The sequence below is a fragment of the Dermacentor variabilis genome, chromosome 3 (assembly GCF_050947875.1).
Source record: "Dermacentor variabilis isolate Ectoservices chromosome 3, ASM5094787v1, whole genome shotgun sequence".
NCBI classification, from domain to species: domain Eukaryota; kingdom Metazoa; phylum Arthropoda; class Arachnida; order Ixodida; family Ixodidae; genus Dermacentor; species Dermacentor variabilis.
Genome location: NC_134570.1, coordinates 135819214 through 135963392, shown reverse-complemented (window position 1 = coordinate 135963392; position 144179 = coordinate 135819214). Strand labels below are relative to the sequence as shown.

The 144179-nt window shown below is 46.2% G+C and overlaps 1 protein-coding gene across 1 annotated transcript; it reads right to left on the bottom strand.

Annotated features, from left to right (window-relative positions):
- Positions 1–63089: 63089 nt before the first annotated feature.
- On the bottom strand, positions 63090–114395 carry LOC142574777 (uncharacterized). Its single transcript, XM_075683791.1, has 6 exons — positions 114308–114395; positions 87432–87521; positions 77496–77648; positions 67656–67759; positions 64235–64303; positions 63090–63113 (listed from the first exon to the last, which is right to left on the bottom strand). Exons 1-6 carry the CDS (start codon positions 114393–114395, stop codon positions 63090–63092), a joined length of 528 nt encoding a protein of 175 aa, XP_075539906.1.
- Between the last annotated feature and the right edge of the window lie 29784 nt (positions 114396–144179).

Here is a 144179-nt window from a genome sequence, read left to right as displayed (position 1 = left end):
GTTCACAGACAGGTAGATCAATGCACGCAGTCTGTTGCGTATAAAAAAGTAGGCGCGCTGAAGTAGTCTGCCGGCATAAGCGTGGGGCCATGCCACCAATAAATGCCCAGCACTTATCCAGTGGAGCTCCTTTTAACTAAACTGCCTGACAGCAATCGTAATGCATTGTCAGAGCAGCGTTTCGAAGTTCAATACATGGCTAAGGTACTTCTTTTTCATTTGTAATACAGCAATGTGGCGAAAGAATGTAAAATATGTGCTTAAACACACATTGCTCATGTCCCGCAAATCCGCCTAAGTGAGCCATTGGTGGCTGAGCAGGTCGTCGAACAAAAATCCGCATTTAATTTCAATGTAAAATAAAGTTTTCTTCGACAGGCTTGATATGACACTGCACTGGCAACCTAAGAATCTTGCAAATCAAACCCGCATTCGTGTAGCCCAGGCAACGGGTGCACATACACAGGATTTCCTGTTCCTGGGAGACGCTCTCACTCCGTCAGCGCTCGTAGGTACTCTGGAACTTTCACCGCTTTCACAAGACCAGGCAAGCTTGATTTTTCAAACCGGTATTGGCGACGGAACAACTGGGCTGCGATGGCATCTATCATGAGGAGCCCATTAAGGCTCACCGACATTAGGCTGACCCGACTCTGATTGCGGTCTGCCTATTGTCGGCGACCGCGTTTTTGCCTTCTTGTCGGCGTCTGTGTCACACTGCACCGACGCTGACAATCTGCCGACGGTCGGCGGAGAGCTCGGCCTCGTTACAGTGTGACAGAGGCGCCGACAGTCGGCAGACCGAAATCCTTGTCTGGTCGGCCTAGTGAGAGTGTGCCTCTACAGGTCGAATACAACGCGGGTCGTGGTTCTCACTTGCGCATCGGAATAGCTTCAATCTCGTCCCATCTTGGGTGAGCCAAGCAAAAATGATACCGAGGGACATTTGAACGCGCCATGAGTTTGTGCAAAGGAACAGGACGTGCGGCGCACTACCTACTGCTCAGTTGTTCTCGCGCAAACACATAAACGGATTGGCCACTTCCTCGGCTACACGCGACTAGTTTGCAGGCAGGACAGAATGCGATTGTTCATTTAGGCAAGAGATTGTGTTATGTCCGTTTAAGGTTCATTACACTTACGTTCTCAAGCGTTAAACTAAATGTCCTCAAGTGACGCACACCCTTACGTTCCGTGAAGTGTTTGCGCTTAACGTAGGTAAGGCGATAAGCGCTATTGTGAAGCTGTCTATACGGAACGTAATGTTGCCAAATAACGTACGTTATCACGGAGCATGTAAACCACAGAAACCCAAGAACACTCGTAGCTTGTGCAGTGACAGCGCTATTTTTTACGTGCGTAATGCGTTTACAATTAGGTGCAAACGCTAAGACTATATATTCTTCAATATCTGGTCATTTGAGTGAACAAGAGCACTAACATTCACTTTGCAACTTATTTTACAGTAATTTTTTTCAACCTGGATATACAACTATGGGTTCAAAATTGCAAGGGATTTTTTTCTTTAGAAATCATTTTTAGGACCTAACATTATTCTTAAGGTCAGTGTATGGACTAAATAGAGTTCAACAAGTCAGAAATATCGCGCAATAGAAGTCTGTTTTTTGTGGAGATAAGGTTTACTTCGGGAGCAAATAGCTTTTTTTTTTTCAAATTACGTTTTTATTGTTGCATTGTGAAGCATTGAGATTAAAATAAACCAGGCACTTAACTTCCTGCTTTTTTACGAGATATTGCGCTGCGAATCCTTCCTGGTAGGTACTCCAGCTTCTATAGTTGTCTTAGCTTAGAGTGTTTAATAGGCACCAGCGATCATCATGAGGCTCGCCTTAGTGACGGCTTGCTAAGATAGTTGCTGACGCTGGATAGTATACCGATTCCGGCAGAATCTTTGCTTTTTGTTCGTGTTCGATGAGAAACAAGACGCGGGATCATATCCCTGCCGCGGCGTCCGCATTTCGACGGAGGCGAAATGCAAAAATGCCAGTGTCCCGTGCTGGGGGCACGTTAAAGATCCCTTTGTTTTCAAGATTAATCCCGAGTACCCCACTAGGGCGTGCATTATAATCAAATCGTGTTTTTGGTACGTAAAACTGCAGAGTTCATTCATTCACGAGAAACGAGTCATCCCTACAAAGTTAGTGAGGCATGTGTATACAGGACAATCATGAACGTATTGAATGTTTTTTTTCTTAATTTTAGTTTTAATGATCAACATTGCTGAAGTGCAAACAAGTGCGCTGCTACCAACAGTCAGCAATGCCGTTTTCAGCAAATTTTCAATAATATGAAAACCTAAAATTTGTTAGGAAGCCACACCTTCAATTCGAAAGGGTGAAATCGTCTTTTTGAAGTTTCTTGCTTTCTTTTGAAGGAGTTCTGTAAAACCACCCTGAGGCCAAGTCTATATAGATATATGTAGGCAAAACGCAATTTTGGCAACATATTAAAAGAACTTCTCATGGTCATATCACCATGGCATTTCTAGGATTGATTCATCCTAAAGTTATTTATTTTTGGTGCAAAAGTTGAAAAAAGCTTGTTTTCATGGTGGTACGTACGATCACCTTCAAGAGCTTTTGAACGTTATCGCGAAGCAGCGTGAAATGAATAGGTTCCTTGCACTTCCGGTGTGGCATGATGTTTTTGTTTTTTTATAGAAGTATCCCCTAAATGAGATGGGGATGGTTGCACCACATCGCAAGTTTCTAGACTTGGGGTTTTCTATGGAATAACCTACACAAATTCACGTATACCTCGTCGCGACAGTCAAATTCCCTTTCATTGGCGCGAGCGGTTAAGCAACACGATGATGCTGACACATCTTTTTTTTACTCTCTCTCCCCTGGAAGTGCTTTTAGGTGCGCTTCTTAGGCGGTAACCGCTGCTACTCAATCCTTCTTCGCTTAGTGCAGTCTATGATTTATATAGGCTCTTCAATGCACACATTTCTGTTCGGTATATAGGTGACTCAAAGAGGCACGTTGTTACGGCTTTGAGGTGGTCCCGTAGCGCTCGTCACCAGTTTCGTGACAGAGCGTTGGTAGCGAAGACTTCGAGTCAGGCGTCTGTGAGAATAACGAAAGGGACTTTATACACTATATACACTATATACAGGTCATTATACAGGACAAGATCGGCTCGGCACGGGGGCCGAGAGCTCACAGCAAACGCGACTGTTCCCGCGCGGCGACGTCCGGCGAGACTCCAACGCGTGACACATCTCACTCCACTTGAGAGCGGCACTCGGCTCACGGTGGTTCGGTGGATCCGGTTCTCCCGGCGGCGGCGTCGGGGCTCATAAAGCCCCGAGAAATGATTGTCACTCAAACGGCCCAATACAAAGCCAGCACTCGACGGTCGTCCGAGAGGTCCAACCAGCGACAGCGCTGGCCACCCGCTTCAAGTTTGCCGCGGTCGGTGACCTCCAGGGGAAAGGAAATACGGCGCCGGGCTGTCTAGCACTTTGTTGCACGTTTGGACATGTCGCTCACTGATGCTTCTCCTCAGGACGCTGCTGCCTGGCGGCTCAGCATCTTGACTTGTAAAGCGAGAGTTAGGGCGCTGTGCCTTTCGGCGCAGCCCCGGGTTTGTCCAAAGGGCGTTCGCAGGATAAATTCTGCATCTTGTAGATTCGGAATCCTGGCTAGTTGTACGGGCCCAACAACTTGACGCCAGCGCCAAATGCCTGAGAAAGCCAGTCATCTGTCGCACGACAGGAGTATACGAATATGGAATCAGATTTCTACCACTTGAAAAGACTGTGGTTACACATTGTTATGTTGTCACTCACCTGTGCCTACGCAGTATATGGAAGACGCATATGTATGTGAGGCATGCAGTAGTCGACGTACCTCTTGCGTTTGAAAACTTGACAGAGTAGCGCATTTGATTTGTACCGGGCACGGTGTGAACCTCTAGAGTGGATTAAAGTATGATATGATGACTGATATGAAAGAAGAAATTCATAATCGGTACCCGCGATTGGTCGTCGCCTTTCTTGCGATCATTTTCTCTACTTTTTGCTTTAATGTGCCAAGGAAGGGAATAAAAATAGTGATAAAGGTCCGGAGATTTACCCTATGCACTCGTGTGCTCGAAAGTAGAGCTTCGATACCACTATCGATCATGCATGTTATCTTGTTACTGACGCTCCAAATGAGGCGAGAGAAGAACGTCCCTGCTTTTCTCGAAGTGCCTGGAATGCGGCAAACGATGCTTCAGGTTAAAAGTCTTCGGGGGATGAAAGCAGGGAGATTGTTCCACGAGAGAGATGGAATTGTTTACCGAAAAATATCGCACTACAATTGCAGAGTGCAGAAGCTTATCATCATGATGAAGAATATAGCGGTTATTTATCTACAAGTTTGGTTGCACAGCATGCCCACAATCTCTCAGATGGTGCCGCGCAATATTACAAAATGTTTGTAGCAACTTTTACTCAGCAGTAGGCAGTTCGTGGCACTATCAAACTAGAAACATTTTCATCTCCAAAAGTTTCGTGAAAGTTCAGCGAGCAAACGCCATTTCCAAACCAAATGCTTCTAATGTCGTTGAAACAATTTTTCAACGCTCACAAAACGTAAGAAAAGGCACACAATTGATGGTCTCATCTTCATACTAGGTGGAGGTGCCTTCGAAACTTTTATCTTCCGTGGGGTGTTAACGGCCTTGCCAAAAAGGCTGGGCCTACACCAACACAGTTAATTCCTTTATGACATACTTCCAATGGGTATTTCGAAACACTTGATATATTTCTGCCCCACTCTCGCTCAGTTCCACAAGAAAGTTGATTTTCATTCTTTGTACAGTTTGTTCATCGATCTCCACTCCGATTAAGAGTAAAAATTGGTTGCATGAAAATTACATGCGTAAAACTATGCCGCGGCATGCAGAAGCCCGGCTCGTACTAGAGCCGTAATTGCCCAAGCGTCTGTTATCATCGTCCCAGAGCGCAACCGCGTTCTTTCGAGCGGACAGAGGGGCGTCGCTACGTTCTCTCCCACTTCTTTGCTTATTAACTGCATGAAATGTAGGGACAGACTATGCATAAATGCTTAAGTCATAGAGAAAGAAATTAACTAGAGGGGTTACTCGTCGAAAACTGGCTACAGGAAACACGCCATTCGTTAGTTGACGCGAGGATCGGAAAAAAGGATGCGAAATGACCTTACAGACAACGTTTTATTTTTTTTATTCTTTCCCGGTAAAACTAAAAAGCTTTACGTATGAACTTATATTTCGCGATCTATTTTTCTTGCGTTACCTAGCAACAAGCTAGCGGCATGCCAGACGCGCCATATGATGCGTCATGTGCCAGACCATTTGCCCGACGTGCCACTGAAGCGAGCGAGGCCGGCTGCGGATGTCAAGTTCGTCTGTTCGGCGACCTGCTTCTTTTGGATGTAGCTCGTCTGTTGGCCTCCCGGCGATTTCTTACGTTGCTTCTGCATTCCGGTACGGCACCACTGCACTATTGGAATACGGCAAGGTGAAAGTCTGCGACGCATTTCAAGCGAAATTATGCTCACGGCACAAAACGGGTACCAATGACGCAGTTAGACAAAAACAGCTCTGCCGTTCTGGCGCAGTTAAATTGAGGTAATGACTTGTACTGGGAAATGTTTGTGACGCTTTCTATGAGCCTCAACGATATTGTGCCTTATTTCGGTAGTTTATGGGCACGCTTGCCACACCTGGCTATGTAACGCAGTTATCAAAATGCAGCTCGACCGTGGTGGCGGTTTCGCGCGTACTGAATCTTACTGGGACAATTTCGTGACGCATTCTCTGATCAAGAACGTTATTGTATTTCGCTACCTTTTAGCATACTTCTGAGGTACGCGCACCCCGCCTGCCGTTGTGCCGCAGTTAGCGAAAAGCAGCTCCGCTGTGTGCCACAGTTTCGCGTGTGCTGAATCTTACTGGGACAAGTTCGTGACGTATTCTCTGACCCCCAAAATTATGTTAATTAATTTCGTAACTTCTTGGGATACTTGGGAGCCATGCTTGCCGCGCCTGGGGTTGTGAAGCAGTTACCAAAAAAGCAAGCCCGCCTTGGTGACAGTTAGTTTGGCGTTTACTGACTTTTTGTGGGAGAAGTTTGTGACGCTTTTTATGGCCCAGCAACAACATATACCTTCCTTTGGTAATCAGGGTTTTCTAAAACGTGACGAGTAACTTTTTGGGATACTTTTCAGCCATGCTCGCCGCGCCTGGGGTTGTGAAGCAGTTACAAAAAAAGCAAGCCCGCCGTGGTGACAGTTAGCGTGACATTTACTGAATTTTAATGGGACAAGTTTGTGACGCTTTTTATGGCCCGACAACAAATACCTTCTTTCTGTAGTCGCGCTTGTCGAAAAGGCGACGATAGATTGCCAAGAATGATAACAGTGGAGCGTGTTGCTTGCGCCGCTGGACGCGTAAAAGATAACGCCGAGGAGCTCAAAAACCAAGAACTTCACAATTCTGTCTTGTGAGCAACTGAAAACAGACTTTGCACGCACGAATTTTTCTTGAGTGTGACTAGAAGGCATTCTGCGAGCGTGCAGTCTGGCTGAGAGCCTGTGTTGTGGCCACCTCTGTGTACTTGGCGTACCATCGCGTCGACTAAGGCCAAGTCGTATTGGAAACGCGCAGTCACTGTTGTATTTGTGCGCTTAAAGTGCAGACAATATCGCCCGGGAAGGAAGGATGCTTAAAAATCAATGTTTTCTTCATAATTCATGGCATTGTTTGGGAGTAGCCGATTTGCTACGAAATGTATGTAAAAGTGAATTTATCTGTAATGTCTCCCATTCACCATTTACGCACGGTACGCCTCTACACGCAATGTTCCTGTTAGGTCAATATACCGAAATGATACATGCTCCGAATTTACTGGATCTTCGTACGGCAACGTCTGCTGCTTACCTGGCGCCACAAGTTTGGATGAAATTATATTTTAAAACGATTGAGCATAATTCACTACATTTTCTTTTTTTGCGCCTGCGTCCTCTGGCGTTTGGTGAGAGCACTAGCATAGAGAAAGAAAAAGACCAAGAGCGGACACTCCGAGAAATCTGGCCTCAGGAACTACGTCACGGCTACCTAACGAACAAGTGCTCTCACCAAATGCCAGAGGACGCAGGCGCAAGGAAAGAAAATGATGTAATGAATTCTGCTCAACCGTTTCACAAAATAATAATTGTACGCCCAAATTTGGCGTGTTTCTTATGCATAAAACAGAATTTATCCAAGACACCTACCGTGCTTTTTGTTCTTCATCCGTACTGCCATCAACAGCAATCACCATTCGTCCATCGAGAAAAAAAAAAACAACGATTCGTGTACCAGCGGCGTGCCAGCGAGAAGGTTTCTTGAACGTCGGCTGCGGCGGTGTTTTCATGTGTGAGACAGGTGAGTCACGTTTTCAAGCGAAGCTTGGAGTAACTGGCTTGTGAGGGCGATGAGGTTCCTAAAAAAACCAGTTTGCGGTTCTATATATATGAGGCGGCTAGACGTGAACAATGCGAAAAGCATGCCCCCTCAAGAAACGCGTAGCGAGAGGGCTGTACCTTGTACTTTCTTGCTACCCCCGCCGAGAACGGAATAATCTTTGTTGGTTGCGTTCCGTAAAAATCATACAAGACGAAGCTGCCATTAACTTGCACCGGTTCACGGCTGTGCACTGCACTGAGAGTCAGCTTGCCAGACGCCATCGAGACGCTGCGTCTCATTTTGCGAGGGTAAACCGTTCTTGCCCAGCGCTGTTTACGACAACCACGGTATCGGCGTTCCATTGAAACGTGTTGGCGGACTAAAAATGATCTGCTGGACAACGCTTAAGGTCAATATCGTGAATTGCACATTTCAGGAACATTCTGGTTTCGAGAAAATTTCATTCCTAACCCGCGTTTATATTATCGCGTGACGGTTGACGGTCTTTTCTTTGGCCCGTTCTAGAGGCTGACGAACGCTGGAAAGAACGTGAAAGACGCCACGCCGATTCAGACTGAAAACGGCGTTCCGGGGACGGGCGCTATCTAAAAAAAAATTGGAGGCTTATCAAGGTTAAGCCCAGTGGATGCGAAGCATCCACTGGGCTTAACCTTAGCGTATCCTTAGCGTTTGGAGGCATCTTGACCGCATACACGCCCGGCGCAAAGACGCTGGCGCGGTTGCGGGCACAGAGACTGACGCGACGGCGGGCGCGCGCCGCTTCATCCCTGGCGTGACGTCACATATCACGTGATGCAGCGATGGTGGCGCCGCCGCCGCGTCGCGCGCGAAGGCGCGAACCGAAGCGTGGAGGCCTCCGCCGGGCGACGTCCGACGGCGCGATATGAGGGCCCATCTGCAGCCGGTGTGACGTCATCACGTGACGTCACATCATGTGATCTCACTTCAGGGTCAATGGTGGCCACCGCCGGGAGGCGACCGACGGCGCGATATGAGGCCCCATCTGCAGCTGGTGTGACGTCATCACGTGACGTCATGTCACGTGACCTACTTGAAGGTCACTTGAAGGTCAATGGTGGCCACCGCCGGGAGGCGACCGACGGCGCGATATGAGGCCCCATCTGCAGCTGGTGTGACGTCATCACGTGACGTCATGTCATGTGACCCCACTTCAGGGTCAATGGTGGCCACCGCCGGGCGTCGCGCGAAGGCCCGAAACCTACGTTAATATGCTTCGCATAATAAAGAAAAGCAGGACGTTAGGCACGCTTTGCTTGCTCGTTTCCCTTATAGAGTAAGGGATCCTGAATATATTAATGATATTGCTTGCAAACAATGACATATGAAATAAATAGCGAGCATAGCTTATTGTGTTTGGTACTTCAGCGAGATGTGTATCTACGGCGCACGGACTGGCGCTGGTGTATACGTCCGTGCGGATTGTTTATACAGAAAAGTAATGGTGGGGAAAAGCCACTAATGACTACTGCATGTACTTATTGCGGCCGCCGTGTTGCAAAAGTGCTGCGCATTCTAGTAATTTTCGGTTCCTTATCATTTTTTTGTGGCGGAAGACATTGCACAACGTATTGTCGCGTAGGCGTGGCGTGGCGCGCATTTGAAGAAAGGCCTCGTATTTGGACGTTTCGAATGTTACTTTATCGCCCTTATGTGAACTTCAATTTTGCCTACCAATGTACTCCTTATACTGAGTACGTACAGGAGTGTCCGAAATTTCACAGGCCGCGATGCCATGGGATTATATAGGATGGCTTCCTGGGAACTTTGGAACACCCCTGTACGGGGTCTTAACATTTATCCTTGTAAGTCGGAGTTATATGGGTCAGAGGTCAGGATGTGTCGGTGGTTTTATATTGTGCATCGGTTCGCTATTCATTCAAAGTGGTTTCCTGGTACAGTTATGACGTGTACATATGTTTCTGGTAATTAACGAAGCGTGCACTTATTGACATTTTCAGACCGTGCTGATGCCATGCCGTCCGGCGGTCCAAGCTACGGCAGCTACTGCTGTGTGTCGTGGTGCTTTGACAATGGCAGATCCCAGAAGAAGCCTATTTTGCCTTGGAATAAAAACATTGCGGAAACTCTGTCTCTTTGATACATATGAGCGCTTGCACCAAAACACAGAAGACAAGCGCGATGGATAAAGCCGCAGTGAATTATGATTACCATCTGTTACAACTTAATCTAAATAAAAATTGCGTCACGACCTCAATTCACACGAAATATTGAACTAGACAAAATAATGAATCGCTAAATCAAAGCGACAAGTAAAAGCGTTGCCATTTGGGTGAAGAAAAGTGGTCTGAAATGACAAGCTTCCGCTACAGCCCAACGTGGGTTACGAGGGGTGATCCAAATTTCGCGCCAGTGAAACCGAAACAGGAAGTGCAGGCCAGTTGCTCTCCTCAACCGCCAGGCGCGCTAGGGTCGATTAGGCCGCTGAGGGTGTATGGGAGGAGGAGGAAAAACTTTATTTGCTCTAATTGGTTAGAAATTAGCGGTGGCAGATGCGGTCGGCCGTCTTCACGGTCTTCTTCCCCATCTGCGCAGGGTCGACGTCCCTATTCCAGGGCACCACTGAGGGTGGCTACTCGGCGAGCGTGCCTTACTAGTCCATGCTGGACTTTCGGGTCGCTGCTGGAGAGCACCCTCTCCCACTGCTCCGCACTCGGGTCTTTTATTTGAAGGAATTGTTGATTCTGAACGCATTCCCATGTAATGTGATATAAGGTGGGCTTGGCGCCGCACCAGGGGCAAATGTCTCTATACTGGGTGGGAAACATCTTGCTTAGTGTGTTTAGGTTTGGATATGTTCCTGTCTGCAGCCTCCTCCAAGAGGTTGCTTCATGCTGATTTAGGCTGTTGTGGGGTGGAGGGTATTTGATTCGGACCCCCTTATAGTAATTCAAAATGTCTGAGTAGCTTGGGTTGACTGGTATGGGTTCCTCAGGGTCGGTGCTTGTGGCCGCTCGGTTTGTGTGCTCTCGAGCTGCCTTGTCCGCCCTTAGGTTCCCTTCTATTCCAGCGTGTCCCGGTACCCAGAAAATTGTATGCCTGACTTTGTTGTTAGCCCTGCAGGAGCGGAGGATGTGAAGCGCTCTGCGTCCTATTCTGCCGTTCATGTAATTCCGACACGTAGCTTGCGAGTCGGTGAGTATCGTTAAAGACCTTTCGGATCGGTAGCCCTCCACTGCCGCTAGAGCTACGGCTATTTCCTCAGCTTCCGTTACCGAGCAGTCCTTCATTGACGCGCTGCTGATCTCTTTGTAGTCCTGGCTTATTACTATCGCAGCTGTCTTTACTATGTTTGTGCCTCTTTGCTTGGCGTATACTGCAGCATCTGTGTATACTGTTGTGTTTTTTGTGGCCAGGTACTTTTCGACGTATTTCGCCCTTGCGTCCCTTCGCGCCGTGTGGAGGTTTGGGTCCATGTTTTTGGGTAGGGGGCTAACAGTGTATGTTTTCCGATATTCATCAGGAATCCCCTCCGTTCTTTGGGTTTCTTTGATTGATTCCGCGAAGCCTAGCCTTATTAGCAGTTCCCTTCCCGTTTTGGTCTGCTGGAGTCTCATGAGCTGTGCGATACTTTGGGCTTCTTTTAATTCTTCGAAGGTGTTGCTTAAACCAAGTGCCATTAGTTTCTCTGTCGATGTATTGTTCGGCAGGTGAAGTGCTGTTTTGTACGCTTTGCGTAAAATTGTGTCCGCTTCTTGTATTTCCTGTTTGGTGCAGTTGAAGTACGGGAGTGAGTATGCGACCCTGCTGACCACCAGGTTGCCAACCAGCTTAAGTGTGTCTCCTTCTTTCATTCCATATCTCTTTTGTGACACCCGCGTGATCATGCGTGTTATTTGGGTTGTTGACTGCTTGAGTGTTTTCAGCGTGTGGGTGCAGCGCTGGTTGGATTGCACCCACATTCCAAGGATCCTGATTTGTTGGCTTTCGGGTATCGGCTGCCCCTTTAGCCATATGTTAAGGCTTTCTTTGCTTTTCTTGCCCCGTGTAATTCTCAGAAGCTCGGATTTCTCCGTGGAGCACTCAAGGCCTCTTTCCCCGACGTATTCTTCCACGCAAGTGGCTGCTTCTTGCAGATAGCTTTCTTTTTGGCACAGCGAGCCTTTAGTGGCCCAGATAGTGATGTCATCTGCATAAATGGCGTGTTTTATGCCTTCGATTTTGCTTAGTTTATGCCCTAGGCCAATCATAGCGATGTTAAAGAGTATCGGGGAAATTACTGAACCTTGGGGTGTCCCCTTGTTTGGTGTGGGGAATTTTTGTGATCGAATCTCTCCCAAACCTATTGTTGCTGTTCTATTGGAGAGGAAAGCTTTGACGTATCCGTGTACTTTCTTCCCGCAGTCTACGCTGTTAAGGCCCTCCAGGATTGCCGCGTGGCTTACGTTGTCAAAAGCTCCTTTTATGTCTAGCGCCATTAAAATGTGTTCTCCGTTGTATGGTATGTTGCTGAGAACCTCATGTTTAATTTGGAGAAGGACATCCTGTGTCGAAAGCTTGGATCGGAAACCGAACATACTATGGGGGTATAGCTCGTTTTCCTCCATGCAATGTTGTAGTCTTTTTGTTACTATCCTCTCATATAATTTGCCTAAGCACGATGTCAGGGAGATTGGTCGTAAGTTTGTTACCTGTAGCTTTTTACCTGGTTTGGGAATCATTACAATCTCGGCGTGTTTCCATTCCTCTGGTACCGTTTCCGCAGCCCAGTGTTGGTTGAGGAAGGCGGTGAGTTGTTCCACCTGTTCGTCCCCTAGGTTTCGAATAAGTGAATTTCTGATTTTGTCCGCGCCCGCTGCTGTATTCTTTTTTACGCTTCTTATGGCCGCGTACACCTCTTCTTTTGTGATTGGCCTGTCCAGCAGCTCGTTTTCTTTCCCTTTGTATTGTTGTGTGTAGGACGCCGGGTGGTCATGTCCGAAACATTTGACTCTGACCTGCTCTAGCAGTTCCGAGTCCGGTCCCTCGAATTGGTGTACCAGGCGGTGTATGGCCTTATTGTTTTCAGATTTTGTTTTTGTTGGGTCCAGGAGCGCCTTGAGTATGTGCCATGTTTTTGCCGTGCTAAGCGTTCCGTTTAGGGACTCGCTAAACTGTTGCCAGTTTTGCCTAGTCAGCTGAGCCGCATACTCCTCCGCCTCCTTGGTTATCTCTGCGATTTTCTTTTTGAGCTTCCTGTTTAGCCTTTGTTTTTTCCATCTTTTAGTGAGCCCGCGTCTTGCCTCCCATAGCTTGAGTAGTCGCGAGTCCACCTCAGGTGTTTCCTCTGTTCTGTCTATTTCTTTGGTGTACTTGTCGAGCACCTCCCTGAGCTTGTTTCCCCAGCCTTCTAGCGACTCGATGTTTCCCTCTATAGTTTTGCATTCCTTCCTGAAGGCATTCCAATCTGTCACCTTGGTGGTGCCAATTTTGCGTTTTATTCTTCCGGTTGCCAATTGCGTTTTTAGGATGTAGTGATCGCTGCCCAGATTCTCCAGCAGGTTTTCCCATACCGCCTTGTCTGTTCCCCGGATGTATGTCAGGTCGGGGCATGTGTCGGAGCTTACGCTGTTCCCTAGTCTGGTTGGCGTACTGTCGTCTGTTATGAGGGTGCAGCCGTACATATCTGCTGCTTCCTTAACTTGCATGCCTTTCTTGTCTGGTTTTTTGTAACCCCAGGTCAGATCTTTGGCGTTGAAATCTCCTACAATCACTAGGGCGTTTGTTTTGGCTAATTTGCTCGCTCCTGCAAAAAGTTTGCGGAAGTCGGCCTCTTTTTGACTCGGAGGACTATAGAGATTTATGACAAAGACACTGCTGTCTTTTCTTTTCTTTTTTGGAATGAGTTCGACAATACCGTGGTCTATGTCTGTGTCGGCTATGCTGTCGTGTGCTATGGCGGTGAGGGATTTACTGATTAGTATTGCTGTGCGTTTTTTTTCATAGCACGTGTAGCCTTTTAGCGTTGGTGTGGTTTTCCCTTTCTCCTGTAGTGCTATGATATCTGGTGGTGTGAGTTGTGTGTTTATGTACTGTAGGAGTTGCCCTTGTTTTTTGCGATAGCCCCTGCAATTCCATTGCCAAATTTCTATTGTTTCGTATCTGGCCATGATTAGTCCTCGGTGTTAGACGCGTTGTAGTTTTCGAGGCCCTGTCTTCTTAGGTTGAATTTGTCTTTAGCTTGTTGTGAGATTTGTTGTTTGCGTTGGTTCCGGATCTCCTGATCCATTATTGCCATTTTCTGTTCTATTGCATTTGTTTTCTCTTGTATAAACGTCATAAATTTTCTCATTTGGTCTTCGAAAGATTCTGGTTGCTGTGGTTGTTGTTGTGGTGGAGTCTGCAGTCTAGGGGGACTACCTGTCCTTTGATCCTGCAGGGCTTTAATTAGCTCCTCCAACCGTCTTTCTAGCTCTTCTATGCGTTTGCGATATGCTTCGTTTTCCTTTCTAAGATTTTTAAGTTCCTCTCCATTATTATTATCTTTCCCCGAGTGCGGAGGTGGTGTTTTGGGTGGTCCCCAGCTCACCTTAGCGTTATCTTGGGTCTTCTTAATATGTTGTTGTCCCTTGTGTTGCTGCTGCCCCCTCGTGGGCGGAGGCTGCAGTGGTGGGAAGGAGCTGTCCCTGGCTGGGTCTCTCGCCTGGCTCCTCGACTGGCTCCTCGACTGGCTCCTGGCTCGGCTCCTCGAGCGGCTCCGGCTGGCTCGATCGCCCTCCGAGCTCAGCCATCTGGGTCGGCGCCTGCGGCTGCGGCTTCGGCCTCGGCGTTGTTGCTGCTGCTGATGCGGTTGTTGGCGGCCGCGGAGCTCCTTGGTGTCCTTGAGGCGCCGCTGGCAGTCCCTGGTTCCGGTTAGGTGGGCTCCTCCGCATACCAGGCACTTCGGTTGGCATTGGTGCCCCTCTGGGGGGCTAGTTGCTCCGCACTGGCGGCAGATTCTCGTTCCCGGCTTTGGGCACACGTCCGAGCGGTGTCCTTGCTCGCCGCATACAAAGCATACTTGTCTAGTTGGTCTGTAGGGGTGGGTCTTGTACTCGCATGCCCCAAAAATGACGTATTTGGGGATGAAAGGGCCGTCGAAAGTGACGAGTGCAGTCTCCGACTTGCCCAGCATTCTGGCGCTCAAGATCTCCACTCCTTGGGTGCGTAGGCGCAACTTGGATTCGAGTAGGTCCGCCGCGATTCCCGGGGGTAGCCCGTGAATAACGGCTCTTTTGATGTCTTCAGGTAGCGCCACGTAGGCGTTCACGTCGTAATTTTGCCCGTCAAAGTTGAGGCAGTTGATCTTCCTGATCATCCCGGCTGCTTCCTCGTCCGAGGCGCTTGCGATGATGATGTTGGAACCTGGCCGGAGTCTCACCAGGAACTTGTCCTCTCCGAATTTTCGGCCACACGCTTCCACGATAGCGCGTGCCGCTTGGTACGTCTTCAGCTCCTTAACCTTCAGCCCGCCCTTAGGCCGAATAATGATCTTCGCGTCGTTCAACGGGAGCGGCGGGAGTCTGTGCCTCGACTGCCTCGCCGCGCCGCTCTTTTGTCCTTGTGTCGTTGACGTCAGGCCAGCTGCTGTCGCCGGCGCCATCTTGATATTGTTCTCGGCGGCGTGAGGCTCACCCGGTTTCAAAATTGCGGCGCTCTGCGTAGCGCGCTTAAGCCCTTTCTTCTGGCGTCGGGAATAGTAAATTTGCCAGTTTTTGTCTTCTTCCTGCTGATCTGCCGTGTCTGCCGAACTCGGGATATCTTGCTGCATCGCTAAATCTTCTGATACTCCGCTCCCTAGGCCGCTCTGTCCCGAACATGCGGCGGGATAGGCTTCCTCCATCGCTTGTGTTTCTGACGGATTTTGGGCTGGTCCGTTTGCCGGGTGGTTATAAGTTGTTACGATCGCCTGCCGGGGGTCCATTCTAGTCGCTACGCTGCTGCGCCCGCGTCCTAGTTGCCCGTTGGATCCCGGGTGCGGCTAGGCCTGATGGCAGGCCCAGCTCGCCGACCAGCGGGAAACTTCAATCTCCGGTAAAACTCCAAAAAGTGGGCCTACCGCGTTGAGAGTAGTGTCCTCGTGGTCCAGGTCACTTGCTGAGTCTATTACGCCAAAGGTTTTGGTGGCCCGATGGGTATGACACTCTGAAAACTTCAAGAATCCACGGAGCCCATGCAACGCACGTCCGCTCCCGTTTGCTTCTTCTTCTTCCTCGGTGTATGGGAGTGTCCACTCTTAACTTTTTTTTTCTTTCTGTATGGCACTAGTTCGTTACGTAGCCGTGACGTAGTTCCTGAGGCCAGATTTCTCGGAGTGTCCACTCTTGGTCTTTTTCTTTTTCTTTGGCTTCAATTAGAAGTGTCGGCACTAAAGAACGTCTCTAATACAGAGAACAGTTAGCAGCACTTCCGCACTGCGAGCCAAAGTGTCACATCTCATGTCTGCAGGTTATCGCAAGCAAACCCGATCCTTGGACTGGATGCATAAAGTTTATTTTGTAATGTAACTTTCAGGGTGCGTTGCAGCGTAGCTAGTAAGAAAAAACACTTGGAGGTATTTCGGATCAAGAGTAATTTTTTTATCCGATACACTGAGCGCTTTTAAATCTTTCCTAAAAATTTGGATTTGTAGTCAAAATAATCACCTTTCGGAGTTATGACAGGCAGACCGCAAATTGCTTGCCAACTCGCCTGCCTGCTTTTTGGCTTATTGGTTTTGTATGTATGCATATTTCTTTGGTTCGGTAAAATCTTTCTTACATTTTTTCAATGACATTGCACTTAGAGGACGCTTTAGCTTCGCCTGCAAGAGCAGAACGCGATAGCTTAAAGGATCCCCGAGTGCTACTCACGCTTCCCGGTAACTGCAGCTTATAAAACTTGGTGTTGGGCTAGTTGGTGATGCATTCTTTAAAACTGGTGGTAGCGCTAAAAGGCACGAACACATGGTGAAAAGACGACACGACGATGAGGGAACCGCACTGCATGCAGCTTATGTAACCGTAATGTTTACCTGGAAACGATGGCGGCCAACGCTATGCACGAAGCCGAGCTTTATGGTTTTCTTTTCGATTGTGTGCAAGGGACCGAGGGGGGCGTGCCGTTCCTAGAAGACCTCAAACTACAGTTGGAGAGCATTATCGCGTAAAAGTGGCTTTGCGTTTGAGTGTCCGCGTAAGTGAATTATTACACTTAGAATATATATTGACATTACAATGCCACGGTATCACCTCTGTAGGTTTTGCGTAAGTGGCACTTTATAATTTTTTTCTGATTGTATTTACCTTGAGAAGTTCAATTAGTTCAGTAACTTGTTTGCCCGACACGGAGGGCCTTCGTGGTTGGGTATACGAGGTTAGGGTTGATTATTTCCGAAACGCCGGTGGACGCCGGGCGTCGGATTTTTCTGCGACACGTGGCCCTTAATTCTATCGCGTATCGCGTGTGTTTCTTACATTTTATGGTCTTGCTGCCGCGGCTGCCTTCAACCGTATTTTAAAGGGACACTGCGAAGCTCGCCTAGTTTCGTTACCATGGCTGTGGCATGGCTCTTCTCCGGCCAATAGCCAAGCCAATCACAGTGCGGCACGCACGCTGCTAGGATCCTTGCGCCACCACCAGATGGCGCTTGCCTCTGTGCATCTAAGCTCAAAAATGAGCTAAATAGCGAGCGTGACGCACAGAAGGTAGTTGAAAAGAGACTTGAAGCAGCCGAGGAAAAGCTGAACAGGGCCGCCATTGTGAACGAGAATGTGCGTGACAATGGAACGCAGACCCCTGACGGGACAGGCGAGGGGGGATCAGCGAAATACGTGGAATGCATGCAGCGTGATGAAGGGTTATCTGGAAAGAGCGGCACCTACCTTGAGTCCGCCACGCGGAAAATGGAGGAGCCCAGGGGACAATGCCCCTTGTCGAGTCCGAATCACGCGGAAAAGGACAAAGGGAAGCAGGGCGAGCTAAGAGAGAGTGAAAGGGTGATTATCGCTGGCGACTCAAACCTAGATGGGTGCTCAAAAGCAATTGTTGAGAGGGTGAAAGGCGACAAATTGGTGGTGTTAGGGATAATTTTAGGGCAGACACTGGGTGCTGTCATGGACCCAGCAAAAGAAAAGCTCACGGAAAATGCCCACGTGCGCAACCTTGTCATAGAAGCAGGTGGGCTAAACGTCTAAACCGGGAAGGGCCAGGACTAGCCCAGCGCTTGGCGAAGGGGGTGGACGACTTGCGCGAGCTATCCCATCAGGTGCAGATCATGGGGTGCACGGTGCCGGAGGTTCCTGTACGTGACAGTCACGTACAAAGTGCTGTAGTGGCTGCTAATGAGGCAATATGGGAAATGAGCCGAGAGAAAGGCTTCGAGGTTGCCCAAGTAAACAGGGAAATCAGAAGTTGTGGTGGTTTTAAACGAGATGGGATCCACTTCAATCACAGGCTGGCACGAGAAGTGGGCTGGCGACTTGGTGGCCGCGCTGTTGCTTATTTAGGGGGCCCAGGATTTGGGAGTTGAGGAAAGAATGTCTCCTAGTCTTTTGTGATCAAATCGATTTGACGGAGGCAGGTAGGCGCCCACAAAATTGAATGCCAAATTCTTTTTCCTTACGTTTAGGCATATATATTGATTATTGTCATTAGGTTCTACAGGCTGATGAATGTAGGTGTGGTTAGGGCGAATAAACACCAAAACTTTACTGTATTCATAAACAGTTGACGACATAAACGATTCATATCCAGAAAGCCTGATCGTGTTCGATAAGTTAGGCTCGCAAATGACGATAATGGGAAACAGATTGGCGTACACGAAACGATGGAAATCCGAAAGGCATGCTCTGAGTCCGCGGGCATTTCACTGAAAAAATAGCTGCTGGTCGGACCTCTTCTATAAAATACCGTGGCTGTAGAGCCATGATCTACTCAAGGGTTGCCAGCACCGGACTGAGAGCATCCGGTACTTGAAGCGCACTTCTGGCTGACGGTGTGTGCCGGTAGACAACTTCCATTCGCGTGTTGCTTAGCAACACGCGAATGGCATTCGTTAAAGGTCTAATAAGAGCTATCACTTGCTCATCTGTTTTCCGCGATTCCTCGGATACAGCACCTTGCTGTACTGGGGGCGGCTTCTGCGCCTATTCTTGCGGTCGTGTAGGCGGAAGTGGCGGCCATTCCTTTGTACAGAGAGATCTGGCAGTTTTCTCCCTTCCAACATCGGTGTTCGGAGTGCTGGAAACTTCCGCTGATGATGCTGCTTGACGAGTTGACTTTTCCTGAACGCTTGATGTTTCCCGTCGTGAAGACCTTCGACGGTGACGTCACCTTCACCGTACTTTCGCTGCGGCCTCTTTGTGGGTAGAGTTGTCTCTCACCATTTGTTTAAGAATGGTGATCTCTTGCTTGATCTGGGGGGGGGGGGACAGTATTTTTGGAAGAAGCGCAGTGATCACCCTGACAGGACACTTCAAGGTGGTTGCGCTGCAGTTGTTGTCTGAGGGGGGTTCGGCACATCGAGGGCATGCGGCCAAATTTCTGCAAACACGCTTCACATGGCCAATCTTCTGACAATTTAAGCATTGCATCTGTCTTGGAATAAATGGTCGAACCTGGTGGCGAAAGGTGCGGACCTTCACGTAGGGTGGAAGGCAGTCGCGTTTGAACGTTCTCCTCACACAACGTGTGTTGCCGTGGCGACCAACATGCACAATTACGTTATGTTCACTTGCTGGTTTTATGAGAACTGGGAGGTCTGCATTAGGTATTTCATTGTCAATGTTATAGATGACTCCTGTTATTGTGGCACCATTCGATGGCACGATCGATCGGACCTTGTTGTTTCCCGGCTGTGTTACATGTTGTAGTATTGTCCGCGTGCTCGGGTTCATCACATCGATTGCCAGGATGTTTCGCCTAGTGTTTATCTTGACATCCTTGATCTCGTTCGGCACGGTGTTTTCTAGATACATGGAGAGTGCTTGCCTTTTGAGGACGCGCAGGTTGTCGGTAGCATTCTGTGGCACAAACAGGTGGAGTGAGGCCATCGTTGAGGGGCTGTTATCACACTGTTCGGGCTGGACGCCGAAGATGAGTTGATAATTCTTTATTTGGCCTTGCGATACTGGGCAAGTCGAAAGCTGTCTTCCGAGGACTCGTCACCTCATGCGCAGTACAGCTCTGTGTTCTCGCTATCACTCGACGTATTTCCTCGCTTCCTCGAACCGATGTCCGCGGGTGAACGGGAAGCGGGAGGGTCCTCGGGGTGTTTAACATCCATCAGCGCGATGGAGGGGGCGGTAGACCCCACAGGTGCAGTGAGAAGTCCAGAAAAACACAGATACGGGCGAGATGTGTTCCGCAAGAGAAGCACTTCGTTGGTTTCGCACCTTGGGGCAAAAGGTATGACACAATAATTGTTCGAACCATTTCTTTGTCGTCGTTCATTAGAATGCTATGGGCGAAGCTACTCACAATATCACGTCATATTTACTGGTCACCGGGCCAGGTACACCCTCGGGCGTTACATATACGGTACTTGCATTTAGTTGTCAAAGCACTGCTCTGTCACGGTTATTCACAAGTGTGAAGGATGACCACTACTCAAGATTATTGTGCAGTAATACATGCAGGATTTGTCTGTTCTTCATATCCTCTACCATATCGTCATTCTGCCTTTACAATATAGCCGCGATGCAGACTAGCAAGTATCAAACGCCAAAAAGGCTGCCAACGTACTCAAAGGGCTCGCGCATAACTTTTCGCACTTACTTACATTCAAGAGTTGTGCGACTATCGAGGAGATCCTTAAGGAATGTTGGCAGTTCGAGGAAGGTGACAGGTGGCACATAAGACAGTTTGTTTGCATCCTCATTGCGTGAAAATCGGTACCAGCCTTCAAAGGATCACACCCTAAAGGGCATTGTAAGTGATGTGATGAGTCCACGTCCCAAATTTCGGACCCATGCCTCACCTTGTTAGACTGAGGCCTAAACATCTCGCGTATATATGTAGTCACCCGATAGTTGTCGGGCGCTGCCGTCGGCCATAGGACCGCGTGAAACAACGAGGGCACAAGAAAGAAACACACACCCCGTGCGCAGGGTGTGTTTCTTTCATGCGTCCTTGTTTTTTTTGCTGCACCCATAAGAAAGGTCCAAAGCTATGAGCCAACTAGCCCACCAGAACGTCCTGCCATAGGAGCTACTGGAGATCTCTTCAACGCTAGCCGATATTCTCGCCTTATTTCGCACCATCGGGATTCAGCTGAATTCGTTCAATAGCCTATATATTTGTCTCGAAATTAGGTCCCACTGCCAAAATGTGTTATAGTCTTGTTATATTGAAGTTATCTTTAAGTTTGTCCTGCGGCGAGATTTCCATCGGTTTCACCTATACCAAGATACCCGCAATTGTGTCGACCTTCAATAATATTTTGGGGAACTTTTGATAGGCGCTGAAACCAAAGCACGGCCCCTTGACCATGCTGCTGAAAAAATCCTTTAATATTTCTTAGGACGTCTGCAAGATTCTGCATTCTTGCCTTTCATCAACCTCCTGAACTCACTATCAATGGTAGACCATTTTGACGACTACATTTCCAAGAAATTCGGTAATCACGAAACGGCCATTTGACTGCACCTGTTAAACCAAATTTACCGTGGACAGCGCAGCCGCTTTTTCCCACTTTTAAAGTAGCTGTTTCATTTACGAGGGCTATCCTTAATCATATAACTTCACAGTCTAGGAAATTGTGCGGATACCACGAAGTGCGGGACCCGCGAAGCGAAGCTTTCTGCGGTGAGCGGAGTATGCGAAGTAAGCGAAGCTCTCTGCACAAAAAATAAGTATAAATCAGCTGCGGCTAATGACCAGTGAGTGGTCAAAACCAGGCACAGCCAATCACTGTGCCTTGCCTGCGTGTGAGCCGATATAACAGCCCATATTCCGCGACCGATACGATCAAAGTCAGACTCTTCCTCCAAGGAACAGTCTTGATGTGGTCCAAAAAACGTGAGGATAAGTTAGCAACATGGGAAAATTTTCTGGGTGCAATCAGGTAAATCTTTGTCACAGTCATGAGAAAGAAGAGGGCTGAACACACCTTGATGCAGCTTGCTCAAGTTCCGCGTGAGAAGATCAAAATGTGCTTATAAAAGCGATATTAAAGCTGCGGTGTGTGTGGTCCTCAAGCTCTCTGCGCATCAGCACGATCTTCCACGTATAGGCGCCATGGAAAGGTCATTCGATAATATAATTACCTTTTCAAGGAATGTCCGCCAGCTGCCGCTCATGGCCTATGTATTTTAGAACATGGTTGTACCGCTGACAATGGGTGTGCCAATAAAATCGCTGCGTAACTAACAATTACCAAACTCGTTTTGCCTCCAGAATGTTGAACACTATTTTCCTATTTAATATTTCTGCCTTCAGTTCTTATGTTCAAATTTATAGGTGTATGAGCAACCCTCTGAAATGGTTTCGGATGTCCCTCTCTCTCACTTACCCAAACATTTGTTCGCGTTTGCTTTCCCTCATCATTGTAAACGGCTTTGCTTGAAAAAGATATTAGGCGACCAAAAAGCGTAAATAAGACGACGAAGAAATTCGCTGCAGTTTTTTCAAGAGCATCACCTTATTTTTATCAAGGTATGTAAACTTCTATCTATCTATCTATCTATCTATCTATCTATCTATCTATCTATCTATCTATCTATCTATCTATCTATCTATCTATCTATCTATCTATCTATCTATCTATCTATCTATCTATCTATCTATCTATCTATCTATCTATCTATCTATTTCGCCGCCTACGTCTTTGTGCTCTCATGGTGGTTTCATTAACTTTGTATGTACCAAAGTGGCATTGTATGACAAGAGTGTATAACAAACATAAAGGATCTACCACAACATGAATATCATGACACGTGTGTTATGTAGGTCATGAAATAACTGGCTACGTCTTGGTGCTCTCATGGTCGTTTCGTTAACTTAGTATGTACCAAAATTGACATAGTATGACAAGAATGTATGACGAACATAAATGATAGGTCATGACATGAATGCCATGACGTGCGTTTCTTGTAGGTCATGAAACAGCCGCCTACATCTAGGTGATCTCATGTTCGTTTCGTTGACTTGGTAGTCTCCTGGCAGGCTGCTTCGCATAACATCAATTCCTACAGGGCATAGACTCTGCAGGCTTTTTTGTTTGTTTGCTTTATGTTGGAGGGCACCAAAATGGTAAGTATGTTGAGTTGTCAATCGCAACTTGCGTGACCAAAAATATAAATAGTTACTGCTCAAAGCTCTCAGACCAGACATGGAGCTAGATATCTGTGTAGCCTTTCCGTGGCTGTCCGCGCCGTGGTTAGGTTTATATTCTCGCTGCAAAAAACAAGAAAGAAAGAAAGAAAGAAAGAAAGGAAGAAAACGACAGAAACAGCAAATGTATTTTAATATATCGAAAACGCGTAAAAATTTCCAAACTGTAGAGCAAGAATATTCAGCACGGGGCGTCTTATCAACGCAGGTCATTTGAATGCAATTTCTCTCTAACGTTGCTTACCTTCTGTTTCGCGATGACATCGATGATGTTGTACATAACGGAAACTCATATTTTTAGGCTGGTTTCGTTCATAGTACCAGTCAGAAACAAGAAGTACAAGAATAGATGTACATTTCACAGAAATTCTATTACTGCCACATATGTCGTCGTTAGGAATGAGAAGGTGAAGATATGAGAACACGTACTGATTTCTGGCTGATCTAAGGTGGCGTGGAAATCATCAAAGCAGTTCTAGCCAGATCTACGAGATCTACAGGCAATGTTTTTTTATTTGTTTGCTTACCTTCAAGCGCATTTAGTATTAATCTGCGGTGAACTTGTCAGTGTTAGCTGGATAATACAGATGGTGACAACGTAAGTGCGTGGTCGCTCTTTTGCATCCCGACATGGAAGGATAATAATGCTGATTTTTTAATCGAAACAGAGACCCCATATTTATGCCACCCAGAGTGATCATGCCAGGCATGTTACACTTCCGTTTCGTGCCTACGGCGCCAGACCATCTGCAGGCTGCAAAGTGCAGCTGTAGGTTGCAATCCAGAGGCTCTCTGTAACAAATAGTTACGTCTGCCGTAGACACGATACGCAGGCAAGCGATGTTTGGGGCAAATAAATGCTTTACTTTTATAAAAGACGCAGCTAAAGAACAAAAAGTCTCTGTGAGTCCATATGTGCCGCGCGCAGCTCACAACCTTAACAAAATGTTCAGATGAAGTGGTGTTCAGGCGGTTCCTTCTGTGCTCCCAGCGATATCGAATTTTTTTTTTATTTTATGACTCCAGTGGTAAGGTATTCATCGCGATACGTATGCCACGTTGCATGCGGCAGGAAGGGTAAGAAGAAGGGGAGAGGAGCTTAGGCTATGAAAGCTTCACTCGAAAATGCATAGTGCCAATAGCTCGGTACTCAGATTGCACCAGCGGTAAATTCTCACTTTTCAGCTGCGCTGGAGGTGCAGCCTCACAGCAGAATAGGCCATTGCTAGGCTGCGTTCACAGAATACAACGCCGCCTGTGCTAAGATATTTAGCGCACGCTCTGCGGCTTATCTGCCAACCAACACTGAGAAGAAAAATAACACATGGGGGACACTGCTCACTCCGAGCGCCTTTTTGTCCTGTTATTTTTTCTCTCCTGAAGTGTGTTCTTTCTGCAATCGTTGGAAATTAACGAAAGGCTAGCTTTCAGCAAGCCCAGTTGTCAGATTTAAGCACGAACAGTTACATGCGCGTTACCCCTAAACTGAGTAAAAGAAAACAATAGCACTTTTGCAATGGGAGCAGCAAGCCTGCAGATTCTTCTGCGTACTTCTGCGTACTAAGAAATCTGCGAGCGTCATGGTTACCTCAGCATAGTTCCCAATCGAAACGTCTAAATCAACATTTTAGTTTTTATCAACCTTGAACTCAAGAAATGCGTTGGGTCTGCCATACTTCTTTACATTAAGGACGCCATCTGTTGGTTTACCAGCACAGCAACTACTTTCAGTTTTTGTACAAGCCGCAGAGCTTATCACGAAACCTCAAGCTTTCCCGGCATGACGCTCTGAAAGACACGGCACTGAACATGGTATTCCTAATGGCAGTCGACAGCAGCATGTTTCCTGCATTTTTGTGCACTCCCAAAAAATAAATCGAGATACTTCTGCCTAAAAATAATTCCACCAACGACCTTAGGTGATTCTAGTCAACTTTTGCGCAATTACAAATTTGTTTTTCGAATTTTTATCAAAAATAGTGAATCTGACAACGTTCTTTTGTGTTTCGACAGTGGAGTTTAATGCGAATATTCGTAACGTAGCCACTCAATATATTTTGCAGGGTGTTCAAAAACAAGGATGGGCTATGACAAAATAATTCCGCATGAATAATAAACATTACGAAGCCTAATAAAATTGACACAAAAATGTCAATTATTAGGCTTCCCATCCAACATCCAAGTATACATTTTTTATCTTTGTTTTGTGAAACAAAGAGAGCTGGTGTCATTTCCTTCGGTACTGTTGTACAAGCACGATATTCAAAATCTCAAAGCACAGAGAGTCGTGTTCATGTTTAATACAAAGCATTCCTGACGTGGTCAACGCAGTTTTTTTTTTTTCAAGCGCCTATCTGGTAGCTCTCGTCGCTGGAACCCGAATGTTGTGCAGAAATGATGATGATAATGTAGTGTTTTGTGGGGCAAGGGCCAGTATGGCCAAAGAGCGCCGAAAGAGTGTAAATCAGTTCGAATTGAAGGGACGAATTCCGAGAGGTGGAAGTGAAAGGGCTGCCATCCTCATCATCGTCGTAATCATCATCATCATCATCATGAGCCTATTTTTTCTTCACTGGAGGACGAAGGCCTCTACATGCGATCTCCAATTACCCCTGTCCCGCGCCAACCGATTCCGCGAATTTGCTCATTTCATCGCCCCATCTAGCCTTCTGTCGTCCTTGACTGCACTTCCCTTTTCTTCGTACCCATTCTGTAACCCTAATGGTCCAACGGTTATCTAACCTGCGCATTACGTGGCCTGCGCCGCTCCATTTTTTTCTCCTAATGCCAATTAGAATATCGGCTATACCCGTTTGCTCTCTCATCCAAACCACTCTCTTTCCGCCTCGTAATTTATACCTAAAATTATTCATTCCATCGCTCTTTTCGGGGTCCTTCACTTGTCCTCAAGCTTCTTTGTCACTCTCCAAGTCTCTGCCCCATATGTAAGCACCGGTAAAACGCACTGATTGTTGATCTTCTTATTCAACGATAATGATAAGCTTCCAGACAGGAGCTTACAATGTCTGCCGTATGCGATCCAACATAGATTTATTCTTCTCCGAATTTACTTCTCACGATAAGGGTTCCCTGTGAATAATTGACCTAGGTAAACGTACTGCTTCACAGACTCCAGAGGCTTACTGGAGCTCCTAAGCTCTTCTTCTCTTGCCCAACTATTCAATATTACCTTTGTCTTCTGCACAATAATCTTTAACCCCACTCTTGCACTCTCAGTGTTGAGGTCATCAATCATTTGTTGTAACTCGTCTGCAGTGTTGCTGAATAGAACAATGTCATCGGCAGACCGAAGGTTGCTGAAATATTCGTCTTCGATGCTTACTTCTAAGCCTTGCCTGTCTAATAGCTCGAATACTTCTTCCAAGCACGCAGTGAATATCATAGGAGAGATTGGGTTTCCTTGTCTGACATCTTTCTTCATAGGTATCTTCCTAGTTTTTCTTGTGTAAAGTTAACGTAGCTGTGGGATCTCTGCACATATTTTCCCAGATATTTACGGTAGCGGTCTGCACTTGTTGATAACGTAATGCCTCTATGACTGCTGGTATCTCTACTGAATTGAATTGCTTTTCGTAATATATGATAGCCATGTAGAGAGGGTGATTGTACTCTGCGGACTTCTTGTTTACCTGATTAATGACGTGGATGTGATCTATTGTAGAGTATTCCTTGCTGAAGCGAGCCCGTTCCCTTGGTTGGCTAAAGGCCATTGTTGCCCTCATTCGATTGCAAATTATCTTGTTGAATATTTTATATGTTCAATAGAGTACGCTAATTGGCCTATAATTTTCAATTATATTTTCAATTAATTTTCCAATTCCTTTTTGTGGATTAGCATAATGTTTCCATTCTTCCAGTTTTCTGAGACCCTCGCAGTCGCTAGACGCCTCGTACGAAGAGCCACCAGTTCTCGAAGTATTATGTCTCCTCCATATTTGATTAAATCGACTGGTATTCCGTCTCCTGCCGCTTTTCCCCGTTTCATGTCTTGCAAGGCCCTTCTGACCTCATACCTAGTAATAAGAGGAGTTTCTGTATCCTGCTCGTTATTATTTGTAATTGAGGCATCCTGACTCTTCTGGGTACTGCGCAGGTCAGCATAGAATTCCTCCACTTTATTCGCTATACCTTCGAAATTGCTGATGATATTGCCCTGTTTATCTTTCAGTGCATACATACTGGCTAGTCCTATGCCAAGCTTCTTTCTCACTGATCTTAGGCTGCGTCCATTTTTTGTGGCTTCTTCTGTGTTTCTCACGTTATAATTTCAAAAAACACTTATTTTCGCCTTGTTAATCAGTCTTGACAGTTCCGCGAATTCTATCGATCTCTTGAGCTAGAGACATTCATTCTTTGTCATTTCTTTATTAGGTCTTTTGTTAGTTGGGAGAGCTTGCCTACTGGTTGCTTTGACGACTCGCCTCCTACTTCAATTGCTGCCTCTGAAGGCAGCCTAGCTGCGGTTCAATTCATTAACTCTATGTGATCTCCAGCTCTCTGTTCTAAGACTGCATATTAGTTTGCAAGTACCAGCCTAAACTTGTTGGCTTTTATCCTTACTGTCTCAGGTTGACCTGTTTCTCATTGACCAAATTTATTCTTTCTCTCTTCAAATTTAGATGAATCCAAGCCCTCACTAACCTATGATAACTGCTCTTTACCCTAACTATCATTTCTATATTCTGCACTATGCTGGGATCGGCACAAACAATCAAATCAATTTCATTTCTTGTTTCACCATTAGAGCTTTTCCAGGTCCAGTGTGTGTTGCTACGTTTCCTGAAAAAAGATGTTCATTATTCACAGCTTACTGCTTTCTGCGAACACTACAAGCATATTTCCTCTAGCGTTCCTAGAATAGACGCCATAGTTGCCAATTTCATGTTCACCAGCCTGCTTTTTTACCACTTTTGCATTGAAGTCGCGAATTACTACAATATATTGAGTTTGCACTTTTCTCATCGCTAATTCGACATCTTCATAAAACTGATATACTTCATCATCATCGTGACTGGATGTTGGAGCGGAGGCTCGTACCACCTTTATTCTATACCTCTTATTAAGTTTGATTACGACCGCTGCTACCCTCTTATTGATGTTGTAGAATTCGTCAATGTTGCCCTCTATGTCCTTCTGGATTAGGAATCCCACCCCTTATTGCTTCTTATCTGGGAGACCTCTACACCAGAGGTCATGGCCGTTAGTGAGCACTGTATAAACATCACCAGTTCTAATCTCGCTAAGGCCAATCACGTCCTAAAACAATGTGTGATGGTTCCTAAAAGAGTCCTACTAAGCCTACCTCACTCGAGAGACTTCGGCAGGCAAAAGTTGCCATGGTCAGTTTCCATTGGCGGCCTGTCCTGTTCCAGAGATTCTTACCACCCTCTTCTGCATTACAGGTCTGACCACCGCCATGGACAGGTGCTCCGCAGCTGCTGGGGACAGGGGCATGGTTTAATTGTAGAAATAATGAGGGAGGGAGTCGCCGAAAGCTGCAGCAGGGAGGCATGATCATGTTCTGGTGAGGGAGTGCCTTTGTTGAAGCTTAGTGGGCCTTCCTAATTTGGTTGTACCTGGATTAGTATAGCCCCACTCGCTCTCGGCATCTTTGGCTTGTGTCAGGCGTCACTCAAAGCATGCAAATGTATTGTGGTTGTGTCCATTATCGCGAAAGTGAACAAAGGCTGCCTGCGGGCGATACGTGGGTGTTGTGAGGATTGGGAGGTCAATCCCACCGTTCGTAACCACTTGTCAAGATTGGAGTCAGGCATGAATTAGAATGCAGCTGCCCCATGCCGTCGTGCAACTTATCCACGCTGAGGACGTTGTTGAAGGGAAGGACTGCTTCTCATCGAGAGTGAAGAATATGGGTTTATTTACGGTATCTACATAAGGACGTTGCAGTTCATCAGTCTAGCATGACTGTGAGAGAAAGTACACTGAGCAGCCGCACAACAGCGGTTTATATGCACTCGGTCCTCAATCGATCCCAAGGTGAGAAGCGTTCGACCAGGCGCCGTAGACGAGACTCCTCTATGCGCGAGAGATTACACACACACACACTTCCGCACAGGTTCAGGGTCCCCACCAAGGGCAGTCGGCCTTCGCAGAACCCGAAGCTGACGTCAGGAAAGGCGCCTTTTATTCTCCGAGCTGACCCCCGCTGCGCGGCCGCCGGGTGTCCATTGTCTGCGTCTTGAACGGCGCGTGGGAAGGGGCCTCCGGAGACGCTCCCTCGGCAACTCCCCCGCTCATAGCAGATCAGGTTGGCGGTGGCGGGTTCAGTAATGATAGTTGGTCCACCGATCGCGTTTAGTCCCAACGGCGCCGAGGCTAGAGGGTAACAGTGGCTTTCCAAGAAAAGTTGACGCCGCTGTCACAACAGGCTGGCAAAACTTTCACCTCAGCGGACCGTTCTTAACAGGGTATAAGTCGAAGCTGGTCAAGGGAGGAATGTTACCTTACACGTGCTGCGCAGCCGCTGTCGGGGTGCCTTGTTAGGTGCCGAAAAACTGGCCTGGAACGTGGACTGCTGACCCATAGAGAACCACAGCTGCGCTGACTCTGAGGTCATCCTTGATTGTTGTTCCCAGCCCGAATTGTACTAAGGTACCTTTTCCACCCTGTGCTGTCCGTCGAGGGTGGTGGTCACTGACGCCTTAGTTTTCGGTAGAGACGCTCGACCATGCCATTGCTCTGTGGGTGGCAAGCCATAGTGTTAGGACGGCGCGTGCCAAGCAGTCTCTCCAGGGCAGAAAAACAGGCTTTGGTCAGTAGGTATGCGCAAAGGGCCACCGTTCCAGGACACCCACAGAGCAACGAATGCTTTCGCCACTGTTTCGGCCGTGATGTCTAGTAGAGGCGTCACCTCAAGCTACATTGATTACTGGTCGACACACGCCAGGAGGTAAACCTAAAGCTTTGGCAGGATGGAAGAAGCCCCATGAAGTCTAAAAGCACGTCTTCGAAACGCCTATCTGGTGGCGAAACAGGTGCGCCGCTAAACGAGTTTGCCGGGTCACTTTCACGGCTTGACAGGCTTGGCAGCTTCTTACCCAGCGTCGAACATCATTCTTGATCGCTTATCAGACGAAGCGGTCTATGATAAATCTTTGTGTCGCACTGACGTCGGGAAGGCTTAGACCCGTGCAGTGGGTAGAATATTGAGCCCCGAAACTAATGGGGCACTAATGGGCGAGCGGAGGCCTGTGATGTGTCGGATGTGATAAATGTTATTTGGGGATGCGGTATCTCCGCAAGCTGAAGCGATGAGCCTTTTTCCTGCAATTGGCGACAGCTCGTTTCTATCGGCTACGTTTTCCTTTATCCCACAAGGTTTGCTTATTCCGCGTGAATGCTTAATTCTGAATCCAAATGTTTTCGATTGAACAGCTCCATTAGCCTCCTAATGGTGGCTCGTGTATTAAATTATTTGTATAAATGTGTCCCGAAAATTTAAAAATATTCAGAAGCGACGTCTTTCGTCTGGTCTATACTGTGAGTGTATGGTTTTGATGTTGCTTCTGTGAAGAGAGAGAGATGAAGAGGAAACGCAAGGAGGTTAACCAGATACCAGTGTCCGGTTTGCTACCGTACACTGGGTATGGGAGACAGAGGTTAGAAAGAGGATAGAGAGGAAAGCGTTAAAAAAATAAAAAAGCACACACATATGGAGACACACACACACAAAAGACGTTCCAATTAAAGACGTTAACAAAGGTCGGTAAGTCGCAAAAAGCGCAATAGTGCTTGCACATCCTTCTTCTGTGACGTTAGATCCTTTCCATGGTGTAAAATTCTTGTTTGCGACAGCGGTTGGTCGTCCAGCTGGTCAAGTTCGTGGCGAAGGCATTCCCTCTGTGGACTGTACTGCGGCCAGGTGCACAAAATATGGTCAGTCGATTCTTCATGGTGGCAGTGGTCACACATGGCGGTGCCGATAATCCCTGTGCGGAATGCATAGGCTATGGTAAAGGCAATGCCCAACCACAGTCGATACAAAAGTGCGGCATCTCCACAGCGAAGCTGTGAAGGCGCTCGAAGACGGCCGAAACAGTGGCGAAAGCATTCGTTGCTCTGTGGGTGTCCTGGAGAACATGATCTTAGCGCGGAGATGACTGTAGCGCGTATACAACGCGTATATAGCGCGTATACTGATTGTAGCGCGTATTCAATATGATCTTGGACTGGAGCGCGGAGTACAGTCGCGTATTTCTTAAATGTGGCTGATTCCATTGCGACGTAGTGCACTGCCAAGCAAGCAGGCGGAGCTTACGTGCTGCCTCCGTTCTAGAAAGTGGAATTGGGACGTGGTGCTCCTCAGTATGAGCTGAGCGGGCAGCTTGGTCGGCCCATTCATTGCCGATAATCCAGCAGTGACTTGGAAGCCTGGAAGGCTTACTTCATGGCCTGCAGCACTTATGTGGTCTAACATCTCTATGGACGAAAAATACATTGTGAAAACTTGAGGGTATGCTGAAATATGGCAGACGCAAAAATCTTCAAAAAACACCACTGCCGTAAGAGTGGCGTTGAAACGGAAGTGCCTGGATGCCTGCGCTACGTAAAACTACTACTACAGCAACATCCTCTAGAGAGAGGATGCGCTACGTATTGGTTGGGCTAATAAGATGCAAGAACACACCGGTGAAGGAACCGAGGGCTGCATTAGCATTAAAAAGCGGTTATTCGCTAAGAAATACACAGCGCGATTAAGCTTTAGGCACAGCAGGATTAAGAAGGACACGATAGCCGTATGCTGGAGGAAAATGTCTCTTCCTCCCTCTGTCCGCTTCCCGACACTCCAGGAGGACCTGGTTCGCGGTGAGCCTCTCGCAAGGTGTACCACAGGTTGGAGGCTCGTTATCAATAAGTAGAAAATTGTGAGTGCCATATGTGTGCAATTTCTCAGACGACAGACTAGGAAATCAGTTCATCGTATTTCCGTAGCGGTGGGCTCGATACATAACTTCGGCTTAGTCACGTGAAGCTGGTTGCTAGTTTTAGGCACCCACAAGCGTTGCCAGTGCCTTCGCAGTTTCTTTCCCAGGAGAAGCTTCAGATCTGCAGCAGAGGCATCAGAGGAAAGACTAATAAATTCTGACGCCATTACCTTTTCGGTTTCATCGGCAAGCCCTGGATACCTCTACTGCCCGGAACGCAGCATATTGTTACGTGTAGAAAGACACAGACGGAAGAAACTATTTACAGGTTATTTACACTGGAGCCAGAGCGCCAGGCCGACATTCGCTCGCGCCAAGGGCACAGACCCACTTCTTCGTCGTCGCGGCGGCTCATCTCTTGAGCATTTCGCGATCATATTGTAATACTACCCCCCCCCCCCTCCCTTGCGGCAATAGCGCCGTCACGGCGATATTAAATATCCGAGGAGCGTGGAGAGGTGTAGGGCTTGAGTCGGGCGACGTGGAGAATGTCCCTGGTTGTCACAGCGGAGGACGTAGTGGGCGTGGCTAGAAAGATTTCATAGGTGACATCGATCACTTGGCGGAGCAAGCGATATTGGCCTGTGTAACAGGAAAGCAGTTTTTCACAAAGGCCAACATTATTCGATGGTGATCAAAGCAACACGAGGTTGCCGGACGCAAATTGGACATCACGGTGACGGAGGTCGTAGCATTGCTTCTGTTTGTGTTGAGACACTTGTAGACGAGCGCGCGCAAGTTCGCGAGCATGCTCAGCATGGGCGATTGCATCACGGGCATAATCGCTAGTTGAAGATGTGGGGAGCGGAAGCACAGTGTCCACCGGTAGCGCCGGTTCTCGGCCATACAAGAGCTAAAAGGGGGAAAAGCCAGCAGTTTAAAGACGGGAAGAGTTGTGCGCAAAGATAATATAAGGTAGAGCCAGGTCCCAGTCACGGTGGTCATCTAAAGCGTATTTCGATAGCCTGTCGGTAAGGGTGCCGTTCAAACGCTAAGGGAGACCGTTCGTTTGTGGTTGGTAGGAGGTGGTAAATTTACGGTGTATTGAGCAGGCACGCATGATGTCGTCAATGACTTTGGCCAAAAACGTACGGCCATGGTCTTTTAGCAATTGACGCGGAGCACCATGCATGAAAATGATATCACGTAGGAGGAAGTCCGCAACACCAGTTGCGCAACTGGTCGGGAGAGCGCGGATTACGGCGTAGCGGGTCGCGTAGTCCGCAGCGACTGCAACCTACTTGTTTCCTGAAGTAGATTCCAGAAATTGGCCGATAAGATCCGAGCCGACACGATGGAAGGTCTCGGCAGGGGTGTCGAGCGGCTGCAGGTAACCAGCGGGGAGCTGGGAAGGCTTCTTGCGTCGGTGGCAAAGCTCATAAGTGGCGACATAACTTCGTACAGAACGGGCCAGGCCCGGCCAGAAAAAACGGTGACATACACGGTCGTAGGTTCAAGATATACTGAGGTGACTTGCCATTGGTGCATCGTGAAGCTCTTCTTAAACGGTGGAGCGGAGGTGTTTCGGTGTTACAAGTAGAAACTCAGAGCCATCCGGATAGAGGTTACGACGGTACAGAATACCGTCGCGGAGGACGAAGAGGCGTGGAGTAGAATCGGCCGGAGAGTGTTCAAAACGGTCGAAGAGTTCTTTGATGTTGGCGACACGACGTTGCTCGTCGGCCAAATCAAGCAGCTGTGATACAGGCAATACGCAAGCTGCACTGGTAATATTGGAAGAGTCAGAGTCTTTAACAGGGTAACGCGACAAGCTGTCAGCATCTTGGTGCAGGCGGCAAGACTCGTACACGACAGAATATGAAAATTGTTGTAGCCGCAAGGCACATCGACCAAGCCGGCCTGTAGGATCTTTTAGCGATGAGAGCCAGCAAAGAGCATGATTGTCAGTGACTACGGAAGAAGGGCGACCGTAAAGGTGAGGTTGGAACTCCACAACCACCCAGACAACAGCAAGGCATTCTCGTTCCGTAATGGAATTGTTGCACTCCGATGGTGCTATAGGAGGCGGCTCGCATAAGCAATAACGCGATCTTGGCCACGTTGGCGCGGCACTAAGACGCACCTATGGCATGACCGCTGGCATCTGCACGCAATTCTGTGGGGGCATCAGGGTCGAAGTGGGTGAGAATAATAATAATAATAATATTTGGGGTTTTACGTGCCAAAACCACTTTCTGATTATGAGGCACGCCGTAGTGGAGGACTCCGGAAATTTCGACTACCTGGGGTTCTTTAACGTGCACCTAAATCTAAGCACACGGGTGTTTTCGCATTTCGCCTCCATCGAAATGCGGCCGCCGCGATGATGGGGACAGTACCACCATCCGCAACGCGGACGACCCGTGCCGACGCTGGGGTGAGGAGCTTGTTTAGTCGTCGTCGGAAGGCAGCACTCATAATAGAAAGATGTGCTCCTGTAACGATGACTGCCGTGACAGGATAGCCGTCAACGTGAACGTCAAGAAGGTTTTGGTTCGTAGGTATCGTGAGCAGAGGATTTGATTCCAGGGTCGACAACGCAGCTTCACTTCGAGAAGCTGCAGTGCCTAGTTTTCCGGCTGCATCCGGGAGGCGGTAGGCGGCGAAGAGAAGCGATGAGCTTGGGGCGAATGAGACTGATGGCGTCGGGGTGAGGGCGAGCGGCTGTAGCGAATGTTTGGAGCAGGAGCATCAGCGGCAGTCGGTTCATGGCGGGTAGTATAGGGAACAGAAGGTCCAAAGGGGCGGGGATAAGCGGCGACGTATATCCGAGGAGGTGGTGGCCATCGGTTGCGGCAGCGACGAGCGACATGGCCGATGCGACAGCAGTGGAAGCAGATTGGCATGTCATCAAGGGTACGCCATTCGGGCAGGTTCCGGCGAGATGTGGCAGAAAAAGACTGCCGGGGACGAGGAGGCCGCTAGAGAACTGGGGAACGCTGGGTTGAGAAGTTGAACACACGGAGTTCAGACCCATGTTCTCAAATTCCGGTCTGACGACGGCCTCAATCATCGCAATTGTGGTTGCTGGTAGATCGGTAGGCGTCGCTGAGAAAGCTGGCGAAAAGGCGACCTCAAGTTCCCGGCGAATAATACGGGTTACGTCGTCACAGGTGGTAGTCTGACGCGGTCGACCCTCACATGTCGACGCAGCAGCAGTGTTGGGTAGACTTGTGATGTGAGTTGAGATGCGGCGGCTCTTAGCTTGTTCAAGGTGACGGTATTTTTTATGATGGCGTCGATAGTTGAGACTTTGCCGTAAACAAGCAAATAGAAAGCGTCGTCGGCGATGCCTTTTAGTACATGTGCCAGTTTATCTCCTTCAGACATAGCATGGTCAGCTTTGCGGCATAGAGCCAAGACGTCGAGGATATATGAAACGTATGGCTCTGTAGGTGTCTGAACACGAGACTTAAGAGCTTTTCTCGCGGCAACCTTGCGCCCAATGGGATCGCCGAGTAGTTCCCGTAGCTTTTCTTTGAAACTGTCATAACTGATCAGCTTGTCGTCATGCGCTTGGTGCAACACGCGTGGGGTGCCGCAGAGATAAAGATTATATTGGCGAGCATAATGGTTGGGTCCCACTTGTTATTAGCGCTGGTATGTTTGTATAGCGTGATCCATTCGTCAACATCCTGTCCCTCCAGGCCAGAAAAAACATCAGGGTAGCAATGTTGGGCAAACGTGACGATTCGAACAGTGGGACTAGCCGAAGCCGTTGCAAAGGCAGGCTCGTCAACGGGAGGCATGGTGACAAGCTCGATGTACCGACCACTCCGGAGTTCCGGGGCGACGACGGGGATCGCTGAGCTCCACCAGAATGTTACGTGTAGAAAGACACAGACGGAAGAAACTATTTGCATGCTATATCCACTGGAATAGAGCGCCAGGCCGACATTCGCTCGCGCTAAGGGCACAGACCCTCTTCGTCGTACACGCGGCGACTCGTCTCTTCAGCATCTCGCGATAATATCGTAATAATATTATTGAATAAATGATGGATTATTGTTGGGTTAAACATATTAAAAAAGAAGGTTGCACAACAGCGAGTAAAGCTAAATGAAAACTAAGTTTTTATGCTTTTATAATGACATCACCACTTTTACAAGACTTAACGAGTCTGTGAATATTATTGCTTCCACTAGATTTCATTTCATAAAATAGATGGTACTGAGTAGGCTTCTAAATTGAAGATGCCTGGTACGGGATTCCGATGCCTGGTACGAAGCTTCCCCTCAAGTCTAAATATTGTAAGGCAGTTTGTCGTGTGCGTATCATGGCCACGCATGCTTATATCGCCTTTCCGTTTCTCTACCACGGTTGCGCCTTAAAACCACGGCGCTGCAAGTTTGCTTTCTTTTCCTTCCCTCTTCTCCGCCCTTAAACTGGCTCTCTTAACTACTACACGCAGAGGCAAGAAACAGCGCGCGCTTTAGATCCTATAGATGAGATGAATATTTACAATTATTATTAGGGTTATAATTATATTCGAGTGCTGATTGCCGTGTTATAGTTTGTTAACGAAGCTTCCCCTCAAGTCTAAATATTGTAAGGCAGTTTTCCTAGTCTCTAAAGCCGCTCGAGTTCACGCTGCTCCTCTGGCGGCTATTTTTCCAAGAAATTATGCCTTAATTTCCAAGAAATTAAGCGGACAACACCAGCCCCTTTCCACATAAGTATGAGGCTCAGAGCAGGAGCTATGGCGCTTGTAAGTAACCGCTGGCTTGACGAACCAACCGACTGAGCTACCTTTCCGGGCAACATTGAAGGATCACGAGTTCAAATCACAAGTTAGGTTCCTTTTTTTCCCCTTTTTTTCTTTTTTTAATGTCTTTTCCTTCATTTTACCACTGTACGGAAACCCTCCTAAAAGAAAAAATTATATATCCTCAATTATGTGTGGCCACACATGTGCAGGTCATAAATACCAGGTTCTCTAGCCGAGTGCCATCCATGCGGTATAACCAAGCTCAGATTGGCCCACCTTGACTGATCAAATTGGGCACCACTGTAGGTTAATTGAGGCGTACAACTCCTGCGGGACCCGCCGTGGTTGCTCAGTGGTCATGGTGTTAGACTGCTGAGCACGAGGTCGCGGGATCGGACCCCGGCCACGGCGGCCGCATTTCGATGGGGGCGAAATGCGAAAACACCCGTGTACTTAGAATTTGGTGCACGTTAAAGAACCCCAGGTGGTCGAAATTTTCGGAGTCCTCCACTAAGGCGTGCATAATCAGAAAGTGGTTTTGTCACGCAAAACCCCATTCTCCAATTTTTAATTTAACTCCTGCGGGGACGGTAGAGTATCCGTCTCCTGTGCAAAAGGACCGTGATTCAAATCCCGGTGCAGCGCAATTCTCCACCGGAAAATACAAAAAAAAAACGTGTGTTGAGAAAATTGCACAAACAGGCCTGGAGTGCGGCCTGATCCCGGTGACCAGAACCGGTAACGCACTCTCTCACCAGAGCAGGATTGGCCACCCTGGTGCAGTACTGGGCCACAACCTCCTATATGAATACAACAATCAAACCCCGGCCCTCAGTCCCCAGCAGCCGCGAAGCAACTGACCACGGCGGCGGTCAGATCTGTGACGCTGCAGAGGGTGCTAAGAATACCTGGCTCCGGACAGGCCGCCATTGGAAACTGAACCTGGCAACGTTTAACGTTAGAACGCTATCTAGCGAGGCGAGTCTAGCAGTGTTATTGGAGGAATTAGAGGGTAGTAAATGGGATATAATAGGGCTCAGTGAGGTTAGGAGGACAAAAGAAGCATATACAGTGCTAAAAAGCGGGCATGTACTGTGTTACCGGGGCTTAGCAGAGAGACGAGAACTAGGAGTCGGATTCCTGATTAATAAGGAAATAGCTGGTAACATACAGGAATTCTATAGCATTAACGAGAGGGTGGCAGGTCTTGTTGTGAAGCTTAATAAGAGGTACAAATTGAAGGTGGTACAGGTCTATGCCCCTACATGCAGTCATGATGACCAGGAAGTCGAAAGCTTTTATGAAGACGTGGAATCGGCGATGGGTAAAGTCAAAACAAAATACACTATACTGATGGGCGACTTCAATGCCAGGGTAGGCAAGAAGCAGGCTGGAGACAAGTCAGTGGGGGAATATGGCATAGGCTCTAGGAATAGCAGAGGAGAATTATTAGTAGAGTTTGCAGAACAGAATAATATGCGGATAATGAACACCTTTTTCCGCAAGCGGGTTAGTCGAAAGTGGACGTGGAGGAGCCCGAATGGTGAGACTAGAAATGCAATCGACTTCATACTCTGCGCGAACCCTGGCATCATACAAGATGTAGACGTGCTCGGAAAGGTACGCTGCAGTGACCATAGAATCGTAAGAACTCGAATTAGCCTAGACTTGAGGAGGGAACGGAAGAAACTGGTACACAAGAAGCCAATCAATGAGTTAGCGGTAAGAGGGAAACTAGAGGAATTCCGGATCAAGCTACAGAACAGGTACTCGGCTTTAACTCAGGAAGAGGACCTTAGTGTTGCAGCAATGCACGACAATCTCATGGGCATCATTAAGGAGTGCGCAATAGAAGTCGGTGGTAACGCCTTTATACAGGAAACCAGTAAGCTATCGCAGGAGACGAAAGGTCTGATCAAGAAACGCCAATGTATGAAAGCCTCTAACCCTACAGCTAGAATAGAACTGGCAGAACTTTATAAGTTAATCAACAAGCGTAAGACAGCGGACATCAGAAACTATAATATGGATAGAATTGAACAGGCTCTCAGGAACGGAGGAAGCCTAAAAACAGTGAAGAAGAAACTAGGAATAGGCAAGAATCAGACGTGTGCGTTAAGAGACAAAGCCGGCAATATCGTTACCAATATGGATGAGATAGTTCAAGTGGCTGAGGAGTTCTATAGAGATTTATACAGTACCAGTGGTACCCACGACGATAGTGGAAGAGAGAATAGCCTAGAGGAATTCGAAATCCCACAGGTAACGCCAGAAGAAGTAAAGAAAGCCTTAGGAGCTATGCAAAGGGGGAAGGCAGCTGGGGAGGATCAGGTAACAGCAGATTTGTTGAAGGATGGTGGTCAGATTGTTCTAGAGAAACTGGCCACCCTGTATACGCAATGCCTCATAACCTCGAGCGTACCGGAATCTTGGAAGAACTCTAACATAATCCTAATCCATAAGAAAGGGGACGCCAAAGACTTGAAAAATTATAGACCGATCAGCTTACTGTCCGTTGCCTACAAAGTATTTACTAAGGTAATCGCAAATAGAATCAGGAACACCTTAGACTTCTGTCAACCAAAGGACCAGGGAGGATTCCGTAAAGGCTACTCAACAATAGACCATATTTACACTGTCAATCAAGTGATAGAGAAATGTGCAGAATATAACCAACCCTTATATATAGCTTTCATTGATTACGAGAAAGCGTTTGATTCAGTCGAAACCTCAGCAGTCATGGAGGCATTACGGAATCAGGGTGTAGATGAGCCATATGTAAAAATACTGGAAGATATCTATAGCGGCTCCACAGCCACCGTAGTCCTCCACAAAGAAAGTAACAAAATCCCTATAAAGAAAGGCGTCAGACAGGGAGATACGATATCTCCAATGCTATTCACAGCATGTTTACAGGAGGTATTCAGAGCCCTGGAGTGGGAAGAATTGGGGATAAAAGTTGATGGAGAATACCTTAGCAACTTGCGATTCGCTGATGATATTGCCTTGCTTAGTAACTCAGGAGACCAATTGCAATGCATGCTCACTGACCTGGAGAGGCAAAGCAGAAGGGTGGGTCTGAAAATTAATTTGCAGAAAACTAAAGTATTGTTTAACAGTCTCGGAAGAGAACAGCAGTTTACGATAGGTAGCGAAGCATGGAAGTGGTAAGGGAATACATCTACTTAGGGCAGGTAGTGACCACGGATCCGGATCATGAGACTGAAATAACCAGAAGAATAAGAATGGGCTGGGGTGCGTTTGGCAGGTATTCTCAAATCATGAACAGCAGGTTGCCACTATCCCTCAAAAGGAAAGTGTATAACAGCTGTGTGTTACCTGTACTCACATATGGGGCAGAAACCTGGAGGCTTACGAAAAGGGTTCTGCTGAAATTGAGGACGACGCAACGAGCTATGGAAAGAAGAATGATGGGTGTAACGTTAAGGGATAAGAAAAGAGCAGACTGGGTGAGGCAACAAACGCGGGTAAACGACATCTTAGTTGAAATAAAGAAAAAGAAATGGGCATGGGCAGGAGATGTAATGAGGAGGGAAGATAACCGATGGTCATTAAGGGTTACGGACTGGATTCCAAGGGAAGGGAAGCGTAGCAGGGGGCGGCAGAAAGTTAGGTGGGCGGATGAAATTAAGATGTTTGCAGGGACAACATGGCCACAATTAGTACATGACCGGGGTAGTTGGAGAAGTATGGGAGAGGCCTTTGCCCTGCAGTGGGCGTAACTAGGCTGATGATGATGATGGTACGGGATTATATAAGTCAAATTTAGAGAAAGAGGGGCCAACAGCTGTGCAAGGCGAGCACGTCATTATGACACGTAGGTGTAGAATTCAGAGAAAGAGTAATTCGATGAGAGTTGACGCGAATGCATAGTGGTTTCGAGTTCGGGAGCGTGTTTTGTGACCTCTACAAAGGATACATCACGTTCTATCACCCGCCAATCCCAGGTTGGTAACAACTTAGCTGGAGGCATTAGCCGGTGTTTGAGAATTGGGAAATCCATTTCCTCGCTAATTTCTATCACACACAGTCAGAAATGCAGTCTCATAAAGGGTCTGTTACGAGAAAGTGTTGCACATGCCAAATCGTTATTGGCTATAGGGCACACATATTCATAATTAGTGCTCACTTTCAGAAAATGGATTAAGCTGATGTATGTTCTCTGCAGATGGAGAGACCATTCATTTGATTCTAGGTATGCACCTTCAATAGGGCTTCTTCTTAATTGCGCCATTTTCCAGGCGGGCACCTATAGATGGTGGAAGGGATTTAGCATCTTTAGCGTGCTCTGGGTGGCAGAATTACATACAACGGCGCTAAAGTCCAATTGTGATCGAATGAGGCTCTTGTCAAGATTTATGAAACGCTTACTGTCAATGCGCCATGACATGAGATAAAATTTTCTGTAAGTTGATTGTTTTTAGGCATTTCACTTAACATGTTTTATGCGTGGAATGAAAGCAAGTTTGGAGTCAAGTATGATGCCTAAAAATTAAAGTGACGTTTCACTTCGTGAACGCCGGTGACGCGCAAGCGTTCGGGTGTTATACTGCACACGACGGTATGAGCCTTCGGTGGGCCTAGACGCCTACACTGTCCGCATCGCACATCTGATTAACGACATGGCTTGCGCTTCCGTGGCATACGCAGCAGCAGCCGAAATATCTAAAGGACACGGAACGCTCAAAAGACTAGCAAGTAATATTAACAGATCCTGTGGTTTACCTTGCTTTCTTTGTGTTAGCCATATCTTATGCTCTAGTCGCCTTTTCCGTATTGTTAGCGAGTCCTCCAGAATAGGTATGTGTTGTGCGCACCTTTTACAGAATGATTCAGGAACACGTATTCATTTTTTCACAATTACCACCTATTTATCGAAACATGCAGAAAGTGTGGAAGCGCATTTAAGGGCTCTGAAAAGCTCAACCTTTCTTTGTTAGATGCTTCTCGAGCCAATGATTTCAGTGTTCTAGCGTCATTTGGGATGACCGCGTGGCAGTGGTCGAATATTTTTGGCCACGGGCTGAAAAACAATAGAAGTTGTAAGTAATGAGGATCCGAGGCGTGGAGGTCCAAGGAAGATGAGGCACTGCAGCCGAAAATGCTCGCTAACTGTCGTTTAAAAGAGAGCTACTTGTGGACGATTCCTTGAATTTACACCCCGCAGGAATGCCGCATGGCCATTCTCGAAGAGGCATTCAGAGTCGCGCACGGTGGTCATTTATCACTGTGAGTCACTCAAACGTCAGTAAAGGGGCCAAATTGCTTGCTCATTGCGTGGAGATGCCCCTGTACCTAAAGGATCTGACATTGTCAGGCGCCTTTTGCCACCTCGTCTGTTGATATTTCTCGAAACAATGTGTTGTGAGTACCTATTCACAAGGGCGTGCTCTCGTTCCTTTCAGCAAGACAATGCTAAAAGATGGGTTCTGAGATAGCATGGTGAGTGTGGCATCGCTTTAGGCAGATTTGTTTTTCTCTCCCTTTTCTTTGTTTCTTCGAATGCTCTAAGCAATATAAAAGAGGAACAAATGCGTGAATGCCACATCGCAGTCCACCGAATCAGGTTGTGGGCTCTTTTGATTTATTCTGAGGTGGCTTGATGAGGGGGGTAGGGGCAGGAGGAGCAAGCGCGACTTAACTTTTATATGAGTGCTCCCATTGTCATACAACTGTTTTTAACGTGAGAGAAACGCTCCGGACCGCAGGCTCAGACTAGTTCCTCTCCAGGGGTGCTATGCAGGATGCGCCGAGTTTCTCGTTCACCCGAGTTTTACCCGAGTTTGCTCGACGGCAGTCAGTGAACGGAGATAGCGTGAAACGCGCCGAAGCTGTAGGCAAAAAAATATGTAGACAAAAAGCCGCGTATGACAACATGAGCGCACCCTGCGCGGCACACTGCTTCCACGTTTCAAGCGCAGAAGGCTACACAACGAAACGCGCCAGCGCCGCGTATTGTTATCAACGGATTATCGCAACTTAGCGATTCCGTGACTGTCCCGCTGTCTGTCTGCACACTTGCCGTGAGCCGCTTGCCACGCCTTTCCCGGGCGCGTCAAGGGCGTGCCTCCTCTTTCTGATGCTATCTTTCTTTCCTCCGTCGAATGCGAACAGGGTACATGCGGTGCATTTTCGCACCTACACTTCCACTCAAACGAATACGTTAAAATACAACAAATAAAATAACGAACATTTTTATTTCTTTAGGTATCTGTTTTTCGTTTTCAACGCTAGAAATTTGTGATGATAAACGGAGATCGAGCTAATTATTAAATTTTGCACTTCTTGCCGCGAGTGGCGACAGTGAGGTGAAAGCTTAGAAGCGGTACATTGAAGCGGGTCGCACGCACGAGGGCGTTCATACGGTGATAAGTCGCCTAGGGGCGCTGCAGTGCTATTCTCAATAAAGTCGGTCATGATCCATGGAGGGTCATGGCCACTCTTTCTCTATTAGGGGAATAGACACGCAGCGCCGCGGTACGGCTGTTCATCGCAGGCGCTTCACTAGGCTATTAAGGCCCCCGCTTTACCAACTAAAAACGACACAACGGCTGTCGCTGCAAAATGGCGGCATGTTATTTTAGAGTGCGGAGTGACGCAGTTCAGTGAAAATGTACCAGTTTATCTTTGTGCGCGAAGCCTCTGCGATACTTTGCGAAAAGTGCGTGCTTCCCAGCGACAAAATTCATCGCTTGTCATCGCTTGCCCAGTGAAGGTGCCTCTGAGCGCATGTACGCAGTATATGAGTGTGTTGTGCAGTCGAAGGAGCTTGCGGATTACCTCTGCTGGAGCCAGCAGCGATCGCAGATGGATATCGTAACGACACCGCAGCACTCGCATTTTGGCAGGTGAGGGCTCTTGTGTGCAGTTATGAAATCAGACTTCGAACGGAGAAAGGTGTTGGAACTGTTGAGTGCGCAGTGCTTGTGAAGAAATGCCATTGCACTGGGTCTAGAAGAGCGAGCGATTCTCGGACGCTGATCGTGTTTACGACGCTGTGGCTCCGTTTCATCACCGATGACAGAGCAGCCATCTCAAACGACTGCTGCAATACGCACTCCTCAGCATCGTCGTCCCCCTCGGCGCATCGACGCCTTGCAAGCAGCTACAGTGACGTGCCGATAATTATTTACTGTGCGCTACACGCCACAATACAGGCAATGAAACCGTGTTGTGCGGCCATCTCAGCCCGAGAAGATGTATGCATAAGCCAGCGACAGTCAACGCTTTGTTTTTGATAGTGGTGCTCAGTACATCACCGATGACAGTGCGTTGTGCGTGTTTTATGTCGGCGGTCAAGATTGTTGATGCCTCTCAGCTCGACACCGCGTCGCTGTTGCCGGAAGATAAGTTGGGCGTGGCCCAACTGTAGTGGGTGCGCGCGCAATAGTTACATGCCTCGCGCGGGGCGTGACCTCTGGTTTTGATTGACAGGCGAACTCGTGCTAAACTCGTACATCGCGAAACCCCCTCCGAGTTCAACTCGGGAACATGGCGGCGGCAGCAGCAGCCTGTTTCATTGCATCCAGCGGCAGCAAGCGTCAGTATGACCGTCCGGACCCGTTCACCTGCATGACCGACGGGGAGTTTCAGCGTCATTTTCGCCTGTCGAAGACATCAGTGTGCTGGCTGTGTGACGAGCTAGGCGAAGACTCTCGTCTGCGGAGACAGCGTGGCGGGCTTCATTCGCTCACCGTCGTAGAGCAAGTCATCTGTGCCCTCCGTTTCTACGGGACTGGGAGTTTTCAGGGAAGCGTCGGCGCCGAGCGTTGCATTGGACGCCATCAAACTACTGTTAGCCACTGTGTCAGAGATGTGTCTGACGCGCTTATCGATGCGGCAGTGCGTAAGCGGTGGCTAGCTTTCCAGAATACTGCGGCTGAGCGGGCATATATAAAAGAATGCTTCCTACTTCGTGGGAACATTACAAACGTAGTCGGGTGTGTCGACGGAACGTACGTAGGAATTAAGGCGCCTTCAGTGTCAGCGTTACTGTGATTAACATTGAAGCAATGTGTAGACACGCCATATTGCCAAATTTGTCACTTCTGTGTTGCCGACTTAAATTTTGTGTTAGCGACATCTCACATGCGGCTGCTTATGATACTAACTTTTTCGCTGGTTGATGACTTTTTGCCGATTGTACTACTTGTCTGTCAGGGTGCCTTCCAAATGGCTCATTTTCTTGGGAAAGAGGTTAATTAAGTACAAATAGATAAATGGATATCACAAATTGTGTGAAGTAACCTATGAATCCTAATCTCATAAAGAACTTGGGGTTCTTCATTGGTGAAGTTACTTAGTATGCACAATGTTGAATTTTGGTTATGCGTAATCTATCGGCCGCACTATGAAACAGCGAGGCATTGCACAATTTGTTGCAGCGCGAGATGTGGATGTTGCACCAAGCCTGTTGTGCCTATGCATGTGTGGCGAAATGAAAATGCATTGAGAATCTTAGTGTGTTGGCTTGCATGAAGAGAATACTTCAGATTGTTTGCTCTGTTCATTGTCGATGCATGTGCCAGAGGTTCAGTGTATCTTCTTTTTTTGGGGGGCGGCGTTATTCTGGATGGATAAATTGTATATTTTCGTCTCATAATGGGGCTCTAATTGTTAAGCAGTAGAGCAACGCACACCCAATGCTCTGCAGAACTCTCGGTACGTGAAGATGTCATGAACCACCAAGGCAAAATTACATATCGGGAGAAATGTGGTGCAGATGCCAATGAAAAGTGGGTGTTTAACCCACCATGATAAAAATAAAAATTGCAGAGCAAATAGACCATTTGTACAGCTTTAGAGCAATGATTACACAAAACGTGATATGCTCAAACGAGTAAATGCTCGCCGCAGTGCCAAAGTAGGATGAGTGTCATGCAGCATATATTGGCATTGAACATGTCTCGTAACCGTTATTTTTATTGTAAGCCCTCGCTGTCACACCTTTCCTTTCGGCACTCCCTTTACTGAAACGTGGCACTGTCTTTCCATTGGTGTCATGATGATAATGGTAACAGCAGCAGCAAGGCTGGTTAATGCTTGCGCCTTTGATTCCTGTGAGTTTAGTGGTAAAGAATATGGCACGTACGTACATACACCTGTGCTGCAAAATTTAACACTTGTGATTTTTTGGAGAGCTAATTTGTGTTAGGAAATTTCAAAGATGTGCACCATTGTGGCCTAATAACTAGAGCATTGGTGAGGTTGAAGACTGGGTGTATTGGTATGGAAGCTTGAAGTTTAATTACACAACAATTCGATGGGACACAAAGAAGAAAAATACACAGCAGAATGCTCTGCTGTGTGTGTTACTCTTCTTTGTGTGCCGTTGAATTGTTGTGCGATCCAACTTGAAATATAGCGTTCGGCTTCTTTGGTGCAGGACCGAGGAAGTGTGAGCTATTCGACAACATGCCAGTGCCTTGCCACACAATTATGGAAGTCGGAAGGTTTGCAAACAAAGCTTTGCTTTCAAATCCACCTGCTCATGTAATACAAGCACTGATTGAAAGAACCATCATACAAAAATAATGGTGAAATCAATGATGATATGTAGTGTTTAATGGCGCAAGGGCCAGGTTTGGCCAAAGAGCGCCATGACAAATGGTAGTGTTATCGATGTATTATGGAGATGTGACTTGGCTGTAAAGTGGCCTAAAAATTGTCGCTGTAAAGTGCGTAAAATCTACGTGCTATAAAATTATGGCGATGACTAATGACGATTACTAAGAACATTAAAATCCATCGTAGAAGAATGATGCAAAATCAAAAATATGTAGGATGTTAAAATTACTTGGAGCACTGCTGCCTCGCCAGAGCCCTTGAAAGACAAGGGCCTAGAGGCATGTGCTATACTAAAGAGATATCGCAGCGGCATCCTCTGAAGAGAGGACCCGCTACGAACATGTGGGGCTAAAAACATGCAGGACGACATCTTTCAGGAAATTTAGTACTGTGTTGGTGTCAAATAGAGGTTCTGGGCCGAGTAGCATTACGGGATGTAGGGGGATGTGCTGCCGGTATGCTAGGGAAAAATGTTTCCTTCTTTCAGATTCGGCTGCCCGACACTCCAGGAGGACGTGGAGGACGGTCAGCCTCTCCCCGCATCTACCGCAGGTTGGAGGATCATTTTCAGTGAGTAAGAAGTTGTGTGTGCCAAATGTGTGTCCTATTCTGAGGCGACAGAATAGGACATCTGTTCGCCGTGATTTTGTTACGGAGGGCCAAGAACCTAACTGTGGCTTTATCACGTGCAGTTTGTTATTTACTTCTGCGTCCCACTTACGTTGCCAGTGGTTTCGCAGTTTCCTTCTTAAAAAAGGCTTCAGATCCGTGACAGGGACCGAAGCAGTAGGGCTGACTGTATGCAATGAAATTGATGTGGCCATCTGGTCTGCTAGAACGTTACCCTCGATGCCCCTATGTCCAGGCACCCAGCATATAATGACATGCTGGTTAGACATATACGCTCTACAGAGGACGGAATAGAGCTCAGTAATTACGGGGTTTCTGTGTTTACAGTGTGACTTCAAGGCTTTTACGACGCTTAAGGAGTCTGTAAATAAAATTGTTTTTTGAATATTTGATTTTCTGATATGTTTCACAGCCGACAATAGTGCATGGGCCTCAGCCGTAAATATGCTTGTTTCAGGGTGCAGTACACCGGATTCCGAGAAGGATGGCCCAATGGCTGCGTAGGACACCCCGGCATGCGACTTAGAAGCGTCTGTATAAAACTCTGTGCACGAGTACTTGTACTGGAGCTCCAAGAAGTGCATTTTGATATGTGTCTCTGACGCATGTTTAGTGACCTGTACAAAGGATGTGTCACACTCTATCAGCTGCCACTCCCAGGGTGGTACTATCTTAGCTGGAGGCATTAGGCGTTGGTCGAGAACTGGGACATCCATTTCCGTGCTAAGTTCTCTTGCACGCAGTGAGAAAGGAAGTATCATAGAGGGTCTGTTATGAAAAAGTGTTTCACATGTCAAGTCGTTAACGGTTGTGAAACACGGATGTTCCTTATTAGAGCGCACTTTGAGAAAATAGTTGAAGCTGATGTAAGTTCTCCGAAAATGGAGTGACCACTCATCGGACTCAACATACAAACTTTCAACAGGGCTTGTTCTAAATGCGCCAGTGGCCAGACGGATTCCCAGATGGTGAACGGGGTCTAACATCTTAAGTGCGCTCGGTGCGGCAGAGTGATAAACTGCGGCTCCATAGTCTATTCGCGACCGAACTAGGCTCCTGTAAAGATTTAACAGGCACTTCCTGTCGCTACCCCATGTTGTGTGGGATAGGATTTTAAGTAGGTTCATTGTTTTTAGACATTTTTCTTTAAGATGTTTTATGTGAGGAATGAATGTGAGCCTAGAGTCAAGAATAACACCAAGGAAATTGTGTTCTTTGCTGACAGGAATTTGGTGTCCGCCCAGTTCTACACAAGGATCTGGGACCAGGCCTCTCTTTCTTGTGAAGAGAACACAAGAACTTTTGTGGGGGTTGACCTTAAATCCGTTTTCGTCTGCCCACTTGGAAACCTTGTTCAAGCCCTGCTGTACCTGTCTTTCGCATACTGTGAGGTTGCAGGATTTGAAGCCTATTTGTATATCATCTACGTATACGGAATAAAAAATGGCAGGTGGTAGTGAAGCACTTAGCGTGTTCATCTTGACGATAAAGAGAGTGCAGCTGAGCACGCCTCCCTGGGGTACACCAGTTTCCTGCGTAAAGGGACGTGAGAGTTCATTGCCGACCTTTACCCGGAAGGTACGATTTGACAAATAGCTTTCAATTGTGTTCAGCATATTTCCACGGATGCCAATTTCCGACAGGTCTCGCAAGATCCCGTAACGCCATGCCGTGTCATATGCCTTCTCCATATCGAGGAATATCGATAGAAAAAACTGTTTATGTATAAAGGCATCGCGGATATTTCCTTCCATGCGCACAAGGTGATCGGTTGTGGACCGCCCTTCTCGGAATCCACACTGATAAGGATCGAGTATATTGTTGAGCTCAAGGAAATGTATAAGTCTGCGATTTATCATTTTTTCAAGAAGCTTACACAGACAATTAGTTAGAGCTATCGGACGGTAACTAGCCGCCAAGGAAGGGTCTTTTCCCTGCTTTAGGACAGGAACCACAATCGCTTCTTTCCATGTGGATGGGAGGTATCCCGAAGCCCAAATAGTATTGTATAGTGTAAGAAGTGTAACTTGTGCGTCAGTATGTAGGTGTCTGATCATGTCATACATGACTCTGTCTGGTCCCGGTGCAGTGCTTTTACATGTGTTCAAGGCAGCTCTCAGCTCGGCAATACCGAAAGGCCGGTTATACGGTTCATTCTGCCTGGATTTTCGTATGATTGGCTTACGTTCTATTATTTCTTTATGTTTAAGAAAGGACTGGGAATAATTGATTGAGCTTGACACACGCTCAAAGTGCTCCCCAAGTGAATCTGCCTGGTCTTGCAGGGTTTCGCCTTGTGTGTTTACTAAAGGGAGGGAGTATGTTGGTCGCCCTCTTATTCTACTAACCCTGTTCCAGACCTTGGCCTCATCTGTATACGAGTTGATACCTGTTAAAAAGTTCTGCCAGCTCTCTCTTCTGGCCTGTCGGCGGGTTCGCCTGCCTTGGGATTTTGCTTTTTTAAAATTGATAAGATTCTCAGCAGTGGGGGAGGCGCGTAGCAACCCCCACGCTTTATTTTGTTTCTTACGAGCGATCCTACAATCGTCGTTCCACCAGGGGACACGCCGTTTGCCTGCCAATCCATTTACTTGTGATATACATTTAGTTGCGGCATCTATGATGAAGGCTGTAAAGTACGCCACAGCTGCATCGATTTCTAAAGAAGACATATCAGCCAGCGAGATGTTAGTAAGAGTTCGAAATTTCTCCCAGTCGGCTGTATGTATCTTCCACCTAGGAGCTTGTGGAGGAAATTCATTTTCTTTAGATGTTCTTAGCAGTACGGGGAAGTGATCGCTCCCATAAGGATTGCTCGCAACTTCCCATTCGAGTTCGGGCAGTATAGACGCGGAGACTATACTAAGATCTATTGACGAAAAGGTTCTGTTTGCAAGAGAGTAATATGTGGGTTCTTTCTTATTGAGAAGGCACGCTCCAGAAGAAAAAAGGAACTGCTCAACGAGACGACCTCGCGCATCAATACGAGAGTCTCCCCACAAGCTGCTGTGTGCATTGAAATCGCCAAGAACAAGATATGGTTCTGGCAATTGATCTATCAAGGACTGAAATTCATGTTTGTTTAGTTGGTAATGCGGGGGTACGTAAATCGAACAAATAGTGATGAGTTTTTTCAGTAGGACAACTCGAACCGCTACTGCTTCGAGGGCCGTTCGTAGCTGTAAACATTGACACGCTATGCTTTTTTGAATTACAATGGCAACACCGCCAGATGATGACATAGCATCATCGCGATCTTTGCGGAAAGTTATGTGCTGTCGAAGAAAATTTGTGTGTTTTGGTTTTAAGTGTGTTTCCTGTAGACACAGCACTTTTGGATTGTGTTTTTGAATGAGCTCTTGCACGTCATCAAGGTTCCTAAGCAGACCTCTAACGTTCCATTGAATAATTTGTGTATCCATATTGAAAGTAAATATGTGCTGTGTGTATGGAAATGGAGGTGATGCTTTAGGTTACAGGGCTCTTTCGAGGCCCTGTAACGGGAGTTCTGCCCTTTCTGGAGCGTTCGAGGGAGCCTCGCCGCTCCTTAGGCGCTTGGCGCGCCGTGGGGATAGGTGTAGTGTCCATTGCCTCTTGTGAGGCGCCGGACACGTGCTCTTGTGAGCGAGAAGTTTCCAGGGAAGGTCCCGCCTTGGGGGGCAAGACCCCTGTGCCCACCAGCCCGGAGGTCGATGGGGCTCCCTGAGGGATTTGGCTGCGCCGGCTGTTGCTAGCGCTGGAAGAGGCCGGGGAGGTTGGGGCAGCCTCGGCTGCGCCCACCTTCGGGGTTGATGGTCCCTTCTGCTCGGGTGGTGGGGCAGCGCTAGCTGCGACCACCATGGGGGCAGATGGCGTAACTGCCGACTCACTGCTTGTGGGTCGGACAGCCGCCGGAGGCCGTTGTGGCGCTGCCCCCTGACGCGCCACATCGGCAAAGCTTTTCCTTGGCGGGTTTGCTACCCGCCTTCGTGCCTCTTTGAACGATATATTCTCTTTTACTTTTATGGTTACAATTTCTTTTTCCTTCTTCCAGGAGGGGCACGATCGCGAGTACGCGGCGTGATCCCCGTCACAGTTCACACAGTGGAGAGAGTTCTTACAAGCTTCAGTGGCGTGTTCAAGGGCACTGCATTTCGCACATGTTTGGCGGCCCCGGCAGCTCTGCGAGCTGTGGCCGAAACGCTGGCATTTGAAACATCTTAGGGGATTCGGTACATACGGTCTGACACGGAGCTTGATGTACCCGGCCTCGATTGATTCGGGCAGGACACTTGAATTGAAGGTGAGGATTAGGTGCTTGGTCGCAATTTCTTTACCCTCGCGCCTTATCTTGATTCTTTTGACATTTATTACATTTTGTTCGCTGAAGCCCTCCAAGAGTTCAGCCTCAGTGAGCTCCAGCAAATCATCGTCCGAGACAACGCCGCGGGTGGTATTCATCGTGCGGTGCGGGGTTACTACTACTTGGGTCTCTCCAAATGATACTAGTTTAGGCAGTTTCTCAAATTGTTTCTGATCACGGAGCTCCAAGAGGAGGTCACCGCTGGCCATCCTCGACGCCTTATAACCTGGGCCAAAAACTTCGGTAAGAGTCTTAGATACAAGGAACGGGGAGATTGTTCGGACTTGTTTAGCTGGTTTTTCTGTGTGGATCACATGAAAACGAGGAAAATTGTGGACTTGGCGTCCGAAAAACTGAAATACTTCTTCGGTGCGCCCTCGTTTCTGAGGGCGATCAGGTAGTTTAGGAAACGCGTTTTCCATAGGTACAGTTGGGTTTTCGGCCGCGATGCCGACCACCCACCATGGAGCCCAACAGGGGGACGTGACAGAAGTTCCTGCTGGAGAAACCCTGCCAACGCCAGCCGTACATCGCTGCTATAACCAAATACAGCATAACCAAGGCTGGCTAGCTACACAAGGTTAACCCTTGCCGCCAGGAAACTAGGAAGTGAGGAGAAGTGATGAGAAGACAGGAAAGATAAAAAAGGCGAGAGAGAAAGACGAAGATTGGAGAGGAGGACAGGAAAAGGCGACTGCCGATTTCCCCCGGGTGGGTCAGTCCGGGGGTGCCGTCTATGTGAAGCCGAGGCCGAAGAGGTGTGTTGCCTCCGCCGGGGGGCCTTAAAGGTCCAAACACCCAGCTTCGGCTCAACCCCCAGGATCCCCTTTTCCCCAGACACGGCTAAGCCGCGCACGGCTACACGCGGGAGGGTCCAACCCTCGTGTGCTCGGGTACGTGGTGTCGCAACACACCAAACGCCTGCTGACGCAGACGCCCCTGCGGGGACGTGAAGCCGAGGCCAAAGGGGTGTGTTGCCGCCGCCGAGGGGCCGTAAAGGTCCAAACACCCGGCATTGGCTCAACCCCCAGGATCCCCTATTCCCCGGACACGGCTAAGCCGCGCACGGCTACACGCGGGAAGGTCCAACCCTCGTGTGCTCGGGTACGTGGTGTCGCAACACACCAAACGCCTGCTGACGCAGACGCCCCTGCGGGGGGTGAAATCAATAGCCTGTGAAAAGTGTAATTTGTATATTGACGCTGTTGACATAATAGGTGCCATACCGGCCTCAAAATTGTACTGGACAGAGGAGTTTGTATCCTATGTGAAGCACAACCTCCCATTACATGCTGTGCAGATAACCAAGCTCAGTTTGTTTTGACGTGCTACACAACATTCACTGTAATCTGTTTTTGATTCTAAAGAAGTGCCAAACACCACCTCTTTTTCAAGAAAGTCATGGGAATATTTGGCGAGACCTTTTTACAGCCCCTCATAATGGAAGTGTGGCCAGCCAGCTTTGCTGGGATGCCTTTATAGATTTCTGCTCCTGATCATTGTGTGCTATCAAGTTGCAGAAGTCTATGCAACTGGTGCTAGGCATTACGTGTTTCTATAGTCGGATACAACTTTAGGAGGCTGCGGAATCTGCACTTTAAGGCAGGTGAACACAAGCTTGCACCAATGGGCACGCACTCTAGACTGACATCGTGCCGCCAGACAGACTAATACCTGCTCGTTGGAGAGGGACTATTTCTTTAGACGTGGAGGCAATCAGCTGCTGCGCTTTGGTCATCTGGGCGGGGCCTCTCTTGTCTTCTGAAGTTTTATCCGACTGTAAAGGATGCTGCTTTTCATACAACACAAAAGGACAAAGTGTACAATTATTTGGCCTATGAAATGGATACATCAGAAGTGTGCTATTGAAGGGCTTAAGATGTGTGAAATATAGTACATGCAATTATAAGACAATGTTAAAGAATATGTGGTATCGAACATGCATGTAATGGCACATTTGAATCGGGGAGTGTTGCAGTCATATGCACAGTCTATAGGTGATAGCATTATTAAGCTCCTGCTGTTTCCTGTCTTCATTTTTAATTACACACACCGTTCATCTTGTGGCTAATCAACACACACTGTATTCTTGCACATAGAAAGAACAAACAGCACAATGTGTATGCTGCATTAGTGTATTTTTTATTTACATGGTCCAAGAGTGGCACAGGTTGTCTTATGTTTTTGCCTATTTTGAAGGGACACCAAGTGCATGTTACAAGTCTCCTAATATGCACAGCACAATGTTTACTGCAATAATTTTATTTTCGTTCTTGAATAATAAATAAAATATTAAACTGAAAGCTCCTTTATAAGGTGCCTTTTGTGGTTTCAACAGGAGAGCAGTGAGGGCACCGATACTACTGTTGCAGAGCAGCCCTTTGGACCTCTGCCACACTCTCAAGAGCACGTGCCTGGCGCTCGCCTACTGCCATCAGGCAGTTGAGTGCCTCCAGCAGCAGAATGTTTTGCTGCAAAAAAGTGTATTGGAATGAATCGGCCGCATACAAACCATTATTTACAAAGAAAAGTGCTCGTTGCACTATTAGTACTAAGTGCCCTTAACTGTGGAAACCTTTATGTAGTATGCATAATAAAACAATGTGTCGGGACAACGTTGCTTTATTTTTCATCACTGGGGTTTTCTTTTTCAGAGCCAATTGTCATGTTGATTAGTGTGCCAGCAGCTGAGGTGGCCCCGCACCTTCACGAGTCTCTGCTGTCGGCACCACAAACCTATTTTTGTTCGCTGCAGAACAAATGCCTCACCCTACAATGCCGTCTTATACGAGCTGATTGCATCCTATGCCTACAAACATCATATTTTTGTCCCATTACGCAATTTTCTGCCATCCTCGGCTGTAGTTCTCTCTCCTTGACATCCATTCTGTCATGCTTATGTAATCACCTGTTATGAATTGACAACAAGTGATCGAATACGTGCATGGCCTGCCTGCCGATTCCTGTTTTTTTTTCCTTATCTCAACTAGCATATCAGTTGCCACGGTTTACTACGCCACTGTCTTCCTGCCTTAATGCTATCTGCAACAATTTTTGTTACTTCGCTTTCTGCACAGTTCTTGACATCTCAAGTTTCTTTGTTAACCTCCGGGTTTGTGTCCGATATTGCATAACCGGTAGAATGCAATGATTCTAAACTTTTTTCAAGGATATTGGTAACGTGGCGATCACGATTCGGTAATGCCTTCCATGTGCTGTTCAACCCATGAAACTTTTGTATAAGTTTCCTGCTTTATATCAGTACCTGCTATTGATATTTCACCTGGATAAAGATACTCTTCCATAAATTTTGCGGGCTTAATGTAACTCATGAATTTCTGTTTTCTCACCAAGTTTGTGAAGGTTACCTTCATCTTTTCCATATTTTCGCGGGCCCACTTGCATGTAAAAGCACGAACACTCATTGGTTCTCACTGCCTTCCTTAAACTGCTTTAGTTCGTTACTACGAAAGTGACTTAATCCGTGCACTCTTATTATGCTAAATATGAAACAGTAGAAATATACTTATCTGCAGTTTGTCGATGTCTCCTTCACTGTGTTGGTAGCGAGATCTATCGTCGCTACCGCCTCCTTGTCGCATCGTAGCTATATAGGCTGTCTGCCTTTTGCCCACACTATGTAATGTTCGTGACGCTCGCAGTCACGCAGATTGGAGGAACTCGGCGCACTCGCAGAAGCAACACCGGACAAGTTGTTTGTTCAGCACTGCGTCGTGAACAGTAGGTGCGCGTTGCGATCTGTAAAATCTCCGAAGCTATTGGGAGTCTTACGGGGTGCACGGAAAGATTGCTGACGGAGGAACAGAACTATCCAAGAAATAGTGGTCATCGTCAAGCCTGATCACTAAGGCGCGCACTGCAAGCTCGTACGAGTTTGTTTACACTGGGCCTCTTCGATGTTTAGCCGCCATGCTCGCCCGTTGAATGGATGTGATGACGCCACCACAGCGGTCCCTCGCGGTATAATGCGAAGCGTACTAAATTACAAATTAGTCTAATGCACATTCAGTGTACATGTTGTAATTTTTAAAATGCTTCTAAACCACGTTAAACTAACTAATAATATTGTACTAAATGCGTTTGTTTTATAACTCGCTTGTGCATGTAATGCACTCGGTGGAACGACAAACAAGTGAAAGAAGGCTCGACCATGCACCGACGGTATGATCACGTGAGCCCCAGTTTGTCGACCGCCCAGAAGGCAACGCCCAAGGAATGATAGCCAGCCAGAGTGAATCTAGATAAACCAATGAAACTGGAGGCTTGTCGAAAGATAAACTGTGTCTCGGTGCCATTTGTGCTTTCATCTTGGGGTGTCGCCAGAGCTCGTGAAGATCCCGAGTTTCGCCAAACTCGGCGCATCCTGCATAGCACCCCAAGTCACCGATTCTTGCTGTATAAGCAACATTTATACTTGTACAAAAGTGATGGCTACGTTCTTTTAAGGCGTTTCAGGAGTTCAGTTTCTGACAGAAAGAAGAAACAACGGGGGCGGTGAAGTTGTAGAAGAGGGAAACAATGGGAAGCGATACCTTAGTAGAGTGTACAATTGGCAAGGCTTTTAGGGTGAATATCACAGTTGATGACTACAGCGATGTGTCTGGGTGGAACGCAGTTTACCATGACGCCTCACCATATTTAAACGCGCAGTTCCTATATTTGTATCTTAGTTTACCGCGGTGATTCACTGCGTTCCCACGCGGTGTTTCGATCCAGGATGCATGTATTCGGAATTGTTTTTTAGACGCTTGCGTGTGTTACTGTATTGCCAAGCGAAAAAAGCCAGAAATAGCAACAATATCGGCATGCTCTCAAATCCGAATGTTCAGGATTTGTAGCAAAGAAGCCTCGCAACGCCTGACAACCTAGTAATACAAGCCTATATTTCATAAAGGCACATAATATTAATAACGCAAGTTTGCCCTTGAGGAGCGCAGTCTAAGGTCAGAATGTATGTTGAGCTTGTAATGTAGATATATTGTGCAGTGGCTCATATACCGCGCTACCATACCGGAAAATCTAAAGTTGCTGTCATTGTAACGCCTGTCCTAGGATATGTCCTGGTGTCGGCGCCACGTCATATCCTCTAAAGACCTACTCTGCAGAAGACATACGCGATCTCTAGCTAAGATTTACCATCGCGCTTCATTTGTTTTGAAGCGTGCATGACATAATTATCTGTTAATTTTAGCATGATCGTGCATCTTACGATTAACCTATTTTTTAAATGCTTAGGTTCGAACAACTATGTGGCTAGTAGCCGACGAGCAGGTCTTGTCAGTTTGCGTCAGTTTTCTACGTGGCTTTCAAATTGCTCAGCTAGAGAAGTCCAAAAACAAGAAAGGGGCTGACAGAGGGAATAGCACACTGTGGTATAAAGTTTGTAAACAGGGATGAAGTGCCTCAGACAGGCTGGCCAACGTTTCGATAGGAGGACCTATCTTCGTCAAAGGCGGCCTCGTCATCCTCGGCGTGTTAGTTTTAAAGGGTTAGTGCAGTGACGTCACGTGCGGGTGTTGTCGCTGGCGGCTGGTTTTAAAGAGAGAGATTACAAGAGGAAACAAGCGGTGTCGTCCGACGTCTGTGAGCTTCATTCTCAAGACGAGGGGACAAGAGCGTGAGAGTGGGCACGCGGGGAGAAAAGAAAAGAAATAGAAGCAGAAAAAAAGGAAAAAAGGGTGAAAAAGGGGGGGGGGAACCAGGGCGGCACCAAGACAGAGAAAAAAGGGGGGAGTGAAAGAAAAAGAAAGAGAAAAGTGAAATCTTTAAGAAATACTGGGGCTTGGGAGCGTGTTGGGGATGCGAAAAGTTAGGAGGTATTCAGGGGGAGTCGTTGGCGGCATGTTTTTGAGGCATTAAAACGGTCGGTCAAGCGGTCAGCGCGCGAGTAACACAAAATACCAAATAAAAAAAAGAGAAAGGAGAAAACCCAGACACAAACACACACAAAAAAAAAAAACTGAGTTGAAAGTGACTTGAGTAGCATAGTCGTAATACGTCGAGTAACTTTGAAATAGTTAAGGTGGCGACCAGGAGTCTGCGGTGCAATGTATGGGGTGACTGAAAGGCAGCGGCATCGTCTTTCAAGGGGCACTGCCCCACGCGCTTAACGTAGGTGTCGTTACGGCGGCATCCAGAGATGGCGATACTCTGTGTTGAGGCTCCGAAAAAGGCATATTGACTTCGGAATGTGTTGTCGAGGGGATTTCAAGAAAAAAAAAGATTAAAGAAAAAGGGGGGGAGGGAAGGGAGAGGGGGAGGGGGGCTGAAACCGGTATAACAAACAGGAGTGTGACGCGCACAGAAGGGGGCAAGTGTACATGGAAGAAGGGGATCGTACAGTTGGTATAGACGTAAAAACCTGAAAGAGTACATTAAATTTAGTAGTAGGCAGGAAAAAAATTTTTTCGGAATGGAAGAGTAGGTGAGGTTAAGAATTAAAGTTGGCTGGTGGCCTAATGTGTTTTGTGTATTGGTTGATGATATGAGAGTTTCAGATTTAAGTTACAGCTTTTAAAGAATCTAAGTTGCCGCGTGCCGAATTAATTCCTGTCGGGAGTAGGCAATTAAACTTTTGTATGAGGTATGATTCCATATACTTCCTTTCGCGAGGGGAACGGAAATTTGTTTGTAGTATATAGAGCCTTGCTTTGTCAAACATATGTCCATGTTCATTAAAGTGGCTGGCTACTGTTTTGGGTAAATTGTGTTTTGTGTCCGCGCGGTGACCATTGAGTCTTGTATTAATTTGTTGTCCAGTCTCACCTATGTATTGTTTGCTACAAGCGGCGCATTCTAGACAGTAGACTACGTTGCTTGATGTGCAGGTGAAAGCCGAAGTTACCTTGTTTGTGTAATTCGACGCTGTACTTTTTACTGTAGTAGTAGATTGAATGTGTTTGCATGTAGAGCACCTGGGGCGGCCACAGGGATTGGTTCCCAACTTCTTCTTTTTCTGTAGTTTGGCGTGCACAAGAACATCTTTAAAATTAGTGTTGCGTCTGTAGGCCACTCTGGGAGGGTCGGGAAAAATCTTCTTAAGTTTCTGGTTGCTGGTGAGAATCGGGTAGTATTTACTTAGGATGTTATTCACGTTTGGGAGTGCGTTTGAGAATTTAGTAGCAAGAAGAGGCATTCTTGTTCTTGTGATCCTCGGGCGGGGCTTGAGGACCTCGGCTCGATCAAGTTTGGTTGCAGCGATGTAAGCTGTTTGAAGGTCACTGTTTGGGTGGTTCCTGTTTGATAGCGTTTCTTTAAGGTGAATTTTTTTCCTGCCTACTACTCAATTTAATGTACTCTTTCAGGTTTTTACGTCTATACCAACTGTACGATCCCCTTCTTCCATGTACACTTGCCCCCTTCTGTGCGCGTCACACTCCTGTTTGTTATACCAGTTTCAGCCCCTCTCCCCCTCTCCCTTCCCTCCCCCCCTTTTTCTTTAATCTTTTTTTTCTTGAAATCCCCTCGACAACACATTCCGAAGTCAATATGCCTTTTTCGGCGCCTCAACACAGAGTATCGCCATCTCTGGATGCCGCCGTAACGACACCTACGTTAAGCGCGTGGGGCAGTGCCCCTTGAAAGACGATGCCGCTGCCTTTCAGTCACCCCATACATTGCACCGCAGACTCCTCGTCGCCACCTTAACTATTTCAAAGTTACTCGACGTATTACTACTATGCTACTCAAGTCACTTTCAACTCAGGTTTTTTTTGTGTGTGTGTGTGTGTGTGTGTCTGGGTTTTCTCCTTTCTCTTTTTTTTTGTCTTTTGTGTTACTCGCGCGCTGACCGCTTGACCGACCGTTTTAATGCCTCAAAAACATGCCGCCAACGACTCCCTCTGAATACCTCCTAACCTTTCGCATCCCCAACACGCTCCCAAGCCCCCGTATTTCTTAAAGATTTCACTTTTCTCTTTCTTTTTCTTTCACTCCCCCCTTTTTTGTCTGTCTTGGTGCCGCCCTGGTTTCCCCCCCTTTTTTTCCATTTTTTTCCTTTTTTTCTGCTTCTATTTCTTTTCTTTTCTCCCCGCGTGCCCACTCTCACGCTCTTGTCCCCTCGTCTTGAGAATGAAGCTCACAGACGTCGGACGACACCGCTTGTTTCCTCTTGTAATCTCTCTCTTTAAAACCAGCCGCCAGCGACAACACCCGCACGTGACGTCACTGCACTAACCCTTTAAAACTAACACGCCGAGGATGACGAGGCCGCCTTTGACGAAGATAGGTCCTCCTATCGAAATGTTGGCCAGCCTGCCTGAGGCACTTCATCCCTGTTTACAAACTTTATACCACAGCTAGAGAAAGTTATTTGAAATAAACACACATAATAATCTCACACAGTGGCGTTCAACCTTGAACATCAACTGTGGTCATAACAAGCCTTGCGTGTCAATTAATTTTAGCACACAAACTGAAGTTCTCCTCGACACTACAGTTCTGGAAAACTCTCTCATTCATGCTATTCTTACGTACGGAACGGTCATGTGAATACAGAAATTTCGTACCGTTCAAGGAAGCGTAAATTCATTAATTCGGAAACCTGCTTGTCGTGTTAGAATACAGGTTGTTTCACAAACGCACCTGTGTGCTTTGAAAGTTATTATAAATGTTCAATAATCTGCTTAATAGAATAGGCGTTCAGAAAATTGCACTACTGAAGAAATACAAGAACGCTTCGTCTTCACTTACGTGCGGAGCCATCGACTGGCATTCAAGACGTTGTTTCTTGCGGAGAGTGATTTTTACACTTCACTCGCAGCCTGTGCTCGGTGTTGTGCAGTGATATAGGCAAGCATACAGCCAGGAAATTGTCGCATTTTGGTCTTTCTGAAGGCCAATTGGTGGCAGAATAAATAAAAAGGGTGCTGAACACATAGGGACAAGGCAGGGATCAGTGTCGGCGGTCGATGACCGCTGATATACTCGAGAATGAGATGAAAGGAAAGTTCATTGTCGGCACAAGTGCAGAAAATAAGCGGCACTAACGGCTATAAAAGCGACATGCCTGCTGTGCAGGAGGAACAGCGTCCTGACTGATACCAGGCATGTCACAACGCCAGCACGATCAGTGATGCCGGCGATGACGCCACATGCACCGTACCTAGATGGTGCACGATACGAGACTCACGTCAAAACATCGGCATTGGTCAGCACTCAATGCAAGAATTAGCATTAGTTTGATGTTCCCTGCCTCCTCCACTCGAACGAGCGTATGCACCATGGTGTGTAATGCACATAGCTGCTGAGCAAGATTAGGCGCCCAACACTCATGTCGGAAGGGGAAAGCAGAGAGCCAACCTGGCTCTGCTGTAAAGCCGATTTAGCGTACCATCATGTTCCGTCGACTTTCCTAGATCGTTTTTCCAGCCACACGCACCGGCCGTTTTCGGAGACCTAGCGCTTTGCGCGCTGCCCGCGCGGGTAATTTCGACACCATGACAGCACAGCGCCGATGATGGAGAAAACGCGCTTTGAGCGCCGCCTGATTGCTATAGTCCTAACAAATCTTTTTATTGGTGTTTTATTTAACCCTGGGAACGTTTGTTCGTTTTTTACACGTAGTAGAGTACGTGTGTTTAGTGGTGCTTGGTCTCCTTTGAGCTTTTTGTGGGCGAGATACCTTTATTTTCACGCCAGCACCAGACTTCTTAACACTGTCTTACGCTGACAGCGCTAACAAACTAAGGTGACAGTTTCACTTGATATGAACATCGCAAAGAGCAACGCTCTATATTAGCAGCCATTTCCCTCCTTTAGGCACCTGCATATGTCCTCAGTGCACCCTCCTATTGAAAACAGCATGGTTTTCTTCGTAACGGCCTCCAATTTTCCTGTTTCTGTCTGAACGACCCCCGTGCGCTTCGAAAAGCTACCATTCGTATTGAAAACGTACCCGTAGACACTATTTGAAGCTAGCATGATGAGCGAGGGAACTCTTGTAGTCTGCATATTTCAACTTGGAAGGAATGCCACTTCCGCCATCGGGCGTCCGCAGCCGAACTTATAATAGCCATCGGACGGCACTCTCTGACGTAATGCCATTAAACGTTTAGCAGAAACAGTATTCGATTAAACTGTTAATTTTGCAGTCCAGGAAACAGTGAAAATTTCTTGCAGCGCACTGATTTCATTTCCACCTACTTGAGGCGGAAGTTGCAAAGTCATTTATTGGAGCACAGAATAGTTTGGCAATGCTAATATGCAGAGAACACTTATTCATAACTTTGTAAATCCTACGAAGTTGCGCATCGGGAATAGACTGAATTTACACATCGGCCTTTTTTACACTTTCCCCAATAGCAGCCGTGACCTGTTCCAAGCTTTTTCCTATCAGGTGTAACCTGCGAAAAAAAAAGAACAAAATTATTGGCGTCAGGAGGACGCATACCAGAAACAATAGGAAGTTTTAAAAATAGGGCACCCTAAGTGTCGAGCCACTATCGGACAGGGAACCAAGAGATGGCAAGAAAGGAACAAGGGATTCGAACTTGAATTAAAGCGCATTAACCGAGGGGCAGCTAGGGAGATTGCAGTGGTTTTCTACATTCGTATATGTTCATAAATTTCTTTTACCTTATTCATCCAAGTAGCGCAAGACGTTTTTTACCATGTATTAAATAGCATGTGATATAAAATAACCGCCCAAGCAGTACGCACAGATGATTAACCAGCGAAGTTGAAACGTGCGGCCCAGTATTTATCACTGGGTTAATCCTGACCATTCATTAAACTTGGCAGGCTGCCGGATCCTCGGTACGCAGTTGGTGCTTGCGCTCGGCTGCACAAGCCAGTTCTTGTGCCCTGATTGCAGCATCGGCATGGTGAAGACGAGCTCGCTCCCGGTTCTGCTGATGCCACTTCTGATCAAAAGTGAGTACGTGTGACGCGTGGCCTGCCCATGACAGAGCCGGAGAGAAGGTTCTGCGCGTGCGCTCGGCGCAGCCAATCACGCGCCTCCCTTTCTTTTCTTTCGCGCATGGGCATGGGGTTGTGCCAGAGGAGTTTTCGGCATACAGGCGACAGACAGACGAGCGGACGAACGAATCGGCTGGCCACATACAGGGACGCTGTAAAAGATGGTTCTGCGTGTGTTATTCAGCCCTCGATAAACATTCTCAAAAGCGATGCAGCTCCTCTCGACATGTAGTTTTTCGCTGTAAATCCAACAGTATCTGTCCCACATTATAAAGGCCTGGGTCAAAGCTCATTTCTGTATGTGTTACGCTTTCGGAGCTTTGCGCTTTTGATTTCATTTTGCGAACATTGCCGTGCCACAACTGACGTTTACAACTATCTTAAATAATCTGGCAGGTTTGCAACGCGCTTGCCCAATAGAGGTATTTTGCTGTTGATCTCTGTGTCGACTGACAAATAGGCGCGTTTATTTTAATTTTTTTGCCGAGGATAAACTTTGTAGTAGCTCTCGTCCTCTTTGGTTTTCCTTCTTGTGCTTCCTTTATTGCGCTTAAAGTCAAGTATAAATTCTTACAAACTTGCCCAAATTTCAATTCTTGTATGCTCAAAAAAGAGCTTGAGATTTTCTTAGGCAAAAATCTTGGGCACCCTATTTCTATACCTGCCCAATCAGTATACACCACATGTATCGCTTAAAGTGCACCACAATATCTTTGAATACAGTGCCGTGCCAACTATTTTGCGAGTGTGAGGGGGCAAGCCTCTCCATTTCTCTCTCTGTCTGTCGCTTTGTCTCTATCTCTCTCTCTCACTCTCTTGCTCTGCATAATTAACGGAGCGGAGAGTGTCGGACATTTTTCAGCAGCGTTAATTTATTACTCGTGAGCGCTTTGCCTCCTACATTTCCCTTTGTTGCCACGGTAAGTTGCCCTCGGGTGCAGTTTCCCTAGCGGGAAGGCAACAGGCGCGATCGTGGCCTCGTGCTTCAACCATCTGTTAGCAATGTTGAAAGACAGATATATATATATATATATATATATATATATATATATATATATATATATATATATATATATATATATATATATATATATATATATATATATATATAAACGCGGTAGAAAAGACCGGGAGCTTAATTGATGTGCTACCGCGCATGGGGGAAGGGGAACTAGAAATTAAAGACGGAACGAATAGGGGGTGAAGATCAAAATCAAAGGCACGAAAAATAAATTGTGGGGCTTGGGAATGTCCGTGAGTACTCGATTCTCTCCGTAGGCCACTCGAACGCAAAAATTTTTAGAGTGACTTGACTTCCTTGTGGTCTAACGACTGCATAGCCTGGCTTTTCATGACTGTGTCGTTCGACAGCGACCGGTAGTCACCCGCACTAGAGCGGTCGTGGGTAACTGCTCGTGTGCGCTCTATCGGGGACATTGTCAAATAACGTGTTCGATAGTTTCCTTGCTGCCGCAGTGGTCACACGCAGTACTATTCGATCGCAGCATGGGATCTGAATTTTATTTTTATTTAAACGTCCTTAAGTTAGGCTGCACAACAAAGTGCCCACCGCGAAGGGCCTGATATGAGCCAAACATGGATTTGTCATAAAATCACGACAAAGGGACGATGAAAAAGAAGACATACTAGACGCTTTGGACCAGCGCCCGGGGTGTTCACATCGCTAAAGGTGGCCGTAAGTGCATACTGCTTCGTCTGGCGCATTAGTCGAAGACCGGCAGCGTCGGGTAGCGATGCTCCAGCCCGCCGTTCGGACGCGTAGCGGATGCGTAGACTAGCGAGCGAACCTCAGATTACCGCCAAACTCCGAGACTACAATATCGCAACCTTACAACACAACACCGGACAGTACGATGCACCGAGGTGACTGCGTGTCTCCGGCGTACTTCCGCTAATCACTAGGTAGCATGTTCGATTGTCAACCGCAGCAGGCAGCAAAGATGTTGAGCGGGTTGAGGGTGTTCAGGGCTGCACACAACCTTGTATATAAAGTTGTGTAAGGTTGTGTATATAAGGTTTTCGGGCTTATATATATATATATATATATATATATATATATATATATATATATATATATATATGTATATATATATATATATATGGTATGTGCTTAAGGAAAGGTTGGTCTGCCTGCACATTACAGTCGAGTTAAGTTTATTGACTGCGTGGTAAGGCAAGATGTTGACAAAAAACGATAGCAATGATTGCCCATACTTTTTTCACGGCATCATAACCAGTCCTAATAGCAAGCAAGAATACATGCTCACTCACCAAACACAGTTTTCCGTGAGGTGCATTAGTGCCATCTTTATTCTTGCAGTCTTCAGAGTAGTAGCCGACCTGCGAATTATTCGAGACGGATGGCAGTCGATGGCCACTTTTTAATTGGGAACTGTCATTAATGATGTTACCGTCGAGTGTGTTAGGGTAAGCATAAAAACAACTCTCTGAGGTAATGAAAAAAAAACATCGCAGTTTTTGTTCCTATACTGGGGTCCGTCATAAAACATTTCCCCATGGCGGCATTTAAAAGATTTAAATGTGTTCTTTGAGTCCCTCGTAGCACACAGAGCAACAGACAACTACTTGGACGAAGCCGGGAACGTATATGCGGCGGAAACCTCTTTTTGGCAGCATTCCCATGCAGAAGGAACAAGAACACGAATCCAATACACAAAGAAGCGAGCGAAAGCCCAGAGAAACCGAGGGGTTCCTTTAATTTGAAACGAATCTCTACTGTGGAAAACGCAAGTAAAAGCGTAGGAAAATTCAATTGTCGTCGTCGCGAGATGAAACTCAGACCTGCCGCCCTATTCTTGCGACGTTCCACAATCGAACTACTGCAGCCGTCATCCCCTCGCCTAATTTATTACGTATTGCATAATGGCGCAGTTATTTAGCCTGGGACTCTAAGAGAGCACCACCCATGGGCATGGCGCCGATTGTAGAATATATTTTCAAGAACAGGTGTCATGCAGACCCTCGAGTTCAAAGCACCTGCTAACTCTTGCCGATCAGTGCAGCAAGGAGGACTACAGAGGAAGCACTGCAAATGCGTTCTTTGCGGAACCATATACTTCTAGGTCGGAAAATATGCGCATTCAACTCACTGTAAAAATTGGTTGAAGCGAGGCTTTCTTTACTGTCTGCGTGGAAGAGTGTTTTCGCTTAGCGACCGCTTGCAAGCATAGACTGCCCGCTTGCGTTGGGGTGAAGCGCCATGCAGAAGTAAAATGTGTGGTTGTCCAGCTAGGCAAACTGTACCGACAAAAAATCAAAGCTTTTCGCTGAAACTAAACAGAGAACTAAACTCGTCATGCACGAAGCGTCTGTGGCATTTGTAGTATTTTGCCTAATTTATCAAACGGGAATTAATTCACTTCCCGTTGACAATCATGTTACTTTTCTTGGCATACGACTTGACTCTAACCTCACATGTCGCTGTCATTTCCAACCTCTCAAGATGAAGGCTGCGTTTGGTAACCGTGCATTAATCAAAGCTCATCATTTCTTTTTCTCGTGAGGCTCTCCCAGCATTCTGTTATGCTTCCATTCTCAGTCACATTAATAACGGCATTGTTTCATGGGGCAACAGGTACGCTTTTCAATTATCATCAACTCAATATAGCCAAAATCAAACAATACGCATTATCACTTCTAGTTCCCTGCAATCCAATGACTCTGTGTTACTACGCGCGTACAACACCCTGTCTAGTAATAACTTGTTCCAGCTTAACATACTCATCTCATTCTATAAGTTGCTTCATAATAACCTTGCGTTTGTTTTCATTGGAGTCGACCTTTTACAGAATAAAAATATAACCAGATTTGCGGCTAACAACAATTTCATGTTACCCGTGGTTCATACCAATTACGGCAAAAAAAAAAAACAAGAACATCTGTGTTTGCTGCAATTTTTCTTTGGAGTGAATTGCCACCCCACCAACTATAAAAACCCTCTACTTCTCTTGAAATCTATAAACATTACCTTAAGCATAATTTCCTGCGATAACTTCGCTACCATCTGGCGGTGTATCTTGGACTTCTGTTTCACATGTCCTTTTTTAAGTTTTATCCATGCTTTTACCGGACTTTATTTTATAATGTGCTTTTTCTTGTTTGTTTGACTTTAAAAGAAATGTGTAATAATGCATTTTGATTTGTCGAGGTTAGTTGATAATAACGCTAATTTGCTGTTTATAGATATCGCCGTCAATGTTGGTATTATTAACCGAGGGTCCCACTACTGTTCTTTCACTTTGACCCTCGTCTGTACATTTGGGATGTTGTAAGTACTTCTTTTTTGGAAGCAATAAATTAGAATGCGAGTCTGAATCCTCGCCTATGCAATTAGTAGCGATCAGCGCCGCACTGACATTAACGACAAAGGCACCGTTTTGTCTACAAGCCGTTCTTGGCTAATTAAACAGGCTGCTCGTCTGCACACTTTTCGGACAACCGTTCATCGCGCTATATGGTCATCTTTGCCTCCACTCGACTCTACTCTATGTCACGCTCCTCCTTGTCGGTCTTTTTTTCATGGGCACAACGTCTACATTGCTATCGCTTAACAAGTGAAGCAGCTTTAGCGTACCGTCCATTGGTGGAAAATTGAGTGCTATTCAGGCTACTGCATAAAAAGGCAGGGGATTGCAACACTGGCCTTGGCAATGCCTGTGGCGCTTAGGCCCCGACACAGATTCTGACTGCAGTGCGTTCTGTATGTGTATTTCCGAAGCCGCAGCAGGGAATACCGCAGTGGATGAAGGCGACGTTGCGACGACTGTAAGGAATAAATTGCTATCAAGAGAAGTGATGGCGTCCGCCGTCATGATCCGCCGCCCTTGCAATAAATCAGTTCACTGTCGGGAAAACGCAGAAGTATCCGGATTTATCAAATTTTAATATAAATGCTTTAATTACACATGGCGACGTTCCTACTACAGATAGTAGCCATTCATGATAGGGTAGCGGCAATAACAATAAAAAGTTATGCACGTTTTGCTCACTGCAGCAGTCACGGATTCACAGCCGAGTAGGGGTTTGCGAATATTCAAAACTTTAGAATGACGAATCTAACGATGTCCTATTCGATTCAGTCTTCAAATCTAATAGTCACTAATTCGTCAATGCGAATAAGTTTAACACGTCAACTGTGCCCAAATAAACATAATATCGGAGCAACAGTATAGTGAATCGAACCTCCCCCCCCCCCGCGGGTACAGTGTAGGCACAAAACATGAGAGCTTGCATAGTGGAGCAGGCTATGACACTTATGTGGCCATACTTTACAGGTTGTACGATTCGCACTCTATAAAGGGCCCTGCACATTCGAAGGAGCTACTTGTTTGCTTGTAATACTCCATTTGCGCTTTTAATAAGTAACGCTTCCTAACGTACTGTGGAATGACAAAAACTTGCTAATGTTTAGAATACTGAGATGAGACGGTCGTGTTACATTAATTCTGGTCACGAATGCTCATAATTAAGAAGCTATTTGGAAAGAGTTCAGTATTGTGTTCGATTCGCTTCTGGCGCTATTCATTTCCTATTCGATTCGGTCTCAAAAGTCACTATTCGTGCATAGCCACATATGCCAGCCAGCGATGTGACCGCGCAGTAGTCACCGAAGCCGTTTCCTAGGCTTTACTATCTTCTCTTCAGAACACGAAATTCCGAAACCATCACGTACCCAAGGCACCCGAAGTCCGACTGTTTCTTCCTCGTGTGCCGTTGGTTGTCCACTCGAGGCAGGATATTTGTCTGCTGGTTTCTGCTCCTCTCCAGGGGGCGCAGCTGCAGAGAACATTTATGAAAACGGCCAAAATGAAGAAACTTATCAGTACAGTAGGTTTTTGAGAACTAAATGGGTATTTTTCTTCAGTCACCTTGGCAGTATTACCCCATGAATCTTATTCGTCGATCAATTTTCAGTCATGAATCATATGTGGCGCATAACGCCTCCGAGAAGTTCGATTTTTCTTCACAGAAGTCATAATTTAGATAACTGAGGATTTGTATGTTGAATGACTATGTTTCATAGTTTAGCTTTGTGAAGAGCGAAAGCTACGACATAAATGGCGCTCAACACAGTGCATTCAGCTGAATAACAGATGTCTCCTGTGTAGCCATAACAGCTCACTTTAATTTTTAGTTGTTGTTTTTTTCATACAGACTGCCAGTTTCTATATGGAGGCTGTTGCAGGCATGTGAAAATATATTGTACCAAGACGACGTAGTTTAATGATTAGAAAATGTAGAGAGGTCGGCCGGAAAATGAAGCATGTGGCCTGCTACTCTACGTAAGGGAAAGTGAAGAGGGGAAGTAAAAGGGTCGCAATGGGGGGGGGGTGATATTGGGAGGAACGAGGTGAAGGACACATTGCATAAATGTTATCACAATAATGCACCAAAATATGGAGACAAACTTACGCACTTGTTAATACTGCAGTTACCAAGAAGACCTAGTTAAGCAGTACAGTAAGAGAGTGTGACCTCCACAGGCCAACCCTTAAATATTGATTAACCACAAGAGAAGCAGAAAATGAACAACATAAGGTATATCGAAACCAATTCAAAACAAAAAACGATCTCTAGGCGATCCTTAGCGTCACAATATGAAGTAATATACGTATTGTTCAAGCTTAGGAAGAAAATTGTCATGCGAGCAAATTGTCATATCAGTGGGTTATGAATTCTAATCTCTCATTGTTTGAGGAAATAATGAATACCTGAATTTGTCATTGTGGAACCTATATATATATATTGATATATATTGATTGATTGATTGATTGATTGTGACGCTGCCCCCTGACGCGCCACATCCGCAAAGGTTTTCTTTGGCAGGTATGCTACCCGCCTTCGTGCCTCTTTGAACGATATATTCTCTTTTACTTTTATAGTCACAATTTCTTGAGATGAAAAATAAACTGATTTGATTTGATTGATTTGATTGATATTAAAATAAATGTTTAGGCTGTTCTGCTGTTGCCCCGTTCAGGCAAAGATACATATGTACGACTGTCTAGTCTGTAGCCCCCGTTAAGGAAGGAATAGAAGCTCTAGCCAGAAAAATTTAGGACACCGGTAAATTATTGGGAGGCAAGCTCTCCTAAGGTGTTCTGAGGGAGAATCATTACGGTTGTCCTTATTATGAATGAATCTCATGACTTTTCTAGGTATTACTTCTAGGTGCTTCATGCACTGTTTGGTATAGGGGAACCAACAGGCAATCTACTATTCTAGTACGGGACGAGCGAGTGTCCGCTGAAACAAATTTAAATATCGTTTAATTGAACAAAATCTTGAAAATGCTTTGGAACATATGTGTGACATATTTGTCCCATTTCATATGAGATGATAGAACAATTCCCAAGCATTTATAATCATCAACGATTTTTAATTTGTGCTGTTTGATTATGTAGGAAAACTTTAATGGGTCTTTTTGTCTGCTTTCTCTCATGAAGACCGTCTTGTCTAAATTAATCTTCGTTGCGCAAGTTCGTAATATAGCGTGACTTGATAATCATCGCTCCTAATCTCCCTATATATAATGCAATCGTCTGCAATCATGAGAAAAGTTTATTTCGTGTTATCTGCCATGTCTTTGATGCAATGTAGAAAGAGAATTGGTGCTAGGACAGTCCCATGTGGTACGAAGGATAATACCTCTACCCTATCCGATTGTTGGCGTTCGATTTCAACCAATCGCTGTCAACCTTGAAAATAAGCTTTTATCTAGTTTATTATGGTGCTATATCCGAGAATGTATTGTAGTTTGCCCAGGAGTTTAGCATATGATGCCCAGTCTAAGGCCTTTGATCAATGTAAAAATACTATATCAGTCTGCCCACAGTTATTAATTGTAAGAGAGAGAGGTCATGCGCAGTGTGTATCAGTTGCTTAATGGTGGACCATTTTTGAAACCATGTTTGTTTTTGTAAAGCAAGTTAATATCGTACGCAAATGCTACGATGTGTTTTAGTATATGTTCGAGAATTTTGCAAGATGTTCAAGTTAGGTCAATTGGTATTTAATTTGATGGGTTTACTGGGCAACCGCATTAGAGAATTAGAACAATTTTTGTTATTTTGCAGTCCTTCAGTACGTCCGCCGATTGTAGAGATGTTTTAAAATAAGTAAGAGATATTTGTAGATCTACTCTACGTATCACTTGAGAAAGGTATGTGGAATGCCTTTTAATGTCGGTGTTAGGCAGCAGTGAAAGTATACCCATTCCGTTCGGAGTATACTTGAGTGAGTTCGTTTACTTTGATCTAGTCGTACACGAGTCTAACCCTTTTATGCTCTTCTGGATTACGTTTGACACTATCCCAAAGTATTTTCTTATGTTGCGTACCACCAAAGAACAATCTTCGCTGACAGATTTTGGAACCCTCCAGTTTAAAACAGTTGTTGAGTATTCTAGACTTTGTACCCGTAATCGAAAAACTTGAATATCACAGGAAGCGCCTTGTTGGCCTTTTTGACACCAAAGCGGTGAATTCATTTGAAACGGGAAGACCTTTTCTTATTTATTAGTTTAATGCTGACTTCTTATGCTAGGCCTTCTAGTATTTTGTCTTCGGGTTCGTTCAACCCGTAAATAATTAGCCTTGACCGCCTGCTTATATTCTCAAGGTCATCAATCTGACGCGAAGAGGATTTCGTGGTCTTTTACAGCTGCATGCACTTTCCTGGACGGTTGACATACGAATTTCAAGCTATTCTGAAGGATCTAGTGTGATGTGAACACCTTCTAACAACTCATTTGAACAGTTATTTTTGTCTCTCCTTATCCTTTCTGATAGCAGTGATGTGGCCAGCCGTTTTCCTAATTTCGGCAGCAAGCCCCGGCATGCTGGGACCAGGATCGCTGTTTACGTCCATTCCCAGGCCTTCATTGGTATGCTGGAGATGTCATCCTGCCAACAATAGGCCCCATCTTAAAGACACTATGCAATTACAAAGCAAAGATCACATTTACCATGGGCACGGCAGAACAAGAAGAATCAGACTATTACCTCGGTATGATTTGCCAAAACGTTTGCTCACCTGGAGCATGAAGACAAAAGGGTTAGTCAGCCACATGTTCTTACCGATATCACCACGCCCAATGCTGTAGTCTTGGAAGGAGCTGGTTAAGGTGGTTAATATCGATGAGGGTGCCGATGTAGGTGCAGCTTCGAAGAAGTGATGGCCCAAGCGCAGCGGAATGGAAACCCGAGCGTCGTTGCGCAGACGTTGCTGCGCATCCCAAGCATCGTCCCTAAGGGCATGGCCACCGATTTGAAGCTCGCCGATGTGCACTGAACGGGTGACAATGAAGGCCCTTCCCGTTGTCCAGCCTACTGGACAACGGGAAGGGCTTGGATCATGAATACAAAAGGGTTTGTCAGCCACATGCAATTTCCGATGCCACCGTTCCCAATGCCTTGTCGTAGAAGCAGCTGCTATTTAAGGCCTTTCATATCGACGACGTTGCCGATTTCGGTGCGGCTTCGAAGAGGTGGTGGTCCAGGCGCACCGAAACGGAAACCCGAGCGAATCGCGCAGACGTTGCTGCGCATCCCAGGAATCGTCCGTAAGAGCATGGCCACCGATTTGAAGCTCGCCGATGTCGACTGAACGGGTGACAATGAAGGCACTTGGTCCAGCTAGCTGGAAGGCGGGACGGGCCTTGATCGTGAAGACAAAGCGGTTTGTCAGCCACATGTACTTTCCAATGCCCCCCAGACAATGCTCTGACAAAAGTTCTGCCCATCTCCTCTGAGATAACAATGAAGTTAAAGAAGCAGTAAAATTATGTCAGGGTTCTTGTACTGTTCGGACAAAAACTCTTTTCTTTGTACTGAACTCGTTTTTAACCTTTATCATAGTAAGGTCGCAGACCATGGAGCTTTACGGCTTCATTTCAGTACTAATAAAGAAAGGCAATATTTATCCTTCGGAAGTCGAAATTTCCACAAGGTCATCTGCCCTCCTGCGCGCATATGCCTCAAATCACAGTGAAACGATTTACGGCTACTCAAATGTCCCGTAACAATGCGTAATAGAATGTAGAACAACCTCTGAAGCCTTTGAGCAAAAGTAAAGTTTAGGGCACTTCTTATCTCAAATATACAAAAGCCACTTCGCTATATTACGCAGCGGCCTACTAGCCTGCACATTTCTTTCAATAGGTTGTACATTTGTTACGACTTGTTCTAAAAAAGACAAAAAAATCCTCTTCCACAAGGCCCATTCGATGCTGCTAATACAGGGGCTGCCTATCGTTGAACGCGCACAAATGAATGAAAACGTTGGCTGTGCTATGGTTAAGGAGATTGCGACGCGAGTAGCTCTTCATGGAGCAGTCAATTGAGTGCATGATCGAAAGTTGAGCAAGTTGGTATAGTAACACAATGTTTTTTGGGCACTAAAGGACGAGCACGTAGAAATGACTGCTTGATTTCCCTTCCAGTCACTCAAAGGTTATAAATCAAAGGATGGCGTACTCGACTCCCAGATGAGCTGTAACATAATCATGTGCGTACGGCATCCAGTCAGGTTTCTTGCAACAGATCGACAAGCTGTGTCCCACTCAAGTGCTGTCAAGATGATGTGAGAAGCTTATAAAAAGGGTAAATAATCAAGCTAGTACAAGTGAAAGGAAAATAAACAAAATAAAAGAGGTTTACTGTGGTGCCGGGCGCTAACACGTTCTCACACAGTTTAAGGAATTATGCCAATAGTTAGGGCCTAAACATGCTGTTCCCGGCTCCTGAGAAGCCGTCAAGGACCTGTCCACCCATTTGAACGAAAGTCGAGCTTTAGGATAATAGGCAGTTTCAGCTTAAACCGTTCCAAAAAAAAACCTACCGTGAGTTTATATTAATGGTTTAAAGAGAGCCAAAAAGAAGACTTAACCATCTCGGACCGCGCCCAGCCTACCACCCTTATGTAGCCATGAAGAATGAAGCACCCCCCGGCCTCCCCTACAACCTTCCTGCCACACATAAGCAACACAACAAATCGTGACAGAATGCTCTCCAGACAGCGAAACCCCCTTAGCCGAACACTCAGAAGACACGGACCTTTCGAGGAAACCAAATTTCTTACAACCTAGAGCAGCAAAGATAAATGACAGCCTCAACCAAGAAACCCGCGGTCAGGTTCAATTCACGATAAGCATAGAACGATCCCGCAGAGTGCCCGGCCTACCACCCTCAAGTAGCCAAGAAGAATTGAACACCCCCTGCCTCACTTGACCATGAAAACTAAAAAGTTGCGGCTTAACATCTCCGTCCGCATCTCCTGTGAATAAAGAACCGAAATGGTTAAGAAACATTGGGAAAATAAACTTATTTTCAGGCGGAAACCACTTCGAAGTCGTAAATAAATGACTAACCAGACACGTTATTCGGTCAAAATTTTTAGCTTCTTTTACCATATATGCTTTGTCACCCTTCGTATTTTTATCTGAACAGGTGTTGCTTGTGTTTCTATATGTGTTTCAATGTCTTATATACGATCTTTTTCAACAGAATGCTGAGTTGAAAGTTAGCACTTGTGCTGTGTATCTCGTCTACATCTTTGTCCTTTTGCGCTGCAACAAGATTATGAGCATATGAGCCGGGCGAGGGAGAGCGAAAGCGATTCATCACATTATGTGTAGTTAATTTACAGCCTCAGTGAAACTATCCATACAAATACTTTCATGTTCTTATTTTTTATTTCGCATATTTATTTTCGATGAACGAGAATACTCAAGGGTTTGTCTTTGTGGACACCAAATTGCCATTGCTATTTGCTACTTCTTAAGGACAAGAAGAAAATGAGAGCTTCTAACACGAACCAAAAACAACGCGACGTAGCGCATTGGTGCGACTAGGGGCGCGACCACAGCCACAAATGAGGTTCGGAAGAACGACCGGCTCTAGACAGTGTACGCACCTTCGGCAAAACAAGCGCCCTGTGAAATCGCCAGGTGTCTGGCGTAGGAGCAGATTGGAATACTGTTGCAACACAAGCAAGACAATGGCAAATAAGTGAACATTAACACATGCACACTCCGATAAGTTTACGTTCTCTTCTCTGTGTTTATGCTGTCTTGTGTGTACACGTTTTGCTGGCGCTGGACCAGTATTCCATGATGGCGAACATACAAGCTTGGATTGCGACACCTGTAGGCGCAGACTGTTGCAAGTATCGAGTCCAAATTGGATACCGCAGTTTCCTGTTCAAGTGAAATTCCGTAGTCTCCATGGCATAAATGCCCCAAGCCCTCTGACAGCGGCTCCGAAAGTGGTACCGATACTGCCGCGAGCTACCTGGCGTGTAAACTGTAAGCATTGGACGGTTTCTTTTGGTTACTCAAGGAGTCGCTCCAATTTTGCGGCTTAGAATTTCTGTATTGGTGTCTGAATGCAGGATATTTATTACATAGCTCCTAAGTTAAGTACGGACGTCTCGAATCGTTTCCTGCGTCACAAGCAAGTAATGTGGGAAACGAAACCGTTTATTGGGAGGGGCCGATACAATTTTTTTTTACAATGAAACTGTTTGGGGTAGCTTCTTTCCGATCTATGGTGGATAACGAACTTTCCTGTGATGAAAAACTGCCCCTACCTCGGCAATTGCTCGAAACAACTGATCTTTCATAGTATCCACCTGCCTGTCAAGCTGTCGATTTATTCTACCTGTAACTGCAATCTCTTAGCCTACTGGTTAGCTCTGATCGTACAACACTCAGTGAGGCGGAGGTCTCGAGTTCGATACCTATATAAGGACGACTCTTCTTTTACTGGGCCTCTTCGATTTTCGGAGTTCTGGCAGCCCGCTGGCAGCTAGATGGCAGCCAGTTAGTTCCGGTTCTGACAGGAAGTCACATGGGCTGGGACCCCAAGACAACCCGAACCTGCCCGAAGTTTGCAAAATCGAACGCCGGTACAGCTGGCCAAATGTAAACATGCTACCAGCATGGCAGCGCCCGTCGAGGCCGGCGCGCGCTCGGCGTAGTCGGCCCATTTATGCGTTGGCAGCTTGAAAATATATTGTTGCATTCAGGGATACGATCACTTTCGCGCGATTTCACGCGACTCGGCGCAGGACGCGTACTCGGCCAATCTCGCTTGCGCAGCGTAACAGATGGCCTTCGACGCGGCGGATGAGAAGACGCGAAATCGTGATTGTATACTCGAAAGCGATAGCTGGAGGATCCCTGCTCGCAGCGATCACGTCGACCACCGGCGACATTTGATGAGTTGGCGTTGTGTCATAGCAAGACATGAAAAAGCAGGTTATCGGGTACGTCTAGCTCATACGCATAAAATTTCGCGTCGACCTGCTTGGGCTTCGATTTCGTAAAGTTTGTTGTGGCTGATGGTACTTCTCATTTAAGGAGCTGGGGACGCGGCTGGCGCATGAAAATGCACGTCGCCTGTGACGAGCGAAACGTTTCACACGAAAAACAACATTGGTCGCAATCATGAGAGCAATAAGCCAATGTACGTGTGTCTAAATGTACCGAGCTAGTGCAATCAGTGTATTCTTAGATCAACGGCCTGCAGTTCGAACACATATCGGTTTCGAGCTGCCACAGCATACGACGGAGAGACGGAGCAAACACGGGCTAGCTGCAAGCCCTTCGCTAACTGCAGAGAAAGGAGATATACATACGTGAGATATGTGAAAAGGAACGCCACCAGAGAAATACGAACCCAAAATGTACCGCAATGTGTGAGTGAGCGTCTACAACTTGCCTGGAACACGATGCAGATAACATGCACGCATGAGAGCGCGGCGCGCTGTTCACCGCCGCGAAGAAGCAATCAGCTGGGGACACGCACACAAAAGCTTCAAACTGTTCACCACGGCTCGTATCACACCGCTTCGCGATGCGGAACGGTGCGTTAGTACCTAAAAAACGCTAGAAGTAAGGAAATCCGAAGATGACCGTAGACGGTTGGCTGAGCGAGGTAAATTTAAGTCCTCAAGCACCCGCGTTGCAATCCGTGAAGTCCCCGTAAAGATGGCGGCGAGCGCCCATCGCCTCTTTTAGTCGTCTGCTAGCCAGAGAACTTCCAGAGAGCAGCCAGACCAAAATCGTCCTGGCAGGTTCTGGCAGCCCGCGGGTAGCCAGAACCGTCCAGCGCGAGCCAAACGAACGCCCGGCGGAAGTGCGTAGCGCGGTGGGCGGAGCAACCCGAGAAAAACGAAGACGCTCTGGCTGGCTCTGGCAGCCCGCGGGTAGCCAGAAGTGGAAAATCGAAGAAGCCCACTGCCATAGCAAATATGTGGACCCTCTAAGCGTATTTCCGCTGTCGGCGTCGCCATCGCTGTGAGGCTCCCTATGATGTCCAAGAGCGACAACACAGTCGCCGTGGGCCCTATGCTGTATTTTCGAGGGAAGGCTTGCGAGGGGGGAGCCGACGATAGCGGCTGAATTTCGCCCGCGTGAAAGCGACAACATCGGGCAGGAAGCACGTAGTCTCTTGCCGTGCACGAGGCACCCGACGTTACGAGGCACCGGGGGTTGGGGAGGGGTGGGGGCGGCGTTCTACTCCGGCTGCAATTGCGCATGTCTGCGGTCACTCGATCGTACCTTGAGAGCGATCTGCGTTCGGGGCAAAGTCTAGGAGCATCGACGACTCGCTGCTTTGTGCGTGCTGTTTTTTCTCAGCGACCGCTTTTCGTTGATGCGATAGACAGCACGAATGTCACTTCGCTCGCTGCTGCCGCCGCGTTTCCTCACGCCAAAGTTTCGACGGGGAGTTTGTGCGCTCACCGATGTAGATCTGCTCATGTTTGCTTGCGCGCGAGCGACACCATGGTTTTTATTTAATTAGTATGCCTAGATTTATATGTTTATACGGTCGATAAAACTGCTGCCCTTACTTAGTATAACTGTCCACTAATTTGCTATAGCAATTGATGCTTCGCCTTTCGGGAGAAACTCCGACTTTTTTTCAACTGCGAAGCTTTCTCCCGGGTAACGTTGTTTTGTGATTTCATGATAGATACATCTGTACGCAGGCTCAACGCAAGACCACAAGAATTTGCAGAGATTTCTTCACCACGAAACGAAAGCCGTGCAGATTTCTTCAGCAAATTTGGTTACTCATGCCATTATCGTGTCTATAGAGGAAGTATATTTAATGTATGGCCACTTACCAGCCGTAATTCTCACACTCTGTAAAGCGCGCATTTGTACGCTTCTGTTAATTAAAGGTTTGACTTTTATGAAACCGTTCATTTGACAATATTACTAATGACGAAATTTTCTATTCATGAACATTTTGCTACCTACCACAAATATATTTAACGTATTCATTACGTTATCTCGACAAATATACTTAAACTTCTGTTTCGTCGGTTTGCAATTTGGCGAAACACGATAAGCGAATATTGGTTTGAGTTCAAAGCACATGGAAAAATCGTCAGGCTTTAATATCAACTCTTAACAACAATGCTTCGATTATTCGTACGCAAACTTTCTTTCCCGACGATACGCCACTAATGCCTCTCAAGATTTGTTTGAAACCATGCTTACTGTGTGTGGTTGGTTCTTCTGGTTCTTCTGTCGTATCCATTGTCGTTGTCGTAGTCGCTAATTCCGGATCTAAGCCTGAACGGCACAGGTACTGGTTGAGCGAAACTTGTTTGACTGCAGGACACCATAGTCTTGCGCACCGAAATTCGTCATCTGCATGTAGTCCAGAACTTGCGTTGTAATAGGGGCCTAGCCAAGAAGAAGCGTACACCATACACAGGCCCACTCCTCACCTCCCTCATCCCGCCCCAGTCAATCAATCAATCAATCAATCAATCAATTGTTTTTATTTTTTTGGCACCTTGAAAAAGAGGAAACAGGGCTAAAAGCTGAGGAACAGCTTCCCCCTTATACAGTTGATAGCAGAGCACTGCAGAACATCATAAATGTGCGACACTTGCAAAGAAAATAATACTTGGAACGAAATGTACTTTCAAGCAAAAGGAATACCCGTACACATACATTACAAACATATATACATTATGCACACATACCATATGCACATAGATCTATATACATTTCTTTTTATGGGGTCTAACGGGCCAAAACCTCGTTCTGATTATGAGGCACGCCGTAGTGGAGGACTGCGGAAATTTCGACCACCCGGGGTTCCTTAACGCGCACCTAAATCTAAATACACGGGTGTTTTCGCATTTCGGCTCCATCGAACTGCGGCCGCCGTGGCCGGGATTTTATCCCACGACCGCGCGCTCAGCAGCCCCACACCATAACCACTAAGCAACCACGGCGGGTTACATCTATATACATATATATACAAGTTCTGCGCTAGCGCGCATGCGTGACTGCAATGTAAGCGAAACAAAGATCATACACAGAACTAGTTGCATATCTGGTGTAACTGAAAAAACAGTCTTGTTGCCTGGTTTGGATAAAACAAAGGATGAAACACTTAGTCTCAGAGTTTATTAAGTAGAATGGGCATAGCGTATGCTAACAATTGCTTATCGTAATTGGTTACAGGTCTACAGACATGCCAGTCTTCTTTATGCCTAGTATCACGGATGCTACAATTTACGTACAGATCTGCTTGAGAAAACACAATAGATTCATTATACCTGAAATGTGGCTTGTAGCTTAAGATTAAACGATAATTGTATGGAAAGAATACCGGTAAAATCTCAAACTGTACCAACAAATATTTCGTAGAAAATCAGCAAGGAACATTAGCAATGTATCGCACTGCTCTTTTCTGACGCAAATGCAATTTCGCGATCCTCCCCTGCTGCCTTCCCCCTTTGTATAGCTCCCAAGGCTTTCGTTACTTCTTCCGGCGTTACCTGTGCGATTTCGAATTCCTCTAGACTATTCTCTCTTCCATTATCGTCGTGGGTGCCACTGCTACTGTATAAATCTCTACAGAACTCCTCAGACACTTCAACTATCTCATCCATATTAGTAATGATATTGCCGGCTTTGTCTCTTAACGCATACATATGATTCTTGCCAATTTCTAGTTTCTTCTTCACAGCTTTTAGGCGTCCTCCGTTCCTGAGAGCATGTTCAATTCAATCCATATTATACTTCCTTATGTCAGCTGTCTTACGCTTGTTGATTAACTTCGAAAGTTCTGCCAGTTCTATTCTAGCCGCAGGGTTAGAGGCTTTCATACATTGGCGTTTCTTGATCAGATCTTCCGTCTCCTGCGATAGCTTACTGGTATCCTGTCTAACGGAGTTACCACCGACTTCTATCGCACACTCCTTTATGATGCCGACAAGATTGTCGTTCATTGCTTCAACACTAAGGTCCTCTTCCTGAGTTAAAGCCGAATACCTGCTCTGTAGGTTGATCTGGAATTCTTCTATTTTCCCTCTTATTGCTAACTCATCGATCGACTTCATATGCACCAGCTGCTTCCGTTCTCTCCTCAAGTCTAGGCTAATTCGAGTTCTTATCATCCTATGGTCACTGCAGCGCACCTTGCTTAGCACGTCCACATCTTGTATGATGCCAGGTTTAGCGCAGAGTATGAGGCCTATTTCATTTCTAGTCTCCCCGTTCGGGCTCCTCCACGTCCACTTTCGGCTATCTCGCTTGCGGAAGAAGGTATTCATTATCCGCATATTATTCTGTTCTGCAAACTTAATAACTCTCCCCTGCTATTCCTAGTGTCTATGCCATATTCCCCCACTGCCTTGTCTCCAGCCTGCTTCTTGCCTACCTCGGCATTGAATTCGCCCATCAGTATAGTGTATTTTGTTTTGACTTTACGCACCGCCGATTCCACGTCTTCATAGAAGCTTTCTACTTCCTCGTCTTGATGACTGAATATAGGGGCGTACACCTGTACGACCTTCAATTTGTACCTCTTATTAAGGTTCACAACAAGACCTGCCACCCTCTCATTAATGCTATAGAATTCCTGTACGTTACCAGCTATATTCTTATTAATCAGGAATCCGACTCCGAGTTCTCGCCTTTCCGCTAAGGCCCGGTAGCACAGGACGTGCCCAGTTTTTAGCACTGTATATGCTTCTTTTGGCCTTCTAACTTCACTGAGCCCTATTATATCCCACTTACTGCCCTCGAATTCCTCCGATAGCACTGCTAGACTCGCCTCACTAGATAACGTTCTAGCGTTAAACGTTGCCAGGTTTATATTCCAATGGCAGCCTGTCCAGAGCCAGGGATTCTTAGCACCCTCTGCAGCGTCGCAGGTCTGACCGCCACCGTGGTCAATTTCTTCGCAGCTGCTGGGGACTGAGGGCCGGGGTTTGATTGTTGTGTTCATATAGGAGGTTGCGGCCAAGTACTGCACCAGGGTGTCCAATCCTGCTCTGGTGAGGGAGTGCGTTACCGGTTCTGCTCACCGGGATCAGGCCACACTCCAGGCCTCTTTTATGCAGTTTTATGAACACGCGTATTTTTTTTTTCGGTGGAAAATTGCGCGGCACCGGGATTCGAACCACGGACCTCTTGCACGCGAGGCGGGTGTTCTGCCTCTACGCCACCGCTGCACTGCACTGCTGATAATATCGCCTTGCTTAATAACTCAGGAGACCAATTGCAATGCATGGTCACTGACCTGGAGAGGTAAAGCAGAAGGCTGGGTCTGAAAATTAATCTGCAGAAAACTAAAGTAATGTTTAACAGTCTCGGAAGAGAACAGCAGTTTACGATAGGTAGCGAGGCACTGGAAGCGGTAAGGGAATACATCTACTTAGGGCAAGTAGTGACCACGGATCCGATCATGAGGCTGAAATAACCAGAAGAATAAGAATGGGCTGGGGTGTGTTTGGCAGGCACTCTCAAATCATGAACAGCAGGTTGCCACTATCCCTCAAGAGGAAAGTGTATAACAGCTGTGTGTGACCAGTACTCACAGATGGAGCAGAAACGTGGAGGCTTATGAAAATGGTTCTGCTAAAATTGAGGACGACGCAACGAGCTATGGAAAGAAGAATGATAGGTGTAACGTTAAGGGATAAGAAAAGAGCAGATTGGTTGAGGGAACAAACGCGGTAAATGACATCTTATTTGAAATCAAGAAAAAAAAACGGGGGGGGGAGAGCATGGGCCGGACATGTAATGAGGAGGGAAGATAACCGATGGTCATTAAGGGTTACGGACTGGATTCCAAAGGAAGGGAAGCGTAGCAGGGGGTGGCAGAAAGTTAGGTGGGCGGATGACATTAAGACGTTTGCACGGACGACATGGCCACAATCAGTACATGACCGGGGTAGTTGGAGAAGTATGGGAGAGGCCTTTGCCCTGCAGTGGGCGTAACTAGGCTGATGTCGAGGATGATGGTGACATATGTTCCCATAAATAATTTTTATTGTTGAACGCTTGCAGAATAGTTTCTTTTTTAATTAAAAGAGCTGCCTCTGTGGAAAGACGCTTCCTGAAACCATGTTGGTAATTGTCTAGCAAAATATTTTTGTCAAGATATGATATTACTTTATAATGAACTGTTTTTTCAATGCCTTTAGAGAATACTGGTAAGGTCGCAGTTGCTCAATAATTGCCTATAAATTCTGTCACCTTTTTTGAAACACCGGCTGTGCTCGAGCTATTTGCATGTCTTTCGGAAATTGGCCAGACGACAGAATCAGGTTATAAATGTAAGTAAGAACAAGACAAATGATTTCAAGGACATGCTTTACAGGCCTTATTTGAATGCCAACTGTGTCCTGCGATTTAGTATTCTTGACTGAGTTTATAGAAGAAAAAAAACTTCAGTACAGTTAGCGGGAGTTAGAGTGATTTCGAACTAATGTTTTCAATAAAAGAAACATCACACCTAATACTGTATGAATTTCTGTAGCGATTTACTTGTTCAACGAAGAAATCGTTAAAAGCATTAGCTAGTGTAACGCGTGACCGTGACATTGAAATTTAGCAGGAAAAATGTGGGATTTAACTCGTCATAGCAAGTTTAAGTTTCTCCATGTCAGCTAGATCTGATCGCGTAATCGCACTTTCTGAAAACAAGTTCGAAGATATAAGTGTTTAGCTGCTCTCAGTTTACTTGTAAGTTGATTTTGATATGAGCTATATTCTTCAAGACTAGCTGGGATATTATGTTTAAGAAAGTGGGCGCACATGTCATTTTTATGCTTAATCATATTTCATAATTAATAAGTAACCAAAGGTTTACGAGCTTTCCAAGGTTTCTTAAACTTTTTTAATGAAAAATGTTGGTGGTATATCTTTTTAAAAGTAGTGATGAAAGCAGAGTATGAAATTTCACTGTTTGAATTTAGAACGCTTTTTCACTGATGCAGACTAACCCAACTGCGAAAATTTTCTAGAGAACGTGGTGCTATATCTTGAATATAACAAATTGGTATACTCTTTTTTATGAAACGGCAGGTACTGCTGAATAACATAAAAATACCTCTATGGTCGATGATATTTGCATAAATAACATCCGCTAATACGTCAGCAAAATCAGCGTTTGTAGTAAAAAGGTCTAACAGCGTGACAGTCTCGCGAGTCAGCCGTGTTGGCGCTGCAAATACATTGCTAAAACTGTTCGCAACCATGATGTCCTGAAATTCTTGCCTATAGTGCGCGTGCGCAAGCATGTCCACGTTGCGGTCACCTCCCAGGAAAAGGTTAAAATTTTCTTCTACTACATGATTGAATAGTTTTCCCGTGAAACATAGAAACCGATTAAAATCATTGGAGGGTGTGCGGTAGATGACGCAAAACAAATTCTCGCGGCTGCACAGTATAAGTACTTCAACATCTGCGTTCATAATACAGAAGTCGTCCACAGTTTCACATATGATGCCTTCCTTTACAAAAATAGTCACACCGCCTCCACGTTTATCTTCACGATCTCGATAAAAGTACTTATAGACGGGAGAGGATAGAGGGGATATGGAGCAGCGGTGGCGTAGAGGTAGGGCATCCGCCTGGCGTGCGAGAGGATCGTGGTTCGAGTCCTGGCGCCGCGCAATTTTCCACCACATCAAAAAAAGAAATCCGCGTGTTCATAAAATTGCATAAGCAGGACGGTTGATGTTGGACAGTTTGACCGAAGGGTCATTCTTTGCTGTTCATCAGACCAGGCTTGTGTTCAATATTTACTGAAGTGCGATGTTATTGCGACACATCTGGTGAGCAGTTTCATTCCTGATCATCTTGCATGTACGAAAGGCCTAGTCCGCGGTGTCGACATAGGTCTACGTCACGAAGAAATTTTGGAAATGCTTGCAGTGGCAGGCGTGAACTCTGTGTCGTTGCATCTGTGTCGTTGATAATAAGCGCATGGCACAGAGACAGTCATTGCTACATTTCCTGGAATGAACCGCTCATAGGAAATAAAACATGGCGACTGATATGCCGAGTTAAACCTCTATGATATGTGTCCTTCAGTGTCTAAAATGCTGGTGATTTAGGCACTCCATGAAACGTGGCAGGTACAGCACACGATGCCGGATTTGTAGACAAGGCCATAATTCAAATGACGGCTTTTCCTAAAATGAGTCATGCTGCCTTTGCAGTGGCACTCGCCCTGCACATGAGCCTATGTGGCCTGCAAGGTCAAAAGAAAAACAAATCCTCGATGTAATTGGTAGACGTCGATGCTCTCGTCGTGAGGCCGTTGGGGAAATTCAGAGGAGGAATCTAGTGTATGCTGGTATAACGGCCCGTCAAACATCGTGCATGGAAAACTCAATCTTTCAGGCTCTGGCAGCTTGCATAGAAAAGTCGCTTGAAAAAGCAGTGGAGCACATTGTTAGAAATCTCACCGACTCCCTTGTTCATGTGATGTCCTCACAGAGAGACCTGTGGTTTCAACTTACTAATAAAGGCAACATTGAGGATCAGGTGCCGAGTCTACTACTGAATACACCTAGTGAAGTATCGACAGCGCAGCCATTTACTAAAAGCAATTCATCAAAGCCGTCAACGTCTGAGAACGTGGACCACATCTGTCTCCGATAGACATGGAATTTAGAATGACGATGTAGATATGGACCCCCGATCTCTTCAACGGACTAGGTCACCGATAGAGGAAAAGCCCAGCTCTCCCACCAACTCCAACACGTGAGAGTACGTGAGAGGGATTGAGAGTACGTGAGAGGATTGAGAGTACGTGAGAGGAACTCCAAGTACGTGAGAGGGATTGCGAATAAGAAGGACTTCTTGAAAGAGAGCGTTTTAGACCAAGCAGTCTCTGCTGTTCGCATTTGTTCACCATAGAAAGTTTAACAGTAATTCGGGGGAACTGTTGTTGCATACTTTCCGCAGCAGCAGATTTATTATAACTTACCTTTAACTATTCTCCAGATATTAATCTTTTATAGGAAACTTGTCTTGCTGCTGGTCAGACTTTTCATCCCCAAAATTACCGATCTTTTCGATTGGATCGCCTTTCCCGAGGTGGCGGTCTAGTTTTTTTTTTTTGTATCATCAAAGATGTGCCATAAAACTACTATAGCATACCAGAGAATGTCACTAGATTGTGAAAGATTAGCATTGGTTATAATACTGCCTCATTCGCCGCCTTTTTCTATAATTAACACGTACTTGCCCGCTGGAGAGGAAGATACCCGTTATCTTGATACGTCTGCTGCTTGCAGTAAGAACATCACACTAGTGGGCGATTTAAGTCTCATCATGTATCGCGGGGTTTCCTAACCGACACCTGTCGGAGTCAATAACGATCTGCCCTAGATCGTACGTTTGCTACCGCGAGCATTTCCGTCCTCTCCTGGAAGATTGTTGCTTGCAGAACAAGCAGTGACCACCTCCCTATAATTTTCGAACTGGTTGCCATGGTAACTAGTTCAGACAGTCATGAGCACACTTTGGGTACTTGTGCAAAATTTAAGAATGCGTTATAATCAGCTTTAAACGCTCAGGAGGGCATAGAGAGGGATATTAAATCAATGTGCCTATGTTCAATTCTAAAACATTCATTAAAAAGCTCAATTTGTTCTACAATCTACTAAGAGTGGATCATATTGTCCCTGCTGGAATTCTGATTGCGAGCGAGAGTTTAGACCTCGAGAAGCTGTACGGAGAAACGTTTATATAACCAATGTCCTGTTAATTGGGCTGATTATATATATATATATATATATATATATATATATATATATATATATATATATATATATATACATATACTGCACTTAGGCGAACAGCTAAGGAATAGCTAAGGAGGATTATCATTCCAAGCACTACGCATATGTTGTTTCGAAGCCTAGCAATGAAAACGCCCTGTTAAAATTTATTCGATCCCGTAAAGTTATATGGGCGCCCGTGAATATCGACTCTGTAGTTCATTCAACAAAATAATTATCAGAGTCGCTTCAGAAAATTGCTTAAAGGCTTGCGCGACGTTCCTAGAACAAATTGCCGATACGACTAAAGAAACCTCCCTCGGAAGACGACTTCGTAGAAGTAACAGCGACAGAGCTTGAGGGCATTATCAGATCATAACCGGCAGCAGCCCCAGGACCAGATGCTATTAGAACAGGAATGCTTAAGTTTTGTTTGAATATGTGCCTCCTGACCTACTCAATATAGTATATCTATCTCTAAAAATGCATGGCATTCAAGAGAGTGGAGAGTAGCTAGACTCATTCCAGTGTTGAAGAAAAGAGCAGTGTTACTTGACTTGGACAACATAAGACGAATTTCTCTTACTTCTAATGTTCTCAAATTATTAGGAACGGTTGTTCACGGCCGTATAGCAAGTTTTATGCAGGATGACAAACTTTTCAGTTCTTGTCAGATTGTATTTCGTCCCGGTCACTCCGTGTGGTGCGCCCATGTAGATTTAGAGAGCCGCATTAAACTTGCTGGTCGCAAGCGAGAGTAGGCAGCTTTGGTGACGCTAGATGTAGCGAAAGCATACCACTCTAGAATATTGTATTCTATTAGATAAGATAAGATTAGATATTGTAAGATTAGATAAGATTCTATTAGATAACCACTTTGATCTATGACAGATAGCGAGTTTTATTGTTATCAATGCGTTATTTCGACGTCTAAACACAAGCAGACAACAGGTGTACAACAGGGTGCGTTCTTTTTTCTGTCTTATTTAACACTTTGCTAAGTACAATTTCTTTGTCTCTGAAAGTATATGTTTATTTTTATGCGGACAATGCCGAATTCTTACATCCGCAAATGATTTACATTCACTACACCAGTCGTTGCCGAATTAGGAATGCTGGAGTCATAGCTGGAGGTGTTATGCATTTCGTTAAATATTGGCAAAAGTGCAGTACTAAGATTTCCGTTAACTGCGCAGGTGGATATATCTTTACAATACCGCCAGGAAATCATTCCTCAAGTGGACGCAATCAAGTGCGATAGTACACGATGCATGTTCGGCCCATGTTAGAATTCGGCTGCGTAATATTTTCCGGTGGTCCCGCCTGCAAAATTAAGCGCCTCATACTTTTAGAAAGGGAAGCTCTGCGATTATGTCCCAAGTTGCCTCGATTTGTTGCCAACACTATTTTATATCAAGAAGCTCATACGCCCAAACTAGATTGCAGATTCCGCGTGCTCACGGTGCAGACATTAAAAAAATGACTTTTTAAAAGACGTAGGCAATATGTATTTATCACTGAACTGTCTCAGTTTTTTGAAGTATCGTGGTCGAGATTACACAGGCCGATGAGAGTATTTGTTCAAGCACAGTTACAATTGCATGTATCTTCGAGTCAAGTTTTCCAATCAAATAACCCCTCACCAGACCTCTAAATTGCGTTCGATGACATATTTCAAAATCACGCTGAACATCTCCTTCAAGACAATTGGAAGCCGCATTTAGAATCTGTGATGTCGTATACTGGTTCTAAATTTTTACTTACACAAGTGTGGTCACCCTATGTCCCCTCTGTGTTCTTTTTTGCAATGCAGCTGAATCTATCGAACATTACCTTCTTTCGTGCCGTCGATTTTCCAGACAAAGAAAACTCTTAGAAAACTCAATTACCAAACTTGGGCTGTCGCTAACCTCGCCAACCATTCTTTCTTTTCGGGGGACTTCACTGCGATCCAGTCACAGGAATGATTTTCTCACAGTTTACAATTTTATTAGAGAGATAAAAAGAGTACCTTGCTGGATTTCTAAAATAATCAATTATTTCTATTACTTCATTTCTTTATGTTAACTTACATTATTTAAAATTCTTAACGATATTTTTATTAAAGTTCTAAATCACATTTCGTGAGTCCCACGCTCTACTACTCAAATTTAGTTTTCTTTCGGTTCTAACATACTAGAAACCACGTGCTACTTGGTCAATCCACCACAGTGGGTAGGTGCCAGTGTTTGTGAGACAAGATAAGACGCCGTTCGCACATACCCACTCTAACGTCGCCCTATCCTTGTGTTTGCGCTTCTCCTCCTCCTCTTTCACTTGGGGCGTTCGTTGTTACCATTACAATATATTCAAACAACTGTGACTGCTAACAAACAAGTACAATCCAGCTTACCTGGGTCTTCCAAATTGTATTTGATATAGCTGTTTAGGTCGGGATCTTGGACGTCTGGGCACCACATCACGAGGCACGCCTTCCTGCACTCTGCAAACATGAACCTCCCTTTAGGTTATCATTATACGGAATAAGTCGTCGTCTAAGACATAAAATGCGCGCACATGTGCTTCTCCAAATTTACGTTTGCATTGCAAACTTTTGTACACAGTGCTAAGCTCTACTGAATGTCACAAAAATTTGTGCAGGTTAGCCAACACGGAACAGTCCGGGTCAGCCTCCTGGTCTTTCATTTATCCTCTATTCACTCTGAAATAAAGCTTTGTCATATGCCATACCATATGACAGGGCCAATGCCTTCTATTGTGAAAAAAAAACACTTGTAAGACGCTTAAGGTGCGACCTTAAGAGTGGAACGCGATATCATTCAAAGATCCCCGACTCTTTGTCACGCTTTCCGGCAGCTGCAGCTTATGTAAAAGTAATGTTTTCCTGGAAACGCTAGCGGTGAAAACTATAGACGAAGACGAGCTTTCTCGTTCTTTCTTTCTCCCCCCCCCCCCCTCCACAGTGGTTGCCACTAGAGGGGCTTTAAAGGAACCGTGGCAGGCGCGCCGCTCCTATTAATTAAGACAGACTTCAAAAGGGAGCCGGAAAAGATGTTTGTGTTTGAGATTCCGCGTAACAGTGTGATGCGCTCTCGGTTATTCAAATTACAATGCGACGCTGTTTCGTCTGTAGGTTGTGTGTAAGTCCTACTTTATCAATTTTCTGACGTACTTTAGTTTGAGAAATGGACACTTTGCAAAAAAAAATGAAGAAGTGAGCTCCCCGTGCCGTAGGCCTGAGGAAGCATTCGGGGCGCGTGGTGCGAGAGTATTTGCGTGGAAAACATTTCCCGTTATTGCTTTGTTGCTACCTCCGCCATCGAGTTTGATGGCGTGAAATTCAGCTTGCATTGCATGTTTAGTCGTCTTACGTCGTGTCAAAATATTGGAGGAAAGCTGAATTCCGTTTTCCTTTTCTTGAAGCAGGATGCATTTGGGACGTTTCGCGATGCTGGATCGCCAGCGACCAGGTGCAGAGTTAGCTGCACTGAACATCCGCGACCGTGCGTCGGGCTCAATGTTGTTGGAGCTTTAAAGAAGAGGGTTACGTGAAAAATTTTATGTTCAATCTGAACGCGAGTGTTCGCGCTGCTGGCACCCCAGGCAAATTTGACGTTTGTCGATTCGCTCTTGCTGTCTCTTCCTGTGGTGTTGTAGAAGCTGAACCACCTGCATTACAATGCGCATTTAGTGCTGCGCAAACTTTTACGTGCATGTACAAAAACAAAGCTAAAATCAAGTAATGTAATGAACTGGAGTGGCTTGGATAGACGCTAACACAATCAACGTGCCGCACTGCCAGCTGGAGAACCAGGCTGCATTTCGTCGGCCAGCCTTTGCTTTATTTTCTCACTTATTTCGCACTGCAAATGGCCGCAGAGAATGATCGTGGTCTTTTCATGATATTTTCTAACAGATTGCATTTGTGTCATATAACTCGTCGCATCAAGGAGCCAATCTATGTGCTAGCGGATGTGTAGCAATGTGTGATACGGCATGAGATGATTTTAAAAATAATCTTTAGCAAATACGGCCCCTGATTTGCATTCCATTTCCCAATAAAAAGGCGTGCATTCGCTGGCGCGCGCACACTTGCACGTTTAAAGCCGGCGAGACGCCTGCAGAGCGAGCCCACGCGCTGAGAGCTGCGATTGTGCACCGGGCGCAAGAGCGCGCTCTTGAGAGGAAGCTTTAGCTCGAGTGCTCCTATCTAAATACATGTAAAAGGAGAATTCGTTTTTCTCGGCAAGCGCTGCACCAAATTTCACCATGTTTGTTGCATTTAAAAGAAAAACTTAAAATCTAGTGACTGTTGGTCTCGAATTGGTGAGTTACGTCGTCAAGGTTTTATTAAAAATCGGCAAAGATCGAAAATTTTCGAAGAACGAAACAATTAAGTTGACAACTCTGTAACTCAACAACAAAAAATTATAATACAATTCTGTGAAATGTATGTAATAGTACATCTAAAGCGGACAAAATTGATATGTTACATATGAATCTGAAAAAAAAATCAGTAGTATGAAAATACAGCTTTTGCAGAAAGCTTGTAAACAACGTAACAAATTCACGTAATATGTACAATGAGATATCGAATTTGTCCCGTTTGAATGATCTACTGGATGCCGTTTACACAACCACGATATCTGTTTTTGATGTAGACCTATGAATTTGTAAACGTCGTCCTTCTATATTTTTCAAACGGTCGAATATTTGAACATCATTTTAACAAAATTCGAGCCCTAAATCGAAATTCCGGTTCCCACAGTCACTGGAACTTAACTTTCTCTCTCAAATGCAACAAATTTCATCAAAATTGGTCCGGTCCCGGTGTTATCTCAGAAAAAGTTTTTGCGTTTTACATGTATTTGTATAGGCCGCGTCGGAGTTGGGCCTGAGCTAAAGCGTCCTCTTAAACTACTAGCCGTAAAGTCGCCCAATAAAAAAAGAAATAGCGCCATCCTTTGAAGATTACCGCCGTCCTCGTCTCCTGCGCTTTCCTTTGACGTTCGGCCTTCCCATTGGCCGAAAGCCGTCACGCGCTTTTTAAAGCGAAGCTTTCTTCGACTTTTTCTTCGACTTTCCGCTGCCGCTGCTGCTGTGGTCCTGCATGTCCCTAACGCCGGTCAACTCGCTACGTAGCAGAGACGCACACCACAAACGCCGCCCACGTCGGGCAGGTGGGTCGTCCATTTCGGCCGCTGCTGATTGGCTACGGCCGCTCGTCTCCTCCTCGCTCCTACAGCTGCATCCAATCAGCAGCGGCCGAAATGGGCAGTCTACAAGGTGGACTCTTGCAGAATACCTCTCGTTGCCATGTCGCAAACACATTAAAGGCATGCGCTGTCGGTGTTTTGTTTTAGGACATTTGTTTAGGAGCTGTCATTGTCAAAATTACGAGGAATAACTTTGTAAAGAATTTAAGACAGGGTAAGCGCCGTGTGGAGGGCCTGCGCGGTGGCGATTCGGAATGATTATTTGCCAAGCGACGCCCGCGACGTTGACTACGGATTCTCTGCGACGCGGGGCCCTTAACGCTATCGCGCTAGTACATGACAGGAGTGTGGCACAAAGGAAACACGACACGGGAAGCTCGTGTCAACATTTACGCAGCGTAGCATGTGCACAATGCCCTCTTGACGCCGTAGCTATACATAATTAGGCGTGACCTCCGTCCACCCCACATATGCAATGCAGGCGCTGCTGCGATTGGCTTGTTTCGGTGCTCACCCGCAACAGAATGAAAGGCGAGGGGAAAGGAGGGGAAAACGTTAACGAGGAAATAGAGGGATACAGAGAGAGAGAGAGAGAGAGAGAGAGAGAGATGACGCAGTTTTGTGAGCGACAAGGCTACAACCGAGAATGGCGCGGAACCGTGCACATTATGTCAAGAAGACGAAGGCTCGCATAAAGCTTCGAGCGAAGCAGGCAAGGTAACATTTAACACCACGTCGCGACTGTCGCATGCCTTCACTGTATCACCGCCAAATAACGTCAGTGAACGCAAACAGCAGACAAAGCGTCGCTCACATAGATTCCCACAGTGCATGGTATACACATTTCTTTTCTTGCTTGTTTATGCTTCCGACGGCATAGCGGTGGCAAACATTGCGAGCGGCTTACGCAGAAGCCATGTTTCTTGCCCCCTTTGTGCTTTTGTAGCGCAGTTGCGCGTTCGCGAAGCCGGGCTGCTGTGCCTTCGGATGCATCACACGTGTAAATGGCAGCAAGCGACTCTGCCGAATTCCGTGCGTGAAGCGAGAGGCGGCGCGGACGTAGGTCTGGCTTGAAATAATCAGCCAGGCTGATTTCAACCCAATGCAATGGTCCCGGCTCTGCGAAGTAAGCGAGCGATTCTTCGCTCACCGCTAATCTCATATGTTGCCAACTTGTTTGCGAATTCGTTAGTTTTTCGCTCTCCGGAGTGCCGCGTATTCGCGCTGCGTTTATTGGCAATTTTGGTGCCCGACATCAATCGGGTAGTCGTAAAACAAACGTGCTTTTTGGCGACTGAGTCAGAAATTCCATGGCCTTGTCTTTGTTTGCCCTCAGTATGTAAGAGCACCATCTGTTTGTTTATCGCAGTGCGATACGAAGCGGTGATAGGGCGGCAACGGTACCTTGAAGGCGATCTACGATGCCGACAGAGAGTGCCGACAGATGATATAGGGTGAGTTTAAATTCTGGCCAGCATCGGAGACAGTCTACGTAGGCAGCAAAGGAGACAGCTGAGACAGTTTCGTGGCCATGTACTGGAACACGTTGCTAGCCGCCCAGAAGAAGCACAGACGACGCTTCTGCTACGTGATGACACCTCGCGGGGACAAGAAAATTTCAGAAAAGCAACCATTTTTTCTGTAAAGTATTTGCGCCTAAAAACCTATGAAAAACACGATGTAGCTTACATTAAACGCGTGGGATGACGTGTCTACTTTTTCTTATGCGCAGACAACCTTCCTGTCTGCTTTCGACGCGTTCTGCTCAGCCGCCGTCTGGTTTGGACAGAAAAGTAGCTTGCATCGTTTTCGACTTCGATGCTGTCTTGGCGAAGTTGTCTACTTTGATGCGTTCGTGAGAATCCGCCTCTTTCGCGGCGCGACGGCGCATGCGCCCTGCCCTAGCGGATTAGTCGCGAAACGTTTTGAAAGGGTCGCGCGCGCGGCCGCGCGGCCAGACATCGGGGGAAAGTACCCCGAAAAAAAAAAGCGCTTGGACGCACGCTGTTGCAAACGCTCGTGCCATGTACCGCGTTGAAACTCTACTGGTAGCTCGACTTCGGTGCGGTGCCGAAAACGAACGTAAGACTGCAACTCCCCTTTGAAGGAGAAAAGGGCCAGGGCTTCGTCAGGACTGCACCGTGAACCACGTATTTGCTTCCTTGCATTGACGGCTAGCTGTCAAACTTATCGATACACTCCTGCGTTACATTTGGGCGACATTTCAAAAACACGTTGCTGACGCAGACTTATTGCAGCGTCGGCCCAGTGTTGTAGGGGGTGGCAGCGCGTGTTTGACTTCATGTACTGCTTCAAGGCGTGGTAACATTGTGTCGATAAGAGACCGACAAGACGCTGACGCCTACGATTGGACGCCTACTCAGCACTGTGTCACTGAGACCATTTGATAATAACAGGCTGACAACGACGCAAACGACGGGTGGAGTTGTCATATAGTGCGACGGGCTTTCGTGTCGACAGCACCGACAAAATCTGCGTGCCGAACGTGATAGCTCGATTGAACCCTACGTGATCAGCCGTCGAACCGACAACACGATAGCTGCAGCTCATTCACTTGTACATATAATTATTCGCGCTCAAAATGCGTCGACATGCCTTCGAAGTTGAAATGCACGAGCTTCAGTCCTCTCAAGCCGTGCACGTGAAGTTTGAGTCAATGTTGATCCTGTTTAGCGAAGTTTGGGTTAGCCCTGACCCCGTCGAGTTCGTGCACCGCTAACGATGGAGCTGGACTTAAAGAATAAGCAGTCAGGACGGAGGAAACCGCTCTTATAGTTAGGTTGCGGCCATATATCGATTTGATAACTACTCTTCATTTCCCACGGCACGTACACAGTAAGCGGCAAGCGGCGACTCAGCGCTGTGCCAACATCTTGTACTTTGGTCACGTTCCCGAACGCTGCCGGTTGCATACCCGTAAATGGTTGGTCTGTGTGTGTTGTTATGCTGACATTTCTTAATTCCAAAGAAGCATTGTTTACCTCTGCGTCAAACAGTAAAGAAGGAACAGTGCATTCGATACAGCAGCATAAACTCGCTCAGTTACCAACGGTGTCAGCGATGGCATCGGCCTTTTTGAGAGAGAACTGCACGGCATATAAGTGGGGACTTAGGTCGAGCACAGTTTACACTAATAATACTTCATAGCACGAGGAAACTAAGTATTATGAAGTTAAACAAAACCGAGAATCAGTAGTAACAGCCCATATTCCATATGTGCATTGATCACAGTTGCAGTTGTTTAAGGGACTCGGCCGCTCATACTGACTCGTCTGGCCGGTCATACTGACTCGTCTACGTTTTGAGATTATTTCACATCAGCGATGCGCCGTTGCTACAATAACCGAAGCTAACAGCGATCTGAAGCTGTAGATGTAAACAAATGCGCCGCTTTGACAAATCCCACGTGGAAGGCTGCGCTCGAAGGCTTCTTGGATAAGCGAAATGTTTAGCGAATGTGTAAAAGGAATAGAAAAATCGATGTGCAATCGCAGACAACAGCGACAACGAACTGAAGGCAGCCGTGTCGGCAGACGGAACTCAGCGTGCCTTTATCGGCCGCTCTGTTACCACGACAGCGCACTCGGGCCTGTTCACCCAATATACTCGATGGGCGAACGACATGCTGCCCCAGAGACTCCATCAATAATTAATCGCGATTCACGAACCGCACAAGCGACGCGCACTCAACATGGGCGCAGGTACACAAATCAACCGGCGAAATCTCCGACACCCTTCAAAAACGTTTCCAGTGGCGTGCGTCAGAGAGCAGCACAGGAACATGAAAGAAGCGGATTAGCTCAGTAAGTCGTCGGTACAGTGTCTAGAATAGGGATGTGTGCGTACCGCGCCGCCGGCTCGGAAGCCCTTCCGCCATAGAGTTTCTCACTACATTACCAGAGTGAAATCTGGCGCTGCTGCACTGTGGTATGCAAGGGAATGCCGGTATATTGTGACTTCGGATTGGCATCGTTCTCGGAGAGACAGGACACCTTGAAGATGCGCTTGGAAAGCACTGTTCCGTCTGTCACAATGATTCATTTTCTGCTAAAACAGCGCGTGAAAAGTTGTGTTGACTTTATTAATACGCAAAAAATGTTTTGTTTAACTGCGAGAACTTGTGATTGCGTGTACGATTATATGTTACGTAAGAAGTATCAGTGGGCCGCTAAAGTTGGAGGACAGACGACAAGGTTTGCACTCGCTTTGAAACAGTTGTTCTTGAAACAGTCTTTGAAACAGTCTTTGAAACAGTCTGTTCTTGCTTTTCTTCGCTTGGTCATGCATTGTAGATGAGTAAAGATGTAATATGCGTGAATGGAAACATTTCATGAAGATTTTACTTTGAGAACGCGTTATTTGTGTAGTCATATCCACGTTTTAGACGAAGCCTCTTACAACACCAGCCAACACGAGCCTCGCAGACACATTACCGCACAGAGGAAGGAAACTAAGGAGAGGCCCTGACGTCACTCTTTGTGAAGCTAAAGCGAAGCCGGAAGCTGGCGTTGCTCATGGCGTTGCTCAGCCTATCGGGCCAGCTCTCTTGTCTTGTTTACATTTCTCGCGAAACCACGCCGCGCTGCGCGCAACCGTGCTGCTCGGACCCTCGCGCTCCGCAGCAATACTAAGCAATCGTTAGCACGATAGCATGATTCCCTGAAAGAGGGCTAAAATTTCCCGCGGATATTCCTTCGTCCGAAGCCATTGCCGTGGCGCGGTACATTGCGTACAGCGTTGCATGCGCGTTCATTTCACGAACTTTAGTTCCTCCTGTCCCACCTGGCCAAAGCAACATCCGGTAGAGCACGGTCCAGATAACGCAGCGCAACAAAACACTGAGACCAACGCAAACCTGCCCGCACGGCGCCTTTGCCACGGTACGAAACCTACGGAGCAACACGTGTGAGCGCACAGAACCATAACAAAGCCGCCATGGTGGCCCGAAAGGCGTGGCCGCTACAGCAAAGAAATAAAAGAACAGCAAAAAAGAGCAGAACCTACTACGTCATTTCCTCCACACTTTTCTCCTAGCGCGCAGAGGGGGTAGGGCCTCTCCTCAGTTTCCTTCCTCCATGCATTACCGTCATTCCGATGACGGCACGGTGCCCCCTTAAGAAACTCCCATAGACGGTGGTCCCAGATTTCCCTCTGGGTGTTGTAGTGAGAAACTCTATGCCTTCCGCGATGCGTCGGAAAGAGAGGTCCAGGTGGTGCTGACGACCGCTTGCACGTAGAGTCACTGGAAAAAATTTCAGAGTACCGCAAAGGTCGGGATTTGACTGGCAACACTGAGCGGCCACCGCCATATACCTTCCAAGCCGACTGCGTCGCGGGAAAGCCAGCGTGTTGGAAGAGCTTGATATTCGGTAACACATAGCGTTAAGTGTTTACTGAAGTACAAATTCTTTGTGCCCGGAGATTATGGTTGCTAAGAACGAAAAAAAAATGTTATTTTGTGCGAAGTAATGCAGCCGGTGGCTGTATTGCACGCCGATCGTGTTTACTGCCGGAACTGAGCTACGATTGTGGGCAGCAGCTTAGCGCTGCTATAGGAAGCTTATGCACGCGTTTTTTTTCCCTTCCGCGGAGCGAACTACGAAGGAAACATTTCGCCACTTTGAGCCGGAATGAGGCAAGCTTGTGCTTTTGGGCATGAACATCGGGGATCGCCGTCAGCTTCTATTGAATGTTTCTAAGCAGGACGAAGCTTACACCTGACAGTGTCACAGGCACGTACGTTCATTGTATAATTTCACAAGCTAAATCGGATAATTTTTTTTAGTTTTTAAACGCATACTGCGCGTTCTCTATTCTACCGGGAGACTTCGTCCGCCGTATACGCACGACAAATTGCGACTGCCGTGTGCGCACTGGTGTTTGGCTGTGATCGCAAGACGATCTCTGCACAGCAGGCGTAAAAATCAACTTCTATGACCATTTTCCGCACTAAATCTTGTGGAAGGCCAATATGAGCCATTTGCGTGATTACAGCAACGTATATGTACTTCTGTACGCTGATAATGAGCGAGGGCTTGCTACATTGCGATTTATGAACGCGGCTGTCTAGTGCGTTCATGAGCGGCTACTGCCAAGATTTGCAGCCTTTGTAAAAAGAAAGCACGAACGCCCGCTGGTGACGTAGCACCTTTTTTTTCCAAGTTGCATGGGCGATGTATAATATTCTTGTGCTTTTAGAGCGGTTTATGTAGCATACATAGCGACAGAGTGAAACTAAAGCTACTGGGTGTTCTGTTGTTTTGTATTTCTTGTTATGCATCAAGCACAACATTATTTGGGTATGAACCGTAGCGTTTCAACATAAAACATAATATGTATGCTGACTTCAGTTCATTGCATGTGCTCGGCTTACAAGCTCAAAATTTGAATCATGTGTTGCGAATATCACCTGGCCATTGGTTTCAAGCTCGAAATGCGTATGTATAAATGAGCAAAGAATAAGTGGAAAAAAGGAAGTATCATGGACCTCGTATTGACCATGTTTTTATTGACTGCGATCGTTACGATCTGCGAAAAACAAGTGCCATATGGGTCAAGTGACTCGAGGTGAGAGCGTGCTCACGTGCGCGGAGAAATCATGCGAGTACCTGGTGCACGTGAGGACGCGGAATCCTCGCGCGACAAGTGTGCCTTCGCGTGCCATGAGCACGGAATAACCGCGTGTGTTGAGCAACAAACGCGTACACGTGTACCCGCGTCAAGCGTGCAAGACGCGAACGATCCCTGTAATGGACTCCTATTTTCGTAGCATCGCTAACACCGCGTGCACTTCGCTTAAATATCTTCTAAAACAGTGCCGAAAAGCACAAGCAAGGTGTACTTATACCTCGCACGCGCGGGTGTTTCTTGTAGGCTTGAAGTTCTCCCGGCCGATTCTGTGTAACCACGCTGAACGACGCTCTGGGTCATTTTTCCCGGTCGGAATCGAGAAAGAAATCTATCCAGACTCGGCTCGGTTACTGCATCCAGCCAGGCTTCATGCATCCAGCCAGGCATCAGGCATCATGCCAGGCAACAGCCAGGCATGATTTCCTTGCAGTCAAACGCGAGCGCGACAATCGTAACACAAAAAAACGTAGGAAACCTGCGCTGCCTGCGCTCTAACTCAACCGGCCCGCCCGGCGGTTGAAAGGTATATGGCACCTCAAAGTCACGTGGTACGGTTGGGCCAATGAACGCGTCGACGGCGCGGTGAAAACGAAGCACATGCTTTTATGTTTTTGTAACATGGGGCGCGATAACATAAAACTATTTCAAACTTTTCTATTCCAATTCTGCAATCAGCCCTCCACGATTGGTTAAAAACTTTTTTGGACCACCCCCACTTCAACTGTATGTCACGCGACGTCACGAAAACCGCGATAGCTCCCCATTTGATATGACGTTACACACTGGTTATGCAATATTTGACCGTACAAGAGAGAAATAGTTATATCTGATTCGATGCCTTTTCAGCATTAACCCTCGGCTATTTGTCCAAAGTTTTCGGTCGACACCCATTCACCTGCCTGTCACGCGACGTCCCCAAAACTGAAAAAACTCACAGCGTCAGAAAGACTTGTACGCTTTAAAGATGCATTAATATGCCGAACGCAACTGCATTTTCCTCTGAATAGCCGCAGGCTGCCTCGTTCCGAAAGGAATAGAAGATGGCTGCCGCCGATCGTTCAGGCAATGGCAAGTCGCACCTGCCGGAGCGCATCGGTTTATTTGCGTATAACAAAAAAATTGTGAGTGGTCGTCTAACGTTTTGGAACACTTTCGGCACGTTTAGGACCTCGTTCTGCAAACTCTGCTGAGGATTCATTTTAGCGTCATTCTTAAGCTTCCGTTGCATGCCGCCGCGATTTTCGATCAGCCACCGCAAGCTAGGCAAAAGACAGCGGACCACTTGCAGACGCCGGCACCACCCTCTTTATCCGGTTATTAATTTTCAGTGCAGTGGCTCGGCCCCATCGAATCCCTCTCCACTTGGGTGTGCTCCTCGCCTCTTGTCAGCCAATTAGGTAAGACAACCAGCTCAGTGCAGGCAATGCTATTCGTTTTTCAAGCTAACAAAAGTGGCTTCCTATGAACGAGGAGATCGTTTGATTGGTCTGTTCAGAAACCCTGCTGTTGACCGCCCGATGCGTGCGTCGGGTGTTACGCAAATTTGACGTCAGGAGATTGGAATAAAAACATATTGGAGTAGTTTTACGTTGTAGGGTCCACGGTCACGTCTTCCCCACGTCCCGACGAGGCCACCGCTAGTGGCGTGCGTCTCAACTACGTCCTCACGTGGCCGGCGTTAGCGGCGTGCCGGACAGCAGCAGCCGTAGCATCCCACAGCAGCAGCTGCAGCAGCAGTGGAAAAGTCGAAGGAAGAGCCCCCCCTCCCCCATAGGAAGCTTCGCTTTAAAAACTGAAATATGAAAGCCTAATTAGCTGTTGCAGCTGAACATTGCGGAGCCTAACTTTTACAAGGTTTAATGGGACGCTCTATTGATTGGCAACCAAACAAAGAAATCTTCAGTCAAGCGCAGCGTTGTGCTCGCGTGAGACATGTAAAGCGGTTGAAAAGGGAAGGTGTTAGTTCTGTGCTGTCCTTCTGTTTGTCGAATAGTTGTAATACGCACCTGGTGATCGCGAACGCAATGTGTTCCCGCTATCGCCAGCATGTTCCATATACATTTATATATCTGAAAGGCATGTGTTTTCCTAAGCCATGCATTCAAGGTAGACGCTAAACTATTCAAACCCGAAAGTCGCTCAAACCAGGTCCTTGACAAATCTGTTTCTCGACAAAATTATTCCTCGGAGGTTTTAGAATTGCAGCGCCCAAGTAAAAGGCGAAAAAAAATTCCTTCACAGCAGACATATTTTAAAAGGTAAGTGCAAAATTAAAATTATGCTAATCCCACGCACTGTGGGAATCAATTGTACGTGAAGATTTATTTACGGTTTGTTTTGACAACAACTAGCGGTGATGCTGATCGCGAATGTTTAACTTCAACGTTTATTCGAATACGAGAGTAGTGAGTTGATGTTAAACGTTACCTTACTTGCAGCGCTGCTGTTTGTCTGCGGAGCGCACAGAACAAACACGGAGATGGGTTTGCATGAGGCGTTGTAGTGCGCCGTTGCTCATAACCTCGGACAGCGCTGCGCATTGTCATTGCCTTGCATGGCGATGACAATGCTCAGCCTTCGCCTTGAAGAGTGAACGCGATAGCATTCAAAGACTATTGACTGCGTCTCAAGCTTCACGGCGACTCCAGCTTATGTAACCGTAATCTTCTAATCTAATTATGGGGTTTAACGTGTCAACACCACTTTTTTGATTATGAGGCACGCCGTAGAGGAGGACTCCGGAAATTTCGACCACCTGGGGTTCTTTAACGTGCACCTATATCTAAGCACACGGGTGTTTTCTCATTTCGCCCCCTCGAAATGCGGCCGCCGAGGCCGCGATTCGATCCTGCGACCTCGTGCTCAGCAGTCCAACACCATAGCCACTGAGCAACCACGGCGGGTAACCATAACCTTCACCGGGAAACGCTGGCGGCGAACGCTATGCACGAAGGCGAGCTGTCTGGTAGATTGCGGCCTCTTGCTTGGACCGCGATGCGGTGGAGGCGAGCGCCATCTGGAGGTGTTGCAAAGGAACCGGGCGAGCCGCTTTATGGCGGAGGCCATGGCCGACCTATGGCTGGCAGAAACGTTGTAAAAGGGGTTCGCGTTCTGACTTTTCGCGTAACAGAATTAAGTTTTCTCGGGTATTCAAATTACAGTCCGATGCTATCATGTCTGCAGGTTGTGTGTAAATCGTACTTTGCGCTTTTCTGACGTATTTTAACTTGAGAAATGCAATTAGTTCAGTAACTTCCTTGCCTTACATGGAGGGCGTGAGTGGTTTTGTATGCATGGTTAGAAATGCCTTTTGCTGAAACGATGGTCGATGCTGGAGACGGGACGCCAACGCCGGATTTTCCGCGATGCAGGGCCCGCAACGCTATCCCGTTAAAAAGTGTTTTGCATTGCTGTTCCGTTGCTTCCGTGTAAGCGTTCCCACCTCCAAGGGAGTCATGCACGGTATACCAGAATACGACACGTCCGAAGTAGTTGAAGAAAGCCTGGTGAACTGCAGAAACCCCACTATACTACACGCAAGACGCATGGGACGCACCGATTCGGTTATGATAGTGTTTGAAGGAACACACGTACCAGACTACGTGTACTACCGCGGAGCTGAATACCGACGCCTACAATATCGTAAGCAGTACGAAACATGTGCCACCTGTGGCATACTCGGCCACCGAGCGGATGTCTGCCCGACACCGAACAGCAAGAAATGTCGCGGGTGCGGGACTCTCAATCCACCCGAAGATCATCAGTTCGAGCAAAGATGCTTGATATGTGGGAAAGGACACCTCACTGGAGACAAAAAGTGCCGTGAACGATTAAAGGCCCCATATCTTCTTAGAAAGAGGCAGTGGAAACAACAACAACAACAGAATGAACATCAACCGCAGAAAGCTATGGTGGACAATCACCCGAGTCGGTCCAGGGAGCGGTCGGGCCGCACCGAATCGCACAAGGGATCGACATGAACCAACAGCCACAGCAGCAGGCACCGCGACAGGAGCCGCTCTAGCTCCTTCCAGAGACTCCCCCGTGGAGGCGGTGGCGGCCAGTCCAACTCCAAGTCCCGGTCCCGGCCCAGGTCCGAATCGAGATCGATAGGATGCCCACTACACGGAAACCCAGATGGCTCTGGCGTGGACGACGGCAATAAAACGCAGGTGAGCTGGGCAGACATGGTCTCCGGCGCTGCTTCTCCGTCTACTATAACACCTCAAATAGAAGGGTCCGCCCTGGAGCAGGAAATGATCCAAATTAGAAAATTACTAGCGCAAGTTACTCGTGAAAACGCTAAGCAGAGGGAGGAAACTCAACAATTAAGGCAAGAAAACGCAAGGCTTCAGCAGAATAGGACACACGAGCCAAGTCACACGCCTACCGCCAGTACGGCACAGACGCCTACCCGCGAGTCAACGCCCGCTCTCGCACAAATCACAGCTGCGCCTCCCCAGAAAAGAAAAGCTGAAGACGCGCCAGACGCGCAAAGCAGCATCTCAACGCAGTTAGAAAATCAAGTAGAGGGAATGCTTGTGGAGTTGACTAAGACGCCACAACAACAATTCGCCGGGTTACAGGTACCAGTTCGTGGAAATTCTACAAAGAATACAAGTCATTGAAACCCGATTAACAGTTGTTGAAAGCGCGCAACAAGACTTGAGGCCCGAGGGAGTGGGACCGGTAAAAGCGACGACGAAACCATATCATCGACCCGTAGTGACAGAAACCAGTAAAGTCACCGGGGAGAATCAAACAATTAAACGTGGCTCCGCGTAATAAATACATAATATGGCAATGGAACTGTCGCGGGTATCGCCAGAAACGGGGACATCTACAGCAGTTCATAAGTAGCAAGGAGGCCCCAGACGTCATCACTCTGTAAGAAACAGGGGCACTGACTAAATTATCCGGTTACAAAGAATACGGTGCTTCTGACGAGAAGGCGTCCGTTACAACTCTCGTACGTAGAAACCTTACGGTCATAGAACACAACACTGGCGTGACCGGTGTAGACCACGTCCTGATTGAAATCATTCCCACGCGCAAGGGAGAAGGAAGGCTTTTCATCCTAAATGTATACAGTAGCACTCGACACAATATGCGATTCCGCCCGCTTTTTCGTAAATCCTTAAATTTAGCAGAAAGACATCCAATGGTAAATGTAGGGGACTTTAATGCGCCCCACACGGCTTGCGGATACCGTTTGGAGAACATCAAGCGTCGTAATCTATGGTTAGAAGCTCAGCAGGAAGGTCTTACTCTCGTAACGGATCCACAGGCGCCCACAAGAATGGGTAACAGTGTGAGCAATGATACCACACCAAACCTAACTTTTACAAAGAACACACCTGATGCAAAATGGATAAACACGCAAGAAAATCTGGGTAGTGATCACTTCATTGTAGCAACAACAACAACTGTACACGCGGTCCCATCAAGACAGAAAGGCAGGAAAATAACGATAGTCGAATGGGACTCCTTCCGCAAAATCCGGGAGGAGGAAGGTGATGAAGTCATACATGACATAGAGATTTGCACTAGAAAACTTCATCAAAGTGTGAAACGAGCCACTAAGACTATTCCGGAAAAAGCAGGGACAGAGGAGGCGGACAGCAAACTCCTACATATGTGGGAGGCAAAAAGCAGCATGCAGAAACAGTGGAAAAAGCAAACACTTAATAGAAACCTGGGAAGGAAAATCGACATGCTCAATAAGGAAATACAGGACTATGCGAATAGATTAAGCCGTCAAAATTTGGAGGCCACGTGCAATGCCATGGAGAGACAGATAGGGCTACCTAAAACCTGGAATCTCCTGCGTTATCTTTTAGACCCGGAAAACAGCAAGTCTACACAACGACACTGCCTGCACAAAATAATTCACAGATATAAAGGCACGGAAGAAGAACTTTTACAGGAACTACAAAGGCTATACTTAGGCAATACAATGAAAGAACAAAAACATCAGTATACTGGTAAGGAAAACCTGGATCTTGACAGCCCCATAACTGAGGCTGAAGTTTCATCGGAGCTCATCAGGCTCAACACGAAATCAACGCCAAGCCCGGATGGAATCATCAACAAGATCCTGAGAAATCTCGATGATGGATATATCTCGACCCTCACCAGGTATATTAACAACTGTTGGGAACAGGGTAATATTCCCCGACAATGGAAAACCGCCCAGGGGTGCTATGCAGGATGCGCCGAGTTTGGCGAAACTCGGGATCTTCACGAGCTCTGGCGACACCCCAAGATGAAAGCACAAATGGTACCGAGACACAGTTTATCTTTCGACAAGCCTCCAGTTTCATTGGTTTATCTAGATTCACTCTGGGTGGCTATCATTCCTTGGGCGTTGCCTTCTGGGCGGTCGACAAACTGGGGCTCACGTGATCATACCGTCGGTGCATGGTCGCGCCTTCTTTCACTTGTTTGTCGTTCCACCGAGTGCATTACACGCACAAGCGAGTTATAAAACAAATGCATTTAATACACTATTATTAGTTAGTTTGACGTGGTTTAAAAGCATTTTAAAGCTTACAAGATGTACACTGAATGTGTATTCAACTAATTTGTAATTTAGTACGCTTCGCTTTATACCACGAGGGAACGCTGTGGTGGCGTCATCACATACATTCATCGGGCGAGCATGGCGGCTAAACATCGAAGAGGCCCAGTGTAAACAAACTCGTACAACGAGCTTGCAGTGCGCGACGTACTGATCAGGCTCGACAATGACCACTATTTCTTGGATAGTTCTGTTCTTCCGTGAGCAATCTTTCCGTGCACCCCGAAAGACTGCGAATAGCTTAGGCGATTTTACAGATCGCAACGCGTACCTACTGTTCACGGCACAATCCTGAACAAACAACTTATTCGGTGCTGCTTCTGTGAGTGCGCTGAGTTCCTCCACTCTGCGTGACTGCGAGCGTCACGAATATTGCATAGTGTGTGCAAAAGGAAGGCAGCCGATATAGCTACGATGCGACAAGGAGGTGGTGCCGACGATGGATCTCGCAACCAACACAGTGACGGAGGCATCGACAAACTGCGGATAAGTATATTTCTACTGTTTCATATTTAGCATAATAATAGTGCACGGATTAAGTCACTTTCGTAGTAACGAACTAAATGTCCAGCAGTTTAAAAAAGGCATTGAGAGCATAAGAGTGTTTGTGCTTTTAGATATACGTGGGCCCGCGAAAATATCGAAAAGATAAAGGTAACCTTCACTAACTTAGTGATATAACAGAAATTCATCTGTGACATTCAGCCCGCAGAATCTATGGAAGAGTATGTTATCCAGGTAAAATATAAATAGCAGGTACTGATATAAAGCAGGAAACTTATACAAAAATTTCATGGGTTGAACAGCACATGGGAGGCATTCCCGCATCGTGATCGCCACGTTACCGATATCCTTGAAAAATGTTTAGAATCATTGCATTCTACCGGTTATGCAATATGGGACATAAACCTGGAGGTTAACAAAGAAATTTGAGAAGTCGAGGACTGTGCAGAAAGCGAAGTAACAAAAATTGTTGGAGATAGCATTAAGGCAGGAAGACAGTGGCGTAGTAAACCATGGCAACTGATATGCTAGTTGAGATTAAGAAAAAAAATGGAATCGGTGGGCAGGCCATGCTTCAATCACTTGTTGCCAACTTATAACAGGTGATTACATAAGCGTGACAGAATGGATGTCAAGGAGAGACACCTGCAGCCGAGGATGGTAGAAAATTACGTAACGGGACAAAAATATGATGTTTGTATGCATAGGATGCAATCAGCTCGCATACGACGGGATTGTAGGGAGCGCCATTGATTTTGCATCGAACAAAAATAGGTTTTGTGGTGCTGACAGTAGAGACTCGTGAAGGTTCGAGGACACCTCAGCTGTTGGCACACTAATAAACATTACAATTGGCTCTGAAAAAAACAACCCGTTATGAAAAATAAAGCAATGTTGTCCCGACAAATTGTTTTATTATGCATACACTAAAGGCCTCCACAGTTAAGGGCAGTTAGTACCCATAGTGCAATGAGCATTTTTATTTATAAATAATAATTTATATGCGGTTGATTCATTCCAACAATCCACTTTTTTTGCAGCAAAACATTCTGTTGCTGGAGGCACTCAACCGCCTGGTGGCAGTAGGCGAGCGCCAGGCACGTGCTCTGCTGTCCAGAGGGCTGCTCTGCAACAGTAGGATCAGTGCACTCACTGCTTTCCAGTCGAGCCCCCAGAACACACGTTATAAAGGAGCTTTCAGTTTATTATTTTGTTTATTATTCAAGAACATGAATAAAATTATTGCAGTAAACATTGTGCTGTGCATATTGGGACACTTGTAACATGCACTTGATGTCTCTTCAAAATGGGCAAACACGTAAAAACCTGGACCGTCTAAATGAAAAAGACACTAATGCAGCATATACGTCATTGTGCTGTTTGTTCTTTCTATGTGCAAGAATACAGTGGGTGTTGATTAGCCACAACATGAACGGTGTGTGTATTTCGCAATGAAACGACAGGAAACTGCATGACCTTAATAATGCTATCACCTATAGACTGTGCACATGAATGCAACACTCCCCGATTTAAACATGCCATTACATGCATGTTCAATACCACATATTCTTTAACAATGTCATATATTTGCATGTACTAATTTTCACACAGCTTAAGCCCATGCATAGCTCACTTGTGATGTATCCATTTCATAGGCCAAATAATTGTACACTTTGTCCTTTTGTGTTGTATGAAAAGCGGCATCCTCTAGTCGGATACAATTTCACAAGAGAGGAGAGGCCCCACCCAGATGACCAAAGCGCAGCAGCCGATTGCCTCCACGTCTAAAGAAATAGTCCCTCTCCAATGAGCGGGTATTAGTGCGTCCAGCGGCACAACGTCAGTGTAGTGTGTGTGCCCATTGGTGCAGGCTTGTGTTTACCTGCCGTTGAAGTGCAGATTCTGCGGCCTCCTAAAGTTGTATCCGACTATAGAATCACGTAATGCCTTGCACTGGTTGCACAGACTTTAGAAACTTGATAGCACACAATGATCAGGAACAGAAATCTATAAAGGCACCCAAGTAAAGCTGGCCGGCCACACTTCCATTATGAGGGGCTGTAAACAGTTCTCGCCAAATATTCCCATGACATCCTTGAAAAAGAGGTGGTGTTTGGCACTTTAGAATCAAAAAACAGATTACAGTGAATGTTGTGTACCTCATTAAAACAAACTGAGCTTGGTTATCTGCACAGCATGTAATGAAAGCATGTGCTTCACATAGGAAACAAAGTGCTCTGTCCAGTACAATTGTCGAGTTCGCTGTAGCACCTATTATGTCATAGTGTCAACATACAAATTTTCAAAGGCCATTCATTTCACCATTATTTTTGTATGTTGGTTCTATCAATTAGCGCTTGTACTACATGAGCAGGTGGATTTGAAAGCAAAGCTTTGTTTGCAAACCTTCAGACTTCCATAATTGTGTGGCAAGGCACTGGCATGGTGTCGAATAGCTCACACTTCCTCGGTCCTGCACCAAAGAGGCCCAATGCTCTATTTGAAGTTGGATCGCGCAACAATTTGACGGCACACAAAGAAGAGTAACACACACAGCAGAGCGTTCTGCTGTGTGTATTTCCCTTCCTCGGTCCTGCACCAAAGAGGCCCAATGCTCTATTTGAAGTTGGATCGTGCAACAATTCGACGGCACACAAAGAAGAGCAACACACACAGCAGAGCGTTCTGCTGTGTGTATTTCTCTTCTTTGTGTCCCGTCGAATTGTGGTACAATTCAGCTTGAAGCTTCTATACTGATACAATGAGTCTTCAACCTCACCAATGATCTAGTTATTAAGCCACAATGGCGCACATCTTTGATATGTGCCAACACGAATTAACTCTCCAATAAATCACCACAAGCATAAAATTTTTCTGCACAGGTGTATGCACGTGCCATATTCTGTACGACTAAACTCGCAAGAATCAAAGGGGCAAGCAATAACCAGCCTTACTGCTGCCGTTACCATCATCATCATGACACCAATAGAAAGACAGTGCTGCGTTTCAGTAAAGGGAGTGCCGGAGGGAAAGGCGCGATAGCGAGGCGTGAGGCTTACAATAAAAATAGCCTTTACAAGACATGTTCAATGCCAAAATATGCTGCATATCGCTCATCCTACTTTGGCATTGCGGCAAGCTTTTAGACGTTTGAGCATGTCACAGTTTGTGTAATCATTGCTATAAAGCTGTACAAAAGGTCTATTCGCTCTGCGATCTTTATTTTTATCATGGTGGGTTAAAGACCCACTTTTCATTGGCATCTGCACCACATTTCGCCTGATATGTAACTTTGCCTTTGTGGTTCACATCTTCACGCACACTGAGTTCTGCAGAGCATTGGATCTGCATTGTTCTACTGCTGAAGAATTAGAGCCCCATTATGAGACGAAAATATATAGGATTTGTCCATACAGAATAACGCTGACCCCCCCCCCCCCCCAAAAGAAAATACGCTGAACCATTGGCACATGCACCAACAGTGAACACAGCAAACACTGTGAAGTATTTTTTTCATGCAAGCCAGCACACTAAGATTCTCAATGCATTTTCATTTTGCCGTAAATGCATAGGCACAACAGGCTTGGCGCGACATCCACATCTCGCACTGCAACGAATTGTGCAATGCCTTGCTGTTTCATAGTGCGGCCGATACATGACGCATGACCAAAATTCAGAATTATGCATACCAAGTAATTTGTGCTACGTACTAAGTAATCTCATAAAAAACCCCAAGTTCTTTGTGAGATTAGCATTCACAGGGTACTTCACACAATTTGTGATATCCATTTATCTATTTATACTTCATTAACCTCCTTCCCCAAAAAGTGTGCCATATGGAAGGCACCCTGATAGACAAGTAGAACAATCGGTAAAGTGTCAGCAACCAGCGAAAAAGTCAGTATCATAGGCTGCCGCATGTGTGACGTCGGTAACAAAATTTAAATCGGCTACACAGAAGTGACAAATTTGGCAATATGGTGCGTCTAGACATTGCTTCAATGCTAATCACAGTAACGCTGACATTCAATGCACCTTAATTCCTACGTACGTTCCGTCGGCATACCCGACTACGTTCGTAATGTTTCCGCGAAGTAAGAAGCGTTCTTCTATAAATGCCCGCTCAGCCGCAGTCTTCGGGAAAGCCAGCCACCGCTTCAGCACTGCCGCATCAATAAGCGCATCAGACATCGCTGACACAGAGGCTCACAGTAGTTTGATGACGTCCAATGTAACGCTCGGCGCCGACGCTTCCCTGAAAACTCCCAGTCCCGTAAAAACGGAGGGCGCAGAGGACTTGCTCTTCAACGGTGAGCGAATGAAGCCCGCCACGCTGTCTCCACAGACGAGGGTCTTCGCCTAGCTCGTCACACAGCCAGCACACTGATGTCTTCGACAGGCCAAAATGACGCTGAAACTCCACGGCGGTCATGCACGCGAACGGGTCCAGACGGTCATACTGACGCTTGCTGCCGCTGGCTGCAATAACACAGGCTGCTGCTGCCGCCGCCATGTTCCCGAGTTGAACTCGGAGGGGGTTTCGCGATGTACGAGTTTAGCACGAGTTCGCCTGTCAATCAAAGCCAGAGGTCACGCCCCGCGCGAGGCACGTAACTCTTGTGCGCGCACCCACCACGGTTGGGCCACGCCCAACTTATCTTTCGGCAACAGCGACGCGGTGCCGAGCTGAGAGGCATCAACAATATTCACCACCGACATAAAACACGCACAACACACTGTCATCGGTGATGTACTGCGCACTACTATCAAAAACAAAGCGTTGACTGTCGCTGGCTCATGCATATATCTTCTCGGGCTGAGAGGGCCCCACAGCACGGTTTCATTGCCTGCATTGTGGCGACGTAGCGCACAGTAACCAATTATCGGCACGTCACTGTAGCTGCTTGCAAGGCGTCGATGTGCCGAGGGTGACGACGATGCTGAGGAGTGCGTATCGCAGCAGACGTTTGAGATGGCTGCTCTGTCATCGGTGATGTATCGGAGCCACAACGTCGTAAACACGATCAGCGTCCGAGAATCGCTCGCTCTTCTAGACCCAGTGCAATGGCATTTCTTCATCACAAGCACTGCGCACTCAACAGTTCCAACACCTTCCTCAGTTCGAAGTCTCATTTCATAACCGCACACAAGAGCCCTCACCTGCCAAAATGCGATTGCTGCGGTGTCGTTACAATATCCTTCTGCGATCGCTGCTGGCTCCAGCATAAGTAATCCGCAAGCACCTTGGTGCGCACAAAACACTCAACTACTGCGTACGTACATGCGCTCAGAGGCACTTTCACTGGGCAAGCGATGACAAGCGATGAATTGTGTCGATGGGAAGCACGCACTTCTTCGCAATGCATCGCCAAGGCTTCGCGCACAAAGATAAACTGGTACATTTTCACTAAACTGCGGCACTACGGGCACTACGGACCGCCATTTTGCATTGACAGCCGTTGCTCCCGTATTTATGACTAGTATGTCGTTTTTAGTTGGTAAAGTGGAGGCCTTAAGGCGCCTGCGATGAACAGCCGTACAACGGCGCTGCGTTTCTATTCCCCTAATAGAGAAAGAGCGGTGATCACTGACATTATTGAGAATAGCACTGTAGCGCCCCTAGGCGACTTCTCACCGTATGAACTGCCTCGTGCGTGCGACCCGCTTCCATGTATCCGCTTCTAAGCTTTCGCCTCACTGTCGCCACTCGCGGCAAGAAGTGCAAAATTTAATAATTTGCTCGATCTCCGTTTGTCATCACAAATTTCTAGCATTCAAAACAAAAAACAGACACTTAAAGAAATAAAAATGTTCGTTATTTTATTTGTTGTATTTTAACGTATTCGTTTGAGCGAAAGCGTAGGTGCAAGAATGCGCCGCATGTACCCTGTTCGCATTCGATCGAGGATAGAAAGATATCGCCGAAAGAGGAGCCACGCCCTTGACGCGCCCGGGAAAGGCGTGGCAAGCGGCTCACGGCAAGTGTGCAGACAGACAGCGGCACAGTCACAGTATTGCTAAGTTGCGATAATCCGTTGATAACAATACGCGGCGCTGGCGCGCTTCGTTGTGCAGCCTTCTGCACTTGAAACGTGGAAGCAGCGTGCCGCGCAGGGTGCGCTCATGTTGTCATACGCGGCTTTTTGTCTACATAATTTCTTGCCTGTAGTTTTTGCGCGTTCCGCGCTATCTCCGTTCACTGACTGCCGTCGAGCAAACTCGGGTAAAACTCGGGTGAACGAGAAACTCGGCGCATCCTGCATAGCACCCCAGATGTTAATAATTCCAAAGCCGGGAAAGACGCTTCAACTTAAGAATCTCAGGCCTATATCGTTAACGTCGTGTGCTGGCAAGCTCATGGAGCACGTCACCCTCACAGATCTAACTAATTACATGGACGATAATGGCCTTTTCCCGCACACCATGATCGGCTTTAGACCAAAACTGTCTACACAAGGCATTATGTTGCAAATAAAACACCAAATAATAGACGCGGGACCTCAAACACTAGATACCAAAGCTATCATTGGTCTTGATCTTACGAAGGCCTTTGATAGTATCACCCACAGGGCTATATTAGAAAACTTACAAGGCCTAGGAGTGGGGCAACGAACCCATGCGTATGTTAAAGACTTTCTCTAATACCGTATTGCGAAAATCACAATCGGTGAAGTGAAATCGAAAGAGATAAAACTCGGAAGCCGGGGCACACCACCAGGATCAGTCTTATCTCCCTTTCTTTTCAATGTAGCTATGAATGGCCTTCCAGCAGAATTAGAAAATATAGAAGGATTGCAGCATAGCCTGTACGCCGACGATATCACCCTCTGGGTAACAGGTGGAAGTGATGGGCAGATTGAGAAAATTCTCCAAACAGCCATGCATGCGGTTGAGAAATATGTCGTGATTGAGATGCTCGCCGGAAAAATCAGAATTACTTCTATACCAGCCGACACGTAGGGGCCGTAAGAGTTCTACGCGATAAACCAAGCATCACGCTTTTTGTAAATGGCCACCAAATACCTATTGTCGACAGCATTAGTGTCCTTGGACTCCACGTATTAGCGAACGGTCATAACGGGGAAACAATCAGAATACTAGAAAACAGCGCACAACAAACAATGAGACTAATTAAGAGAATAGCTAATCGCCATTATGGGATGAAAGAGAACAATCTGGTACGGCTAGTCCAGGCTTTTATCATTAGCCGCATAGTATATGTAACCCCTTACCTAAATCTCCAAGTAGCAGAAAAGACAAAAATCGAAGGCATCATTGTACTGTCATTCAAACAAGCCATAGGTTTGCTGATAAACACATCGAATGACATGATATGACATGCTCCTAGCCTTAGGTAGCCACAACACACTCAAAGAACTCATAGAAGCCCATACGGTAGCGCAATACGAAAGACTCACACAAACACCTACTGGCAGACAAATACTTAACAAGCTTAGAGTAACATACGGATCACAGTATGGCACTAAAGTAGACATTCCCCACGACATAAGGAAGCAGCTTATTATCCCACCGCTACCCAAAAACATGCATCCCGAACACGACATGGAAAGGCGGGAGGAAAGGGCAAGGGCTATACAGAGGAGATTCCAACGCCTTCAGGACGTGGTGTACGTCGACACGGCAGAGTACACGACTAATCAGAATATGTCTATCGTTGCAGTGAACTCGGAAGGTGACCTTAAGGCCAGTGGATCTATTAACACCAACAGAGCCGAGGCGGCTCAGGAATCGGCCATTGCTCTCGCAATGGCTTACAAACTGGCCACGACAATAGTCAGTGATTCTAAAACCGCCATTTTAAATTACGCAAAGGGGCGCATTTCACCGGAATCGCAACGTATCCTGGCAAACTTCCGCGGTCAGCGGGTTGTCCATATCATCTGGGCGCCTGCGCACTCCTCCCTCCCCGGCAATGAGGCGGTCGACACCGTGGCTCGAGGACTCACAAGCCGAGCCATCGGGGCGCCGCGGCTGCGGCTGGCAGGGGACCGGATGGTTGGCTACGGGGAGATAACTAACTATTACAGACTGGGGAGGGGACGTTTCCCCCCCGCACACCCGTCACTTAATAAGCAGCAGGCGGTGGCATGCCGCCTCCTTCAAACAAATACATATCCAAATCCGTTGACTTATAATCATTATTACCCAGACCAATATTTGGCCAAATGTAAATTTCGTCGAAAAGGGCGGACCTGGATCACATTATCGGGGCCTGCCCTCGGGCGCTCCGACAGGGCCAGAAAATTAAGGATCGGAAGCAGTGGGAGACCGTGTTGCTCAGCTCGGGCCCCGAAGACCAACTTTTGGCCGTCCAGCAGGCCGAGTTTGCCGCTAGAGCTCAAGGGCTTCTGGCCGCCATCTAGGCGGGGTCGCCTCCCCCCCCTATCTGCTGGCTATATAAATAAAAGTTATTTCTCCCTCTCTCTCTCTTGACGAACTTCCTTTATTTTTCTGGCTGCGGACGTTTCAGACTCATGACGGATGCCCTCGTTCATTTCATTACGAAAAATGGGAGCATGGCTGAAGGAAGCCTTAGGAAAACATTTCATTGCATGATCGATACATGGCCTTAATAATGGATGAAGGGCATTTCACGCAAGTTGTGAAACTGGTAGAAGCATTAGTAGGTTTCTGAATTTGTCCCTGCGTCCCAAACTGCGTCCTAAGTGTTCATTGCCCAAGTAAGGAAGCCTATATTGCTGTTGGGCCACCCTATGACAAATTCAAAAGCTTTCCTACTGGGGCATCGGGTGAATGAGTTAGTGGCCCTTCCTCACCATAAATAACGTCGCAATCCCTTTCATAAATCCATGCTCCGCTCCTGGATCTGCGCAGTGGCTTTACTTGACTTCTTACTCCTGTGATACTATCCCGAGCGTGCCCGCAGTCGCCTCCACGAAAGACAGTTTCCATGTAGAGTTGTTGATTAATGTTACTAGGAGCCTTGTCACAGCAGACGTTCATCAACCTTGGGAATGATGGTTACTACGTGCATTTAAATAATCCTCGCGCTTGCGACTGCTTGCATTCTTGTCCCATCACTCATCGGTCTTTATTCTTGCGAATTTCCAAACAGTTATATGTTCCTAATTTCATGAAGGCAGGAAGTCTCAGTACACAATAACACTTACATTTAATCATTGCAGATGAATGCATTGTTCATCCAAAGCTTTATTGAATATGTTGAATATGCAACGCCGTAAAGGTATTTGAAGTTTGAATTGCAAATTTTATGCAAATCTGTGCGCTACGCATCATTTGAATGTGTTTGAACTTACAGGGGCTGTAGTCTCTAGCGCCAGACTTCCTTCTAGTAGGTTTTCCAAGAAAGTATGCCTTTTAGGCACCGGCGTCACGATGTTGCCTGAGGACGTCACGTTTTGAGCTGTTCTATTTCATTTTTTCACTTTAACGAAATTTGAAAGGGTCCGCACGGTGATTTACTGACCGATAAATAAAAAAAGGTACTCAACGAACTTCCCTCTTTTTTGTTTATTGATGGCGCTGAGCGAACAGTTATAATGGGTGCCCTCAAACCTCTATATATGTGCGGCATTCGTTCCCTACCTTTCAAAAACTCACTTTTTCTTTGGAACGCCAAAGGAAGTTTCTAGAATGTACTTCATCCTTTCATACCTTGTTCAATTTAGGGAACCGTGAAGCGCTTCTAATGTAATTTCAGTTAGTGACGTTAGCAATAAAGAAAGTTACATACTTTTATCCTTAAAACAGCAGCTTGATTGTATCTTTGCTAGCATAGATGTTTGTTTCCCTTTGTAGAGAAAGGCCTGGAAGTTTCTCAAAAGTGTAATCGGGGCAGCCGCTAGTTTTCTTGACGTGCTCTGCACTATCAATGTTAATTCACATATTTTATAATAAAATGCACCATGTGTAATATACTACATATGCCTACCTACTATTTATCTCGCCTATCTCTAGGCCAATAATGAAAGGTAGAAAGTAACTACACGCCGTGGCGTCGTAGTGGCTTTGCGTTGCGGGGCTAAACCCGAAGGCGCCAGATCAAATCCCGGCAACGGCGGCCGCATTTAAACAGGGCGGGATTGCATAAAAGCCCATGTACACCTTGAATCGGCTGCATCTTTAAAAACACCAGGAGGTCAAAAATAATCGAGGGTCTCCCAGTACCGTTTGTCTCAGAATCATATCTCGGTTTAGACCCGTAGAACTCCTGGACTTAATTGAAAGAGATGCACATGAAAGGTATTTCTGTAGCACTAGAAAAATGGGGAAGCACTATTATAGTGCTCACATGAACAGCCACAGAAAACTCACCGTTTCCTAGGGAACCTGGCGACGTTATGACCACAAGCAAAATGTAATCACGTAGAATGTGCATGGCAAGTATCCATGGATGATGCATTTTGCTAGAAATGAAGTAAAGGTATGGCGTATGTAGGTTCATTATAGAGAAACCGTTCATAATTGCTTTCCAATTCCACATACGTGAAACAGTTTCTTGAATGCCTAATAAGTCGTATTGTTACCAAGCAAATCTCAGTGTCCACGTTCCTGACTAACAAAACAATAAAATAAAGCAATTAAACAGTAAGTGGCGCCATAAGAAGCGCGCAACCAGAAGCGCAAATGGTTGATTTCATGAGTATCTTTCACTACTTAAAACAGTACCGACACTATAAGTAAGGCGTAGTAAAGAGGCTCCACAGTAATTGCCACTACCGAGTAAAACGCTCCTACAGTAACTGGAGGTAACATACTTGAATGGCGACTGTAGGTACGCTGCACCTTCCATTATGCAGGCGACGGATCTAGACTCATGTCTTCCCTCTCTCTTTTCCTCCCGCATCCACTGTCATAATGGCTGCGCAAATACATATACATGAATGCGAAGAAAGGAACTGTTTAATAGGAGTACTTGTTTCCGGAAAAGAAATTAGCTGTTAGACGATGCAAGGAACGAGAGTACTGATGTTTGTTCTGCGCCTCTGTGTCGGTCCGTTTTCAGGGTCCCATACAAAGAATAGCTTTCCCTCGTTTCCCTAAGAACGTAAACCCACGAGGCAAGTAAGCCATTTCTCGAGGAGAGTGTCTCTTCTTCACTTTTCACTAGAAACTCGTTCGCATATGTGAAGAAAAGCCACAGGCCCGTGCAGCACAAGCAGTACAGTCACAGCGTAAGCTGGAAAAGCGGCTCCTTAGGAGCTATATTTTCGGCAGCACGCACTAGAGGGCCTGCGCGGCGAAGTCTGTTCCCGTCGTTTTCACGAGAATCATCTGAATTGCCCGCCCGGCTTCGACGGTCAGCATCGGCTTGTGGTACACTCTGCACAGCAGTCTGCTGAGCTCTACGTTGCCTGGTTGTAGCAACGAGAGTTAGCTAAACTTAAGGCAGATGCCATTCCGAGGACTTCTGAAGGTTTGCCAGGTTACCTTTCTAAGCGGAGATGACAGCCTTGTCCAGTGGTGCGGTACCTTTCACTTCATTTCATTTCATCTCATTTTATTACTCTTAGGACCGGTCAGGCGTTACAGAGAGGAGTGAGAAAAATACAATAACAACGCACAAGAAGAGGGAAGGTTACAGCAGATAACTATGAACAGCATCCTTAAATTTCTCAGGACCATTGAGGGTAACGACAAAGGAGGGCAGGTGATTCCAGTCCGATGCACTTTTTGGGACGAAGGACTTCAAGTACTGGTGTGTCCGGCACTGTACTCCTCAGGAGATGACTAATTTCTTTATCCGTCAGGACAACTGACGGGACACTGACACACGTGGCAGATTGTGCGTATATTTGGTCACTCTCAATAATTGCACGTATCGATTACGTTCCAAAATTTTTGTGGACTCGAAGCAAGCCAATGCGGCAGAGTGTCGTAATAAAAAAATATTCTTCGCGCACTGTAAGGCCTGCTCGCACTGTGACACAAGAGTGAGATAATGGTGCCACTCATTAGCAATTGGTTCACGATTTAGTTGCCTAGAGATGCGTTTTTTTCTTGTTTAGTAGGCGCTTAAGCGATACATCAAACCAGGGCGCTTGTATAGAAGAATTTACGTGATGAAGGGAATGAATTTACTGGCTAGTTCGTTCACTTTCGCTTTAAATACGCGCCAGTTATCATGGATGGGACACGTCCAGAACTGCGGGAAGAAGGTGCCAGTGAAGCACTCTAACTCTGCATTAATGCCTTGAAAATCGCCCTTTTTCTAGGTTCTTAGTAACTTATATCGCCTTGAAGAGTAAGGCGAGTGTGATGGCACATTTAGATGAATTGCATTGTGGTGACTAAGGCCCTGAAGAAAGCTAACTTCAGATATGATTACGGGTGAAGTGGTTAGCACAAGATCGAGTATACTAGCAGTTGTCTGGGCAACACGGGTCGGTTGTTTTATGATTTGTACAAGGTTGAACGTGAAACACAAGTTAATGAATGCAGAACGTTCAGATGAAGCAGGTAATACATGAAATGAGGGTCTGTCCCATGGAATTGCGGCAAGGTTGAAATCACTAAAGACGTTATGAGGAGCCCTCGGAAACTTATAATGGACCATATTTATGACGTCATGCAGGTTGTCGTAGAAGGAAGTCTGCGAGCTGGTTGTTAGGTAACATGCGGAAAATACAACGTCCTTGTGGTTCAAACGAATACAAGTGCAAACAAATTACTGTGAAGCGTTCACAAGCATGTTACAGAAAGCAGTTTCATCCGATACGGCAATCAGAACGCCGCCACCTACACGCTCGCTCCGATTACATGTGTAAATATTGTTACGGGAAGGGAAATATTGTTACGGGGAATAGTTACGGGGAAGGGAATAGTGTTACGGGAAATATTGTTATAATTTCTTTCACGTGCGAAAAGTTCCCGGGAATGAACTTATTCGGACAACCACGTCTCAGTCAGGATAATCACATCGGCAAGGCACGCGTCGGCTGAAGATGAGAGTGAAGCACACTTACTGAAAATGCTCCTGATATTAGTAAAAAGAATCGAGTAATCAGGACTACGTAGTACCTGAGCGGTCAAATGTTACTATGCCGAACCGGAAAATGGAGTTGATATAGCCGAAGTTGACGCGACATATTCAGAGGCGCGCGCATTTGGTGGCTCTACTTCGCATACGGCATCAGTGTTGACAGAATAAACATAAAATTCATTGTTACCGCACAGCCTGTTGTACTGCAAATTATATTTGTGGTCACTTGCAATACCATAGCGCATGAGCTTTCTTCGCGCGGGTCTAGTTGCTCTACAAATGTCCTTCTGTATAGACACGGCAGCGTTGTTCAGTTTTGATCTCAGAGTCGAAATGCTATCATTAAGTTTGAACGACGCGAACTTAACAGCGATAGGTCGACATTTGCTTGAAACGAAAGCTCCGAGGCGATGTGTCCTTGCGTTGCCTTCATAGGGCAGTTCCAGAGAAAAGGAGCTCAGAAGGCACGTACATCTCTTCTGCTCAGACTGCGCCCATGTTTCATCTGCTGCATCATCAACACCATAAAATATTATGTCTTCGAGACTGATCTTCAAATTCGCCAAGGCGCGTCCGAATATGATTACTTTCATCAAGAACAGCCTTGCGTACAAGGTTTTGGACGTTCGTCCTGTCCAGAAATGCTATAGAACCACTCGCCTTTGCTTCGAGAGCTGACAGTTGATCTAATCAGACTGACACCGTTTCTTCAAGCTGCTTTTGCCCGGTCTCAAGCCCTTCCTGACCATCTTCAAGCTCTCTCTGGCTGGCTTTTACCTCGCTGACGACGGCGCGATGATAGTGACGGAATGAAGGCAAAAACAGCGCACTGAGGATCGATGGCATAGTTAGGATGGGGGAACGATGACAATGCCATGGCAACGAAGGAATAATGACAGTGAAATGAAAGCGTCCATATGATGACGACGGAAGGACGACGACTTCATGATGGCGAAGGAGTGTTTGTGTCAGAACGTGCAATCACGCTCATGTTCCCTACCTCAGGCTCCGGGCCACCTCTCACTTTCCAGTATGTGCTGTGTTCGTCTGCATATATATATATATATATATATATATATATATATATATATATATATATATATATATATATATATATATATATATATATGTATATATATATATATATATATATATATATATGGTACGTGCCAACTGCGCCAGACAGCAGCCTCCAGCCAGCACACGAAAAATGAGAGGAATAGATAAGGAAAGTTTAGCTTTAGTATGACCGCTGCGACGGTTTGATCGGAAACCCTTATATCAAGCAACATGTTTCTGCAGCAGAAAACTTCAGGAGCTACCCGTGAGAACTTTCTCATTATGAAAATACATCTTGGGGGAGTATTTAAAGACTTCCTTTTAAACTGTTTACTCTGGTGTAGCAGCAATATTTCGGTGGTCTTTGCTCGCGCACAAACACTTAAGACCAACGTTTGCAGTAACCCACGCCTTGAAGCGCTTTGGGAGAGTCGTCGCGTCCATGTAATCATAGCTAGAAGAGAAACGCAATCTGAACATACTGATGCCAATCCAATCAAGCGAAGAGTTCTCGTCCCCTCTAACATGTATGCCTACGAGAGTTTCATGTCGGTGCCATTACAATGATAATGGCTCTTAATAAAAGTTAATTAAAAACTTAATTGCATGTAATCCGCAACCACATTTCCGTAACGTGCATATAACACAGTCGCGCTGTCTTTAAGAACAGTACTTACTGCAGCCGGAATGTGATGCAGGAGATTCAGGATTAGGAACTGCAGAAAATTTAATACGTGCACTGATTACTCATCTGGAGATTATTGTGCGTCATATATTTGCACATATTTTATCCATCATTCGCAGCGTCACCCAAGTGCGTGAATAACTAAAGAAATTTCTAGTATGACTTCCAATATGTTGATCTAATTTAGAAAGCTGTGAACTCTAACCTACGGAATGTTTGCCCAGTCCTAAGCAGCTGCAGCCATTTAGGCTCTGATGATACTGTTACAAAGTATGAGACATTTATTCAGAAGGCTCGGCGCGAAGGCGTTGGATAGGACGAGGCGGCCAGTCCGAAAAACAAAGTATCCTTCTTCCTCCTCTTCTGTCTCTCCTTCCCTCCGGCTTCGCACGTAATAACGCGCGATTACAAAGCTCCTCGCTTAGACAAACCCCGCTGGGCGAGTCAGGTGGCCGCGTGCTGGGTGCATCGCTTGAGCCTGGCGACATGCGTTGTTTTAGCCCGGGCAGAACGCCGGCCGTTGGTGGTGAAGCGCACTATGCTATAGTTCACCGCACTGAGGCGGTCGAGTGCCAGGAAAGGGCAACACTAGTGTGCCAAAAGCTGTGTGCACAGACCGCATTTTCGTACTGGGCTCCACAACCAGACCAAGTCGCCAACGGCATAGGTAACCAGGCGGTGGCGGCTGTCGTATCTTGCCTTTGATGTATTGTCCGCATCTAGCGTACGCAGATTAACTGGCCTACGAGCCTATTCGACTCGAGAGTGTTTCAGCTATAGAATGACTGTCAGTAGTCGACAAAGAGAGTACGGGGTCTAGAGTGCAACGAGGTGCGCGTGCATACAAAAGAAAAGTCGTCTCGTGTCTCGCAGTGTTGAAAGCGTACGTCATAAATGGTAGAATCTCGTGCGATTCTTATGGTCCGACGCTACATTCATTGCAATCATGTCGGTAAGCTTTCGGTTGGCACGCTTAAGGCGCTGAAGGGCTTAAGGCGTACACCCCTTTCGGACTAATTCCCTTTTCCACACCATTTATCCATCATGTTGCAATACTACACCCTTTGAGTAGGGCGCTTACATTGCTAGCACCCTCCGAGTGGCACCGAGGTTGTTTCATTATGCTTAGGAAGGGTGTCATACACACACAAGCAAACACACACACACACACACACACACACACACACACACACACACACACACACACACACACACACACACACACACACACACACACACACACACACACACACACACACGCTGTTTTGCATATTAACGTTTTGAGATGAATATGACTCCTATATTTGGGCACACACCGACAACAGGGGACCGTTGTCAATATGTACATTTAAGACAAATAGGGAAAAAAAACGATGCAGCACAACCCTACATATGATTTCTCAGACTGCGTAGTACGAGTACGCGAGGATGCAGACGTATAGCTTTTCATTACCTGCCTGACTAAGCTTCGCTTCACAAAGATTCTAACACGTTCGTTGGGTCTGACTAATTTTTGTTGTCTTCTTCTAATGCGCTACCGTCTTGTAGCGAATCATTACCAACTAACCCGGTTGTCAGTTCTATCAACATATTTCGTATTCTGAGTCATCTACCCTAGTACATTCCACGCCGGCAGCAACATAGGTAAAGTGACGTGCAAACGCCCTTATTCATGTCCAATGATAATTAATGTCGCAGCTGTAACGCTACAAAGATACTTGCTAGAACCGCGAGTCGAGAAAATGGCGAACTTTGGGGGATCTTTTCTCATGCGTACAGAGAATAATGCGAGTACCAGGTAAATTAGTGACATAAATATTAGGTTATGATCACTGGCTGTCGCTCTGGAAGTGCTATTCGCTTCTGCTTCGAAGTGGAGGATTACGCGTAATGGTGCCGATGACGGTGCGCGTCGCACGAAAGAAAATTAAGTTACGGGGTTTTATCGGCCAAAACCATTATCTCATTATGACGAACGCCGTCGTGGGGGACTCATGAATAGTTTGGAGTACCAGAGGTTCTTTAACGTGCACCTAAGTCTAAGTACACGGGTGTTTTCGCATTGCGCCCACATCGAAAAGGCCAGGATTATATCCCGCTATCTCGTGCTTAGCAGCCCAACCTCACAGCTACTACGCAACCACGGCGGGTTAGCGGAGGGCGACGAACAGTCAGCAATGTCGTCATCGTCAGCATCATCATTATCATCAGCCAGTGATATGGCTGTCATTAAAACTCGCTCTCGCACCAGAGGTTGGCCCGCAGCCTTTCATTGCGGATTTTCCTGTACGTGTTCGTGCGTTCACGCGTTTTTATTTATTTTTTATTTTTTTATATATTTATTGAAGTAACACTTAGGATCTCGAGTCTGCGTTTGGAGTTATCTGTCGTTTCCACTAGGCCAAATATGGTAGCATTCGTTTTAATTACCGAGTCGTCAACAGGCCACCTCAGCTTTCCCGACGGCACTCTTGCCAAATGGCAAAGGTAAACAAAAAAAAGAAGGTTCCTAAATACCGGTACCCAGATTCGGCCCCAAGCTTCGGCATAAAAGTTACATTGGGCACCATGTGTTTGTTATTACGCGACTTGTACCGGTTTTTGTGTATCTAAATCTTTGAGCGTGGTGTTGTTTCCACGTGCGTTCAGAGGAGGTCACAACAGTCATAGCTGTGGCTAACGAGGATGACATTGCTTGCGCATGCAGAAGACAAGTTGTGCTCGCATTCAGATACTCCCGCTCAAGTCCCGAGTTGAGGAACGGAATAATCGCGATTATTTAATAAGGATTATGATAATTATTCTAAAATGAATAATGTTTCCTCAGCCTTGCATCTCTAATTCCATTTCGGCTTTGTTGAACAATAGCTGTAACGACAAGCGAACATTGTCAAATTTCTCGCGGTGGCTGTTCTTCAGTGACTGGAAACTCTTAGAAGTTTATCTCTCATATTAACACGGTACTTCGCTGCCACTACGACACGACAGTAGTTTGATGCGATATGTTTTCGCATGCTCATCCGCAATCGTCATTCAAAGGAGAACACAATAACACTAGCCCCTAAAGTGTTCATCAGCGATCTCGTTGAATGCAAGTTCGTGAGAATACAGATTTAAATCGTGTTGCGTACTCACGTTTAACCAAACCATTGTCCGTGCGCGCTTTATAGTAAGTGCAGACAGGCAGGAGGCGAAAACCTCGCAAGATGGTATGAATTCATTGGGTGGGATTGCTTCCGCTTATCGATAAACACATATGAGGGGCACACGGAAAGTGCCCCGAATTTGGTCATCGAATGTAATGTCATTCCGGCAGATCAGCAACTTATTTGCAGCAGGTTCTACTTGAGCTCATGCGAAGAAGTGGTCAATGGGAGTATTGAAAAATTAGCTGTCTGCCCAGCCAGCTTGTAGCATTGTTGTCGTAACTAGTAAAACATGTTGTTCGGCTAGTTGGTGCATTTATTTAGGAAAAAAAAAACCAGCTAAAAAAAGCTCACACAAGAAACATACAGCCTCTTTCCTCAGTTCTCGTATGTTTCCTATGTGCGTCTTTTATTTTGCTGCTTTTTCCTTAAAGTGTTTGTAACGCTAGCTGCAAACCTTGAGACGTCACGCAGATGATGTACAGTGCCATACTGAGCGCGAGCCATACTTGCGGAAGAGATCGACTGATCGCACTGACAATCTGCAAAAGCCACGAAGTAAAAAGGAAATTCGCAAGCACACCCAACGTCCGGTCTGCTGCCAGAACAGCACCAAAATTAAAATAAAGCGTCAAGTGTATCATAAAGGTCGCTCACTTGAAGACGTCCAAGTATTTTAGTATGTATGATAGCTTTTTTAAATTATCTTTGGACACGATCCAATTATCCTGACTCACTTGGATGCAAAAGTCACAGTTAATGATGACATTGACATTTGCGACACCATTGCGAAGATGCGCACCATCTGTACAGCAATATCTAGCTCCTAGGTCGCAAATTCACCTCTCCCAGTGCTTATGGGGAGAATAGTACGTGCGTAGTGGTCATCTGCTCCATGACCACGGTTACTGCTAAGGACATTATGTTTGCGTAGAACTTAAGATCCAACAGCATTAAACAGAGAACCATAGAAGTGCAAGCAAAACAGGTTGCTTGCTATTCTCGCTTTAGGCGCGTCATGCATTAAGTTTAGAAGTATATAGGACGAACACAGCAAGCCGTAATCGGTTCACGCTGAAAACGTAGTGAAGCTTGCAGATGAAGACGCAAAGGCAGACGTTAACCTTCATCTAAGTCTGTAAGCAACACTAAGTTTTCAACGTAGCCACGAAGTATATACAAAGCACTGCCAGTACATTTGCGCTTTCTTTATTGGCGCATTTGCTTGAAACTAGTTATGTACCTTTTTATCTCACTATTATGGCGGTCATCCATCAAAGCTCTGTAGCAAGCCGCATTGATACTTCTTCTGAATATGCGACTACATCAGTTGAGCCGGTTATGAACGCGCTAGCTATGGCCAGTTCCACATGCCACTGAGAAGCATGCCCTCCCCAGTAACGCAACAACGAGTGTTGCCGCAGGAAGTATTCAGCTGCGCAGACGACGAAGCTTTCGGGTGACGAGCACTGCTCCTGAAAAGAGCAGCACTCACTTGGTGGGCCAGTCATTCACGACAGCGGCACGACAGCATTATTGCTGCTACGATTAGCATAATAATTTTTATTATAATAATATTGTTAATATTATTTATGTCTGCTCACACGAACGTCACACATTGAGAAAGAGAAGTTTGCTGGCAATTGCCTCTTAACAGGGTCACCTGGACTTCGTGCTGGAAAAGCAGAAAAAAGAAAGGGCAGAGGAAAAACAAAATAATAAAGAAAGACATGCTATAAGCCATCAGACAAAATATAGAGTACGAACATTACAGCCGAGATGCAGAAGCGGCGGTTCACAAGAATTCCAGCGCGGGTTTGTGAGTCTCATACAGAATTGATGCACGGCGTTTCGGGAATAAAAAAAAATAATTTTTGGTTCGAGCAAGAATAAATAGCTGGAACTCGTTCAGCAATACAGAGGGACAACTGTAAAAAGTTCGCCATTGTGACAGCAAGTGGCCTATTATTTTCAGCTGTATTGTCTTCAACAAGGCACGATTGGACAACAGCGAAAGACAGCGCCGAAACGCTGACCTCATTGTCACTGAAATATACGCATTGTTATTGTCGAGTATATTTTATTATATTATAGAAAATTCTTGAATATCACCTGGTGCACTAGCGTAGTTAAGGTAGTTGACTTGGATTACTCAACGAAGCGAACAATAAATTGACGAAAAATGAAAATGAATATTTGACTAATTAAAAAAAGTCTCTAAATAAGTTTTATATGAGTACTTTATGCCACCTTAATATAATTTGGCGGTAGTAGCCTATGCGTTCCCAAGGCGTGTCTCATTAAAACAAATCTTCAGGATGACACCAATGCCGAGAGAATAATTCCCAAAGTGTGCGACAATATACCTTAACATCCCATTTACTTTCGTGCTTGAATCCATAGTACGGATATATTGTAAAGGAAGTTGAAGAGTGCATTTTTACCCCAAGCTTGATGACGCATATCTGCAAATGGGCGCCATCCTCAAACTTCGTTTCAAATGGATATGCCTTGCAAGCTCACCAGCTACATTTCGCATGTTACAATATAGTCACGGTCGTAATGTAGTTAAACGGTAACTAGTTAATTAGTGAACTTAAGTTAATTAGTTTATTATACATGAAATGTTTCGTTGAAGTATTGGGCGCTTCCTTTTGTTATCAAGTTGAAAGGCTTGGATTTTCTAATGCGCCTAAGGTGATTTTTAAAATATCGTGTAATATAAAAAAACACCCTTGAGTAGGTTTGATAGGTATCCTCCTAAGTCATTTTCCCACGTTTTGTACCAAAACGACGAAGCAATCATAACACTTTGTTTCTTGGTTTTGTAATAGGAACAGACTTTTCTTTTCGATCGTTTGGAGCATTTTACGCTATTCAGCCTGCCCTGAGTTCAGAGTTCTGTTCAGTTCAGCTCATAGAAACTATTCATGATTTTACTTCAGCTATAGACGCCAATGAACAAATTGACGTCATTCGCGTACCAGACCGCCAAAGTTACCCGCCACACAAAGACTGCCACACAGCATTTCTTGCCCCCTGGTTGTCTCTTTGACCACTTCTATCTTTATTTACAGCAGTGTAGTATAGCACCGGTGGCCCCCACATCTGTAATGCAAGAGAGAATAGTCTAGAGGAATTTGAAATCTCACAAGTAACGCTGGAAGAAGTAAAGAAACATAGGGAGCTATGCAAAGGGGGAAGGCAGAAGGGTAGGATCAGGCAACAACAGATCTGTTGCAGGATGGTGGGCAGATTCTTCTAGAAAAACTGGCCACCGATGGGAAACTGGCATACGCAATGCCTCATGATTTCGAGCGTACCGAAAGCTTGGAGGAACGCTAACATAATCCTAGTCCGTAAGAAAGGGGATGTCAAAGGGTTGAAAAATTATAGACCGATCAGCTTACTGTCCGTTGCCTTCAAAGTATTTACTAAGGTAATTGCAAATAGAATCAGCAACACGTTAGACTTCCGTCAACCAAAGGACCAGGCAGGATTCCTTACAGGCTACTCAACAATATACGATATTCACACGATCAATCAGGGCATAGAGAAATGTGCGTAATATAACCAACCCTTATATATAGCTTTCATGGATTACGAGAAAGCGTTTGCTTCAGTGGAAACCTCATAATTCATGGAGGCATTACGGAATCATGCTGTAGACGAGCCGTATGTAAAAATACTGACAGATATCTGTAGCGGCTCTACAGCCACCGTAGTCCTCCATAAAGAAAGCAACAAAATCCCAATAAATAAAGGCGTCAGGCAGGGAGATACGATCTCTCCAATGCTATGCACAGCGTGCTTACAGGGGTATTCAGAGACCTGCATAGGGAAGAATTGGGGATAAGAGTTAATGCAGAATACCATATTAACTTGGCATTGGTGGATGATATTGCCTTTCTTAGTAACTGAGGGGACTAATTGCACTGCACGCTCACTGACCTGGAGAGGCAAAGCAGAAGGGTGGGTCTAAAAATTAATCTGCAGAAAAATAAAGTAATATTTAACAGTCTCGGAAGAGAACAGCAGTTTAAGATAGGTAGCGAGGTGCCGGAAGTGGTAATGGAATACATCTACTTGGGGCATGTAGTGACCACGGATCCGGATCATGATACTGAAATAACCAGAAGAATAAGAATGGGCTTGGGTGCGTTTGGTAAGCATTCTCAGATCATGAACAGCAGGTTGCCATTATCCCTCAAGAGAAAAGTGTATAACAGCTGTGTCTTACCAGTATTCATGTACGGTGCAAAAACCTGGAGGCTTACGAAAGGGGTTTTATTTAAATTGAGGACGACAGCTATGGAGAAAAGAATGACGGGTCTAACGTTAAGGGATAAGAAAAGAGCAGATTGGGTGAGGGAACAAACGTGAGTTAATGATATCTTTGTTGAAATCAAGAAAAAGCAATGGGCATGGTCAGGACATGTAATGAGGAGGGAAGATAACCGATGGTCATTAAGGGTTACGGACTGGATTCCAAGGGAAGCGAAGCGTAGCACGGGGGGCAGAAAGTTAGATGGGCGTCTGAGATTAAGAAGTTTGCAGGGACAACTTGGCCACAATTAGTACATCACCGGGTTAGTTGGAGAAGTATGCGAGAGGCCTTTGCGCCGCAGTAGGAGTAACCAGGCTGCTGCTGTTGTGGATGATGATTGTGATGATGATAATGATGATGATGATGATGATGATGACAAACTTCACGTGCGACGTAGTTGTAAGAGTGTGCACGGAATACACACGCCAGACGCTTATTGTCCGTTATAGCCTTAAGAGACAGCCTGGCAAGTGGCGACTCCGAGAAGTGTCCGAGGTGGTGTAGTGAAGTTCGAAGGAAACTTCGACCTGGGTGACCCAAACCTGTGTGTGCTTGCGCAATTGGTGGACAGGCAACGCTGTAGCGCTGCGGCGTGATGCGGGCGTGAGGCAGCGTCAGGCTGAAGGTATCCCGTGGCCGGTAGGGTGCCAGGGTGGGTCATATCGTAGTTCGCCCAAAATCACCAATGTCGTGAAGCGATGGGTTGCAGTGGAGTGCCAGAACCACAGCATCAGCGGAGTGGGCTGTTAGAACAGACTAGCGCGTGTCGTGCTTGCGCTGCGAGCACGCGCCGCCTAACTTTATTGTCTTCATCTTTTGCAGTACCGATTGAGGACTCCTACCCTTAGCGCCTGCGCGTAGCGGCGTTGGTTGGTGCTACAATGTAAGCAAACGGGCCAGGGTGGTGTAAGCACTATATTTATCAGGACCCTATGAAAAAGGGAAGTCCTTCTTGAGCAGACCTGTAAGCTGCCGGGCCGCCGTAATAGCGAGATAAAAAGGTACATAACTAGTTTCAAGCAAATGCGCCAATAAAGAAAGCGCAAATGTACTGGCAGTGCCTTGTATATACTTCGTGGCTACGTTGAAAACTTAGTGTTGCTTACAGACTTAGATGAAGGTTAACGTCTGCCTTTGCGTCTTCATCTGCAAGCTTCACTACGTTTTCAGCGTGAACCGATTACGGCTTGCTGTGTTCGTCCTATATACTTCTAAACTTAATGCATGACGCGCCTAAAGCGAGAATAGCAAGCAACCTGTTTTGCTTGCACTTCAATGGTTCTCTGTTTAATGCTGTTGGATCTTAAGTTCTACGCAAACATAATGTCCTTAGCAATAACCGTGGTCCTGGAGCAGATGACCACTACGCATGTACTATTCTCCCCATAAGCACTGGGAGAGGTGAATTTGCGACCTAGGAGGTAGATATTGCTGTACAGATGGTGCGCATCTTCGCAATGGTGTCGCAAATGTCAATGTCATCTTTAACTGTGACTTTTGCATCCAAGTGAGTCAGGATAATTGGATCGTGTCCAAAGATAATTTAAAAAAGCTATCATGCATACTAAAATACTTGGACGTCTTCAAGTGAGCGACCTTTATGATACACTTGACGCTTTATTTTAATTTTGGTGCTGTTCTGGCAGCAGACCGGACGTTGGGTGTGCTTGCGAATTTCCTTCGTGGCTTTTGCAGATTTTCAATGCGATCAGTCGATCTCTTCCGCGAGTGACGCGCTCAGTATGGCACTGTACGTCATCTGCGTGACGTCCCAAGGTTTGCAGCGAGCGTTACAAACACTTTAAGGAAAAACCAGCAAAAGAAAAGACGAACAGAGGAAACATACGAGAACTCTGGAAAGACGCTGTATGTCTCCTGTGTGTGCTTTTTGTGGTTGTTTTTTTTTTCCTTAATGAATGCACCAACTAGCCAAACAACGTGTTTTACTAGTGACGACAACAATGCTACAATCTGGCTGGGCAGACAGCTAATTTTTCAATACTCCCATTGACCACTTCTTCGTATGAGCTCAAGTAGAAACTGCTGCAAATAAGTTGCTGATCTGCCGGAATGACATTACGTTCGATGACCGAATTCGGGGCACTTTCCCTGTGCCCCTCATATGTGCTTGTCGATAAGCGGAAGCAATCCTACTCAATCAATTCATACCATCTTGCGAGGTTTTCGCCTCCTGCCTGTCTGCACTTGCTATAAAGCGCACACGGGCAATGGTTTGGCTAAATGGCAATACGCAACACGATTTAAATCTGTATTCTGACGAAGTTGCACTCAACGAGTTCGCTGATGACCAATTTAGGGGCTGGTGTTATTGTGTTATCTTTTGAATGACGATTGCCGATGGGCGTGCGAAAACATATAGCATCAAACTACTGTCGTGTCGCATTGGCAGTGGAGTACCGTATTGATCTGAAAGATAAACTACTAAGAGTTCGGAGTCACTGAAAAAAGGCACGCGAGAGAATGTTCGCTTGCCGTTACAGCTTTTGTCCAACAAAGCCGAAATGGAATTAGAGATGCAAGCCTGAGAAAACATTATTCATTTTAGAATAAGGCTGCGTTCACACTTGGTCTCGGAGCAGGCGGAAGCGGGAAAAAATTGACAAAATCCGCCCGCCTAGGCGGAGAAACGGTCGGAAAACCAGGCGGCGAAAAAATCGGTCTCGGACTGATTTTTTCGCCCAGGCGAAGCGCTAAGACGTTCTGCTTTACCGGAAGCTGCAATCGCATGTAAACATCCGGTCGTAAAATTTAACATTTTCCGTTGCTCATTATCTATCTTTAGGAAAAGCAACTAGCTAAAACTATCGAAACTATGTCTTGTTTATCTTCCAAGGTAGACGGAAGGTAAAAACGACCCGCGCAGTTGCGCGAAATGGTAGCCTTTGGTAATTGATGGGTCAATGAATGAGCGTATGTCTTGAAATAGCGTGATGAACAGTGCAACCACCCGGACAAACGTACGCAATCTAGATATATGTGGGCGAAAGCGGAAGTGGTTTCCGCTGCAGTGGCGAAACAAATGTGAACATTTTGTCCATGCGCGGAAAATATTATCCGGGCGCTTTGGCTTTTCCGTCCGCTTGCGGTTTCCCACGTGTGAACGTAACCTAGGTGTCATAATCTTTATTAAATATCCGTGAAACTTCGGTTCCTCAACTCGGGATTTGAGATGGAGGATCTCAATGCGAGCAAAACTTGTCTTCTGCACGCGCAAGCAACGTCATCGTCATTAGCTACAGATTTGACTGTTGTGATCTCCTCTATATACACGTGAAAACAACACCACGCTCAAAGATTTAGATACACGAAAACAGATACAAGTCGCTTAATCAAAAAGACATGGTGGTCTATGTACCTTTTATGCCGAAGCTTTCGGCCGAATTTGGGTACCGATATTTAGGAATGTATTTGTGTGTGTGTGTGCTTGTGTTTTGCTTTGCAATTTGGCAACGGTGCGGTTGGGAAAGCGGAGGTGGCCGGTTGACGACTCGGTAATTAAAACGAATGCTACCATCGTTGGCCTAGTGGACACGACAGATGACACCAAACGCAGACTCGAGATCGTAAGTGTTACTTCAGTAAATAAATTTAAAAAAATCTCTATAATGAATAGGGCATCCGCACCAAAACGTCAACGCACGAATACGTACACAAAAGTGCACAACGAAACGCCGCGGGCCAGCATTTGGTGCGACAGCGAGCTTTACCGACAGCCATATGAATGGCTGATGATAATGATTATGCTGACGATGACGACATAGCTGACTGTTCGCCGCCCTCCGCTAACCCGCCGTGGATGCTTAGTGGATAAGAGGTTGGGCTGCTAAAGACGAGATAGCGGGATCGAATCCCGGCCATTTCGATGGGGGCAAAATGCGAAAACACCCGTGTACTTAGATTTAGGTGCACGGTAAAGAATCCATAGTGGTCCAAAATACTCCTGAATCCCTCACGACGGCGTGCGTCATAATGAGATCGTGGTTTTGGCCGATAGAACGCCTTAACTTAATTTTCTTTTGTTCGACGCCCACCGTCAACGGCACCATTACACGCAACCATCCGCTTCAAAGCAGATACGAATAGCACTTCTGGAGCGACAGCCAATGATCATAACCTAATAGTTATGTCACCCATTTGCCTGGTACTCGCATTATTCCCTCTCATCATCATCATCATCAGCCTAGTTACGCCCACTGCAGGGCAAAGGCCTCTCCCATACTTCTCCAACTACCCCGGTCATGTACTAATTGTGGCCATGTTGTCCCTGCAAACGTCTTAATGTCATCCGCCCACCTAACTTTCTGCCGCCCCCTGCTACGCATCCCTTCCCTTGGAATCCAGTCCGTAACCCTTAGTGACCATCGGTTATCTTCCCTCCTCATTACATGTCCGGCCCATGCCCATTTCTTTTTCTTGATTTCAACTAAGATGTCGTTTACCCGCGTTTGTTGCCTCACCCAATCTGCTCTTTTCTTATCCCTTAACGTCACACCCATCATTCTTCTTTCCATAGCTCGTTGCGTCGTCCTCAATTTCAGCAGAACCCTTTTCGTAAGTCTCCAGGTTTCTGCCCCATATGTGAGTACTGGTAACACACAGCTGTTATACACTTTCCTTTTGAGGGATAGTGGCAACCTGCTGTTCATTATTTGAGAATGCCTGCCAAACGCACCCCAGCCCATTCTTATTCTTCTGGTTATTTCAGTCTCATGATCCGGATCCGTGGTCACTACCTGCCTTAAGTAGATGTAGTCCCTTACCCCTTCCAGTGCTTCGCTACCTATCGTAAACTGCTGTTCTCTTCCGAGCCTGTTAAACATTAATTTATTTTCTGCAGATTAATTTTCAGACCCACCCTTCTGCTTTGCCTCTCCAGGTCAGTGAGCATGCATTGCAATTGGTCTCCTGAGTTACTAAGCAAGGCAATATCATCAGCGAATCGCAAGTTGCTAAGGTATTCTCCATCAACTTTTATCCCCAATTCTTCCCACTCCAGGCCTCTGAATACCTCCTGTAAACATGCTGTGAATAGCATTGGAGATATCGTATCTCCCTGTCTGACGCCTTTCTTTATAGGGATTTTGTTGCTTTCTTTGTGGAGGACTACGGTGGCTGTGGAGCCGCTATAGATATCTTCCAGTATCTTTACATATGGCTCATCTACACCCTGATTCCGTAATGCCTCCATGACTGCTGAGGTTTCGACTGAATCAAACGCTTTCTCGTAATCAATGAAAGCTATATATAACGGTTGGTTATATTCTGCACATTTTTCTATCACTTGATTGATAGTGTGAATATGGTCTATTGTTGAGTAGCCTTTACGGAATCCTGCCTGGTCCTTTGGTTGACAGAAGTCTAAGGTGTTCCTGATTCTATTTGCGATTACCTTAGTAAATACTTTGTAGGCAACGGACAGTAAGCTGATCGGTCTATAATTTTTCAAGTCTTTGGCGTCCCCTTTCTGTACTCCTGTACTCCCTGTACAGTATCCCTGTACTCCCTGTATTCCCTGTACGCATGAGAAAAGATGCCCCAAAGTTCGCCGTTTTGTTGACTCGGTTGTCGGTGCATTCGAAATGCACCGACAACCGGTCGGGGTTCTAGTAACTATCTTTCTAACGTTACAGCTCTCACATTAGTTATCGTTGGACATGAATAAGGGCGGTTACATGTCACTTTATCTGTGTTGCTGCAGGCGTGGGAAATACTAGGGTAGAGGAGCCAGGCTATGGAATATGTTGATAGAAGTGACTAAGGGTTAGTTGCTAATGATTCGTTACAAGACGGTAGCGCATGAGAAGACCGCAAAGAGCAAAAATTAGTCAGACCCAACGAACTTGCTAGAATCTGTGTGAAGCGAAGCTTAGGTTAGGCAGGTAATGAAAAGCTATACGTCTGCGCATCCACCGCGTAAAGGAAATTGGTGCCCGCACCCTCCCTCGCGTACTCGTATTACGCAGTGTGAGAAATGTTATGTAGGGTTGTGCTGCATCGTCTTTTTTCCTACTCGTCTTAAATGTACATAGTGACAATGGTCCCCTGTTGTTGGTATGTGCCAAAATATAGGAGTCCTAATCATCTGAAAGCGGTTAATATGAAATGGCAGCATGCTCTTCAAATGGCATAGGAAAGCTAGCTGATTGCATTAAGTATACCTACGCAGTAGAATACTATAGGAGATACACGTGCGGTGAATTGCCTCGAATAGCAATATATATATATATATATATATATATATATATATATATTTAGAGTTGAAGAAAGGCAGGTGCACACTTACGAAAATTGCATACTGAATGTTGGCAACGTAAACAAGCAACAAAAGGTGCAATTGTCGTAAGTGTGAACCTTCGTTTCTTCAGCTGCCTATACACCGGAACTACAGAACTTCTAATGGAATAATATATATATATATATATATATATATATATATATATATATATATATATATATATATGTTTGTAAGCTCTGGTGAAAGGGCTCAAGGCGCACATCCATTTTGGACTACTGCCCTTTGCCACACAATTTATCCATTATTTTGCAATACTACACCCTGTGCACCCCGTGCACAATGTAGGGAGACGGGTCGCGAGAGCTAGGGCTTTGTTGCGAGAGGCAAAGGATCAGGAGGAGGAGTCTGCGTTTGTTGACGCCGCATGGATTAATGGTAAAAATGCTTATTCGGTGGTGGTAGTAGATGGCAAAGGGAGCGTTAGAAATGCTGCTTCCATTTATACCAAAGACCCGGGGGTTGCTGAACAGGTGGCTATTGCTCTAGCACTAATTGATTCTAGAAGAGTTTTGGTGTTTAGCGACTCGCGATCTGCGATTACAGCCTTCTCGAGAGGACTTGTTGCGGAACCGGCTAACAGACTGCTGCAGGGTAGGGATATCACTTCGCATACCGTTACTTGGCTCCCGGCGCACATGGGGACAGTGGAGGGAGCCCCGCGTAACCTCAACGAGGTGGCGCACAGGGAGGCACGAGGATTAGTGTGCCGTGTACTCCCTGAAGGGGCTGGATCTCCCGCTCCTGAGTACAGGGACCAACTGTTAACCTACAACGAAATCACCAAGCACTATTACTTAGGGCGCAGGGCATTCCCGTTGCCACATCCTAAATTAAGTAGGCCGCAGGCGCTTACATTAAGGCTTCTGCAGACACGGACGTACCCTAACCCGGTCATCATGAATAAAATTAATCCGGACTGCGGGGTTTCAGTCTATTGTAGTAAGTGTGGGGGTTTGCTCGATTTACAACACATGCTGTGGCGCTGCTTGGCGTTGGCCGGTGATGGTTCTCGAGGTGAACAGTGGTGGCAGCGAATGCTGCACAGTGAAGTGCTGGCGGACCAACTCAGGGCTGTCTAGAGGGCCCGTGTGATGGCAGAGGGGCTCGGCCTCTCTGTACCGACGTGGGAGCGGCCCGCATCAGTCCCAGACTGATCCCTCAGGACCTAAATAAAGTTCTTCATACCATACCATACCCTGTGACGCCCTGTGACGCGAACTTGTGACGCTAAGACCAGTACTACAGCACCCCGCGATTTCTGCAACACCAGTCAGAACTTTGCGTCTGAAAGTACGTCGGAAAGACGTTTTCGCACCTCCTGCGCTTGTGCTGGGTCTGTCATCGTCACCGGCGGCCTTTCAACCACTTGCGCTCAACCGCGTTTGCTAAGGCACTCTGCCCTCCAGATTTTCGATATATGCTGCCCGGGCTCTACTACGGTCGCTACTGCTCTAACAGAAACATCTGTGATGTTATTTACAAGGTACATCGCCGTAAGGCACGAGAAAGCAACGATCCGCCACGATTGACTTAGCCCGCTGCTTCAACTACTTTACCGCGCCAGCAGCCAGCGTCCGAGCGCATACAAACTCGACCCCGCTCCCCAGTGCCGGCACACCTACGGCCAAACGCCTATAACACGCACTAAGAAACCTCCTCCGTAGTACCTAGGCAGAGGCATATATTCAAGGAGGAAAAGCCCACAGATTTTATCTCTCGCGCCCACTCTTACTCGCGCCTGTGCACAAACGACTCGCGATCCCTCAAATGAGCGCCTCGTCTGCTGCTGTTGCTGCCACCGCCACCGCCGCCGCCGCCGCTGTTGTTACTTGTGCCGCTGCTGCCGCCGCCATCGCTGCTGCTGCCGCCGCTCCTGCAGCCGCCGCAGTTGTTTTGCCACGTACAACCCGTAATCTAATTCAAGTTTAATGCTTCTGCCACGATGCGATGTGTCATGTGAGGCAATAGCAAGCGCCAACTCTCCCAGAGGTTATGGAATATGGTGCGCAACAACGCCTCAAGCAAACACCTTTCCCTTTGTGTTTAGTGTGCTATATACGGAGACAAAAGCAGTGGTGGACGCTAGGTAACGTTTAACATCAACTCACCACTCTTGTGTACGACAAAACGTTGAAGAAAATAAACGTTTCCCGTCAATATCGCCGCTCATTATCGTCAATCAATGTAAACAGCGCAGGAAGCTTCGCTTACAATGATTACTACAGTGCGCGGGATCAGCATAATTTATTTTTTCATGGTGTCAAATTCTGCATACTGTCTTTTACGAGACGATTATTGTTTCCATTAGTACTTTTTCTTCTAATGCAATAAAGATTTAAAGAATAACATCTCATTGGGAAAGGTAACGGCTTATTTTATTTTATTTTGCACAAGAATATCTTCTACACTTGCGACTTTGAAACCAAGAATGTACCTAATTTCGGTCCCCGCAAGACAATCATGAAGGCTTTTTTTTCTCTCACATAGTAAACCAAGTATCCACGGCATCGATGCTATCATGTTGATGGCATTTTGGCACGCGCATCTTTGGAAAACACGAACGTTGAGACTGGTTCTTGTGACTGGGCAATACAGAAAAGGGTAGCAGACGCACAAGGCGTTGTCGGAGCTCACAATTTTTCTCTGGTGTTTTCATAGTAAGCACTGACTATCGTGCATGCATGCCACGTTTCGACCTCTTTTGCCCCAACAAGCAAATAAAGACAAAAGAGTATTTTAAAGCTTATATTTACTTTTCCCCTATTTTCATGCGATCTTCTATCAGTACGATGTAATATGGAGGAGTGATCGGCAGCCCGGAGAGATGAAAGCGTTCGAATATTGGCGCGCACAAGGCTACTTTTGCAAAGACTGCTTTCATGAAATGAACAAAAAGAAACCTGCAAGCAGGTATGCTTTTTTCCATGCTTGTCCTGTGCAGTTCCTCAGATCTACATTTGTTCTTACTCTAGAGGAGCTGAATTCTGCAGTAATTGGAATCTTAGCACGCTGATGTTGCCGCACCACGTTACATTGAAATATAAGAACTTCTTTCGGCTTTTTGCCAGTGACCATGACGTCACCGTGTACATATTTCAGTGTAAATGGTGGACTGGATGCCTCTGATAATTGAAAGTCAAATTTATTCATGACACATACATTGTTGTGTTGAAGGCTATTCTGGAACAAATCTTAAGCATACAGCTTGATGTAGTACAGGGAGGCCAGTAATTGAATGTAGGGACAATGAGAAAAGCGTCAATAATACGCACACTGACGCAGGCAAATGCACATCCTGCATAGTATAATAGAATAATATAATATTTTACACTACAATAAAAATATAAAATACTATAATATGCACGGTATCCCACATACCTTTAGCCAAACATTGAAATATGCAAATGCCACGTGGCTGGATAGAACGAAGGTAATGTTGCTTGCCGTCACTTGGAGATAGGCTATCTTCTTTTTCATTCCGCCTAACTACATAATTTTGCCGCATTGACTAATCAATTTCGCAAATATTATAATTAGATCAAAAGTGTGAGTGAGAAAATTGTAGAGCAACATGAAAAACTCTCACTACAGCTTTCTGTTGTGAGTGCGTTCTACATAAAAATTCAGCAGAGACACATAAGACTGGCCAAGTGTGGGAATGCGAAATCATTATATTCGCTTATGTGAAATGGTTTCGATTGATGTTCTGCTCATGCATTAAAATTCTTTCTGCTGAATCCATGTGCGTGTTTGCGTATACGGTGACCACAAGCTGCGAATATTGGGACAATTAACTCCAGAACCATTCATTTTATTTTATACCTAATAGTAGCTCTGTCATGACTATGTCGTCTTCTGTTGTGTTCCCTTGCCTCGTCTTCTGAGAAGTCCTCGATGTCTGGAGAGCATTCTCTCGTCGTTCTTGTGTTGCTTATGTGTGGCAGGAGGGTTGGAGGAGAGGCCGGGGGGTGCTTAATTCTTCATGGCTACATAAGGGTGGCAGGCTGGGCGCGGTTTGAGATCGTTAAGTCTACTTTTTGGCTCAGTTTAAACCGTTAATATAACCTCACGGTAGGTTTTCTTTGGAACGGTTTAAGCTGAAACCTTGCCTCTCATCCTACCGCTCGACTTTCGTTCAAATGAGCGGACAGGTCCTTGACAGCTTCTCAGGAGCCGACAACACCGTGTTTAGGCCGTAACTATTGGCATCATTCCTTAAACCGTGTGAGAACGTGTTAGCGCCCGGCACCACAGTAAACCTCTTTCATTTTGTTTATTTTCCTTTCACTTCTACTAGCTTGATTCTTTACCCTTTTTGTAAGTTTGTCAGATGATCTTGACAGCATTTGAGTGCGATACAGCCTGTCGATCTGTTGCAAGAAACTTTACTGGATGCCGTATGCACATGATTTTGTTACAGCTCATCTGAGAGCCGAGTACGCTATCCCTTGATTTATAATTTTTCAGTGACTGGAACAAAAATCAAGCAGTCATTTCTACGTGTTCTTCGTTTGGTGCTCGAACAACACTGTGTTACTCTACCAAGTTGACCAACTTTCGATGATGTGCTCAATTGGCTGCTCAATCAAGAGCTTCTCGCGTCGCGATCTCCTCAACCACAGCACAACCATCCTTTTCATTCATTTGTGCACGTTCAACGGCAGTGCTTGTATTAGCGGCACGGAATGTGCCTTGTGGAAGAGGATTTGTTTTTGTCTTTTTTTGGACAATTAACAAGTGTACAACCTACTGCAAGAAATGCGCAGGCTAGTAGGCCGCTGCATAATATAGTGAAATGCCTTTTGCATATTTGAGATATGATGTAAGCTAAGCTTTAGTTTTACGCAAAGGCTTCAGAGGTTGTTCTATATTTTCTTACGCATTGTTACGGGACATTTTTGAGCAGCCGTAAATCGTTTCACTGTTGTCTGAGGCATATACTCGCAGGAGGGCAGATGGCCTTGTGGAAATCTCGAGTTGCCAAGGATAGACAGCGCCTTTCTTTATTAGCGCTGAAATGAAGCCGTAAAACTCCATAGTCTGCGACCTTACTATGTTAAAGGTTAAAAACGAGTTCAGTACAAAGGAAAGAGTTCTTGTCTGAACAGTACAAGAACCCTGATTTAATTTTATTGCTTGTTTAACTTCATTGTTATCTCAGAGGAGATGGGCAGAACTTTTGTCAGACCGTTGATTTGAGGCCATCGGAAAGGGCATTTGGCCGACAAACCGTTTTGTCTTCATGATCCCGGCTCGTCCCGCCTTCCAGCTGGCTGGACCGAGTGCCTTCATTGTCACCCTTTTAGTCCACATCGACGAGCTTCAAATCGGTGGCCACGATCTTACGGACGATTCCCGGGAAGCACGGCAACGTCTGCGCAATGACGCTCAGGTTTCCATTTCGGTGTGCTTGGACCATCACCTCTTCGAAGCTGCCCCGACATCGGCAACGCCATCGATATCAAAGGCCTTAAATAGCAGCTTCTTCCACGACATGGCATTGGGCACCTTTGCTCAGTCTTTTGCAGTTATATAGGCAAGCATAAAGCCAAGAAATTGTGGCATTTTGGTCTTTCTGAAGGTTAATTGGCGGCAGGATATAGTGACAAGGGAGGGAACGGTGTCGGCACGAAAGGAAAGTTCATTGTCGGCACAAGTGTGGAAAATAAGCGGCACCAACAGCTATAAAAGGGACACGCCTGCTGTACAGCAAGAACAGCGTCCTGACTGATAGCAGGCGTGTCACAACGCCAGCACGATCAGTGATGCCGGCGATGACGCTACAGGCCCCGTGCCTAGATGGTGCACAGTACGAGACTGACGTCAAAACATCGGTATTGGTCAGCACTCAATGCAAGGATTAGATAGCATTAGTTTGATGTTCCCTGCCTCCTTCACTCAACCTAGTGTATGCACCATGGTGTGTAATGTACATAGCTGCTGAGTAGGGTTAGGCGCCCAACACTCATTCCTGGAGCCGAAACAAGAGAGCCACCGTGGCTCTGCCGTAAAGTCGATTTAGCATATCGTCATGGTACTTCAGCTTGGCTAGATCGTTTTTCCAGCCACACACACTGGGCGTTTTAGGAGACCTAACTCTTAGCGCGCGGCTCGCGCGTGTACTTTGGATATCATGACCCACAGCGGCGATGATGGAGTAAACGCGGTTTTAGCGCCGCCTGATTACTACAGCCCTCATAAATGTTCTTATTACCGTTTTGTGTAACGCTGTGCACGTGTGTTTATTCTTTTACACGTAATAGAGTACGCGTGTTTAATGGTGCTTGGTGTCCTTTCGCCTTTCTCGGGGCGAGATACACCAATTTTCCCGCCAGGACCAGACTTCTTAACATTGTGTTACACTGACAGCCCTAACAAAGGAGGGCGACAGTTTCAATTGACATGGACATTGTAAAGAGCAACCCTCTATAGTAGCAGCCATTTTCCTGCTTTAAGCACTTGCATCGTGTCTTCAGTGTCCTCCTACTGAAAAAAGCTTCTTTTTCTTCGTAAAAGCCTCTCATTTTGCTGTTTCTGTATGAATGACCCTTGTGCACTTTGAAGAGCTACCATGTGTACTGAAAAGGTACCCGCAGACTATGTTTCAAGCTAGGATGATGAGCGAGGGAACCCTTGTAGTCTGCATATTTCAACATGGAAGGAAGGCCGCTTCCGCCATCGGGCGTCCGTAGCCGCGCTCATAATAGCCATAGAGCGCACTCTCTGACGTAATGCCAATAAACTTTTAGCAGGAACAGTATTCGATGATACTGTTTAATTTGCAGTACAGGAAGCAGTGCAATTTTCTTGCAGCGAGTTGATTTTATTTCCACCTACTTAAGTCGGCAGTTACAAATGGATACATTTGAGCACAGAATATTCTGGCAATGCTAATGTGCAGTGGATATTTACTCATAGCTCTGCAAATCCTACATAGTTGCGCATCTAGAATAGAGTGCATATACACATCGGTCCTTTTTACACTTTCCCCAATAGCACCCGTGACCTGTTCCAAGCTTATGTCTGTCAGGTGTAATCTGCAAAAAAAAAATATATTCCCGGCAGGAGTATGCACACAGGGAACAATTGGATATTTTATAAATGGGCACACAAAGTTGGGAGACAGTATGGGCCAGGGAACCAAAAGAAAGGAAGAAAGGAACAAGTGATTCGAACTTGACCTAAGCCGCCTTAAACGAGGGGCAGCTAGGGAAGTTACAGAGCTTTTCCACACTCAAATGAGTTCATAAATTTGTTTTACCTATTTCATTCAAGTGCCGCAGCGCGTTATATTTAACCAAGTATAGGATAACTTGTGATATAATATAACCGCCCAAGCAGTCCACACAGATGATTAACCAACGAAGCTGAAACGTGCGGCCCCGTGTTTATGCCTGGGTTAATCCCGACCATTCATTAAACGATGGATTGGTAGGCTGCCGGCTCCTCGGTACGTTGCTGCTGCTTGCGCTCGGCTGGACAAGCCTGTTCTTGTGCCCAGGGTGCAGCATCGGAACTGCGTAGACAAGCTCGTCGCCGGTTCTGCTCGTGGCATTGCTGATCAAAAGCTGCTGTTCCTCACGAGTACGCATGACACGTGGCCTACCCATGTCGGAGGTGGAGAGAAGGTTCTGCGCGTGCGCTCGGCGGCGACGGAGAGTAACGACGTCACTACTGGCGCAGCCAATCGCGCGCATCTGTTTCTCTCTTTTCTTTCGCGCATGGGCATGGGTTGCGCCAAAGGAGATTTCGACATACAGGCGACAAAACGACGGACGGACGAACAAATCGGCTAGCCACATACAGGGGCGCTGTAAAATGGTTCTACGTGTGTCATTGAGCCCTCTATAAATATTACCACAAGCGATACAGCTCCTCTCGATATGTAGCTTATCGCTGTAAATCCAACAGTATCTGGCCCACATTATACAGACCTGAGGCAACGCTTGTTTCTATATGTGTTACGCTTTTGGCGCTTTGCGGTTTTTATGTTTCTATTGCGAACATTGCCGTGTCACAACTAACGTTTAGAACTATCTTAAACATTTCGGGGGGTTTGCAACGCGCTTGCCTAATTGATGTAATTTGCTGTTGATGTCTGCGTCTACTGATAAATAGGCGCCTTTATTTTCTTTTTTTTTTGCCGTGATAAACTTTGAAGTACCTCTCGTCCTCTTTGGTTTACCATCTTGTGCTTCCTTTATTTCGCTTGAAATCAAGTATACATTCTTACAAATTTGTCGAAATTTCAATTCTTGTGTGCTAAGAAAGGATTTTGAGTTTTGCTCACGCAAAGAATCTTGACGGCCATATTTCTATAACTGCCCAATCAGTATGCACCACACCTATTGGTTAAATCAAGTGCACCACAATAGCTCTGAATACAGTGCCATATCAACTATTTTTCGAGTGTGAGGGGAACTTCTCCAGTTCTCTCTCTGTCTTACATTTCTATCTTAAACTATCTTAAACATTTCGGGGGGTTTGCAACGCGCTTGCCTAATTGATGTAATTTGCTGTTGATGTCTGCGTCTACTGATAAATAGGCGCCTTTATTTTCTTTTTTTTTTTCTGCCGTGATAAACTTTGAAGTACCTCTCGTCCTCTTTGGTTTACCATCTTGTGCTTCCTTTATTTCGCTTGAAATCAAGTATACATTCTTACAAATTTGTCGAAATTTCAATTCTTGTGTGCTAAGAAAGGATTTTGAGTTTTGCTCACGCAAAGAATCTTGACGGCCATATTTCTATAACTGCCCAATCAGTATGCACCACACCTATTGGTTAAATCAAGTGCACCAGAATAGCTCTGAATACAGTGCCATATCAACTATTTTTCGAGTGTGAGGGGAACTTCTCCAGTTCTCTCTCTGTCTGTCGCTTTGTCTCTCTCTCCCTCGTCCCCTGCATAATTACCGGAGCGTAGAGTGTAGCGAATTTTTCAGCAACGTTCTTACGCGTGAGCGCTTTGCCGTCCTAGATTACTGTTTGTTGCCAGAGTAAGTTGCCCGCGAGCGAAGTTTGCCTTAACGGCAAGGTAACAGGCGCTTGATCGTGGCTTCGTGCCTGAACCATCCGTTCCCTGTGCTGACAGTCATATGTATGTATATATATATATATATATATATATATATATACACATACATAAACGGGGTGGGTGAGGCGTGGAGGGTAACTGGTGCTGTGCTACCGTGAACGGGGGAAGGTGAGGGGAAATTAAAGACGGAAAGAATAACGAAGACAACATGCAAAGGCACGAAAAATAAATTGTGAAGCTTAGAAATGTCCACGGGGACGAGATTTTCTCAATAGACCACTCGAACGCAAAAATTTTAAGGGTACTTTGACTTTCTTTTGGTGTGACCACTGTATAGTTTGGCTTTTTCAGGACTGTGTCTTTCGTAAGCAACATTTGGCCACCCGCGCCAGCGTGGTCGCGAGTGACTGCCTTTGTGCGCTGTATCGGGGACATTGCAAAGAATGTGTTGGATAGTTTCCTTGTTGCCGCAGCGGTCACAAACACTACTATTCGATCGTTGCATAGGATCTGAATTTTTATTTATTTTCTTAAGAGTCGTTAAATTAGGCTGAGCAACAAAGTGACCACCGCGAAGGGCCTGATATGAGCCAATCATAGTTTTGTAATAAAAAACACGACAAAGGGACGATGAACAAGAAGGCGTACTAGACGCTTTGAGCCAGCGCCCGGGGTGTTCACGTCGCTAAAGGTGGCGATAAGTGCATACTGCTTCGCCTGGCGCTTTAGTCGAAGAAGGTACGGAATTGTCATGGGAGCACTAACATGACCTTCATTTGAACTGTAACCCCTAGGAAACATTAGGTCAGCGTACGAGGTCAACGTCCGTTCGAGTTGTCTGCAACTTGCCCCTATCTGTGAAAGGAGTCACGAATATGAGGGATGCACCCTGCTCAGCTAATTGCTGGAAGGGGCCAACGTCTGACCGTGAAAATGGCGTCGACCAACGCTTGCGCTGCCTAGTCATTGCGCCATATACGATATCGAAGGTGCAACAACTGAAGGTGAATTGTGGCAGGGTGCGAAGGTGCGACATCAACAGGTGAAGTGTGGCAGGGTGGCACCTCTGAACCTTCCGCCAAATTGGGTCATGCAGAACGTACCACACGGTATGCAGCAAGGAAGGGAACTGCATTCGACGGCACCAGACTACCCCGTTTCTGCTTTCTGAGGTCACTCGTCGACATCGTGCTGCCCCACTAGATGGCGCAGCGTGTACAGAAAGAAACGCGAGAGGGGAGCCCGGTCGCCACATGACGCGTTTCTGAGCGTTCTGACGTACCTGCGTGATGTGCATTTCGGAGTCTACGCACAGGCTTTTTGGCGACACCGATAGATAGCGCCGATAACTATATCATAGGATCCTCTCTTTCTTGTTACTTCCACCTTCACAAGAATCCATCATGCGTAATACGAATAATCGCCACTTAAACACCGGTGGCGAGAAAGAATGCTAATCGCATTACCGTCACCAATAATCTCCATAGGTTTATTACGCCGGTAATTTCTGGGAGACATCCTTCGCGTGCGGTGTGTTTTTCAGAATGATTTAGCTGATGTTCCGAGAACAATCTAGCTGCAGGACAGGCTGCTGAAATGTGATGAATGTGATGTGCTTCTCAACTTCCGCCATGTGTGCATGTGTCGGTAAATAAGTTCTCCCCATTACAGCCATGTGAATAAAACCCTGTTCGGTTCCTCTAACATCTCGTCCTCGCCACTCATCATAGCATTATTCGCTGGTTTGTTGACATTCTCTTGTATTGATCTCCACTCAGTTTCTATAAGAAGTTCGCCTTTCAGCGATGTGCTGAGGGACCTGCTTTTCAACAACTACACCGATTCCAGTACTTGCTTACTGTTAAATGTAGACTTCGTTCTGCAAACACGGAAATGTAAGAATTTGCGTTTTTCGCAAGTATGAAGCGCTGTTTCCATTTGCTCTTTTCAAAGAAACTTCGGACGATGGTGCGGGCGAGCTTAGTCTGCGTGTGAGGCCCAGTAGCGCAGTACAGCTCCCCGTTTGGACGCGTAGCGGAGGCGTATATTACAGAGCGAACCTCAGAGAACCGTCCAACTCCGAGACTACAATACCGCAACCCTACAATGCCTGCCAGTACGATCGACCGAGGTGACTGTGTGTCTCTGGAGTTCTTGCGTTAAGCACGAGGTCGTACGTTCGATTGGCAACCGCAGCAGGAACCGAAATCTTTAGGTACGTTCGAGTTTGGAGGCTGCATTCACAACCTTAAGTATATAGGCCCGCTTAAGGAAAGGTTGGTGTCCCTGCATTAAAGTCGCGTTATGTTTACTTCATTGCGTGGTAAGGCAAGATGTTGACAAAAACGCTAGCATTGATTGTCAATACATTTTCCTCGGCAATATGACCAGTCCAAATATCAAACTAGAATACATGCTTACTCACCAAGCACAGTTTTCAGTCACGTGCATTACTTCCATCTTTGTTCCAGCAGTCTTCAGAGTAGTAGCCGAACTGCGAATTATTCGACGCAGATGGCAGTCGAGGGCGAATATTTATTTTGGATCTGTCATTTATAAATGCTACCGCCGAGTGTGTCACGGTAAGCATAAAACAACTCTTTGAGGTAATGAAAAAAAACAGCATCACAGGTTT

Excerpts from the sequence above, each read along its gene's own strand:
- LOC142574777 (XM_075683791.1), bottom strand. The coding sequence starts at position 114,395 with ATGCATCATCCATGGATACTTGCCATGCACATTCTACGTGATTACATT. Across the intron at positions 64,304-67,655 it reads TCGGACTTCGGGTGCCTTGG|GTCGGCTACTACTCTGAAGA; the intron begins GTACGTGATGGT and ends AATAATTCGCAG. Across the intron at positions 63,114-64,234 it reads CTCACGGAAAACTGTGTTTG|TTCCCCTTCCCCCATGCGCG; the intron begins GTGAGTGAGCAT and ends TTTAATTTCTAG.